At 46.2% G+C, this 143,101-nt stretch overlaps 2 protein-coding genes, 1 pseudogene and 4 gene segments (V, D, J or C); 5 read left to right on the top strand and 2 right to left on the bottom strand.

The window, feature by feature from the left end:
• The window catches only part of SLC5A1 (solute carrier family 5 member 1), a 50,707-nt gene extending 1,406 nt beyond the window's left edge, over positions 1–49,301 (top strand). The window contains exons 2-17 of the mRNA XM_043435634.1: positions 1–8; positions 392–1,044; positions 4,595–4,666; positions 20,733–20,837; positions 21,694–21,753; positions 23,136–23,240; positions 32,182–32,287; positions 33,330–33,410; positions 34,600–34,820; positions 35,061–35,196; positions 36,421–36,528; positions 38,929–39,079; positions 41,832–42,000; positions 43,079–43,294; positions 45,007–45,112; positions 46,970–49,301. The exon at positions 1–8 is cut by the window's left edge and continues 113 nt beyond it. Coding sequence (XP_043291569.1) covers positions 910–1,044; positions 4,595–4,666; positions 20,733–20,837; positions 21,694–21,753; positions 23,136–23,240; positions 32,182–32,287; positions 33,330–33,410; positions 34,600–34,820; positions 35,061–35,196; positions 36,421–36,528; positions 38,929–39,079; positions 41,832–42,000; positions 43,079–43,294; positions 45,007–45,112; positions 46,970–47,193 — 1,995 coding nt within the window. The 5' untranslated portion in view covers positions 1–8; positions 392–909 and the 3' untranslated portion in view covers positions 47,194–49,301. The remainder of the gene's footprint in view (positions 9–391; positions 1,045–4,594; positions 4,667–20,732; positions 20,838–21,693; positions 21,754–23,135; positions 23,241–32,181; positions 32,288–33,329; positions 33,411–34,599; positions 34,821–35,060; positions 35,197–36,420; positions 36,529–38,928; positions 39,080–41,831; positions 42,001–43,078; positions 43,295–45,006; positions 45,113–46,969) is intronic.
• A 6,567-nt stretch (positions 49,302–55,868) lies between these two features.
• LOC122420622 (solute carrier family 5 member 4) lies at positions 55,869–81,202 on the bottom strand. The gene is made up of 15 exons (XM_043435996.1): positions 81,052–81,202; positions 80,264–80,335; positions 79,220–79,324; positions 76,989–77,048; positions 75,148–75,252; positions 72,774–72,879; positions 71,528–71,608; positions 69,125–69,345; positions 65,505–65,640; positions 63,548–63,655; positions 61,375–61,525; positions 58,540–58,708; positions 56,937–57,152; positions 56,470–56,572; positions 55,869–56,114 (listed from the first exon to the last, which is right to left on the bottom strand). Exons 1-15 carry the CDS (start codon positions 81,184–81,186, stop codon positions 55,900–55,902), a joined length of 1,983 nt encoding a protein of 660 aa, XP_043291931.1. The 5' UTR covers positions 81,187–81,202; the 3' UTR covers positions 55,869–55,899.
• A 16,238-nt stretch (positions 81,203–97,440) lies between these two features.
• LOC122440492 lies at positions 97,441–99,784 on the bottom strand (annotated as a pseudogene).
• A 5,193-nt stretch (positions 99,785–104,977) lies between these two features.
• LOC122440423 lies at positions 104,978–105,467 on the top strand. The segment is given in 2 exon segments: positions 104,978–105,023; positions 105,133–105,467. Coding segments are annotated over 2 exon segments (381 nt in total).
• Positions 105,468–114,167: 8,700 nt separating this feature from the next.
• On the top strand, positions 114,168–114,866 carry LOC122420449. The segment is given in 2 exon segments: positions 114,168–114,252; positions 114,362–114,866. Coding segments are annotated over 2 exon segments (402 nt in total).
• A 4,741-nt stretch (positions 114,867–119,607) lies between these two features.
• On the top strand, positions 119,608–124,189 carry LOC122440381. The segment is given in 3 exon segments: positions 119,608–119,667; positions 119,766–120,050; positions 124,158–124,189. Coding segments are annotated over 3 exon segments (363 nt in total).
• An 18,061-nt stretch (positions 124,190–142,250) lies between these two features.
• LOC122440814 overlaps positions 142,251–143,101 on the top strand; it is a 44,688-nt gene continuing 43,837 nt past the window's right edge. Inside the window, 1 exon segment of the V gene segment in view lies at positions 142,251–142,328. Coding sequence covers positions 142,274–142,328 — 55 coding nt within the window.

Below are 143,101 nucleotides of genomic sequence, written 5' to 3'. Positions count from 1 at the left end.
TGCCCTCGGTGAGCCATGCCTCTTCTCACCGTCCTCTCTCTTCTGAGCCCTGACTTCCAGATTAGACATGTGTTTCCAGGTGGACAGGCTGAGCCCCAGAGAGGGCCAGGGTTTGGTGAGATCCTTGGGAGGGATTCTCTAGCATCTTCCCTCCCTGGCTTGGAAGGGCCCCAAATAACATCACTGGGTGAGGTACAGGGCAAGGAAATAGCTCCCCTTTCCCAGGCTCGGTGTCTCCCTCCTTGAGTTGGGATAACCGTGTGCAGGGGGCTGCAGGTTGTAGAGGGAGGGGCAGAAAGGTGGATGGGTGAGTGGTCATCCCTTTGGCTAAGATACTGCCACTGTGCTGAATTTTCTTCAGCAACATCCAGCAACTTCTGATTTTCCCCAGAATGTTCTCCATGGAGACCAAGAACTTGGCTGATTCCTGGGACAGTCCTGCATGCCTTTTACACATGGAGAAGCCAGGTCTGTGGAGAACACAAGACTGGTCCACGGGCAGGTGGCAGGTGACCTGAGGCTTCTAGGTCCCCAGCACCAGGCAGCCTGGCTCCTCAAGAGAGCCGCTGGAGCCCTGGCCTGGGTGTGGCCCCACAGCAGGCCGGGCGAGGCTGCCGGGTGCCCAGCGATGGGAGCACAGCGGGCTTTTGTGCTCCATGGGCACCGCCCCCTGGCTGGCCCCACCCCGCTCTTTGGAGAGCCTTTACCTACCCGCCCACCTCCTGCCAATAGCTCTGCCAGCTTGTCCTCATTCTGCACTCAGAGTTGCTCTCCGACCAGCGCTGGGGCCCCTGCACGACAGTCCTGCTGCCAGACTCCACAGGTCCCCTCCCCCAGGCTGATCATTAACCTGGAGGCTGTATAAGGGACCAACAGCCCGGGCAGGAGGGACACGTTGCAGCTGCCACTATGGACGGTAGCACCTGGAGCCCCCTGGCCACGACCACCGCCGAGCCCCTCAAGGCCCATGAGCGCATCCGCAATGCGGCTGACATCTCTGTCATCGTCATCTACTTCGTGGTGGTGATGGCTGTCGGACTGTGGGTAGGTGGGGGGTCCTGGAACACGGGGCTCGAGGGCGCAAGGGCCAAGAGGAGGGAGGGAGAAGGGGGCCCACGGAGAAACCACGGTCTTGGTGAAGACTGAGGAGGGGAGGGTGGGCTGAAGGGTATGTGGAGCTAGGTGGAAGTCACTTGGAAACGTCTGAGAGGAGTTCAGGGGGCACCATGTGAGGTGAGGGGGCAAGCAAGGGTGAGCAGAAGGGAGGGGGTGCTGGTCAGTGTCCAGGGAGGCTCCCCCATTCCAGGCCAGTGGGCAGAGAAGGAGAGTGAGAGGGTGGAGAGGCTGGGGGCTTGAGAGGAAGCAGAGGACCCGCGTGCAGCTGCAGGAGGGTCCCAGGGCTGAGAAGTGAGACTCAGGGAGGTGACTACCTCCCGCCTTTAGTCAGATGGAAGAGAAACAGGTGGGTCGGGAAGGACACAGCACCTGTCAGCTGCAGATGCTGTGGGGCGGCCCCTCCTGGGAGAGGCTCAGTGCCCGTGCAGGGGCTGAAGTGAGAGAGAGCTGGGGGAGCTGGGCCCAGGGAGAGGAGGAGGAGGAGGAAGGTCGGAGTGTGGCCTGGGCTGGGCTGGGGAGAAGGAAATGACTGGGCTCCCTCTTGGGACTCTGGGGACACACCAAACCAGAGAAACTTGTTCTCAGCAGTCCTGAACTTGGAAATTTCACTTGGGACAGACTCTGGCACACCCAGCAACTGGAAGACAGGTGTTTTAAGTGTGAACATCTTCCAGTCACTCTCAAAGGCTTCCATGGGGGGGTGGCAGGCCAGGAAGCTGAGGTGCTAGCAGGTGATTGAAATCTTTTGACTTAGAGGAGAGGAGGGTGGACATTAACCCCTTCATGGTCATAGGGTGCTTTTTTTTTTATTTAACAGAAAAAGGGAAGTATTGATTTTTAAAAAGAAAAGTGTAATTTAAAAAGAAGCCAGATGTGACTGAAGGCCTTAAGTGTCACAAGGGGTCTATGTGACTGATTCTTGCTCAGTAGCCTCAGCCTCTTAGACTCTGGAAAGTCCAGCCAGGGGCCAAGGTTCTCAGGTTTACCACTGGCTTCTACACCTTCCAGTGTTCTTTCAGTGTTGGTAACTCTGTCCAGTCTCAGTTTATTCAGGTGTGTAATGGGTATAATCTTACCTGTTCTTATGACTCCTCATAAATGGCTGTGAGGGTCTGGGAGATGCATCTGAAAGCTCATTATGGACTCTAAGAATCTTTAAAAGGTATAATTGGGTTGACCAAGAAGTTCATTTGTGTTTTTCCAATATCTTACAGAAAAACCCAAACAAACTTTTTGGCTAACCTAATATTATCATTTGCTCTCCAGGGTATGAGTCAGACCCTGAATGATTTTTGCTCTTTTAAGTAAAATGGGCAAAAGTGGTCAGATGGGCAGGACATCTCACAAAAAGCCACAAGGAGGGCAGGAATGCTAGTCCTCATCTTACAGAATAAGAAACGGAAGCTCTGTGTGACTGTGGTTTGCCTAAGGTTGAGATGCATGGGACTCAGGTCGCCGACTCTCAGTTTTCCATGGCACCGTGTGCTCTCTCACCCTGCCTGCCTTCGTCCCTCACCCCAGCTTGTATTAATAAGTGCTGCAAGGGAGATGGGAATCCATCGTTTGCTAGCGGTACCTCCTGTTTCCCTGACAACTGTTGATAAGCTCAACTCCCCTAACCAAAGCCCTGCCAGTCCCGATGGTTATGATGTTTACACTTCTCAATTATCTGTGAATTCGTATTACTTGTATTGTTAAATGCTGCCTAATGAGCCTCTTAGTGTTTGTCTACAGTTAGTCTTTCCCTACTAGTTAGTGCCTCCGACCCCCTGATCATTTAACATGCTAGCTTTCTTCTAGTTTAAGTTTCTTTCTTCCAACGGAGTGTCGAGAGTGGTTTGGCTCAGGGGTGGACATCCTGACTCCTGTGTGATCTCTAGGCTGCAGAAACAGTCATCCAGGCCCACTGTGCTTCCCCAACTTAGAAAAGGCACCCAGGCCAGAATCCCTTTGTCCATCCCTGTCTCTTCCAGTATTTTTTCTTTTTTTAAAAATCCTTTTAATCATTGGAAAATGCTGCCTCATCCAATAGTATCTGGGCTTGAGTTTCTTGAATTTCTTATTTTTTTAGGGTATAGTTCCATGTGTCTTTCACCACCTCCTATGGGGAGTTTTGTATCCTTTTCGACTGACTATTCCTTCTGGAAGACTTCATTAAGATATCCTGAAACCCTTTGTGTTGGCGTTGCTAAACTACAGCCCATAGACCAAATCTGGCCCACAGCCTATTTTTATATGGCTTACAAGTTAAGATTTTTTAAAAAATGCTTTTCAGGGGTTGTAAAAAACCAAATCAAACAAAAAGAATATGTAGTGGAGATCATATATATCCCACAAAGCCTATTTACTACCTGGCCCTTTTTCTTAGAGCTTCCAAGGTAGCTCAGTGGTAAAGAATCTGCCTGCTGATGCAGGAGATGAGGGGTTTAATCCCTGGGTTGAGGAGATCCCTCTGGAGGGGGAAATGGCAACTTACTCCAGTATTCTTGCCTGGAAAATCCCATGCACAGAGGAGCCTGGGAGCTACAGTCCATGGGATTGCAAAAAGTTGGACATGACTGAGCACAAGCTCACGTCACATGTCCTTTTTCTTAATGGAAAAAAATGTACCGACCCCTGCTTTATGCAGCATTTGCATTAACAGCATCGTTGGATGCCCGAGTCGTAATGGGGGAGCCCAACCTTTCTATTTAACAGACGAGGATCAGAGAGGGTGACTAGAAGCCACTCAGGAATCAGCCCCAGGGCTGGGACCAGAGCCCAGAACTTTCGATGCCAAAGGCAATGCTCTTTCCAATATCTCACCCTTACCCCTCCCTAAGACTCTGTCCTTTCTGGGAACACCCTCTTCATGGTCTTTACCACCACTTGCACTGCTGTTACAGTGTCCCTCACATATTCTCATAAAGTGAGGACCTAACTTGATCATGTTCAACCTTCTTCATCCTATTTTCAAATCTTTTGTTTAAACCACTTTACAAAATCACCTTGATAAATTGTCAGCATGTGTGTGTGCTCAGTTGCTCAGTTGTGTCCGACTCTTTGCAACACTATGGACTCTAGCCCACCAGGCTCCTCTGTCCATGGGATTTTCTGGGGAAGAATACTGGAGTGGGTTGCCATTTCCTACTTCAGGGGGTCTTCCCGACCCAGGGGTCAAACCTGCATCTCCTGCATTGTCAGGTGGCTCTTTACCACTGAGCCACCTGGGAAGCCTCCAAACTGTCAGCGCTTGACTCCAAAACTTCCAGCAGAAACTTCCCCCAGGAGCACTATTTCCATTCCTGGATGACCCTGGTGGCAAGGAAATTCTTCCTGGTACCGAGCTGTGACCTGATGTCCTAGAGTGTGGAATTGTTTCAGAAAGTAAAGTAGGTTGAAGAAAGTGCAAGTAAATGGGGAGACAGGGGATGTCCTCTTGGCTGGCAAGGTTACTCTGTTCTGGTTTTCTATTAAGTTTTTGACACTTCCTCCCCAGGCCATGTTTTCCACTAACCGTGGGACCGTTGGAGGCTTCTTCCTGGCAGGACGAAATATGGTGTGGTGGCCGGTAAGTTTTCTCTGAAATACATATTTCCCTGAACTATGATATTCCCCATTTTCTTGTTGGCTCTGGGTGGCGGTGATTCTTTCTTTTTGCCTTTGATCCTGAAAAATGGATCACCTTCTCACCAGGTCACCAATTCACCTTAATCTCCAGTGGTAAGGGAACAAGCTTTAAAGAAATAATGCTTGACATTTTTTTCAAGGGATAAATAGAGGAAAGACTTCACAGGGAGGACAGTATGGAAGAGCAAAAAGAGCACCTAGCCCAAGGTGATCTTGGGCAAGTCTGAGCTTCCACGTCAGTTTCCATAAGATGGGAGTGATGATATTTACCTTCTAGGAGGATTACGAGACGTGGAGACCCTCTTATGGGGTAGAAACTCAGTAAATAGTAGTTCTTTTTGATTCAAGTTCCACAGAGGAGAGAATTTCTCTGTCTACATCAGGAGCCTAACACAGGGCCTGATACCCAGGAGGCTCTCAATAAACACTTGAAGAGTAACTGGAGGAGGGACCCCTACTGTCCCCAACCACAGTTCTCCTCATCTCTTGGATTTTGTATTTTGTATGTATGTAGGGTGGTTTCCCTGACACTTGCACATGGGCAGAAGAATCCCCATCACAGGACATATGCATAGGTGGAAGAGAAAGTGGGAGGGCCCTTTCATCCTGTCTCCTCAGGGCTCTGCTGGGTTATCAGGTCAGCCCAATGACTGGTTCTATCCAGAGTTCTCATCGAAACTACTGTTGACCAGATTGACCAAATTGTGCAATTCCTTGGGCCTATGATAGAAGCAGGACTGGCTGGTGAAAGGGGGGTTAATGAAGCGTACATACAATAAGAAGAGAGTGACAGCTATGGAGGAAGAGATGTAAGAAAGTAGAGACTGTCACTGTCATAACACCCGGCACAGAGGGAAGGTAGGAGGAAACCGTGACACTTCCTGCAACTGCCCTCTGATCAGTTATTTGGAGATGGGAGTTAATCATTAGCATCTTGGGACTTGCCTGACAGTCTAGTGGTCAAGACTCCATGCTTCTACCACAGATGGTACAGATTCGATCTCTGATTGGGGGGTTAAGTGCCCATACACTACACTGCACCATCAAAATGTAAAACAAGCAAGTAAGTAAATCAGTATCTTCACAGTTGCTAGCTTTATCCCTGAAGTCATTTCTCTTTATCTTTAAGGTCGCCAAGAACACTGGGCAGCTGCTGACTTCTGTGGGGGTCCCTCATGGTGATCTCTCATGATACATTTTATCTTCTCATGCTTTGGCCTTTGATGCTTTTCTAAAGGCTGGTGTTGAATAGGCAACTGTGACCACAAAGTTCAAGACAAGGTTGAAATGCAATGTCTAATATGGTAGCCACTAACCACATTGGTTTTTTAAATTGAAATTAAAATAAGATCAAAAATTTATTTCCTCAGTCACACTAGCCATGCTTCAAGTGCTTAACAGGTACATGTCGATGGTGGTCACCATATTGGATGCTGCAGATCTAGAACATTTCCATCATTTTAGAAAGTTCTATCGGACACTGCTGCTCTACATACTTCAGACCAGAGGCTGGCATGAAATCTCAGTGGACTTGAGATTTGCCGAATTAGAAAACTGAGTAGAACTTTGAAGTTTACTTTAGTTGTTTGGAAACTGACACCCCACCCCATTGAATGCTTCAGCACCCCCAAGAGTAAGCCTGCCATGTGCTCATCCAGCCTCGGTTTGCATCCAGACCTCTTTTCTCTTCCTTCCCCCGACCTTAACAGGAAACTCATATCTCTTCATGTAAATTTTCTGGGGCTGATTCATTAGGGATAAGCCCTTAGCTTCCACTCTCTGAGTCTTAGAGAAGCTGATGAGAAGGCAGAGACATGGGGTGGAACCACCTTAAGAGACAGACATTTTAGGTTAGGCCTGGGAACACATCACATCTTAACCAGTGATGATGTCCTGATGACGCCTGGGTTTGGATCTGGTCTGAGAGTTGGTTGATGAGAGGAATTGGCTCCACCGCACCCTGACCAAACAGGTCAGGTTCAGAGGTTTATATGGGTTTCCTGTGGGTTTTGTTTTCCTGTCTCAGTGTTGGATTATTCTGACCAATGTAACATTGTTCCTCTTTTGTGGAGAAGTCCCTGCTTCCTTGATGAGGCTCAAATTCTTCTTCCAACAATGGTATCTAAGGTTTCATAAGATTATATGAAAGGTTTATAAACTGCCCATGTATCCAGGTCACCTGGTGTACTTTTAAAAAATGCAGATTCCCGGGCCTCATTCCAGATCCACTACATAAAATACCTTGAAGGAGGGCTCCAAGAATCTGCATTTAAAAAAAAAAGCTTCTCAGGGGCTTCCCTGGTGGTTCAATGGTTACGACTCTACACTTCCCAGTGCTAAAATAGGGGAATGTTTTGTTTCCTTCAAAGTCCTAAACGTAGAGAACAGCAAGAAGCCCAGAGCTCTAGGAGAAGGTTCTTTGTGGAAATTAACCATGGGCAACAAATTAAAAATCTAACCTGTCTGGATAGCTCTATTTTAAAAAAATTTATTTATTTTTGGTGGTGCTGGTCTTTGCTGCTGTGCACAGACTTTCTCTATTTGGGGCGAGCAGGGGCTACTCTCTGGTTGCATTCGCAGGCTTCTTGTTGCAGTCGCTTCTTTTGTTGCAGAGCATCGGCTCTAGGGCATGTGGGCTCAATAGTTGTGTTTCCCAGGCTCTAGAGCACAGGCTCAGTAGTTGTGGCACATGGGCTTAGTTGCTCCAATGCACGTGGAATCCTCCATGATCAGGGATTGAACCTGTGTCTCCTACATTGGTAGGTAGATTCTTTACCACTGAGCCACCAGGGAAACCTCAAGGGGATTCTTGAATGGGGATGCAGTGATCTCTAAATCCCTCTCAATTCTGAAAATGCTCTAATTCCAGGAAATTCTAGAGTAGAATGAGCATGGACTTTGAAGTCAGCCCATCTGACCCGCTTCATGTATTAGTTGTATGACTTTGGGCAAGTCACTGAACTTCCCTGAGCTTCAGTTTCTCCTTCTCTGGAGTAGGAGAATAATACTTACTGTGGGGGACCTTTGTCAGGATTAAATGAGATTATGCATGTACAGCGCTCAGCACTGTGCTTGGCAGCGGCTCAGGAAATGCAAACATTAACATGTGGAAGGAAGGTTAGGAGACTCAGGACAGAACCCCTCAGCTGGCACTTGTTGGCTGCCAAGTACCTGGAAGCTGGCCTTTATATAAAGCCATTGCTGCCACATCACTTAAATTTAGCTTTCACATTGACCGTGTGAGTAAATGAACACGATTTATATGTAATTTATTTATACCTACTGTAAATCATCAATTCCAGCTACACATTGACCACATTTTTACAGCTCTGAGACTGACTCTGTCTGACAGTCAGTCAGTGGCATGTCATACTTTAAGTGGCAAGCTTTGTGCTATGTGGTATGTCTTAACAATAGTTGGTGTTTTAGATTCTGTGAAGTGTGGTTATAGACTTCCCTGATGGCTCAGACGGTAAAGAATCCACTTGCAATGTAGGAGACCCAGATTCCATCCCTGGGTCAGGAACATCCCCTGGAGAAGGGAATGGCTATCCACTCTAGTATTCTTGCCTGGAGAATTCTGTGGACAGAGGAGCCTGGCGGGCTATAGCCCATGGAGTCCCAAAGAGTCGGACAGGACTGAGCAACAAACACTTTCACTTTTCGCTTTCAAAGTGTGGTTATATTCTAAGATAGTAGTCCTTAAAAGAATGTTCACGACAACCCTTGGGCTTCCCTGGTGGCTCAGGTGGTAAAGAATCTGCCTGCCAAGAGTCGGACATGACTGAGCGGCTAACACCTTTGGAAGCTGCAGAGATGCTTCAGGGACTGCTTTTGCTCTCCTTCCCAGCAACCCGGTTGTTACTTATTTTATATGAGGGGACTCTACTAAAATTTTGTTTGAGGTTAATGTTCTGCTAACTTATGAAATTTAACAACCTCTAATTTAGAAGAAAAATAATCATGATGATTTCCATTCTAAAATTTAAAGTGATTTAAAAACTATAGCAGTAAAAAAAAAACAAAACTATTGCAGTACACATCTGAAAGGACAACACAGCATGCAAGAAAATGCAAATCAAAGTACTTTTCAAACTTGAAAAATAGTCTAAACTGCATCAAAGCTCTACTTCTATACTTCTAAATTTCCCTTTGGACTAAAATACAAAGTCAGTTTAAACCTGTCATCGGTCTGTAAGTTTTATTGTCAGAATATCAGTCCTCGAGTGTGCTGGCTCAAGGAGGACATCGCAGGGACCAGAGGCTCTCAGAGCTGATATCTCTCTCAGCTTCCGGTGGCCGCCATGTCCCCTTCATCTGCCTTTATATCTGTTGCTTTGTGCTATAGTAGGGTGAGCAACCCACCAACCTATGTTTTGAGCTTCTTTGGTGGTTCAGATGGTGAAGAATCCACTTGCAGTTCATGAGACCTGGGTTCAATCCTTGGGTTGGGAAGATCCCCTGGAGAAGGGAATGACAGCCCACTCCAGTATTCTTGCCTGGAAAATCCCATGGACAGAGGAGCCTGGCAGGCTACAGTTCACGGTGTTGCAAAAAAGTTGGACACGACTTAGTGTCTAAACAACAGCAACAAGGGTGAGCAAGCAAAGAAGCTTCAGAACAATAGTCCCAGGGAGTTTTTAGGAGGAAAGAATTTGCACTGGCCTTGGACTGATATACCTGAAGCCCCAAGGGCCTGGATAGTCATCCATGAGAAAAGCAAGTGGAAATCAGAGCTCATAAAGTCTAAAAGAAGATTGGACAGAGGAGAGACCAGTTTTTTTGGGTATACCTGCGGGCTTTGGTGACTTTGAATGGTGCAGTTGTGATCTGTAACAGGTGGAGGTCCAGGCACTCTGGAAAAAGATTCCATTCCTAAAAAGTTAATGAGGCTGAGAGAGAGAGAGAGTTTGTGCTTGGCCTGGGGATAGAAGTGAGGGACCATCAGGAGGAGGAGCAAGGACTCTAGGGCTGCGTTATAGGAGGAATTAGCTCACAAAGATGGCCAGGCAGGGGTCTTTGACTCAGAAGTGTGAGTAATTTGAGGCAAGTCAAGCCCACTGAGAAACACGAAACATCGTGAGTAAAATGAAACCTTATGTAACTGTGGGCCAGGAGTCCCCTTTTCTATGGTACCATGGCTTGGTGTGTTGACGAACAACTGCCTGGGTGTTGTGTTGTAATGATTTTTTGAGGGTGTAGGTGATGTGAAAGCAGGAAGGTGAGCTTTGAAGGGGAAATTCCCCATGCTTTGGTTAGTGGCAGCAGAAATTACTCAGAGAGGTAGAGCCCTATGTACACAGCCCCACAGAGAACTTTTGTTTTGGAGGAGAGTTTGGTTACACCAGCCAGAACCACTGGCAGAGGCAGCTCCATGGAGCAGCAGGTACAACAGGGCTGAGCCAACCCTTTAACAACCCTCAAGGCATTTTCGAACACTTCAGAAGTTAGTATCCAAAGGGAGTGGGGATCTTACAAGGAGCTGGAGGATTTGCCTTGTCCTAGATTTGTGACGTCAGGCCAATCATTAGCTTCTCTGAGTCTCAGAGAGTCTCCTCTCTGTGGGAGATAGTAAGATCAAGATCTCAAAGCCTTGACCAGTACTGAAATGCTGAGATTCCACACTACAGAGGAAGGAACAATCATCCTAGCCAGTCCGTCTCCAGTGGAAATAGGATGGCTGTATGTCTCTCAGTAGCCATAGTTTCTTTCCTTCCTTTACTATTTGAGAATCATCAGAGAGGAGTATATCACAGTGGTTTAGGTCACAGGTTGACAAACTTTCTTTGCAGAGGCCCAGAGAGTAAATATTTCTGGAGGCTATATGGTCTCTGTCACAACTACTTAACCTTGCTGCTGTAGCATCAAAGCAGCCATGGACAATAAGATGGATGAGCATGGCTGTGTTCCAATAAAACTTTATTTATAAAACAGGTAGACGAAAAAAAAAAAAAAAAAAAAACACAGGTAGACGGCCAGATTTGGCCCGTAGGCTCTAGTTTGTTGGCCTCTTATTCAGGCCTGGGCTCTGGAGTCAGGCTGCTTGGGTTCAAATTCAGCCTCTGCCCCTCATTAGCTGTGTGACCCTGTTTGAGTTACAGAATATCTCTGTAACTCACATTTGTTTTCTTATAACAGAGAAACAGTACTTACTTGAGGCTGTTGTGAAGATGCACATTCAGTCTCAGAACAGAACCTGGCATATGATAAACTCTCAGGTTTAGCTCTTGTTCTTTCTTCAATTACTTATCTGATTGAATCCTCAGCCATCCAGCAAGAATGACGATTAACCCCATGAGTTGCCCATGTTCCCACAAGATAAGAACAGAGCTAGGGTTCTCCCTGTTCTTCTGGTTGCTCAGTTCTCTTTCTCCTTATTCTTTGAGATGGAAATTTCTGAGATCTATAGGCACAGTCTACAGGTTTATCTGAAAACCAAGACATTCTTTCATTTATGTTTGACCAGAGACCCTGATGGAAATTTTCTGAGGAAAGAGGACAGCTTCTCATACTTCTTAAACTTTCTTGAGTGAAATGTATCTAATTTTGTCGCTAAGTCTAAAACCTAGGGATCAGATCAAAGGTCAGTCACTTAGAAGTGGCCACTGGGAAGAGACTGGCAGGCCTGAGACCTAGGTGGGAACTCATGAGTGAGAGGAAAAGCAGGAGTGAAGTGAATGGACACAGGAGAAGCAGAGCGCTCACCTAGGGAGCAAGGTCGGGAAAGTGTGAGATGGGAGACAGACAGGTACTTGGCCTTCATAAGCCTGGGTGGGGGTGACTGCCAAGTCTCCAGGCAGCCCTCTCTTCCTGCTGATTGCATGAAGCTGTGTGTGCTTTCATTTATCTCAGAGCTGAGCCTGTATTTTTCTTAATCATTAGAAAAGAAAAACTCTTCCAACACCTAGTCCGGGGCCTTGCATCCAGCATGTACTGAATTGAAAGAATGAGAGGGAGAAGAGAGCTGTGTCCCCAGATGCTCACACCGGATCCCTTTGTTGATGTCACCTGAGCTCTCAGCCTACATTCTGCTCTGGCGCAGAGATTGTACAGTGTAGGCAGAGTTAAGAATTCAGGAGGTCCAAGTGGAAACCTGCCTCCAGCAGTGCTCCACATTTCTGTTCCTGTGTATACCTAATTTTTTTCCTTTAGGATATTTTTTTTTAGGCTCCGTTTTAGTAGTAAAACTGGAAAACCAAGCCTGGCCCTAATCAGAGTGCCTGATTTCAGCCCATACTGGACATTGTGGTAAAATCTGGTGTGACCATGCTTCCTTGTTATTTCAGACATGTAGTTTCTCTCAGTTCGAGTCAAAATTTTGCAAAACTTGTCAGTTCCTGCATATCTGTGTTGCCTTCCTGGTAAGAGTTTCTTTGCCTGCCGTGTCAGTGTCTGCTTAGCTCTTGAAGAACCTGTTCTCTCTCTTCCTCCTCCTCTTTCTTCTCTTCCTTCTCCTCCTCTTCCTCCCCTCTGCTTGCCTCCTCCTCCTCCCCTCTCTCACTCTCCCCCACATCCTTCTCTCTCCCTCTCTCTTTTCTGGACCCATTTCCCTCCCATCTTTCAAGGCTTGTTGGTCTCCTCTGAGGAGTTTCTCTGATTTCTGTGCAGGTGCTCACTACCCCACGTATTCTTTGTGTTCCAAGGCCTCAGCTGCCTGGAGGGTAGCCAAGTTCCTGTCCTCTAGTTTGTACCTAAGTTCCTGGCTTCTCCTCTGCCTCTGGCTGCCTTCCCAGCATTTTCTAACACGTTAGTACTTTTGCCGACAGAGAAAGGGAAAAGTAACTTATAATCAATGTCGCTAGTTGGTGGAAGTCAGCAGAGTGCTGAAACTATCAGCCAAAATGAAGTCTTTGGCTCACTCAAGTTAGAAATGTATCTGGGCTTTCCCTGTCTACCAGTGACATGGCTCATTTTGAGGTTGTTTCTCTTTGGGTAAGCTCTATGTTAGGGAGGTGATTTGGAGTTGGGATTAAGAACCAGGCTGCCTTGGTTTGAATCTCAGCTCTATCCATTCCTATCTCCATGGCCTAGGGTGAGTTACTTACCCTCTCCTGCCTCAGTTTTCTCAATTTCAAAATAGAGATCATAGCGCCTACATCACAGAGTTGTTTTGAGGTTTGAGTTAGTTAATACATGTAAATCTTTTAGAATAGTATACAGTTAGTGCTACCCAGGTTGGCCATTCTTATATCTTCATCATCATTATCCCTTATCATCCTCCTTATCCCTGTGTCTCATCTCCAAATCCTTCTTGTTAAAGTGTGAATTCAACCATTTATTTATATATGCACTTCTGTGATTTCATCCTACATTTGCATGTTGATTAGCTTCTATGTGTCACATCTGTGTTAGGTCCTGGTGTATATTTGTGTGTGTGTATGACACAACTTCTTACAAAATGTATCTAAAATTACAAACAGTGGTGAGTGGTAAGAAGGCAGTGTTTTGGGTCTTAACCTACACAAGAGGATCAGGGAAGGCCATTTTTAGATTGAATTCTGAAGGATGAGAAGGAGGCAGCCATGTGAAGATTGCGGAAAAAGCAATCCAAGCAGAAGGGACAGAATGGTCAAAGGTCTGAGGTGGGGAGGAGGTTGGGGTACTTGGGAACTGAAGGGAGGCCAGCGTAGGGGAGAGATCATGCATACTGATCAGACCTTTCAGGTGAGGGGCCCTGAGTTGTCGATGATCCCAAGGACGAGTTTGTCTGAGTTTGTGAGAGGACTGGTCTCCAGCCTCCTTGACCTATAAATGCCAACAGAAGACCTCACCCACCTACAGCCTCTGGGAAGATGACAGCTTTGGCAGTGGTTTCCTGATTTCACACTTGTTTGGTTCCTGAGACAAAGAGAGAGTTCATGAAGATAAGAAGTGAAAGGCCACCTTTGTCCATGGGGAATGTGAGTTGATGTAGAGTAAACAGAGATTATGATGACTCTTGAGAAGGCCTGTGTCTAATATTTACCAGAGCCTCAAGAAATGAAATAGCCTGAATGTAGGAACCCCACCTTCTCTTCTATCCCCAACCAGGAAATATCATCCCTAAGAGATGGTGAGTGTCAAAGATTAAACCTTCTCAAACTTCCCCTGTGAAAAGACTCTTTACTAGGAAATCAAGATGTTAATTTAGATTAGACCAGTTCCCCAAAGGATGAGGGAGGAATTGGAAATACAAGGGTGATGCAGACGCACACAAGGTTGGACCCCCCTTGAGGTCTTGTTTTTACTAACACTAAGCTTACAGGTCACCCTATTGACATCTCAGAGCAGTTCATAGTCTCTAATGAGCCTCACTGTTTTTATGGGCTCTTTGTGGGCCTGGCAGGACAGGTTTATCGCCTCTTCCTCAGGAGAGAGCCATCCTTGGCATGTCCCCATTAAGAGTGACGATACCACACAGCCGGTGGGAATCAATGCAGCGCAGGGGCATTCGGTCACTTGGTTCCTGTTGTTTCCCCAAGAGGAAGCTCCAAGGATTTGCTGTCGCTCACCCACCCACACACTCACTCAGCAGGCTTTTACAGAGTGCTTGCCATGTGCAAGGAAGGTCCTGTGCCAAGTGGAAGCATGAATGCTCTTTAAGAACTAGAGGATGTTTGGGGAACAGCATTCATACAGAAGCAGTTACCAAAATGGGGCCTGATAGGCACCGGGAAAGTGCAACAGGCAACACGTGGGGCAAGGTCAGGGGAGGAAGAGCCTGGCTCTGGATGGTGTCAGCAGAGAGATGGGACTGGACTTCTCTTTGAACATGGGGGTAGTGTTTTTGCAGGTAAAACTTGATGGAGAGGGAATTCCAAGCAGAAGGAAATGGTGCAAACAGAAGCAGGAGGCAGGAAAGCCTCCTGAGTATGTCTAGGAGGCTGGGTCTGTGTGATTTAACTGGAGTGCAGAGGACTTGGAAGGCATTAGGGGTGGGGGTGGAGGGCTACTGGGACTGGAGAAGAAGGACGGGGCTAGTTTACAAAGGCCACTGAGAGCCTGTAAGTCCTCTTCCCAGTTGCATGCCGTGGCAGGAAAGACGGGCCCTCCAGTTGGCATTATTGATTGACTCTGGTGGTTGAGATCACCCTCTGGGACTCTTATGACTCCATCTCTTGAGGTGACAAAGTGTTTGTGGAAGAATTTCCCAAAGAGCCTTTGAGTGGCTTGTGTAGATTTCCATTTGAAATGTCTCAATAACTTTCCTGTGGTGTGAGGATCCTCTGGAAGTCTTTATTCAATTGAGCCTGCCAGTTCTAGGGTTTCACCCATGAGATTGGCCAAAGCTTGTTCCAGTTCACGTGCTGTTATCTTGGCATATGGGGAAGTGACAGTGTCTCCCACTTTGTAGCCTGACTGCCATGGTAATAGGCCTTTAAAACTCTGAAAAGTGTTAAAATAAAAATAATACTAAAAAACCCCCCAAACAACTCTAGAGGTAAGTAGGAGATTTTGGGCAGGGAGCTTCTTTTGCCCCAAGTTTTTTGTCCTCCACATCTTAGCATCCCAAGTTTGTAGTTAGTCACTGCACTTCCGCTCCCCAGAAAAGAGGCCAAAACAAGTTCAAGAAGGAATAGTGACTTTCAGTACAGTCTAGGGCAGGCTTCTCTAGCTTTACTGTGTATAAGAAGCATCCTTACTCCTCTGATTCAGTGGGTCTGGGGTGGGGACTGAACTTTCTGAGCACCTGGGTGAAGCCAGTGCTCCAGGCCCACAGGGCACTCTGTGATTAGCATTGGTTCAGGGAGCCCTAGGGCTGAACACTGAAGGAATGATCGTTAGATGAACTGATGTTTTCCTTTGGTTTGAGAGATAGATGTAGTTCCTGCTAGCTTCCAACTCCTGACATTAATGCAGTAAGTCCCCTAAATACATAAGAGCATGTTTGTAAGTGAGCCTAGGTACCCGACTAACACAGTCAACTACATAGTACTGTATTGTAATAGGTTTATAATACTTTTCACAGAAATAATACATACATAAAAAGCAAATGCAAAAAATAAAGAAAACACTTCTAATCTTACAGTACAGTACCTTGAAAGGGCTTCCTAGGTGGCTCAGTGGTAAAAAATCTGCATGCCAATGTAGGAGAAGAGAAGAGAAGAAGAGAAGTCGCTCAGTCGTGTCCGACTCTTTGAGACCCCATGGACTGTAGCCAACCAGGCTCCTCGATCCATGGGATTTTCCAGGCATGAGTACTAGAGTGGGTTGCCATTTCCTTCTCCAGGGGATCTTCCTGACCCAGGGATCGAACCCGGGTCTCCCGCGTTGCAGGCAGATGCTTTACCGTCTGAGCCACCAGGGAAGCCCCAGTGTAGGAGACGTGGGTTCAATTCCTGGGTCAGGAAGATCCCTTGGAGAAGGAAATGGCAACCTTCTCTGGTATTCTTGCCTGGGAAATCCCTGGACAGAGGAGCCTGGCAGGCTATAGTCCTTAGGGTTGCAAAGAGTCAGATATGACTGAGTGACTAAGCACACACACACCTTGAAAAATACAGTAGTAAAACAGCTGGTGTACCGGGGCTGGTACGCACATTTGCATCTTTGAAAGTTCCCAACTTGAAGGTTTGTATGTAGGGGACTGACTGTAGTAGGTATGGAGAAATGAATTTGGCCAGATGTTTTCCTTGTGGTTTCAGTAGTTGTCCCTTTAGAAAAGGCTCATGGGAAGACATCAAATTTGTGCTAAATCCTGGAGGGATTGAAGGAAAGAATTCTAAGTGATAGAGCCACTGTATTGTTAATGTGGAATTGATAATTCCACATTATCAGGAGTCTAAATTGCAATGAGAAGAAATTTGTTTTTGTTAAATGGTCCAGATAATTTAGAGGCAGAGTCTCTGACAGTGATGGGAATCAGAGGCACTGGCTTTGTCCTCAGCACTGCCAAGGACCCAGTGCTGAGTGGCAGGTTTGAAAGAGTACCTGAAGCCATATGATGTAAAAAACAGATGTGAAGTCAAGAAGGGTAGCCTGCTCAGGCTGGTTATTCAGTCCAGTTATGTCTGCACTGGTCGATTCAGGTCTGAAGCCCATCTGGGGTCATAACTGGGGCTGCGGGCAGCAGAGAGAGCGACAAAAGTGGCTCTTGAGGAGCAGACACGTGAGAAGACAAAGCTTAGCCTGGAGAAGATTTGAGGGTAGGCACAGCCCCTGTCCCCTGCAAGGAGATCAAACCAATTAATCCTAAAGGAAATCAGTCCTGAATATTCATTGGAAGGACTGATACTGAAGCTGAAGCTCCAATACTTGGCCACTTGATGCAAAGAGCTCATTGGAAAAGACCCTGATGCTGGGAAAGATAGAAGGCAGAAGGAGAAGAGGGTGGCAGAAGATGGGATGATTAGATAGCATCACTGACTCAATGGACATGAGTTTGAGCAAACTCTGGGAGATGATGAAGGACGGGGAAGCCTGGCATCCTTCAGTCCATGGGGTTGCTAAGAGTCAGACATGACTTAGCAACTGAACAACAACAACCCCTGTTCAGGGAACTAGATTCCATGTGCCACAACTAAGAGTTCTCATGCCGAAACTAAAGATTCAGCGTGCCACAATGAAGGTCGAGGATCCCGAGTGTTGCAACTGACACCTGGCACAGCCAATAAATTAAAAAAATTTTTTTAAAAAGAAAAAATGGGAGATAATGACAGCCTGTACAAGGACAGTGTGAAAAGTGCTGGGTGCCAGTGCCATTGTGAAGGCAGAGTCAGGTGTAAATGGTTCAGTGCAGGTCCTGTGGCGATGGTTAGGAGTTCAGATGAGGCCAAGGTGAACGACTGGAGAACAGTGATGACCATGATAAAAATGAACTGAATCTGGACCAGTATCCCCAGAGCTCCCCTGGCCACCACTCCATCAAACGGTGACAGACTACCTCAAGAAAGCCTACAACTGCTTAAAGTCCATTGTCTCCCTTTGGGGGTATCTTGGGGAGGACTTCTTAAGCTTAAGGTTAATCTAATGAAGTTAATCATTACTGATAATTATGCTCTTAATAGTACAACATTAGGCTTAATCATTTATTGAGTAAGAAACGATAAATGAAAAAAAAAAGATGATGGATCATGACAGGCAGGCTACACACAGAAGGGAATTCTGATTAAAGGTGGACTGTTATTCCCACCAAGCTTTGAGGAGGAGGTGGATGTGCTTAAACAGCCAGCTTTCCTCTCAGTTTCCCCTTCCCCTCTTCCTCTTTCCTTTTCTTCCTTTTTTACCCTCAAAAAGTGTTTTAATGTTTAATGTTTAATGCTATAATGAGGACAAATTGTAGTGTGAATCAATAGAATTTTCACATCATGAGAATTCCATTTATGATCAGAGGCAATGGTAATTTACTTCTTTTTTTTCATTTCTTTTTTTTCACTTAATTACTTAATTTATTATTTTTATTTTTGGCTGTTGGGTCTTAGTTGTGGCATTTGGGATCTTTTCATTGCATGTGGGCTCAGTAGTAGTGGCATGTGCGGGCTTTAGTTACCTGGCCAAGGATAGACCCGTGTCCCCTGCACTGGAAGGCAGATCCTTAGCCGCTGGACCACCAGGGAAGTCCCTGGTAATTTACTTCTTTATGCAGAGTTTACCGGGTCCTATTCTTTTAACTAAGGCAAGTAGGTGTATGTTGTTCAACACACTTTAAAGTATAGGCAACAAAAGATTAAAATTCTTAAGCTGCAATAATTAAAGTACACAGTTTCCCTTCTCAGTGAATGACATCCACCTAGTCACTGAAGTCCTGATTCTAGGCATTATCTTTGTTAACCACTCTCTCCAGTCTCCGACATCTGATCCATCAACAAGGCTCTTCAACTTTGTTTCTGAAATGTACCCCAATGTCTATGCTTGTCTTTGTCTCAACTGCCACCACCGGAGACCAAGCCACTGTCCTTTCTCACCTACAAGCGGCAATTGCCTCTTGCATGTTTCTGTTTTCTTTTTTGCCCCCAGCACTACACTCTCCACATACTTGAGAGAAAGCCTTGAAAACAGGTTATATCCTGTTCCTCCCCTGCTTGAAACCCTCCAGTGGCTTCCCATCACACGGTAAAATCCACACTCCTACTGCGGCCCACTTGGACCTACGTGATGTACCCCTCCCAGCTTTCCAACCTCATCTCACTCCACCCATACACTGCAGCCACTCTGGCCTTCTTTCTGCTTTCCAACCACGATGACCTTCCTACTTGGCCAGAGGGGTGATCTTTGCTGGAATGCCTTCCCTCTGATCTCAGCGTGGTTGACTTCTTTTATCATTTTGATCTCAGTTTAGACACCCCACAGAGGATCACTCTATCACACTTTTCTATTCTCTTCACAGCACTGATCTCTCTTTTTCTTTTCTTTTTTGTCAGTACTTTTCATAGAGGAATCCTCAGTGTCTAGAATAGAGCTTGACATATTGAATAGGTGCTAATTAACATTTGTGGGATGAATGAATGAAGCCACTTACACCATCATCTCCTCATCATTCTGGAGACCTCCAGACCCTCTCCTCTGACTTAGCATATGGCACTAAGCATATCAGCTATAAATCATATATTGAGGGAGAGTTAGGACAGTTCCTTGAACAATAATCTGCCTTTTGGGAAATATGTTTTGTTCCAGGCTTGAACCATCTTAGGGATTTTAGACAAATAGAGCCTCTCTGCATTGCTCAGCAAGACTGGGGATAATTATATTAATACTAGTGTGGTGCTTTTCAAATGTTGCTCTGCCTTCTTCTCCTGGATATAGAAAAACTCTAGAACTTTTTGGAGTTCTCTTGGATCTCAGATGCAGTTGAGTTGATGGTACAGTGTCATGATCAGTCAGTGCAAAATCCCTCTCTCGTTTCCCCTGATACTTCCTCCTTCATCTCCTAGTCACAGTCCCATTCTCCTTTCCTCTCCCAGGCTTCCACTCTTGGGTATTTAATACACATCCTTCCAATTTGTCTTCTAGCTTATGTTATTATAAATCTATCTTTGAAAAATGCAGTGTTTTGTACATGTATACATGGGGTCTTGGAGATCTTTGTAAAAAATAAAAATACTATATTGAAGGAATTCCCTGGCCATCCAGTGGTTACGACTCCATGCTTTCACTGCCGGGGGCTCAGGTTTGATCCCTGGTGGGGAAACTAAGATTCCACAAGATTGTGATAAGGCCAAAAAAATATATCAATTTAGAGAGATGTTGGGCTTCCCTGGTGACTCAGTGGTAAAGAATTCGTGGGCAATGCTGGAGACACAGGAGATGTGAGTTCAGTCCCTGGGTTGGGAAGACCCCTGGAGGAGGAAATGGCAACCCACTCCAGTATTTTTGCCTGGAAAATTCCATGGACAGAGGAGCCTAGTGAGCTACAGTCCATGGAGTCACAAAGAGTCAGACTTGACTGAGCAACTGAGCACCTTAGAGAGTATCATTACTAGTAGTGTCTCTTATAAAAGTGAAAAAAAAGTGAAGTCCTTGGGAGCTAATGGGATTACAGAATGTAACAGCTAGGAGTCACTTGGAAATTATTGGCCCTACCCCTTGCCTTCTTTGACAAGTGACAAGTGATCTGAGGTCCAGAGGCTTCCTTTTAAATGATTTCTTTCAGCGAAACTGTCCCCGTTTCCTGAGAGCCTGTATTGGTCAAGGTCCCCAGTCAGCAGTGCTGGAGAACACTGAGATGAATGGCAGAGGCCCTGCACCTGCACCCCCAGCCCCTGAGGAGACTTCCAGAGGAGGCCTGATGGGCTGTGGGCTTACCAGACCTCCTTAACTATTGAGCACTGGGCTCACAAAGGTCTCACAGAGATCTGATCTGGGGATACATCCCACAGCTCCTCCAGTCCTCCCCTTTTTATCTTCACCATTCCCCAAGTCCCCACATTCACCTTCTGAACCAGTGGTCCCAGCAGACTCTAGCAGTCAGGTTCCTGGGCGGCTTCTGCTCTTTCTTATCCTTCTCTTGGTTGCCATGTCTCTTCTATCTTTGGTCTGGCCTTGAGTGTCCTGGTGAAGCACAGAGTCCTCACCTGAACTTTATGTGCTTCCAGATTGGAGCCTCTCTGTTTGCCAGCAACATTGGAAGCGGCCACTTTGTGGGACTGGCAGGGACCGGAGCAGCTGCAGGAATTGCCACTGGGGGCTTTGAATGGAATGTAAGTAACACTGGAGACTCTGTGTCCTGGTCCTGGAAGTAGCTTCAGCAGCCGGCCAGTACAGTTCACACTCAGAGATGTGCTAGACATTAGAGGACCTCCCGGGGCCACCTTGCAGTGCAGTGGAAGAGGGGCTCAGTTTCAGGCCCCCAGGGTCCTGCTCCCTTTCCACCACGAGAAATCATTGACATGATGGCCTTAGTGTTTCTTTCTTCTTTTAAAAGGGTGGGGCAAATTGAGAGAGTAGCACTGACATGTATATGTTACCATGAGTAAAACAGATAGCTAGCGGGAAGCTGCTATAAAGCATAGGGAGCTCAGCCTGGTGCTCTGGGATGACCTAGAGTGATGGGATGTGGTGTGGGAGGTTCAAGAGGGAGAGGATATATGTATGATCTTGGCTGATTCACGTTGTTGTTCGGCAGAAACCAACACAACATTGTAAAGCAATTATCCTCCAACTAAAAATAAATTTAAAAAAGCCAAGCCCTCTCCTACCCTTTCAGCCACATTAGAGGTTTGAAAATACTTACCACCAGATTTCCAATATTATTATTATTATTTTTAAAAGCTTTCTAAATGGTATTTTACTCCTGTAAGCCAGGGAGAAGGGCGAAGGGACTGTGATGCCAGTGGGTAGCCGCCTGGGTCCCTGTCCACTGTTGCCCAACTGTTGTTCCCATGGGCCCATCAGGCATCACAGGTCTCCTTCAGTCACTGATGTCACTTAGGAAGTTGTCCCTAGAGCTCAAAGAGAAAATGCCAGGTTGTTGTTCTGGAGCAGCTGTGGGCCCTGCAGGCAGTAGTGTGGGCTAAGTCTCCTCCTGGTTTGACTCCATCTCTTTTTTGGTTTTAGGCCCTGGTTTTGGTGATTGTGCTGGGCTGGGTGTTTGTCCCCATTTACATTAAGGCAGGGGTAAGTATCTGCTCTGTTATTATGTAAGATGTATTTTCCTGCTGGCAAGTATTTGTGTAAACTTGGTCCTCCTGGAAAGCAGAGGAGACTTTTTGGGACAAGAGCCTATGACTTGGCTCTTTCCTGGGCTATAAAGTTCCCGACTGCTCTCAGAGACATTAAACAGATCCACTTGGCCACGACTTGTCCCTCTAGGAAGCCCTCCTAAGCAGGCTCAGTCTATTCAGCACCTAAATTATCACATTCCCTCATACTGGGTGAATGAATACTTGCAAGGTACTGCCGTGCATTGCTCACGATACATAACCGTCTACCTCTGCCCCTGGAAGGGAAGCAGCATGAGAAAAAGAACCATAGTTTCTTTTCATTTACAAACATCAGCAGTCCTTGTTGCTGAGCATGCAGCTGGTACTCATCTACCAAATGCGTGTTCAGTCTCTTGACTAAACCTCTGACATTTTACATAAGACAGCTTTAGCATCATCCATCCAGTGAGATGTAATGAGCATCTACTACCTGTACATCTATACATTGGGAGCTGAAAGCAGTAAAGAGGAAGCACAGGTAGACCATGCATCTCCAGGAGGCTCATGGACTGTTGGTGACACATGTCTGATTCCAGGAGACAGCAGGCTCAGGGTTGGGGACATGAGACAGAGTGTGGTTGGAATTTGCAGAAAGGAGCTAGGAGAGCAGTTGAGCTGGCCAGCAGCCACAACCCTTGGCAAGGCTTCTGCTCAGAGCAGGGTGAAGCATGCTCCCAGCCTGGCCATCTTGTTTCAGGGCACTGAAAAGGTCCCACTGTGGTTATGACATCTTGTTTACAGTAGGTGCTTTGTATAAGACTATCTATTTAGGGGCTTCCCAGTGGCACTGTGGCAAAGAATCCACCTGCAATGCAGGACATGTGGGTTTAATTCCTGGGTTAGGAAGATCCCTTGGAAGAGGAAATGGCAACCTGCTCCAGTATTTTTGCTTGGAAAATCCCATGGGTGGAGGAGCCTAGGGGGCTATAGTCCATGGGATCCAAAAATCGTTGGACATGACTGAGCACAGATACACACCGATCTATTTATCTATGACTTTCTCCTTCAAGGCAAGGATCTGTCTTCTTGGTTATATGCAGTCATGTGTTCATTAAAATATTGTTTATTGGGCACATACTATGTCCTGGGATAAGTTGCCTCTGCAGTGGTCGGGAGTGTAAAATTGAGATGAGCAAATGGCTGGAGGACAGGAACACGTGGACACCTCTCAGACTCCTCTGACCAGCAGGGTCAGAGGTGTGACCACACCTCTGACACCAGAGTGGTGCCCTGCTCTGCTTGCTCTGGGCCTTCTGATCACCTAGGCTGGCAGTGACAGCCCTTCCATCTGTGCAGGTGGTGACGATGCCAGAGTATCTGCGGAAGCGATTTGGAGGCCAGCGGATCCAGGTCTACCTGTCTGTCCTGTCCCTGGTGCTGTACATTTTCACCAAGATCTCGGTGAGTCCCCTGCCCCGGGTGCTGGGCGCTGGCTGGCTCAGAACCTGCCCACTCTTGCTCCTCAGCAAACGCTGGCCCACAGAGAGTAGTGCTCTGTTGCTGTTAACTCGGTCCCTTAGGCCTTCTTGCTTCTGAGGGTAAAGTCCTATTTCACACATTAAGGACTGAACACACAGACCTCCTTACTGTGGGGAAGGTTGAAGACATAAGTGGTTTGAGAAGGTTCAGTGAAAGCTGTTCTTAGTAGAAGATTAAAAGGGAGTAACGGATGCCTGAGGGCTGGCCCTGACATAAGGCTGTAAGCCTTTATACCCTGTCAGGGTCAGAATCTGGACCTAGTCTTGTCACTTGGCTTTCAGAGTGAACAACATTTTGCTGTTCTTGGTTCATCTCTTCCTTTCCATCTTTTTTTCTCCAGTAGTATTTTAAGTCAAATGCCAGACATCATGTCATTTCACTGTAGATTCTTTGGAATGCACCTTTAACTTTTGAAAACACGTAACCATTATGCTGTTATCATGCTTAACAAAATTTATAGTCATTTCTTATTTTGGGTAGTTTAACTCCTGGTCCATATTCAGATTTTCCTGATTATCTGGAAAATGTCTTCTTTCAGTTGATTTGCTTGAATCAGGGTCACATGAAATTTACACTTGGCATTTGACTGTTTTCTTTCTCTAGAGGAAATATATGTATATATACATATATATATATATGTATATATATTTTCAGACTACCACAATAATTTTTCTGTTTTATATTATTACCTTTTACATTCTTATACTTTTTTTTGATTGGGTTGTCTTATTGTTGTTGCATTGAAATTGTTCTTTATATATTCCGAATAACTTACCCTTATCTGATATATGATTTGCAAATATTTTCTCCCATTCTGTGGGTTGTCTTTTCACTTTAGTGTCCTCTGATGCACAAAAGTTTTAAATCTTGACGAAGTCCAATTTATGTTTTTTCTTTTCTTGCTTGTGCTTTTGGTGTCATTTTAAGAATCCATTGCCAAATCCAAGATCATGAAGATTGAATGCTATGTTTGTTCCTAAGAGTTTTATAGTCTTAGCTCTTGCATTGAGGTGTTTGATCTACTTTGAGTGATCTTTGTATATGATTGAAGTAGAGTCCAAGTTCATTCTTTTGCCCATGGACGTCTGTTTCTCCCAGAACCATTGAAGCGATTGTTATGTCCCGACTGAATGGTCTCACTGGGAACATGGGCTCAGGAATTGGGCCCATAGGGCTTTGATTGGAGTTGGGACTGATACCCAGCCTCACTGTTCTCTCCCTCCCCAGCTTCCTGACATCAGGGGCTGCTACCCTTGACTGGTGCCTGTGTGTTGATTCCACTCCTTCACTTTTTCCTCCCTTCCTTCAGGGTAGTTTTTAGTTACAAGATGAAAACCCTGGGCATTTCAGTCTTACTTCCTTAGAGACGGGTGTGTATAGACTGGACTGGGAGTTGCTGGGAGGGGTGGAGAAATCAGGCTTCCTGAGGGAGGGGAGGGCAGGGGCGAGAGGAGGAAAGGAATGTAAGCAGAAAGGTACGGAGGTGACCCTGGCACCCGTAGAAGCTGATGGGGACCGCTCCTTGCTCCCTGATTCAGCTTGTGAGGTGGCACCTGTCTAGTGAGCATGAAGAGGGGGGCACCGGCATTCCCTTTCTTGGAAGCCAACCTTCTCCAAGTCCACAGTGCAGGTGGGGGAAAGTCTGCTGGCTGAGCTTTGCCCTTGGAGCAATGCAGCAGCAGTCATATAAATAAGCTCAAGGCTCAGCCTCTCTGTCTGCCTTCCCAATCACCTCACCTATAGTTCAGGTTACTGATTAAACCTCCTGGACGTGGGATCCCACAGGTACCTGAGGGGCAGTCTCCCTCAGCTCAGGTCCTGATGGAGTCCATCCTTTCCCTAGCACTTGGCTTCTTCTGAATTTTACTTTTGAATAGTACTTAGTATGGATTGTGGGCTTCCTAGGTGGTACTAGTGGTAAAGAACCTGCCTGCCAGTGCAGGTAGACGTAAGAGATATGGATTCAATCCCTGGGTTGGGAAAATTCCCTGGAGGAGAATATGGCAACCCACTCCAGTACTCTTTCCTAGAGAATCCCATGGACAGAGGAGCTGAGTGAGCTACAGTCCAGAAGGTCACAAAGGGTCAGACATGATTGAAGCAACTTGCACCCTTTCTGTGTGATTTCTGGGGCTGCTTACTGGAGGCCTTGCCCAATGTCCACCCAATGCCCAGAGCCAGTGATCTCTTGAAAAATGCATATGAAGGATGACCTCTGCCTTTTGTTTTGTGCCAATCTTTTTATTTAGTCTCCAGTAGGGGTTTGACTTCTTCCATCTCTAGTCCTCATAAGAGTATGGCATGGGTGGGGATTTTTACTTATTTTCCATTCATGGAAGAGAAAGCTGAGTCTCAGAGAAATTGAGTAATTTGTCTCCAATTGAGAGCTAGTGTAGGCAAAGACAAGACTGGAGTCTGGGTCTCTCTAGTCCCATTGTCCGTATTCTCACAATTCTGTGCTGTGCTTGGATGGGATGAAGGCATAGGATAACAGAGTGGGATAGATTATCTAGTTCTATGATTGACGCTCCCATTTTTCAGTGGAGAAACTGAGGACCAGAGAAGAGAAGGGGCTTTGTGGGGTTAAACAGTAGCAGAGCTAGGTTGAGAAGCAGAGTCTCTGATGCTTTTGACAATATGTCCCCTGGGTCTTCTAAGTCCAGTATAAACGGATCAAAATTCAAGACCTTGGGGAAAAGTAAAATAACCAGTTAAGTGACCTTCCAATATAACCACATCTCTGAGAGTGGGATTTGAGAGGACTGTGAAGGGAGAAGTCAGCTCACACTGGTTGCATGAAGGATCTGAAGGTGGGCCATTTAGGCAGTGGGGAGAGACAGGGAAGGCCAGACAGGCAAGGCTTTGTCTTTAAAAATTAGCCTGACTTCAGATTCACCATGGGTCACACAGCATGAAATCCTTAAAAGAATTACACTGATAGTGACTATACTCTCTGGGAGCTCGCATTAAGATGCATGTGAGTTCAGAGCTTGTGAACAAAAGGAATTGTTAATTAAAATAAGGTAGTCATTGCACACAGAGATTAATCACTATTGTTGTGTGTGTGGAGGCATGGGTAGTTTATGATGGATAAGAAAAGAAGAGTGGCCTTTGAGATCCACGTCCAGACAGGGAACAACCAGGGACTTGACAGGAAGGCTTTGGGAGGATGTTGGGATCCAGCGGGCATGTAACTGATAGGAGAGAAAAAGTGAAATGAATTTCAGGTGCAGTGTCCCAGATGTGGCCCAGGCCACTGACCACGGGTGGCATGGAATCTTGACTCTGGCTGCCATCTTGGGGCCATGTCCTTTTGGACTCTGAGTTTCTGAGACCGACACTTCATTTTTCCTCCATGCGCTCCTCTGTTGGCACAGTGGTAAAGAATCTGCCTGCCAATACAGGAGACTTGGGTTCAATCCCTGGGTTGGGAAGATCCCCTGGAGAAGGAAATGGCAACCCATTCCAGTATTCTTGCCTGGAAAGTCCCATGGATAGAGGAGCCTAGTGGACTATAGTCCATGGGGTCACAAAGAGTTGGACATGACTGAGTGACTGAATACAAGCATGTATTCCTCAGAATTTTATAGGCTCCCTCCCATCCACCCACTCCACCCTAACACCCTGCCTTATCAAGTTCGGAGAAGCATTCTGTGCTGTAAAATTTCCTGGCATCATGTCTCTTATTCAAATGTACAAGATCACTTGAGATAAAGCCTCAGATTTTATGAATTACTTGTGATGACCAAACATCCCTGTGTATGTTTCCTGGGACTCTTATCACAGATCACAACTGTGATAAACTTCTATAGCAACTTTGCTATCTATTCTGTATCTTTGGTTGAAAATAAGAGCTTTGGCTTTTGCTTAAGTTTTGAATGCTTATCACCTTGTGCATTCACTCACAAATAGAGAAATTTGAATAACTGAGTTCTCCATCTCAAACCTCATTACCAGGCAAGATTTACTGGGTGCTCTGAAACAACTCGGACTAGAATGGGCAGCAAATGCATGCATCACAGAATTGCAAAGCATCAGAACTAAGACTAAATAACCTTCCCAAGGCTAATGAGATTAGTTACTCTAAGAGGGTTTCTAACTGGATTTGTATTTTATTGTTCCCTGTGAGTTCCATAGAGCTTGTTCAGTCAAGCTTTCAAAGGCTAAATCCACCTTCCTGTTTTTGTAAATAAAGTTTTATTGGAACACAGTCATGCCCGTTAATTGACGTATCATCTTTGGCTGCTTTCATGCTTCAACAGTAGATGACTTTGTGCAGGTTGGACAGAAACTGTATGTCCTGCAAAGCTTAAAACATGTGTGAAGTGAGCCTTTACAGAAAAAGTTTGCTGGCCCCTGGTCTAGAGGATCATAAATGTCTAGTTCACTTCAAGTTGGTTTTGCTTAGTAGCATTGGGAAAAATTTCTGTGTCCCCCCCCCCCCCTCACTTCCTTCCTTCTTCTTTAGTAAGGGCTAAGAGGGGTTTAGAGAAGGAGCAATTTGGGATGAGCTATGAAATAATTGATTTCACAGGTTTAGAGGCAAGTTCTTTTATATCAAAGCTGGTGGTATATTCTGCATCCAGTCCTCAAATTTTATGAATAAAAAAGTAATGAAATGCTTCAAACATACAGTAAAGTACAAAAAATAATATAGCTAGTACTACCACCAAGATTCTATAGATCTAAATAGTTTATCATTAAAAAAAAAGAAATAAAATATAATAGTAAGGCTCATCTATAACCTTTTAACCCCATTTCCTTCTTCTTAAAAGGTAAACATTATCTTGAACTTGGTATGTATTCTTCTGGTCTATTTTAAGAATATTTTTACTGTAAAATGTGTATTATTCATATATCCATAGGGAATATATTGTGTCATTAAATTTCTGTTTCCTCACCTTTGGAACTGTAAGAAAAATATAATGATGGCATTTAAGAATATCTAGAGGGGAAAAGCACCCATAACCCTATAATTATGACACAGACATTTTCACAGTTTGACTTGGCCTATAGTGTGTGTTTTCCTTTAGAGAGCTGCATTCAGAATACGCAAGCCATTTTATGGTCATTCTCCCCCTTCTTAGTATCAAACTGTAAACATTTCCCCATATTTCCACCTTAACAATTATTTTTTAGGGGCCATGGAGCATAATTGTTGATATACAGATTTCAGCCAGCCACCTAAAAATCCTCTGGTGGATGAAAGACTCTCAACAGTGGTCGTCTTTGGGTCTAGTGATAGAAGCAAGACTGTATTAACTTTCAATGTATAACTTTCTGTGCTATTGTTTTGAAATCATACAACATAATTATTTTATGTTAAAAAGAAGTAAACACATTTTTTTTTCGATTAAAAAAAGACCTTGCTCTCTGCAGAAACTATTCCAGAAAGGAAGACATTTACCTTTGAATGTTGTGGGAAATCACTGAATTTGGAGATGGAAATCCTGGATTTTAGCCCTTGAGCAAGTCATTGAGTTTTTCTCTCTCATCTATAAAGTGGAGTCAGTTTACTTGTCCTGTTACCTTGTTTTGAGAATCAGAACAACATATGTATCTAAAAGTCCTTGGTCAGCTGTAAAATCCCCTAGATATGGAGGAAAAACTATTCTTATGAAGTGGGGAAATATGTGGGCACCTAAGAGACCCCAAGACATGTCAGAGTGCCTGGGGTTAACAGTAAGCTTAGCTATCATGTCCTTGGTCACACCTGCTGACTTTCAGGGTTCCAAGGGCAGAGAGAATTCATTCTTGAAGTTAAGAATGACTCATAGGAGGAAGAATTTTTCAAGGAAGAGTTTTTCCAATTCATGAGGGAGGTTTTCTTGAAATTCTTTATCTGTCCTGTTAACTGGAGACAGTGCATATTATAAGAGCAAGATTTCAATTAGCCCAACACTTCCCATAGTCTCTAGAGACTTCATTTATAATGTTATCTTAGGAATTGTGTTACTTATTTGTGACTAATGATGGCAAAGCAAATATTAATGAGGGTATCATAATCCGCTATGGTGTGCTGTCATAAAGCATTACAAATTAACTATGCTGAAAAATAAGCCAAGGGCATTTTAAAGGCAGGAGAAACAGCCTTGTAATCTTTTTATAGCTCATTTATGCTTATTAGCTAATTTACTGAATCTACAGTGTGCACATTTAACAGCATTCCAATGAATGGAACCCCTCAAACTGAAATAACTTTAGTGACAGTACAGAGGCCTCAGAGGGGAGAGATTGACTTTGTGAACACTCATCACAGTTCCACATGGCCCAGAGTGCAGAGTCTAGCAGGAGTGGCCATTTCACCCTTAGCGAGGCTTTTGTGCAGCAGGGGGCTCTTTCTTCCTCTTCAGCCTTAGCTGCTCCAGAAGGCAAGGTAGAAGAGGTCTCAGACCTAGGAGGGGAATGCTTTCCTCAGCTGCAGATCTTTCCCACTTCCAGCCACTGAAGATCACAAGCCCCGGGAGTCAGAGCTTCCCACTTTAAAGATGAGAACCCTGAGACAGGGAGAGGTGAAATGTCTTATCCAAGGTCACTCAGACCTATCCTGGCAGTATTGGGGATAAAACCCAGGTCCTCTCACCACCAACCCTAAGGGCAGAGGTCTCTTTCTAAGTCACCATCTCTCTCCCCATGTCCTCTCTTCCTCTTCCAGGGAAGACAGTGACAGTAGGTCCCCTGGGACTAGAGAATCTGCCGGGAACTAAGGCACTAGGTCCTCAAGAGGCCCGACTTGGGGGAAGAGGCCAGACATTAGTTGGTGTGAGATGAGCTCTCTGCCAACCAAGAGGCAGGGAATAGGAGATATGGTTGGTGGGACTGAGCCACTGGAGGCCCCGAGGAGCTGTGAGGAGGAGTAGAGGGGATGATGAAAATCAAGAGAAGATGCAAGCGTGCCCTTCCCCAGGGCCTGACCGGGTGGCCCCTTACATGCTCTGAAATGTGTTCAGTTTTATGCAATAAAACAGTCCTTGCACTGCATCTAGGGAAAGCCTAGTTCTTTTGCATCTAGAGATTTGAAAACAAAAGGTTCACCACCATCATCCCTTAATACTGTCCTTCTGGTAGTATTTTGGAGACTACATGAACATTCATTTTGGGTGACTCCAGGGCTCTCTGTTGGTTTAACTGCACCAACCAGCCAGGTAGAAAGTTCTTTATGGGGCTAAATGAGGCAGGGAGAAAAATAACTGCATCAAGCACTAGTGAATTCAGGAGTGAAGAGGGAGTGTTTCCCCCTAAACTTACTTGTGATTATCTAGATCAACAGTCCCCAACCTTTTTGGCATCAGGGACTGGTTTTATGGAAGACAATTTTGCCATGGACTGGGGGGCAGGGGATGGTTTCAAGTTGATTCAAGTGCATTACATTTATTGTGCACTTTATTTCTAACCTAATGCCACCATTGATCTGACAGGAGGTACTGGCCCAGAGGTTGCACACCTCTGATCTAGATAAAGACATCTATCACCAAGCCTGCCACACAGGAGGTTCTTGGTGATGCTCTGGCTGTGTTTGAATCCAGATGGATCCCATCTAGACAGAGGAGATAAAATCATGGTGGTGTTTACATCTCTCTCCATTCCAGGGTGAGGGTGGTTTTCCCTCTCACAGACTCCAGCACTCACACTTGCATTTGGGAGTAGATCTGATAAACCTTTTACACTGAGGTGTAAATGAAGGATAACAGCTCACAACAGCAGCCCACAAAGTGGGTTGTGAGGAGCCTCAAGGTGTTAATAGTTGTTCCTTGGCAAACAGAGTTCCACAGTTGAGTGAGTTTGTTAAGGGTCATTTACTACATTTCTCTCCTGGGGAGTCACAGTGTACTGAAGGCTCAGAGAAGTTGTGGGTAAAGAAACTGCCTTAACTTTGTTTAATTCAGCATTTCACAGCCCTCTTTTACAGAATTCTTTTTTTTTTTTTAATTATGGAGTATTTATTATCATCTTGAATAAAGCGTTTTGGGAAATTTAGGAATAGAGCAGGATTCTCTTTCAGGTATTCATATCCTTTTGTTTTTTCATATATATTCTTATTTTGCTATTATTTCTGTTAGTTTATTTATTTTTAATTAATTAATTATTATTTTTTGGTTGTGCTGAATGTTCATTGCTGTGTTTGGGCTTTCTCTAGTTGCAGTGAGTAGGGGCCACTCCTTGTTGCAGCTCACAGGCTTCTGATTGTGGCGGCTTCTCTCATTGCAGAGCACAGACTCTAGGCACATGGGCTTCAGTAGTTGCAGCACTCAGGCTCAGTAGTTGCTCTGTGGCTTGTGGGATCTTCTCAGACAGGGACTGAACCAGTGTCCCCTGCATTGGCAGGCGGACTCTTATCCACTGTACCACCAGGGAAGTCCTCCTTTTGTTTTTTATTTTTACTTTTATTGTGGTCAGAACACGTAGCTTGCCATCCAACCTCTTGACAGATTCTGAGTGTACAATACATATTGTTGACCAGGTGCAATGTGGGGCAGATCTTTAGAGCTTATTCCTCTTACTTAACTGAGAGATTATGCCTGTTGATTAATAACTCCACCTTCCCCCAGCCCCTCGTAACAGTCATTCTAGCCCCAGATTTTATGAGTTTGACTATTTTAGAATCCTCATATACATGGAATTGTGCACTGTTTGTCTTCCATATTTTCAACTGGGGATAAGGATATGAACCACTAATTGTGAAATTTCAGCCAAAGGTTAAGGGGTTGTGGGCCAGCGTGGGGCCCCAGAAATCACAGGCATTGACATGACTTAGGAGTCAGTTTCTGCTAACCTCTCCAAGCCCTCCTACCTGTCCCTGCAGCTGACTCACGTGCCTCAGCTGGTCTCTCTCACCCCAAACCCACCTCTCCTCTCCTTTCAGGCAGACATCTTTTCTGGGGCCATATTCATCAACTTGGCCTTGGGCCTGGATCTCTACCTAGCCATCTTTATCTTATTGGCAATCACCGCCCTTTACACAATCACAGGTGAGTTCCCTCGAATGGCTCAGCCCCAGCCCAGCTTGGGTTAGGCACTTGTGAAGGGTGAAAGGAGGGAGGAGACGTGGCTTCTCATCTCAAGGAAGAGATCCACCCAGGAGACAGTTCGAGGAAACAGTTGTAGGTGCCCCAGAAAAATCCAGTGTTGGTGGGAATAGGTGAGAACTTGGCCTAGTCGGGAGAAGCAGAGAGGGAGGGCCAGGTGCAGAGAGATGTAGGAACAAGGGAGTCAGGAGTGGGAGTGGCAGGGCTGGGCAGGTGAGCAAGTGGATGCGTCCTGCTGGAGGAGGGGGCTCAGTGGGAAGTAGTTAAGGGTGGAGGGTGTAGGTGGTAAGACCTGATGGCTGAAGTGGGGTCACAGTGTTCGGGGTATTGAAAGTCATTTGACAGAGACCTTGGGTTTGACATGACAGGGGGTGAGGGGCACTATAGGGAGGGAGGGGGGAGTGACACACAGATTTTAGAGGAAGACTCAAGATGTGACTGGAGAAGCTGGAGACATGAGTAGCCATTGGGGGCACCTCTGCAGAGCTGTGTTGCTCTACTCTGATTAGGGGCAGGCAGGGTAGGTGATGGAACTTGCTGCCAAGCTGGAGTCCCATAGTGTTGGGGACAAGTTACTCAGACGGCCTGAGAAAACAGAGTGGACACACAAGTAGCCCTTTGAAATGTGCTGATTTGCTCATGTCCCCAGACATCTTGTGAGGTGTCAGCTCTTTGCTCTTCCCTTCTCCGTCTGTGGCAGATGCTTCTCCTGGCTTAAAGCATCACATCAAACTCTCCATCCTCATATAGGGGGAAACTTTCTTTCCAAGGCCTTCCCAGCCTTTCTGTGAAAAGTGGAACATGTAGGTGGCAGACGGCTGTAACAGGACAAAAGAGGGAAGGAAGGAGGGCAGGAGGGTGACTGAGGGGTGCAGAAGACGTGCAGAGGGAGAGAGTGGGAGTTGGGGAGTGGGTGGGGAAGGGAGGTGGGCTGACGGGGTGCCCTCCCACCTGAGGTCAGATGCATCACATCCTTTGCTCTTAGGGGGCCTGGCGGCTGTGATTTACACAGACACCTTGCAGACGGTGATCATGCTGCTGGGGTCTTTCATCCTGACTGGGTTTGGTAAGTGGGGCAGGGGCAGGTGGGGAGGTGGGGAGGCAGAGTTAGAGGCCACTGGCCTGGGCAGTGAACTGGGCATACTCTGCCCTCCCTGGGGGAGTGGACTGGCCTGGATTGGCCATCACTGTGGGTGTGCGGGGGACATCTTCCCCAGCCCTGGAGGTCTCAGGTTGGGTCCAGCCCAGGTAATACCTGGATTCCTTGCTGCCCTCTCTACACAGTCTGGACTAGTGAGCCCCAGGGAGGGCCTCTGATGTCATGGTCTTCTCTCCACAGAGAAGCTGGAACAAAAAAGAAAAAAAAAGATAAGGCTAAATATCTATCAGACTAAATATATTTAAATGTCACATCTTAAATCTTGGATTGTGTCATCTACCTTTTAAAGTTAAATGTCCTTTCTTTTGTGAATTGATCATTTTCTTATTTACTTCCCTATTTGACAAAAAAAAAAAAAAAAAAAAAATCAGCAACTCTGTAGTCCCAGTCCCCCGTTTTGAAATTTTATTTGTCTTGAAATCCTAAGGACAAGACCGAAAACCCTGCAAATAGAGGTATTTGTTGTGGGAGGATATAAAAAACCATTTTATTTTTAAGGGGGCCCATGCTTTCTGGGTGTTCTGTGAAGCCTCTTATTGTCTCTCTATGCTGTGTTTTCCAAGAGCTTCCGTTTGGTTTTCCTTGGTGTCCTCAGGAGACTGGGGGAGGAGAAAGGAATGCCTTATTCCACAGGGCAGGGCCTAGAATACCTTATTCCCACAGCCAAGGTGCGGCAGAGCCCCCGACTTCCTCACCCATCCTCTTCCATCCCACCACACTGCTGGGATGGGGGGGTCCTAGTCTGCATCCAGGATCCCAAAGGCCACTGAGGATAGCAGGTGGTGAGGGGGAAAGCAGAATCTCTGAATCTGGTTCAAAACCAACGTCTATCTTTTAATAATTCAAATACTTGCCCTTTGTAAAGAAGCTCATGGTTGGAGTACTTTCACAGGTTATTGCTTTGGACCCACACAGTAGCCCCCGATGGGGCTGGGCATTCTATGGATGAGAAAGCTGAGGCCCAGAATGGGACGATGACTTGCCCGAGATTGCACAGTGCAAGTTCTGGCTGTGGGCTTCTCAGGCATCCACAGAAGAAACTGCTGTGAAGAGCTGAGAGTTTCAGGAAGTTGACTTTGTCACCAATGTTTTCCAGCTTTCCACAAAGTGGGAGGGTATGGTGCCTTTGTGACAAAATACATGAATGCCATTCCAACTGTGACCTCTTATGGAAACACCACCATAAAGGAAGAGTGCTACATCCCGAGGGCTGACTCCTTCCACATCTTCCGAGATCCTCTCAAGGGAGACCTGCCCTGGCCTGGGCTCATCTTTGGGCTGACCATCATCTCCCTGTGGTACTGGTGCACAGACCAGGTACCCATGCTGTTGGACCTGGGAGGAGAGAGGGTCTTCCCCAGGGTGCTGCAGAGCTTCCTGCCTTTCGTGCAGCTTGTGGGGAAGGCAGGGCAGGCTCCTGTGGTCTGAGGGCTGCTGAGTCTTGGTGATATGGGAGTGCCAGGCTGACGACCCAGAGTGGTGGTGGGAGCTGGGGTGGTCAGAACATATTGCAGGGTCTCTTGCTTACACCCCCCCTCACTGGGCTTTCCCTGGCAGGTCATTGTGCAGCGCTGCCTCTCTGCCAAAAACATGTCGCACGTGAAGGCCGGCTGCATCATGTGTGGGTACATGAAGCTGCTGCCCATGTTCCTCATGGTGATGCCAGGAATGATCAGCCGCATCCTGTTCACAGGTGACACCTTCTGCTGGACTCGCCAACCTCTCTTTCCCACTTTGAAAACCCCCATGGCTCCCTCTTCCTTTTTTCTGCCCTCTTCTTTTCTTGCCATGATTACGAAGCATTATTGTCCCCCCTGCCCCAGACACTGAGTGACTTGAGGTCACAGAACTTGCGTAATTGTGTTCCCTGGTTCTTTACGTAGACAATTATGGTTTCCCCTTTTGCAGAGTCTCTGAAGTCATGACATGCCTCTAGCTAGGGCTTCTTCTAGCTAACATTTACTCATCTTTTGCTCTGTGTCCCCCCACACCCCCAGGTTATGGTAGTGTGTTGCTGTTCAGTTGCTAAGTCCTGTATGACTCTTTGCGACCCCATGGACTGCAACATGCCAGGCTTCCCTGTCCTTCATCATCTCCCAGAGTCTGTTCAAACTCAGGTCCATTGAGTTGGTGATGCCATCCAACCATCTCATCCTTTTTTGCCCCCTTCTCCTTTTGCCTTCAATCTTACTCAGCATCAGGGTCTTTTCAATGAGTTGACTCTTCACATCAAGTGACCAAAGTACTGGAGCTTCAGCTTCAGCATCAGTCCTTCCAATGAACATTCAGGGTTGATTTCCTTTAGGATTCACTGGTTTGATCTCCTTCCAGTCCAAGGGACTGTCAAGGCTCTTCTCCAGCACCACAGTTCGAAGGTGCTCAGTTTTCTTTATGGTCTGATTCTCACATCTGTAGCTAGCTAAAGTCTGGGGACTCTTCCCTCTGCTTTCCTCCCTAAGCATTCTTCGCTTTTCCCTCCTCTGCCTAGAAGCTGTCTTTCCTCCCCAGGCAGAGCTTGGGATGGTCAGGACCAGCAGGGCAGGGGGATGGCATAGAAGGGCTTCTTGGGTGCTGCATTCTTTGTGAAACCACTTCAGGGCTGTGGGCAGGAATGTCTTGTTTGAAGTGTTGTCCTAGGTGGCTCGAGTGGTAAAGAATTCACCTGCCCAATCAGCGGACACAGGAGATGCACATTAGATCCCTGGGTTGGGAAGATCCCCTGCATAAGGAAATGGCTACCCACTGATTTTCTTGCCTGGAAAATCCCATGGACAGAGGAACCTGGTGGTCTACAGTCCATGAGGTCCCAAAGACTCAGACATGACTGAGCACCTAGCACGCATGCCTGCTTAACAAGGTGTATCTTGGAAACATTTCTGATGTCTGCTTGCTGACATGACTCTTTATCTCTCCTCAGAGAAAGTTGCCTGCACCGTCCCCTCAGAGTGTGAGAAATATTGCGGCACCAAGGTTGGCTGTACCAACATCGCCTACCCGACCTTGGTGGTGGAGCTCATGCCCAATGGTGAGAGCTGTCCTGGCTGGCAGGGTCTCTCTTGGGAGGCTGGTTGGACTTGGGCTCTATCTACATAGCTATCTGTGGGCCTTCTGGAGCAAAGCTGTTTCTGAGCCTGGGGGTCTAGGAGAGAAAGTCTCACTCCGGGGTCCTCAGTATTTGAACTTGTTTTTGCTTCAGTGGGAAGGAGACCTCTGGCTTGGTTGGGCTCTGTGAGTCCTGGCACTCATCCATCAGTCAGGCATGGGAAGGATATCATCTGAAAACGTGTTAGGGAAAAAACACAACTTTTTCATGCTCTAAGGTCTTTTGATGCTCTCCAACAGACATTAACATGAGGGTTGAACTAAATGGAATTCTACCTGGAGAATAAACTGACTCCTAGGTTTTTTCCAAGGAAAAACATGGAGAGAAGGGCAAAGAGCGATTTTAGCTCTGGAATGAGGAAGTTCAAGGCAGTAGGTAGATCAGATACAAGGGTGCGTCTCATTATAGAGAATATGGAATCCAGGAGAGTGAAGACTTACAGTCCAGAATAGTTAGTTTTGGGGTAGACCTATGTGTTTACTCTTCATCTTCATGTTGACTAAAAATCTAATTCTGGCTTTAAGGCATAGAAATCTCTTTAGGTTAGGGGTCCCAGGAGACCAAAAATTCAAAGGTATTCATCAGGAAAATTTAGAGTAAACAACATTTTTTTTTTACTGAAAGGAAACATGAAGATCATCTAGTAAAACCTATTCATTTTACAGTTGGGAAAATTGAGGCCTACACAGAGAAAGTGATTTTCTAAGGTCATGCAGTAACTCAGTGTCTGGCATGGTTAACTCTGCTGAAGGTGAGAACTGAGGAATTTGTTTTTTTGTTTTTTTTTTTTAAACCACAGACTTGATATATGACCTTGAGCAAATCATTTGTATTCAACTTCGATAAAAATGGGAGTAATAGTTAACAATTCCACTGAACTGGGCTGCTTATTAATTAAGGTTGCAGTTAGCAAGAATCATGGCTCTTTTAGAGTTCTGGCTGGTATTCTTGCCTCTGTTGGGGTGTTTATGCTGTTTCCTTGGACCTGCAGATCCTGAGTGAGGTAGCTCTGAACACTATACCAGAGTGGATTATGCATGATAGAAAGCTGCCTGGCACGCAAGACAAAATATTGTGTCTGCACAAACCATTGCCAGTCTCTTTGGCTGGAATCTGGCCTCTGTAAACACCAGATTCCCCAGTGACCTCCCCATGCTAAATCAAATAGATATTTTCCATATGTTCCTCAGTAGCATTCAGCATTATTGACCACTCCTCTTTCTTGAGTTATTCCCTCCTCTTGGATTCTATAATACTATCCTTTCCTGTTTTCTCCTCATCCTTTCCAGCTATTCCTTTTAAGTCTCATTTGCGGATTCAGCCTTCTTCACTTAGCTGGTAAATATTACCCCACCAATCCCTCACCAAAGTCTGTCAATATTACCTCCATATATTCATCTACCTCCTCTTGTTGTCTCCATCATGCTACTCTGATATGCCATTGTCTGTTTCCTGGACTGCTGTAAAATTATGTTCAACAAATATTTGTTGAGTGAATAAATGAATGTGAGCTTGATAAGAGGTGATACAGAAAGGAGAGAGCTATATCCCCGCTTAGCAATTAACTGGTAAATCACTCTGAGCAAAGGGCAGAACTAAGACTTGAAGCCCTACAGACTAATTCCTTGAAATGAACATTTTATTCTATTGCTGAAAAATGAGAGAGTTGGATGATCTTCGTAGCTCCAATAGTCTGTAGTCTACATGACAGACTCTCAAGAGGAACCATTAAAAAACCCTCCCAACAAATGACAAAATGATCAGAATAGGCAACTTTTAATTTTCTTCTTGTTAGTCTGTAGATTGAAACAAAACTATAAAATTATTTACAGATACAGTACCTAGAGGATGATAGAATAGTTTCCCAAAACTCTATTAGATATATGAAAATATTTTCTCCCATTCTATGGCTGTCTTTTCACTTTCTTGAAACCTCATCTTTTGAATCCTAGTGTAAATATTTCTCCATTATCATTAATCTTTTAGATGAGAGGCCTTATAAAGGCTCAGATGGAAACACATGCGCGCGCGCACACACACACACACACACACACACAACCATCACCACCACTACCGCCAGCAATCCAACTGGAAAGCATTTATTGCATGTACACTTTGTCCCTAGCTCTTTGTTGACTGCTGTGGACTTCCAATATAATTTAAAGACACAGTCCATTCCTTAAATGTCTAATCTCTCTGGAGAGATAAATCAAATAATATGGCATGGTGTCAGAAGGCAAAAAACCTTGAGTTGTCACAAATTTTCAAGCACAAAAGAGCTGAAATGCTGCATGTACCACTCAGAGCCTCCTTTTCTTCCAGGACTGCGAGGCCTGATGCTGTCGGTCATGCTGGCCTCTCTCATGAGCTCCCTGACCTCCATCTTCAACAGCGCCAGCACCCTCTTCACCATGGACATCTACACCAAGATCCGGAAGAAAGCGTCTGAGAAAGAGCTCATGATCGCAGGAAGGTAAGTACAGCTCCCCCTGTCAAGCTCCATGAAAACTTGAATAACCAGAGAGGTTCTCTCAAGATGGGGAAGATTGGCAGATGCTGGGTAGAATGAGAGTAACCACCGTGGAAGTTATATTGCTCTCAGTGGCATTTAACTTTAAATCCAAGATCATTAAAACAGTGTCCCTTTGGAACATGAAACGTCAGAGATCATTTAATCTGGAGCATGAAACAACATCAGGGATCATTAATCTAACCTCAGTTTATCAGTGAACAAAATGAGGCTTGTCATACCTAAATAAGGAAGTTTGGACAGCAGCAGAGCCAGGACTGGAACCCACGGCCAACTGAGTCCTTGTCTAGGCCCTGTATACCATCCCACACTGTCTTCCTCAGGCCTGCACATTGCAACTCTCCTCTCTGGGTGTCTTTTAGGCCCAGGTGCCTCCAATGCCTTGACCCTTTGCTGTGGCATTTTACAGGACCATTGTGAGGGTCAGGTGATACTATGCTTGTGAATGTGCTTTGTAAAGTCTAAAACACCTGACTGTGTGCACTTGTTATTGTCAAGTGGGCTAATGGACACAACAGGATACTTGACACAGTAAGTATGGATCTGTGCGCCAGGTGTGCCCATTATCTTGACTATCCATGGAGCAGAGGCTCTGGGTAGAGGACCAGCAGAAGCTCTTCTGTGTCTCTCTGTGGGGGTGAAGGCAGGCCAACCTCCTCAGGGCAGGTGAAAAAATCCCTGGGATGTCTGTCTAGGGAAAGCTTCCCAGGGAGTGCTGCCACCTCCTAAATCTCATGAGCAAGACTAGGGCAAAGGAAGGAAAGGAACATGACAGGTGACTCGCAGGCGATGAGACACCTGGCACCCAGGGGTGGTCAGACTGGGCCAGAGTCTGCCCTCTGCTTCACAGGAAGCAGCATGGTTCCCTGACAGGGTTTTCCTCTGAAAGATGTTTACTGGCATTGTCTGTTATGTATACCACTCAAGATGCAACATGGAAAGAAAATCATTTTGTTGCTTTGCTCAGGGCTGGATCTCTTGGCCCTGAGATTGTGTTGGGGCTCACACTTTTTGTGCATCCAATAACTGCTGCTCTGGGGTTTGTCCCTGTCTTCAATAAGCTTACAGTTACAAGAAACAATTCTACACTCTGCTGTGCTGCCTGTTAAGAGCAATCACAGGCTCAGAGAAGAGAGAGATGAGTGTACTAGTCAGTAGCTGAGCAAGACTCCTGGGGGAGGGAGACCTCAAACTGTGTCTAAATGGTGGATAGGATCTGAGTAAATGGGAGGCAATGGGAGGGGCACTTTAGAGGGAGAAATATGTGAGCAAGAACACTACTTTGTGAAGGGTAGCTTAAGACTCTTCTGCCTTAAATTCAAGAGATAAGAGAACCACCGCCTTCTTTCTAATTAAATCAAGAGGTTAAAAGGAACCCTCCCATTTCCCCCAGGTGATTCAGTGGTAAAGAATCTCTCTACCAATGCAGAAATTCCAGGACACCCAGGTCTGATCCCTAGGTCAGGAAGATCCACTGGAGGAAGAAATGGCAACCCACTCTAGTATTCTTCCCTGGAAAACCTCAAGGGCAAAGGAACCTGGCAGGCTACAGTCTATGGGGTTGTGAAGAGTCATATATAACTGAGCATGCATCCCATCTTTTCAGGACTTGAAGTGAAACTCAAAAGGAGGAGAGCTAGGGATCCCTGGTGGCTCAGATAGCAAGAGTCTTCCTGCAGTGTGGGAGACCTGAGTTCAATCCCTGGGTTGGGAAGATCCCCTGGAGAAGAAAATGGCAACCCACTTTAGTATTCTTGCCTGGAAAATCCCATGGATGGAGGAGCCTGGTGGGCTACAGTTCATAGGATTGCAAAGAGTCGGAGACAACTGATCAACTTCACTTTAACTTTCAGAGAATTCCCAGGTGGTCCTGTGGTTAAGATTCCGTGTTCTCACTGCCAAGGGTGCAAGTTCAATCCCTGGTTGGGAAACTGAGATCCCATAAGTTATGAGGCATGGCCAAAAAAAAAAAAAAAAAAAAAGGAGACTGACTCCAAAGTCCTCACCTTTGTTCCTAAACACCACTGCCTCTCAAATTGGATTCTTTCCTGGTGGTTAGTAGGTCTACTTTACTATCAAAAATCAAGTGCATTTTACTTATAGGCCAAGAAGATTTTCCTGAAGGAGCAGTGCTATGTGCTTAGTCGCTCAGTCATGTCCGACTCTTTGTGACCCCATGGACTGTAACCCACCAGGCTCCTCTGTCCTTGGGGATTTTCCAGGCAAGAATACTGGAGTGAGTTGCCATGCCCTCCTTCAGGGGATCTTCCCAACCCAGGGATTGAACCCACGTTTCCCACAGTGCAGGTGGATTCTTTACTGTCTGAGCCACAAGGGAAATTTCTGAAGGAGCAGAATACAGAAGAAGAGTCTCAACAAATTTGCTAATTATTTTTCCCTGCTCTGGTCACATAAACCTTTCTATCTATCTATCTCTACTGTTGCTGTTGTTCAGTCGCTCAGTCATGTCTGACTCTTTGTGACCCTGTGGAATGTAGCCCTCCAGGCTCCTCTGTACATGGGATTTCCCAGGCAAGAGTACTGGAGAGTGTTGCCATTTCCTTCTCCAGGGGATCTTACTGATCTAGGGATTGAACCCGAGTCTCCTGTATTGCAGGTAGTTTCTCTGTCTATCTATCTATAACTATTGCAGTGGAGCCGTTTGTTGACACCCTGTTGTGGGGCTTAATTTCAGGTTGTTCATGCTGGTGCTGATCGGCGTCAGCATCGCCTGGGTGCCCATCGTGCAGTCAGCTCAAGGCGGACAGCTCTTCGACTACATCCAGTCCATCACCAGTTACTTGGGACCACCCATCGCAGCAGTCTTCCTGCTTGCTATTTTCTGCAAGAGAGTCAATGAGCCGGTAGGTATCATGAATGTTTAGAAAAGTCATTTGGGCACAGAAATTCTCATCTGGATTTGTATATTCTCTGGGAAGAATTCTACTTCCAGATATCTTGAGCAGGAATGAAGGTGCTGGTGAGGATTTATATGGAAAATCCTCCAGGGACCTTGGGACTCTCCTCCTTGCTGCAGGTTCTAAATTAATTCCCAAGTAATGATGTGTGTTTTCCATCTACTCTGGGTGATTCTGACTGTGTGGCACTCTCTGGGAAGCTTGTAGCCTCTGGGCGAACAGCTCCATAGGAAGTGCTAGCACAGCCTACCTCCTGGGTTCTTCAGGGGGCTAGGTTTTCCAGCCAGCACTTCTCAGGGCCCAGTGAAGGACCAAAAAGTGATACTCCAGCCAGATAGGGATAAGGGTGAGGGTACTTTGGATCTATAAAAGGGGCTGGTGGAAAAGTTCCTTTCTCCTCTTCCTCTAAGAGACCCAGCTTCTTTCCCATGTCTTCAAGGAATACAGATTAGCTCACAAGTAATTGTGTTATAACTGAATGTACCTAAATCTGGAGTCTGATGGTAATAGCAGCTGCAGGTAGAGAAATTCAAAGTATTTTTAAAGTTAAAGGGGTTCTTTTTTGGCACTGAGAACTTGGGTGCTATTCTAACCAAGGGCTTCCCAGGTAGCTCAGTGGTAAAGAATACACCTGCCAGTGCAGAAGATGTAGGAGACACGGGTCCAATCCCTCCGTTGGGAAGATCCCCTGGAGGAGGAAATGGCAACCCAATCCAGTACCCTTGCCTGGAAAATCCCATGGACAGAGGAGCCTGGCAGGTCCATGGGGTTGCAAAAGAGTTGGTTGGACATGACTGGGCAACTAAGCACATGCAAATACCAAGTCGAGTTACTAAAAGGTGGCAAATGGAGCCATCGAAGGCCTGACGTAATGTTCCTAGTCATGTTCTCAACTCCAGTGTTCCTGTTTCAGATGGCCTGGAGCTCGTATTTCTCTCACTGTTATTCTCTTGTCTCTGTCCCCCAGTGAATGCACAGCTGTTTCCCAAATACAGTGTTCATTAACCAGGCTTTTCTTTCACAGGGAGCCTTTTGGGGATTGATCATAGGATTTTTGATCGGGGTGTCCCGTATGATCACCGAGTTTGCCTATGGAACCGGGAGCTGCATGGAGCCCAGCAACTGTCCCACGATTATCTGTGGTGTCCACTACTTGTATTTTGCCATCATCCTCTTTGTCATCACTATCATCGTCATCCTGGCCGTCTCCCTCTTCACCAAGCCCATTGCAGATGTGCATGTGAGTATCCGTGTAGAAGACTGTCTTGCGCTGGTTTCATGTTCATGCTGCAGCACTCAACTTGATTGCTTTGGCTCAGTTAGAGGTCTCTTACTCTCATGACTAAAATAGGCTGTCCTTGTCTTTGGTGTCATGTAAAAGGACACATGGGCTTCCCAGATGGCTCAGTGGTAAAGAATCCAGCTGCAATGCAGGAGACCTGGGTTCGATCCCTGTGTCAGGAAGATGCCCCAGAGGAGGAAATAGCAACCCACTCGAGTATTCTTGCCTGGGAAATTTTATGGACAGAGGAGTTGGATGGGCTACAGTCCATGGTGTTGCAGTGAGTTGGACGACTTAGCAACTGAGCATGCACAGAAGGACAGGACAGGAAACATGGTTTGCCAGCAGAACAGTGTCAAGAGTGTCTTCAGCAGGTCACATTTCCGTACAAGGGACTGCTTCTCTGGATCCTGCTGCCTGGGTGATGACTCAGGAACAAGGCAATGAGATCACATGGGCAGACACAGGGTTACCCCAGCTTGGACGCTTATGTCCCAGATAGGAATGCATATTTCTTGTAATAGTCTTTAGGTCATAGCTTCCAAAGGTTCCAGCAAGGAACATACCTAGTTGTAAAAGTCACCACACTGAGGGAAATCTGAAGCATGATATACCCTTTATTATTTTTTTTCCCCAATGAAGCCTCCAAACAGTTGCCCATGGAATTTAAGAAATTTCAAATGGTATCAAAGTCTAATTGATTCAATACTTCAAAGATGACAGGTACTCTTCTTTAGCTCTAGATGTTGCCCTTGGTTTAGGGAATGTTCACAGCCCTCCCAGTGCAGGTGAAGATTACCAATTGTGGGTCACTTTTTACCATAAGCAGTGTAGTCTGGTAACCCAGCACGGCTAGCATTCTTCCCTTTTCAGGTTTCCAGGGAACAGAGCTAGAGAGTTAACCCAAGATCACTTTTGTCTGAAGAGAAAGAGAAAGGCTTTTGTTGGTCCCTTTCTCATGCATACAGAAAAATAGGAATCCCTAACAGACCTTTAACCTCACCACCAAATTTTCAAAACTGTGACCAATCTTAATGTCAAACAAAGATTGCTTTTATAGCAGTAGAACTGCCATCATGGTTATTGGCCAACTCTGTCACAGACTCTCTTTATGTTGTATTAATTGCTTCTTGATGCCTCAGTTTTTCAAAGTACTGTAGCCCCAAACTCATTTAGTTCCATGCTTCTTGAAATAAAGTAGTTTCTGGTTTCATGTCCATAGAAAGTACACCTCCAGCTCTTCCTATTCTAACTGGCTCATGAGTCTACAATTAATATGGTACAAAAATCTGATCTTACTTACACTGCTGTCTGGATAAATGGGTGCCTGGCCTTGTTTCCTAGCATGAGAGCTAAAAGGAACAAATTCATTTACCATATGTAACAAGAGATCATTCATTCAAAACATTTCTATGCTCATGACAGTCTCTTAGCCTCTGAATATGCCCATATCTTAGAGGATGGTATGTGCATGTGTGTGTATGATTTATATCCACATTCCCAACATATTCAGAGATAGTGCTGTGGATGGGAACTGTTATCTGTGTTGTTGATGGAGTTGAGAGCCACATTCCTTTTCCCTTCTCGACACACATCTCTTTGTTCTCCCAACTTTTTGGCCCAGGACACTACTTGGATCTTCCTGCTAACCTGTCCTGCTTTCTCCACAGCTCTACCGCTTGTGCTGGAGCCTGCGTAACAGCAAAGAGGAGCGTATTGACCTGGATGCAGAAGACGAGGACATTCAAGATGCCCGGGAGGATGCCTTAGAAATAGGTGATTTGTGGCTCAGAGCCTATTCCCAAGTTACTCCTCCAACCACAAGACCACCTTACTGAAGCCTTCACCAAGTGCCTTCAAAGCTCAGATCTCTCTTCTGGAGGAGAGTGAGGAGTGGAGTATGGGGTGAGATGGATAAATGGGCTTTGGGCAGTTCACTCAAGGCCTTGTCAAGGGGAGGAGGAGGATGCAGAATCGTCCCAGCTCCTCCCTTCTTGGTTTACAGTGCTCAGTGAGTAAGCACAGGTGAAATATTCACCACCCTTACTTGGTTTGGGGCTTGGCTAGGGACAGGGAAGACACTAGCCTATAAACTGAAAGCAGTTGGAACCAAAGCTATGGTCAGTTTTAGTGATATCAGGGGGATGAGATGGAGGCTCTTAGGGTATTGTGTCTTGCTGGCTTAACATATAATGTTTAAAATATCAGATTTCCCTGCAAGTCCACTAAGATAATGCTTGTTGTTATTTGTTGTTCAGTCACTAAGGGGTTTCTGACTCTTTGTGACCCTGTGGACTGCAGCCCACAAGGCTTCCCTGCCCTCACTCTCCCCTGGAGTTTGCTCAGACTCATGTCCATTGAGTTGGTGATGCCATCCAATAATTTCATCATCTGCCACCCTCTTCTCTTTTTGCCTTCAATCTTCCCCAGCATCAGGGTCTTTCCAATAAATCAGCTCTTCATATCAAGTGGCCAAAGTATTGGAGTTTCAGCTTCAGCACCAGTCCTTCCAATGAACATTCAGGGTTGATTTTGTTTAGGGTTGACTGATTTGATCTCCTTGCTGTCCAAGGGACTCTCAAGAGTCTTCTCTGGCACCACCATTCGAAAGCATCAATTCTTCAGAGCTCTAAGATAATGCTTAGTCAATGCTTAGAGATTTATCCTGATCATGGAGCAGTGTCTTCCTCAATTTCTGTGTTGGAGCTTTTTCTCCCTACATGGGAGGGGTGCACACATGGAGGTTGGTCGTGGTGATGTGTGGTGTGCAGAGGTGTGGGAGCACAAGGTCATGTGTGATTTACTGGTCCTGGGCTGGAGAGGGGAGGGCAGTGGTCTCTGACCATGGTGCTGAAAACACAGTGGGCTTGATTTCATATTTAGTGAGTCACAAACCTAGGATTCTAATCCAGGTCTGCTCACCTTTAATGCCACACCTGGGTTCAGAGCACAGAATTAGTTCCCTTGGTGGGCATCCACTTTTAGTGTCAAGGTCAGTTGAATGGTTTGACTCAGCAGTATCAGATCTTAAGCTCACTTGATGCTCACTTGCTCACTTGCTGCTTACTTGTTGCTCACTTGCTGCTCACTTGTTGCTCGCTTGCTGCTCACTTGCTGCCCTGGACCAGGGACTGAAAAGACCAATCCTTGCCACATGGCTGGATCTGTTGTGAAGCCTTGGGTTTCCAGGTGCAGTCAATACATTCTTGAGTCATGCCAAACTCATTGCTTTCAGCGATGTAGCAAACAGATATGGGTTTCTCTGGTTGAGAGGTGGGTTTTCCACATTCTTCACATGTCACAGTCCCCCAGTCAATGGTTAACATTTCTCCCTCATAAGCCATTATTTCTTGTTTGATTCTGAGTGTCCTAAATCAAAATGTATTTCCTTTGGGCCCAACAGAGGTAAAATATACCACCACAGTATATTATATAGACTCCAACTATTAACATCATCTTATAATTAATTACATTTATCCAAACATTAATTTGTACCATTTTTATTCCTGCAAACAAGAAAATTGGGAGCTGTGTGCAAAGTGGCAGATGTATCATGGCCTGATATCTTCTCTGGAAGTCTTTTCTAGTGCCTCCTGCTTCTGTATCCAACAGTCCTTTTATTCCTTTCCCCAGACACAGAAGCTTCTGAGGAGAAAAAAGGATGCTTCAGGCGGGCCTATGACCTGTTCTGTGGCCTGGACCAGCAGAAAGGCCCCAAAATGACGAAGGAAGAGGAGGCAGCCATGAAGCTGAAGATGACAGACACCTCGGAGAACCGTTTGTGGCGGATGGTAGTGAACATCAATGGCATCATTCTGTTGGCCGTGGCTGTCTTCTGCCACGCCTACTTTGCCTGAGTCCTGCTTTCTGCTGCAGGCTGTGCTTGTGGAGGCTGGAGTCTTCACTCTGTCTCTCTTTGGTCCCATTCAGTGGTGTTAAAGGGACACCAGCCAGTTGTAAACTCTGCCCTGTTGATAAGTGTGTACATTTGTAATTACAGGCTAGCTGGAGAAAAATCACTGATTTGCTGTTAACTTATATATTTGAGGCCAGTGTGGTACAGTCATCTGTACATATCAGAGCCGCAGAAGGAAATTCCCCTCAGTCCAGTGTCTAGGAAAAGGCAGACTAAGATACAGAAGCCCCGTGATGTCTGATGCAAGTTTTTCTCAGGTAGATTCAGCATGTTAACATTGTTTGTGATCCTTAAATATTGCTTAAAGAGTTGTGGTCCCCTGACTACTACCACTTTCTCTATCTAACCTCCCCCCTCATTTTTTTTTGAAAGAAAGCATCACCCTACCTCATGAAATCCTTGTCAAGTTTTCCTGGCACAAGAAAAATCAATCTGATAAATTGATGAACACATTGAACCTGAGGATGGAAGCTTGATGGGGTCTGTGTCCTGGGTGTTTGCTCTTTGAAGGAGAGGCCTGGACATGGCAGTACCAGTGCCAATACAAGGGATCCAGGCACCAGCCTTGGGCCAGAGGGGAAAGCAGATAATCTTGAGTCAAGGGGGTTTTCTGGCTTTCTTGAAAATGTTCATTGTCAGTTCCTTGTGTTTGAGATTTCATTTATTTGGCATTTCCTGTGCCTGGACTATCTTAGCCACTCAGTAATGTTTGTGGACTGAATGGATGACATGTGTATTTGTTAATAAATGCTTGTTTTCTTTTTGGGCTTTTCTGGTGGCTTAGATGACAAAGAGTCTGCCTGCAGTGCAGGAGACCTGGGTTTGATCCCTGGGTTGGGAAGATCCCCTGGAGAAGGAAATGGCAACCCACTCCAGTATTCTTGCCTGGAGAATCCCATGGACAGAGGAGCCTGGCAGGCTACAGTCCATGGGGTTACAAAGAGTTGCACGTGACTGAGCGACTTCACTTTTCTTTTTGGTTAACCTCATGGCTGCACAGAGTACACTCTCTGGTGACTATAATGAATCGGGGTGCATTTTCCAGAGGCTCCACTGCCTCATGGCGCTGATGTAACTGATTCTGTGGGGGCTTAGTAATTGACTCTGTGTCACATAAAGAGCAAACATGCCTCTGGCGGCACTTGTCATCTCAGAGCAGCCGCACTCTCCTAAAACACTGATACTTTTAGCCCAAGATCCTCCTCCCTATGAGTTCAGGTGGCCACAGCTCTTTTCCCTTATGTGTCTTGATTGGTGATCATCCATTGAACAAGGTTAGAGTGGGTGGTCTCTGTTCCAGGTAGTATTTTGTCCAACATTTTTATTTTCTGTTGTACCTCTTTCCTAAGGAGAAATTTTAAAAATTAAATTTAAATTTGATTAATCCTTTTAGTTCCACCTGTGAAATCTAATCATTTTGTAATATAATTCTGTGGAAGTCATGTGGTTTGTATTGACTGATTTGAGACTAGCTTAGCAAATAGGTGGGATCTGAGGTAGTAGTTCCTGGGGTTTAAAAATGGTTCAACAGGTAAAGAATGGCTTGTTCTTATGAAAGGAAATGAAAATATTTGATGTGCCCTCATATTTCCCTTAAGCCATGCAGAGAAGAGGGAAGAGTGGAAAATTTCACATAGCTAGTATTACTCAGAGTACTCAGCTTTGTGGGGAGTTTGTGATATTTTTGAGCTCAGAGAAGATAAAGAATGATGACTGAAAGCTGGTGGACTGAGCAGGCATTCAGTATCTAGATGTCCTAGATTCTGTTTCTGACCTTGCCAATGATTCACTGTGTATATTGTGGTAAATTATTTTTTTCTCAACTGTGTATTTTTCTTTTTGAAAAAATGAGGACCTTGGTGCTTATAGCATATACCTACCTCCTCTAGGTGTGACAAGGTCACTTTGAAAAGTGGATGAGTGAAAAGAGGATGGCATCTTTCTTACATACATGAAGAATGCCAACAGATGTTATATTAAACTGCATTTAGTCCTTTTCATTAAAATTTATTACTTTGGTAAAAAAAAAATAAAAACACTGAAAAGCCATGATGTCTTGATTTCTTGTTTTCTAGCCATTCTAGACAAATACTGACCATGTCTGTGGTGAGAATTAGTTGGCATGAGATATGGATTAGGAAGCAGAAGCCAGGAAAGTTAGTAGAACCTAGCAACTTGAACAAGTTAACTACATGTAGCAAAGTTTGGAGAGGATTTCAACTTCAAAACCTCTAGTGAAAATGAGGTGAGTAACTCTACCTTCAATGCACAGTGTTCCATGAGAACCGCTTCGGTAACCAGGTCCCAGTAAGTGATAAATTGTACTAGAATGATGTCAGGGGTGCAAGAAAGAGCTGTTTCTTTCCTCAGATGCAAGGCATGTGCTGTGGTGCAGAGTGATTGCTCATTAATGTTAGTTTATAGAACTGAAAAACCATGCCCTGTCAGGAAAAAAGCTTCTTTACATACAGAGCTTCTTTACATATGGACTGATGCTGAAGCTGAAACTCCAATACTTTGGCCACCTGATGCAAAGAATTGACTCATTTGAAAAGACCCTGATGCTGGGAAAGATTGAAGGTGGGAGGAGAAGGGGGCAACAGAGGATGAGATGGTTGGATGGCATCACCAACTCAATGGACATCAGTTTGAGTAAACTCCGGGAGTTGGTGATGGATGGACAGGGAGGCCTGGCGTGCTGCAGTCCATGGGGGTGCAAAGAGTCGGACATGACTGAGCGACTGAACTGAACATATGGAGGACCATTTTAAAAGGAATCTCTCAAAATGAGAAGACAAAGCTCCTTCTGTGCAGAATGATGTTGGTTCTGGGGCCTTTGACAGACCTGGTAGCATTTCTTTCTTCTGTACAATTGAGTCAGGCATTGGTGTTTACATGGAAAAAACTCTACCTTAAAAAAAATTACTTTAAAAATTGGAGTATGATTGCTTTACAGTGTTGTGTTAGTGTCTGCTGTACAACCGTGTGACTCCGCCATGAGTGTACACGTATTCCCCTCCCTCTTGAGCTTCCCTCCCACCCGACCCATCCCACCCCTCTCGGTCATCACAGGGCGCGGCACGAGCTCCCTGAGCTATACAGCAGCTTCCCACGAGCTAGCTATGTTACACGTGGTCATGTGTATATGTCAGTGCTACTCTCAGTCAAATTTCTCCCTTTGAAGCTCATTAGAGCTCTCACTTTTCACTAGTACTGAAGTCACTATTTCCTGAAAGATCTGCTACAGCTTGTTCTGCTTCACAAAAGCAAACCTTGGAAGAAAAACACATGTGTGCTTAGCTGGAGGAGACAGATTTTTGTTTAACATTACCCCCAACCCAGTCCCAAGAATACTCCTTCTAACCTCCAAACTGGATTTCGGTGAACCAAGGTTTCGAATGAGGTGCTATTGCCTTGACAGGTTGGTGGGGATGGAGTTAAGGTGATGTGGGTGGGTTAACGGGGCAGGATTGTTTGACTGGCTCTGGAGGATTCAAGTGAGTGTTATTCAATCCCTGAGCTTCACATTGCATTCGTGACTCAGCCAGTTTTTTTTCTGTCACATTAGCTTCTGCTCTTCTATGACGGCTCTTCCAAGACTCCTAGGACACAGGTAATGATGCTGTTTGGTTCTAGGGCACACCCAGCTGGAGAGAAGCTGGTTCCTGTGTGGACCTGCATTCCTAAATCACACTCAAAAGCCAAACTAAACATTAGATAATTCAAATTAGAATTCTGATGCTTGGCTTGTGCCTTCTGATAGTCCAGGAGTCAAGGTGCTGGAGTCCTGGGAGCCCCAGATGCTTTCTCTTACACTCTTTGTTGAAAACCTCTGTGATCCTGCCATCCAAAGGCCCTGCCCCTCCTGCCTTCTCTCACCCTCAGGCCCTATGTGTTCAGTTTGTAATTCTGTTTCCTTTTGCTGCATGACATCCACTTCAGATTATTGTTTCCACAGGAAACTATGACTTGGAAATCCATAAGATGCAGAACTGACTTTACTTGTGTTGTAGGCTTAATTGTGTTCTCTTCTCCCACTTATTCATTTGGTTAAGTCTAATTCCCTAGTGCCCCAGACTGTGACTGCAGGGGCCACGGGAACTAAGATCCTACATGCCATTTGGTGTGGCACCCCGCACCCCCCCACCAGGTAATAAAGTTTAGAAAATAAAATAAATTTAATAAAAATAAATTCAATAAAAATAAAGAGAGTTCCAGAAAAACATCTATTTCTGCTTTATTGACTATGCCAAAGCCTTTGACTGTGTAGATCACAATAAACTGTGGAAAATTTTGAAAGAGATGGGCATACCAGATCACCTGACCTGCCTCTTGAGAAACCTATATGCAGGTCAGGAAGCAACAGTTAGAACTGGACATGGAACAACAGACTGGTTCCAAATAGGAAAAGGAGTACATCACCCGAAAAGTATTGTCACCCTGACTATTTAACTTATACGCAGAGTACATCATGAGAAATGCTGGGCTGGAAGAAGCACAAGCTGGAATCAAGATTGCCGGGAGAAAGATCAATAAACTCAGATACGCAGATGACACTACCCTTATGGCAGAAAGTAAAGAGGAACTAAAAAGCCTCTTGATGAAAGTGAAAGAGGAGAGGGAAAAAGTTGGCTTAAAACTGAACATTCAGAAAACTAAGATCATGGCATCTGGTCCCATCACTTCATGGGAAATAGATGGGGAAACAGTGGAAACAGTGTCAGAATTTATTTTTTTGGGATCCAAAATCACTACAGATGGTGCTTGTAGCCATGAAATTAAAAGATGCTTACTGCTTGGAAGGAAAGTTATGACCAACCTAGATAGCATATTAAAAAGCAAAGACATTACTTTGCCAACAAAGGTCCGTCTAGTCAAGGCTATGGTTTTTCAGTGGTCATGTATGGATGTGAGAGTTGGACTGTGAAGAAAGCTGAGCACTGAAGAATTGATGCTTTTGAACAGTGGTGTTGGTGAAGACACTTGAGAGTCCCTTGGACTGCAAGGAGATCCAACCCGTCCATCCTGAAGGAGATCAGTCCTGGGTGTTCATTGGAAGGACTGATGCTGAAGCTGAAACTCCAATACTTTGGCCACCTCATGCAAAGAGTTGACTCATTGGAAAAGAGCCTGATGCTGGGAGAGATTGGGGGCAGGAGGAGAAGGGGACGATAGAGGATGAGATGGCTGGATGGCATCACTGACTCAATGGGACATGAGTTTGAGTAAACTCTGGGAGTTGGTGATGGACAGGGAGGCCTGGCGTGCTGCGATTCATGGGGTTACAAAGAGTCGGACACGACTGAGCGACTGAACTGAACTGAACTGAACTGAAAAATGGTGATGTCTAGGGCTTTCCTGGTGGCTCAGTGGTAAAGAATCTGCCTGCCAATGCAGGAAACATAGGTTCGATCCCTGATCTGGAAAGATCCCACAAGCACAAGGTGCAGATCAACTAAGCCACAACTACTGAGCCTGTGCTCCAGAGCCGGGGAGCCCACTATTGAGCCCACATGCTGCAATTAACTGAATGGCAAGTGCCCCAGAACTTGTGCTCCACAACAAGAGAAGCTACCGCAGTGAGAAGCCCACTAGAGAGTAGCACCCACTTGGCGCAACCAGAGAAAAGCCCACAAAGCAGTGAAGACTCAGCACAGTCATAAATAAATAAACATTAAAAAAATGGTGATGTCTGCAATATGGTGGAGGAGGCCACTCCATACTCTCATCCTCCAATAGAAACATTTAAAGTTGAACAGAAACTGTCAGAACCAATTTTGTGAGAATTCTAGAAAACAGTTTATAAAAGTTGATAGCAAACGAACAAGCAAGGAAGCAAGAAAAAGTCACTACGAAATGGTTGGAAGGTTTTGTGGCACTCTTACTCCTTCCCCTCACCCTTTCTCTCCGCGTGCTGGCAGTCTTAAAGTAGCACCTGCCATTAAGCGGCACCAGTCTTAGAGCAGGGGTAGCCCGTGCCCCCAGTGTGGAGCCACTTCCCTAGGTCCAGAGAGGGCGGAGCAGACCGTGTTCACAAATGACTGTGTAAGCCTGTTCTTTGCTCCCTGGCTGGCTACCTGAAGAATTGACACTAGGTGGCACTCTGTCTCACCTAACTGAACTCAAGAGTGAGGAAGCTTGAAAACACTGCAAGCCAAACCGCAAGCCGCAGACGCCTGTTATTTCAAAACATACAGTAGGGAGTTCCCTGGTGGTCCAGTGGTTAAGACTCCGTGCTTCCAAGGCAGGGGACGTGGGTTCCATCCCCGGTCTGGGAACTAAGAGCACACGTGCCATGCAGCATGGCCTAAAAATAAAAAGCATAGCATAGACTGCTTAAGGCAAAATCTTGGGGAAATGTCATTGGGAAATTAAGACATCCAAAAGCAACTATATATACTGGGGAATTTAGAAAGCCATATTTAGAAAGACCAGGGTAAGACACATGATTAGAAAAGGGCTGAGAAGACCCTAAGCTTTCACCTTGGTCAGATCCAGTGCAAGCCTGGTTAGGAGCTGAAGAAGGGCCTCAGAACAGTCAGTTTGGAAAACTGGGAGACTTCCTGGAATTCAAGGAAGTCTCTATCAAAACAACTGAACAGAAGCTAAGGAACAAAGACTTCCGTGGCCACATCAATAAAGAATATGGGCATTGCCACAATAGTCTGGGACAGTCACTAAACAAATGGAGTTGTACACCGTTTAACAATGAACAAAATATACAAACAGCTCATGCAGCTCAATATCAAACAAGCTGACCAAAAAATGGGTGGAAGATCTAAATAGATATTTCTCCAAAGGAGACATTCGGGTGGCCAAAAGCACAGGAAAAGATGCTCAACATCACTAATTCTTAGGGAAATGCAAATCAAAACTACAATGAGGTATCACCTCACACCAGTCAGAATGGCCATCATCAAAAAATCTACAATCAGTAAATACTGGAAAGGGTGTGGAGAAAAAGGAACCTATTTACACTGTTGATGGAAATGTCAACTGGTACAGCAAGTGTGGAGAACAGTATGAAGTTTCCTCAAAAACCCAAAAATAGAGCTGCCATATGATCCAGCAATCCCACTCCTGGGCATCCCACTCCAGAGAAAGCCATAATTTGAAAAGATACACGCAACACACTGTTCATTGCAGCACTATTTACAATAGCCAGGACAAGGAGAGAACCTAAATATTCATCAATGGATGAAAGGATAAAGAAGATGTGGTACATGTATACAGTGGAATATTACTCACCAATAAAAACAAAGTGATGCCATTTGCACTTAGAGATGGACTTAGAGATTGTCATATTGAGTGAAGTAAGCCAGAAAGAAACAAATATCATGTGATATTGCTTATACGTGGAATCAAAAAAATGGTACAAATGAACTTATTTACAAAACAGAAACAGATGTAGAATACAATCTTATGGTTACCAAGGGGGAAAGACTCCCTGGAGGAGGAAATGCCAACCCACTCCAATATTCTTGCCTGAAAAATTCCATGGACAAAGGAGCCTGGCAGGCTACAGTCCATGGGGTCACAAAGAGTTTAACACAACTGAAGTGACTTAGCATGCACATATTAGTCAAATATTGTAGATAATACCAAGTAATTGAAACAAATGTGAATGTTTCTCAGTAGAAAAATGGTCAAATTGTGGTAAATTATTTTATGGAATAATGTGCTACTAAAAAGAATGAGGGATATCTGTATGTACTAATAGGTGGAGAGCTCCAAGATAAATTTTATATGGAAAAGTCAGTCACAGAACAACACACAATGTCAAAATAAAACAAATACAGAGAAAGACATATTCCAGTAACAAAGTAAAGAATTAATGTTAATATAAAAAATTAGATTTGGTAATTATTGCACAACTCTAACTATTCTGAAATAAACTTAATTGTACACTTTAAATAGATGAATTGTGTGAACTATTTTTAAAAAGTAGCCTAAAAATCATGCAAATTCTCTGGTGGTTCAGTGGCTGGGACTCAGTGCTTTCACAACCAGGGCCCAAGTTTAATCCCTGGTTGAGGAACTAAGATCCTATAGCCATAAGGCATGGCCAAATTAAAATTAAAAAAAAGTCTAAAAATCAATGGCTTGATATGCTAACATTTAGTAGGGGGTGACTTTATTTAGATATAAGCTAATAATATCCAGTAAATTCACAAATATATTTACAGCTGGTATTTTCAACTCACCTCCTCTTAACCTTTAGGAAATATTTCTACTTTCCAAATCTTTGAGAGCAATGAAGGGAAGACAGAAGAAGTTCACTTTGATAGATGAAGAGGTTACTATGTGAGGCAGAGTTGGGAGAGGCATTCCTTCTAAGTGGAAACCTCTGGAAATTGCAGAAAGTGAATGTAAGTTAGGGCAATCTGCCTGTTGAGCTATAAAAAAATATTTAGACCCAGTGCTTCTGGTTTACGTACACCTTGAGTCAACTTACTGACTTTCTAAATTATCAACTCTTTCTTTCTCTTTATTGACAGAAAGGAACAACAAAAGCTAAAATCCAGGTGTATGGTCTTCTAATTCAATAAAATGGTTATCTGTCTTTGCAACACAAAAAAGTTATACAAGTGAAAAATCAATAAAATTATCCTTTGCTTAATAAATACTCTAGTAGCTCAGACAGAGTTTAGGCAAAATAGCCATGAACAAAGACTGCCACTGCCAGGAGGATGATGGCATTGATGTTCACTACTGTCCTCCATAAGGGCTTCTCAGACGTGTCTGTCAGCTTCTTCTTCTGGGCTTCTTCCTCCTCTTTGCTCAGTTTGGGGCCTTTGCTCTGCAAACCGCAGAACAAGTCATAAGCCTTCCTGAGACATCCACGAGTTTCCTCAGGATTATCTGAAATGAAGAAATAAATGATCACAGAACACGGGAAATAAAAATCCTGTCAATGTAGTACAGGTGCTCGTAAAGGATGATTATAGCTGCTAAGTGTTACAGGAATTCCTGGCACACATGGATAGATGGTAGATGGATGGACAGACAGACTGACAGACAAGTGGATGAAGGGACGGATTTCACATGTAGCAAATTGTCTTGGTTGTTGGGAAGGTAAGATTTTAAAGTCTAAGTTTGCCATAAACCTAAGAGCTTTTTCCAAAGCTGAATTTCAAGGCATTAAAAAAAAAAAACAAAAACCAAAGACAGTTACATAGAATTTCTATGAGAAAACCAAATGTAAATCAGGTATTACCATTATCAACATCATCATCGGCTTCTTCGTGTCTTTCCTCTTCTGCATCTAAGTCAATTCGTTCCTCTGTACTATTCCGAAGAGCCCAGCACAGGCGATACAGCTAACCAGAGGCCAGAGACAAACATATTAGTGATAGCAAGTGTTTACAATAATGCAATGATACATTTGTTTATTGTATAGTGCAAAAAAATCAAACAGCACAGAAAAGTACAGACAACAAAGAAGAGATCTTCCACCACTCTCACCCACAAAAACATTTATCATTTAAAATTATTTCTGCTTTTTTAAAAACAAAGTTATTTATGGTTTTAATATTTCTGTTTTCTGGTAGCTATTAAAAATCATCAATAATATGTTTAAAACCCCTATTTCCAGGTCCCATTGTATGGGACTCATACACCAGTTGAAGCTTTAAAAGGCAAAGAATCCTTTGAAAATGAGCATATCTATTACTTATTACTCACATGTACATCAGGAATGGGTTTTGTTAACAGGGAAATTCCCAGGATGATCAGTATGGAAACAAAAAAGAGAATGAGGGCAAAGTACAGATAGTGCACTCCACAGATGACTTGGGGGCAGTTACTGGCGGCCAAACAACTCCCCGTTCCATAGACAAACTCTGCAATCATACGGATGAGGCCAATTACAAATCCAACAATTAGACCCCAGAAGGCTCCCTGAGAAAGAAACAAGAGTAAAATTTGTGTATTTAGAAAAGACAACACACTTGTTCAAGAAAGTCATAATTATCATCCTGTCTGTTTTCTCCACTAAGGACCAACAAATGGCTATCCTTGACCACAAGGTCATCAAAGCAGGGAAAAGCTGAAAATATCTGTGTTACCAGTGGGCTGTTGCTGTCTGTGGTTCTGAAAGATCATTCCACTGTTGGTTCTCTGACTCCAGGACATTACTGCCTATGCTGACACAAACTGAAGTTTCCTCTGTGTTTGACTTTATATATATGTATATGTTAAAACTTGTGACATTTTGGAGAATAAACATAACTATGCCTTATGTTACACAATTTAAAGAATTGATATTAGATAGTTTGACAACTTTATTAAGGTTTTGACAATTAAAAGCATTCATTTTATCTGTGAAGTTGGTGGGAGTAGAAACATATATCCCTGTTTCCCTGATCAATAATTCGTTGTTGTTTGGTGGCTAAGTTGTATCTGAACCTTTTGCAACCCCACGGACTATAGCTCGCCAGGCTCCTCTGTCCATGGGATTTCCCAAGCAAGAATGCTGGAGTGGGTTGCCGTTTTCTTCTCCAGGGGATCTTCCCAACTCAGAGATCAAACCCACATCTCCTGCATTCCAGGTGGATTCTTTTCCACTGAGCCACCAGGGAAGCCCGATCAAGATGTTATGTTTAGGAAAAACAGTATTGCATAGGGATTAAGACTGTGAGCTTTAGATGGAAGAAGACCTTAGTCTGTATCTCAAGTTTCCACTTACTAATGTTAAGTAACATATGGAAAGAACATACATATTAATCTCTCGGCATCTGTTCTTCATCTGAAAATTATAATAATAAGGCTAATACCTGGGAACAAAGAAGCAGTTAAATGTTCAAGGCCCATAATAATCAATTATATACATCATAAAATAAACATTTTTAAAATCTTTATGAATGTAGTAGATTTTCTTCTAAGTACTTCATGTTTTAAAAATCTTTTAAAATTTCTTACATCAATCTTTTAAGGTAGGCATTGTGATTGTCTTAATTTTACAGAGAGTCAAGTGGTCTGATTAAGGTCACAATGATATTCAGTGGTAGAGCCAGGACTGGACCCTGGTGGTCTTACTCCAGACCTTGTGTTCCTCAACTCTGTGATGAGGATGTAGATACTATTTTGTAAGAAATAAAAAGACTGTCCTCTGTGCACTATGTTTCTATACACTTTAGTTAGAATTAGGAATTGCAGCTGACCACAGTTGAACTTGAAAGGGGCCTTGAGATGTATAAATAGGGTGGGAAGAATGCATTTTCCTACCAGTGAATGAAATACCTTTTTCTCACTCCAGCAGGGGAGAAGTTTCCTGATCTTCACTTACCTGTTCGTTGACTCTTTTACAGAAGATGGCAAGCAGGAAGACAGCTGCAATTGGAGGCCCAAGGTAGCTAGAAATAGATTCTATGTAATGGAACAGTTGTCCATTTTGAGCAACCTGTACTAAGGGGACCCACACAATGCTGATGGCAATTAAAAGAATGATAAATAACCTGGGAAGAAAATAGAATTATTTCAATATTAAACAAAAACCTTATTGGTACTTGTATTATGTTTTGAATTCATTCTGAGGCCATTCATTGATTTTCCAAATAAAATCAAGCTCCTTGACCTCACATGGAGCCACACTGTGCCTGGTGATTATCTGTTAGTAAAATTCTAATAAAGCAATTGCTTATCTATAATTAGTCATAATATCTTCAACAATGAGATTAAATATTCAAATGTCAGCAATTGATTAATCTGTACTGTGGCTTATGCAATATATCAATTGAAACTACAACACACTATTTCTATTAAGAAGCAATTATTTGCATGATAAAGAAAGCAGACTCCCATGGTGGTCTTTTATCCTAGCTTGAGAGAAACTAAGTCAGTTTGTATAGGTGGGAATTAAAACAGATATGCTGAGTGAAGTGGCCAGAAATGCTAATTTGTGCATTTTAATACTTGAGTACTTTGTGACAGGTAGAAAAAAATTGGTTAAAATATTGATAAAAGTAAAAACCTTCTAGAGGCTCCTGGGGTCCAGGGATCCTGACTGATTCACTTTTCTAAACTTCAGTTATGCTTGTTGTATAAGTTAACAAACAAACATAGTTTACTGGGCTTTCTGTAAAAGGTTATCACAACTCTGTGCTCACCTGAAACAGAGACCTGAAGATTGAGAGACAAGACGGGCAAGCATTTGGGCAGGAGACTGAGGCACAAGTGTCTCATTTAATCTTTACAAAACCTCTGCAACTTTGCAATAACTAAATGTAATAAACCATGGCAAGTCTGAGCATGATGCCTAGAACACAGTATAGATTCAATAGATAACACCCACTATCCTAGTTGTTATCCTCATTGGAAAGCAAATCACATACCTCCCTTGTTCTTATCTTTGACTGATTTCTAACACACGTGGAATGAAATCCAAAGTCTTGTTATGACGTGAATGGACCTGTGTGCCCTTACCTCCCTTTACCTCTCTGACTGTGTTTCCTATCTCCCTCCCAGCTGCTCCTCATGTGCCAGCCTCACCCCTTGGTCCTCACACGCATGACACACATGACTCTTGAAAGCCTGCAGCACTTACTGTCCTGTCCACACTGAGCCATGGGACTCACTCCTGGACTTCCTTCAGGGTTGTGCTCAAACGTCACACCCTCAAGGGAGGACTCCCTGAGCGCCTGTCTTCAGTAGCCACCAGCCTTCAACCCTGTTTTGCTTTTCTACCTAACATTTTTTGTTATCAGGTATAGAATGTGTGTGAGTGTGTGTGTGGACAGTCATGTCCAACTCTTTACATCCTCAAGAACTGTAGCACATCAGGCTCCCCTTTCCACGGGGTTTCCCAGGCAAGAATACCGGAGTGGTTTTCGTTTCCTCCTCCAGGGGATCTTCCCGACCCAGGGGTCCAATCCTCGTCCCTTGCATCTCCTTTGTTGGCAGGCGGATTCTTTACCACTGAGCCACCCGGGAAAACAGGTATAACACACATTTATTGTTTACCTTCCTCACAAAGGCATAAATCCCACAAAGCAGGAAATTGCTTCATATATGAATATGTCCTTTTTTCATATTTGTACTCTGAGATGTAGTAGACATTTAATAAGAGAGATAAAAAGAAAAGCTTATTAGCAGACCATTGAGACTTAATGTAGAATGATGCCTAAAACTATATACCTCTTAGTGTGACCACTGCCTCTTGGGACCTGCTGAATTCTAGTCCAACACTGTCCCCACCACAAAAGCACAGATGTCTTATTTTTTTTCCTGTCCTTTGTCCAGAGTCAAGATCTGGACCAAGTGAGCCCTTGGAATTTTTCCCTCAGGTGCTTAATTTACTAAAGCATTTGTAACTGTATTCAATAATGCATAATTGTTTAGATAGGTGGTCAGTTTCTCTTAACACCTCATTTCTTAATGAATGTAGTTGATAAACTCCTCTGTAGTAGTGTGTGGATGGTTTAGATACACATGGAAGCTTCTAGAGACAATGCATTTAGTCTATCAGAGTAAGTGGGAAGTTTACACGCCCAGAAAAACATGGAAGGAGTATCATGAAGATGTGGTTGGGAGATGGTGTGAGGAGAGGAAGAAATAAGAAACAGAGGCATTTGAAAGTCTGGACAAAGCAACTATTTCACTTAAAATATGGCCCCCAATTTTGTAGCTATAAAGATGATGTTGAATTAAATGTCCTCTAATGTCTTTTCCAAATCCGTCTGCCACTGCAGGAGACACAGCAGACATGGGTTAGATCCCTGGGTCAGAAAGATCATCTGGAGTAGGAAATGGCAGCCCACTCCAGTATTCTTGCCTGGGAAATCCCATGCATGGAGGAGCCTGGAGGGCTATAGTCCATGGGGTCTTAAAGGAGTCAGACACAGCTTAGCAACTGAGCGTAAAGATCTCTTCCTCCTACTCTAGAATGCTACGGTTAATTTCCTGAACCCAAAGTTGAGGAGATTCTAGTTCATTTATCTGCCTTTTTCTTTATTTCTTTTAAAAAATATTTATTTGGCTGCACCCAGTCTTAGTTCCCCAACCAAGGATTGAACCCAGGCCCCCTGCACTGGGAGTGCAGAGTCTTAGCCACTAGACCACCAGAGAAGTCCCTATGCCTGCCTTTTTGCAGAGAAAGTTTAGACAGAAACCAGGAGTATCTCACCGTCCAGCTATGAGGAGCTCTTTCTCAGATGCTCTCTTCCGGATCTTGGTGTACAGATCAATGGTGAAGAGGGCGCTGGCACTGTTGAAGATGGAGGTCAGGGAGCTCATGAGAGAGGCCAGCATGACCGACAGCATCAGGCCTCGCAGTCCTGGGGCCGGGAGAGGGTGCAGTCACTAGTTAGGAACTGAACACCATGGTCTACGAGGGCCTTGCCAAGCCAGAGAGCCGTTCAAAGATGAAGTGTCATCTGGAACATTCACTGACTGGTGTGCCTGTCGACAAGGATCATCATATGGCACTTCCTGCACATTTCCTGGTGACTTGAGAATAGTCCAGCATAGAATTTTGGTTGTAAATATAAACTTAGAGGCCATTTGAAAGAGAGGAAACCGGGTTCTGCCACCTTTCTTTGGGGAGGAATTCTTGGCTTCCTGAAGGTTAGGGAACTGGAGAGGGAAAAGCCTAGTGGGAGACTCTCTTGAAGACGTCTTTGGTGGGCAAAGCAGAGTTCTGAAAAACTGTGGCAACTTCATCCTTCAGTTCCCTCTTCTTATTAGTGATGCCATGTAGGCTTCCCAAAGCGTGAAAGAGGGTAGATGGGGTCACTTGTGGGTCATGCTCCCTTCCGCTTGACAATGCTCATGTGGGTCAGGGAGCAGAAAGGTCACAAAAGTGTTAGCCAACCTTCGATGAGTCTAAGGTACAGGATCACCTGGTCACTACTGAGCCCCTTACCCTGCTCACCGTCTAGTATCCTAATAACTTACTTATTTCACATAATGTGTGGTTTGTTTTTTATCTCACAAAACTGGAATGTGAATTTTAATAGGGGATTTTGTGCCTACTTTACTGTTGTTTTCTGAGCACAAAGCAGTGTCTGGCACATAGTAGACACTCAATAAACAGTTGCAAATTAAATAGATTGAGGTATGTTATTTGGATACCACTGTTGTAAAGAAAGCAGAATGAATATTTAACCTCTAGCCCTCTGAACTTATAAGTTTATTGCTATGAAACTCTTTTAGTGATAAATCAATCATTTAAATGCCCCTGATTGCCTTGATAGTTTTGAATTCAGAGGAGTAAGAATTCTTCTAATAAGAATTATATCTGGTTCATTTCTGTATTCCCCAGGCCAAGAACAGGGCTGGTAGCCTATGGAAAGTATTCAAGAGAGGTTCGATGAAAACAACTGAATTAATGGAAGTAAGAATGATTAAGGATTATGCCATAACCCTTTCTCATGGCCCATCTACAGACCTGGCCTCTGAGGCAGTCCCAGCACAAAGATTTATCAAGGTGTGATTGACAGATATCAATTGTAGTATTAAGGTGTATAACGTGATGTGAAATAGTTACTACAGTCAGGCTAATGAACATATCCATCACTCACATGGTTACCATATTCTGGTTTTGTGGTGATTATACTTGAGATCTAATCTCTTAGTTTTAAGTATTAGTAGTATATTATTATCAACTATAGTTTATATATACATATGTATATGTCTGTGTATATATATATACATATATATATATGGTTAAAATATATACATTAGGTCTCCAGAACTTATTCATCTTATAACAGAAAGTTTATACCCTTTGACCAACATCTCCCCATGACTGTCCCTCACCACCAAGCCCCTGATGATCACCCTCTACTCTCTGCTTCTAGGAGTTTGATTTCTTTAGATTCCACATATAAGTGATGTCATGCAGTATTTGTCTTCAGGTGCTTGACTTGTTTCACTCAGTATAATGTCCTCTACCTTTGTCTATGTTGTTGCAATTGGCAGGATTTCCTTCTTTTTTTTAAGGCTGAATGCATGTATGCATGCTCAGTTGCTCAGCGGTGTCTGACTCTTTGTGACCCTATGGACTGTGGTCTGCCAGGCTCCTCTGTCCATGGGATTCTCCAGGCAAGAATACTGGAGTGGGTTGCCATTTCTTCCTTCATGGGATCTTCCCAACCCAGGGCAAACTCATGTCTTCTGTATTGCAGGCAGATGCTTTGCCACTGATCCATTGGGGAAGCCCTACAGCTGAATACTGTTCACTTATCAACACCTCTCTCTCTCTCTCTCTCTCTCTGTCTATTGTTCATCCACCCATCTGTCTCTACCGAGCATCACATTTTCTCCATCCAGTCATCTGAGCACGCGTCTTTTCTTACCGTTGGGCATCAGTTCCATCACCAGCATTGGGTAAGCATAGTTGGAGCAGCCGACTTTAACTCCACAGTGCTTCACGCATTCCGAAGGTACAACACAGGCCACCTTCTCTGAGTGGGCGGGGGGGGGGGCAGATTCAGAAAAGTGGGTTCAGTGAGTGGGGCCAAACAGGTAAGATCTACAACCACTGGACATAGAGACAAGTCGTAAGATCATGGGTGAGAGGAATTTTCATGCATGGAAATTAGAGATTCAGTTTTGAACTCCACACTCTGAACCTGCTCCCTTTTTGCCCAGAATATGACCTCCTAAGTGTCTCATGCCTATAGCTCCCTGTGCATTGACCTGAGGGGCAGGACTCTTCTTTGGGATGTGGCTGGGTGACGGCAGGACAGCAAACAGAGGGAGCTGCTCCATTCTCCAACAAAGCCGCAGGACTGCAACTCCTCTGGGGAGCACGGAACTCCAGAGACAAAACCAACCCCACCCCTATTCCCACCTCCAGCACCCCACCCCCACCACAACACTCAGGAAGTTAGCCTTGTCTGATCACTTAGCCCAGTGCCTTACCACCTATACCTAAGAAGAAGTATCACCTGTGGTGGTTGTTGGAGTGACTGCCCCATGTAGGGATGATATCTTACTTCACTGTGGCATTTGCACGATATCTTTTTTTTTCTTTCCTTAAACAATATTATGACAACAGATAGCAAAACTTGATTTAAAAAACCCCACCCAGAATGCTAATGCCTTGGCACTTTAACTTCTTTTGTTTTTTTCAATAGTCTTTTATAATCCTTTTCCACCAAATTATATATATATATAATATATATATAATTATATATATATATATTTTGCATAGCTATGGTAATTGTTGAGGTAATATTTTGTAATCTGCTTTTTACATTTAACATAATAACTTCAGCATTTTCCTGACTTTTGAGATAGTCTTCAGTCCCTTGTGTGCAATTTTCTATGAAGAGGGATATAGTATTTTCTTTGACCATTCTTTACTTGTTGGATATTTTCTTTTTTGTTGTTGTTGTTGGATATTTTCAACAGCACTATAATGTTGCAGTAAGAAGAACAAAGAAACATTCTAACTTGCTGTGTAGGGGAATCGTTTTAATGTGAAACCACACCCCCAAGGAAACAGTAGTCTTGTAATAAACATCATTAAAAAAATTAAGACAAAAAAATAAGGAAGAGTGGGAATTGAAGCACAAGGAATACCTATAAGGATTTATTTACAATAAAATGGATCATTTTTGGGGAAGAAAGGTGATTTTCATTGTAACAAGGTTTTAGCTAAATAAACTGATGCCCAGTTGAGAAAATATGATATGGATTTGGTGTTATCTGATGGATTGCCCCACTAGAACCAGAGGCCTTGCTCAGCTGAATATATTTCCTGTACCCTTCATAATAAAGGAAAAGTTGATTTTTTAAGGAAGATTTTCAACATTAGTAGCTACTTTCAGCTAGCTCAGAAGTTAAAGTACCCATACAACCCAATTCCAAAGCCCAGTCCAGTCTCCAACCATCTTGGAAGGACCAAGAAGTAAAAGTGAATCTTGACGACATTCTCAGTCAAAGATGTCTTGGACTCAACCATCACAGCTCACTCAGCTCACATTTTTCCAGTTTATCTCATCCTCCTGCATTATCCTCTAGACTAGCTTAAATCCATGCCACTCATGAAAACAGGCTCGCAAGCTCAAATGTCTGCAAGCAGACAGGCGTACAGTACAAAAGAAATAAGAGAACAGAATGTGAAGTGTGCCAACATTTCCTGCTTCTGAGCCTCTGCACAGGCTGTTCTCTCCACTTGGGATTCTGTTTTTACGTCGTATGTAATGGATTTTCTAGTTTATCAAAGTTTTTATCTATCTTGAAACCACTACTCAGAATTCACATGTAATAAAAAAAAAAAAAAGGATCTGTGGATTCAAGACTCACCTGTGAACAGGATGCGGCTGATCATCCCTGGCATCACCATGAGGAACATGGGCAGCAGTTTCAGGTACCCACACATGATGCAGGCGGCCTTCACGTGTGACATGTCCTTGCCCGACAGGCAGCGCTGCACAATGACCTGCCAGGGGAACATGATGTAGTCACAAGAAAACCAGAGGGTGACGTCAATGAAGGGGAGTGCCTCACTTCAGAATTAATGTTACAGCGAAAAAGAGAGTCATGGTAGCAGAAAATAATGGACTTCAGAGTAAAATTGGAACTTGAATCCTTGCTCCTCTTACATGAGTATTTGACTTCTGTGAGTCTCAGTTTTTTCATCTCTAAATAAAGTTATCTCTTGTAGGGCATCCTGAATATTTGGTATGTTTGTAAGACTCTTGTCATGTTTAAATCAATACCTATCACTACTATTAAAACATGTTTACAGTTCCCAGGCTGCACTGCAACAAGGGCCACATGCTCTTCCAGGTACAAAGCTGTCACTATTGACTTTTGCCACAAGTTGTGCCTTTGATTTGTGTGTGTGTGCATGCGCTCAGCCCCTCAGTCATGTCTGACTCTTTGTGACCTCATGGACTGTAGCCCACCAGGTGGAATTTCCCAGGCAAGAACACTGGAGCAGTTTGCCATTTCCTACTCCAGGGGATCTTCCTGACCTAGGGATGGAACCTGTCTCCTGCACTGGCAGGCAGGTTGTTTAACACTGTGTCACCTGGGAAGTCTTTGATATTTCAGGCACTAAGTAAGTCATATACTCATTGGTTTCTCTCTACTACTGTTAGGCAATTATCCTGAAGGGAAAGCAAGCTCACTGACATGGAAACACCAGAGTCAGGCAGCCTCAGAATAGAATTCTGAGATATTCATCTCCAGATTTCTTCAGACCACACTGAATTATGAATCAAATATAATGGTCCTGGGGAAATGAATGTATATAATTTCATAATTCCTACTTAAGTTGTACAATTTCTTGACTAGTAATTTCCTAGCAAAGTGGAATTTTCAACCATAATAATATTTTGATGTCACTCTTTCTTCTCAAGGAATGTTGTAAAACAGAGATGTCTTTTTCTGCTTAGTTGTCTCTGGGGAGACAGATCTGTTAGGGACAGTGGCAGTGTTATTTAGTGCTGATGGAGCAGGCGATATTTTTGGACAGAGGCCTGGAAGCTGATGGTTGGAGGGGCAACACGAATTACAGGTAAGGAGAGAAGCCTCGTCAGCAGACAAGCAGGTTCAGCCCCTGCATCTAAGAAGAATGTGAGGTCACTTACGTTAGTTAGTCAGTTAGTCAGACGCAAAACATAAGTAATAAAGATGGTTCCACAAATCAGTGGTGTAAGGATGCATTCTTTGATAGACATGTTGAAGAAATCAGTTTACTACATAGAGAAAAAGAAAACTGACACTAACATCATGTATGGCCATTGATTTAAAGTGAGTTAAAATTGTGAAATTGTAAGTTTAAGTTGACAGAGACTATTTAGGAAGAAGAAAACTTCCAAAAAAAACCCCACCAAAATAAAAACAAACTCATTTGCTATAAAAAGGAGCACCCAGAAAACAAAAAATAAGATCTTAGAAGCTTTAAATACAAAGGCAGAAAAACTGGAGGATAAAATTAAGAAAGTCTCCTATTAAGTAGAGCAAAAGACCAAGAGAAGGATGATGGAGAGAAGAAGGTAAAACACTAGAGAAGCAGCTGAGGAAGACCAACATCCAAAAATACAGTTCCAAATACAAGAAAACAAAACAAAACAAAATGGAAGGCAGCAAAGAAAGAATCTCCCCAAATTGTTCAAGACATCAGTTACTTGATCAAAGAAGTTCACAGCAGCCTGTCGTAATGGGTAAAAGTAGATCCACACACAATAGTACATTGTGGTGAAATTTCAAAATATTGAGGCCAAAGGAAAGGCAAGTTTCCAGAGAGAAAAAGCAGTTGTTCAGTCACTCAGTCATGTCCAACTCTTTGCGACCCCATGGACAGCAGCACACCAGGCCTCCCTGTTCCTCACTAACTCCTGAAGTTTGCCCAAGTTCACGTCAATTGAATCGGAGATGCCATCCAACCAGCTCATACTCTATCACCCTCTTCTACTTCTGCCTTCAATTTTTTCCCCAGCAGAGTCACACCCAAAAGATCAAGAGTAACTTCAGGCTTCTCACCTGTGATGGTGGAAGTCAAAATACAATGAATCTATGACTCTGGGAAGATTATTTCCAACCTACAAATGTGCACATGGCCAGAGGATCAATTTACTAAGAGTTAGGTTGAAGACATTTTTGAAACATGCAAATTCACAGCAAGTACATCTCCCTTCTTTCTCAGCAACTAACCGGAGAATTCATTGCCTCAAAAAGCAGGATTAAACAAAGAAAGATGATGATGTAGAATATTGGGAATAGGAAATACAAGCCAAGAATGAAGCAAAGGGGATGTCAAATGTGGTCATGAAGGGAGTTCTGAGTTAGGATGAGCACCAAGTAGAGTGGACAACCCGTGAGCTGGTGAGAGATGAAAGGCTCCAAGAGGAAACATGCAGCGCACAGAATACTTGATGTGTTTGCAAGAATTGAGAGGAGATTTAGGCAATTTGCTGAGGGTTTGTTATTGAATGAGTAATAATCACCAAGAAAATTTAAAACAAAAGCATTTAGAGTTATTCATTTTAGGGAAAAGAAAAAGCTAAAGAAAAATGAATCAGAGAACATGGAGCTCGGTTGTGAGTTACATTTATGTAGTCACAAAAATTGCTGCATTGAATGCACATCTCGCCAAAATTGTGAACTGGATCTATTAGGAAGATGAATGAACAGGAGATGTGCCTTGTAGCGGACTGAGGGTGGAAAACTGAAAAGGTAAACTCTCATCTCTCTTTATGCGAAGCCAATAGAAAACTCTAAAACTGGAAAAGTAAGAAGAAGCAATACAAGGATTTATTTGAATCTCCCGGGAATCAGGTTTATGAGAAAATTCTGATTCAATGGGTGTGGGTAGCGTCTAAGAGCATTCATTTCTAATGAACTCTAAGGTAATATCCATGCCAGTTGTTCACAAACTATACAGTGAGTACAGGATTTAGAGAATAAAAATACATACAAAAATACTTAACTGAGGGAGCTGAAATTGTTTGCCTTTGGGAGACGAGAAATAGGTATAAAGTTGGACACCAGACAGCTATTTTTCGTAACAGTATTAGTCACTCAGTCAAGTCTGATTCTTTGTGACCTCATGGACTGTAGCCTGCCAGACTCCTCTGTCCATGGAATTCTCCAAGCCAGGATACTGGAGTGGGTTGTCATGCCCGTCTCCAGGGGTTCTTTCTGACCTAGGGATCTAACCTGTGTCTCCTGCTTTGCAGGCAGACTCTTTACCATCTGAGCCACCAGGAAAGGGTCCATTTTTTTAAAATTTATTTCATAACAAGCGTCGTATTCATAGAAGTTTTTGGCTCTTTAAGTGATGTATGTGTGTGTATGAAATAGAAACTAGATGTTTTTCTATGAGTAGAAAAAGAACAACATAAACATATTCATGTATCTCTCTCTCTGTCTCACACACACAGACACACACACACACATACACACACACACTTTACCTGATCTGTACACCAATACCACGCAGCTACAACAGTCATTCCGAATATTGTTCCTGGCCATGGAATATCCCCAGTGACAGCATCTCGAAAAATATGGAAGGAGTCTCCCTGAGGTGTGTAACACTTGGATTGGATTGTCAGGTTGTCCCCCTCCACTATGGTTGGGATGGCATTCATGTACTTTTCTGTAAAATTCTCGTAGCCTCCGACTTCGGCAAAAGCTGAAAAGGAATTGGATAAAATGAAATTTCTGTCAAATCTTAGACATCTAAGGTGTTCATAACCACTCCTTTGTGGTGGAGGTACTCAAACACCTCCAATCAGACTATGCGTGGTGAGGGGAAATAGGGAAACTTACCCCAATGAGAGGGTCTGGAAAAGCTAGTCAGGTGTAGCAAAGAACCACAATGGATGGAAACCTTAGAAAGATGAGCCCAGACATTTGGGACAACTTATAAAGGTTCAGATGACACTAAATTCATCAGAGTAAATTTTGGAGTGGTAGGTATTACAATTCTACATTTGTGGAGTTGAGCTCGACAGTTTACTTCTTTATTCATTATTTAATTTGCGCTAACACGTTTCTGTATACCAAATATTGTGGTGGGATTATGGGCAAAATGAACGTGCAAGGCAGAAACTCAACCTAATGGAAGATGCAGACAATACAAGGCAATTGTTCTGATGAGGGAAATATGGTTTGTAGCAAAAATACATGGAGGACCTAGGAGGTGAGAGTCTACCCATAGGGATAGGATAAGTGAGTCTTAGAGAAGCTGATGCCAGGGTGTACACCACTGAGGCCAGAAACCAAAGGAGCATGAACGAGAATAACAGAAATTCTGGCTAAGTAGCAAGTTCACAAGGAATTGGTAGTAGCAGTTGCTTCAGGGGTAGTGTCATGCAATAGAACTTCCTACAATGACGGAACCGTTACATACCTGTGCTGTCCAATGTGGTAGCTACTGGCCATCTGTTGGGGCTTCCCTAATGGCTCAGTGGGTAAAGAATCTGCAATGCAGGGGACACAAGAGATGTGGGTGCAACCCCTGAGTCGGGAAGATCCCTTGGAGGGGGAAAATGGCAACCCTCTCCAGTATTTTTGCCTGAAAAATCCCATGGACAGAGGAGCTTGGTGGGCTACAGTCCACGGGGTCACAAAGAGTTGGACATGCCTGAGCAACTAAGTGCAGGCCATATATTGAGTGCTTGAAATATGGCTAGGCAAGTGAGAAACTGAATTTTTAATTAGCTTAAATTTAAATAGCCACATGTGGTTAATAGCAACCATGTTCTGACAAAATCATCAGTCATCATTATGAATTTGTTGTCTCTGTAGTTCTATCAGTTTTTGCCTCGTATCTTTAAGCTCTGACTAGGTGCCTGCGTGTTCAGGAATGTTTCATTCAGTGCAACTCGAGTGGGTGTTGGAGCAGGGTGACTGCTGGACAAAGGAGGGATGAAAGGGCATTTGTCTTCACCCTATATCCTTTTTACTTTATGCATGGATTTTCTATGCAAACAAAAACAAAAACTATAATAAAAGAAGCCCCAAATTAGCAAGCTGTAAATCAGATTCATCAGTAGTGATCTGGCATGACTTAAAAGAATGAATAACCGATGGTACTAATAAGTGAGAGTCACAAAGGAAAATACAAAGTATATCTGTTACTTATATAATAATAGAGTAAGGAATATTCTTCAGTAATTTCCATCAGTCATAATGAAGTTAATATTCAGTTACCTAAATATTTCCTGATATTTAATCCTTCATTTTATGAGGATTTTATGTAAATGAAAGGTTTCTGTGCATTGGATCTAATGTACCAATACTTTCATAAAATGTCAACTCAGTGGTACTAGTTTTGTCCATTCTGAACACAAGGATGTTAAGATTAAACAAAATAATTTATCGAAGCAATAGTTTTTCAAAGGAGGTAAAAGTGAAAAGTCAAAGTGAAGTCACTCGGTCATGTCCGACTCTTTGCGACCCCATGGACTGTAACCTGCCAGGCTCCTCCATCCATGGGATTTTCCAGGCAAGAATATTGGAGTGGGTTTGGGTTACCATTTCCTTCTCCAGGGGATCTTCCCCAGCCAGGGATCGAACCCAGGTCTCCGCACTGCAGGCGGACTCTTTACCATCTGAGCTACCACGGAGCCCCATAGAAGGCAAAGTTCTCCCTTACTTCTTCATGCTGAGATAGTACAGTAAGAAAGAAGTTCGCAGACACTCCTTTCTGCGTAAGGAGTACGCGAAAGAAAGAAGTTCGCCGAATCATACAAGTGATTGGAAAATGTGACCAAATAGAAGGGAGGCAGCAGTCAAGAGCAGTCAGACTGAACAGACGCAAGTCCCAGGATTTCTGACCCCAGGGCATTGCTCATACCATTATCACTTACCGAACCCCATGAGAATAAAGGAACCTATCAGCATGATGACCGTTTGGAGGGTGTCTGTGTAAATAACTGAGGCCAAGCCCCCTGTGAAGAGAAAGAAAGGAATCAGGACGTTTTACTCATGCGTCCTCATCTATCTGCTGTCACCTCTGTGTTCTCCTCTACCCAAACTCTAGAAATAACTCAGCAAAAAACATATCAGACGCTCCTGGATGGACCACAAGCCCCTCTCGGCATCTTTGTCGCCTTAGTAGTTATGGCTGTCGTTGGTCCTCTTGTCTCCCTTGCCTTGACTTGACTCAGTTTCTATGAATTATAGTGGAGTTCCACTTTTGTGTGAGTTTTTGAATATTAAATAGCGATAAAGGCAAAGTTTTAATACCATAGATTTTCCCTCGCGGATCCCTCAGTTTGCTCCATTTAGCACAATTACACTCGCTCTCAAAAAACTGGGCAAGGCCATTTTTGCTCTCCCGTTGGAATGTATTATTGTTTCATTAGTCGAGAACCAGGTACATTCGATGAGCTGTGTTTTCCTGCAGTGTTGTTCAAACAACAAAAACTTTCCTTTCAACTCTGGGCTCACAGAATCTCAGTTAATGAGATACTCCCTTTATGAGAGGGAAACAAGATGGATACTGAAAATAGGAGATTTATGCCCTTATCTGTCACTTATTCTGAGACATGTACTTGATGTATAAAAATGGCTTCAGGACTGTCTCTATTGTTCCAGCTATACTTTTTCTTTATTTTTCCAGTTGAGCTGGCATAGATGATTTTCATGTTAGTATGTATGAGGGAGAACACTGGTGTATCTGGCTCATGAAAGCCTGCTTGAACTATTACCACATCTTTCCTCCCACAACCAACCCTCTGCTCCTGTTCTCCTTTCCTGATTCTGTGGCTCATAGTCCCACCACTGTGCCCTGGCATGTACTCACTTGGGCCCTGCCTTGGTGTTGCCAGTCTCAGGTCTAAGCCACTATTTCATCCCGACCTCCCATGCGTGTGTTACGCAGGATTCCAAATGCCGGTCTGCGTACCAGACGCATAGCTGAACCAAGTCACCATTTTCCCATCCTGTTTACCACGTCATGGTGCTCACACCTCATACTGTTTTCTTTGCTCTAGTTATGTTTCTCCATCTGTGCTTGAATCTCACAATGGAAATAAAAGGGTATCCTTACATGGCAGTGACAATGCTAATGACAGCTTGGGGTGAGGTAGGCAAAAGATTGCTTGGGCTCACCAGTGATTGTATAAATAGCAGTGATAGCCAAGAGGATGAAGATCGCCAGGTATAGGTCCAATCCCAAGGCCAGTTTGATGAATATGGCTCCAGAAAATATGTCTGACTAAAGAGAGAACAATCAGGGTGGAAAGGAAACATGCACTGCATCGCTCAGCTCATCACTGATGTCTTCCCATTAACATTTGATGCTCCCTGGTGGCCTAGTGATTAGGATTCAGCACTCTCACAGCCTCGGCCCAGGTTCGATTCCCAGTCAGGAAAAGCCTTTCTTTTCTCTCTGCTTGCCACCTACCAACAAGCCTAGTGAGACCATACCATCCTTTGGGGCTTCCCAGGTGGTGCTAGAAGAAAAGAATCTGCCTGCCAATGCAGGAGACATAGGAGATGCCAGTTCCATCCCAGGGCTGGGAAGATTCCCTGGAAAAGGGCATGGCCACCCACTCCAATATTCTTGCCTGGAGAATCCCATGGACAGAGGAGCCTCGTGGGCTATATTCCATGGAGGCACAAAAGAGTCAGACATGACTGAGCACTCTTGGACCCTACACATTACTGGAGGTTGAGAACCAGTGAACAATATGATCTTTTTAAAACTTGGGGCAGGGGATGGCTGTGAAAGTTGTTGATCTGTTTAATAAGTAACCAGGACAGAAGCTGTTATCATTGTATAAGAGTACACAAAATGTCGTGTCTAGGACTATTGATACCACTTGAGATATAACCTTGTAGGTAAGAATGGACTCCTGCTACAGGATCTTTCCAGCTGCCCACGCCAGACCGTGCCTGGTCACACGCATGCTCTGGGCCTCTGTGCTGCTCCATTCAGCTCCCCAATCTTCCACCCCCTCCCCCCCAGCAGGAACCAACCACCTCAGGAGGCTGCCTCCCTTTGGTACCTGTCATTCTGCTCCAGCACCTCGTTCATACTCTAGCATCATAAAGCTCTAGATGTCAGAGCCAGAGGAGAACGGAGATCACCAGCTCCCACCCACCGGAGGAGCATGTAAGCACGAAGCCCCCGACACCTGCAGGCTCCTCTGCCTCCCTTGGGCTCTCCTCACCTTCCTGTCCTGGGACTTCAGTGCCCCCAGCCCTCACCAATGGGGACGACCTCCAATTCCACCCAGCATGGACTGCCATCCTCTTTCCCGCCCTGCAGCATATTTCCTGCACTTATCTACACACTCTAGTCCAGCTCTTAGTTTAATATATTTGCATCTAATGCCATAAAGTGCTATTTCACATGTAAAATTCTTATACCCTTCCTTAACGACGTGGTGAACTGCTAGTGAACAGGAATCTTGTTCCCCTAACATGGAGCCCAACAATGTATAATAAGTACTGGGAAATGCTCACATTGCATTAGGAAGGCTCGGGCCATCTAATCTAAGCAGCTGGTTTACTTCCAATCATGATTCGGCTCAACAGAGGATCAATAAGCAGGGTGAACTTCTGCTCTAGTGAACTGCCTGGACTATAAACTTGCAGATTATGTCCTTAATCACTGGTACATGAGGAGATTTTTCTTTGGTTTCTACATGTACTGCTGAATCTTCAAATTTCTTCTTTCCTCAATAAATATCTCCAAGAGACTTAACTTAAAAAAAAAACTTTAGAATTATTTTAACTCTTGTTTGTGTCATTTGTTTCATATGGGCAATCTCAGATAAAATAAGGTACATTTAAGCTAAGTCAGTATAATAATACAAAACACTTTCCCTTCTGGTCTTCATGTTAGATAGTCAAGCTGAAAAGGAAAATGTAAACCTAGACTGGCCTTGACAATGAGAATGAAAACGTTATTGTGCAGAGGGAGGTGGGAGCTAGAGAATCCTTCTTGTTTCTGCTACTGAATTGCTGTGATATTTGAATGAGACATTCTGCTCTTTCTGTACATCCATTATTTTTTTTTTTCATAGTCTTAATGAAACGATGGGTTTATACTCTGGAGGCTCTTGTGATTCAGAATTCTTTTACTCTATGAATGCAGGGCTTCTGAAGCTCCTCCCCACCTTTTTTTTTTTTTTTGGCATAAAATCTTGGTAGAGAGACCCCCTGGTGGCTCAGATTGTAAAGAATCTGCCTGCCATGCAGGAAACCTGGGTTTGATACTTGAGCTGGGAAGATCCCCTGTAGAAGGGAATTGCTACTCACTCCAGAATTCTTGCCTGGAGAATTCCATGGGCAGAGGAGCCTGATGAGCTATGGTCCATGGGGTCACAAAGAGTCAGACACAGCTGAGTGATTAACACGTTCAGAGAGACCCCAAGTAGTTTTAAAACATCCATATATGGCTTGACCCATAACGTTCTCTGATCTTAGCACTCTTGTCCCTCATGAAGCTAAAACGCCAGGAGGGCATTGAACTCACTGAGATTCTCAAAGCCACACAGATGAACAGGGAGAGGATGGAGAGGTAGACCTGGAGCCTCTTCCCACCAAACCGCTTCCTCAGGTATTCCGGCATGGTCGTCACCTGCAGAGACAGACACCAGCAGGGATTCATCTCCAGGGTCCCACACATTCAGATGATCCAACATGTATTAAGCCTCTGTGGACAGGTAACTGTGTGTGGCAGTTACCCTCAAGGTGGGTAACACCCCCAAGGTAGGGAGACATGAGTGAGAAGGCACAGCCCCTTAGGAAGCTGTGAGTATGGAAAGAACATGGGCATTGGACTCAAGCATTCTTGGGATCTGTTCCCAGATTGTGACCTTTGGCAAATGACAGTCTCTCTGAACCTCTGTTTCCTCACCTGTAATATGGGGCTTTAATATGGAAGTAGGTGTAAAATACCTACCACACCACCAAATGAATGGTGACGCTCAAGAGATAATATTTATTATTTTCACTGATAATGTTGCAGTCTAGCAAAAACAACATAAATGACGGACTTCAATTACAGTTACATGATAAATAGATAATTGAATAAATTGCAAATATACATCTGTATGTATATTCACATGATTATCTTTATTGAAAAGAAAAGTTACATTAAATCCTATGTAGAGAAAAAGCTGAGGTTATCATTATCGAAATACTAGATCAGCTATGTGATCAGCTTAAAGGGTACATTTTTCTGGTTCCTTCACAGCAGACAAAGCTCATGGTTTCATCTTAATGAATGAAAAGAATCTTAAATAAATATTAATATAATATTATCAAAAACAAGAAGGGGAACTCTTGGGGCTCAGAAACTGTGCAGAACCACCTCAAGGATGGTAAGCCATGTCCAAGGACACATGCATGAGTTATGTGCTGTGGATCCTTGCACCAAAGAGGGCAGAGCTTGCCCAAGCCTGGGATGGGAAGGGACCCATGATGAGCAAAGGGCTATACAGTGACGTGCAGAGGCAGTAGGCAGTAAAGCTTGCTCCCCCAGAGCCCCATCCCAGGGATTATCCCAGGACACAGCACCCCTCATCTGCAGAGGGAGTGAGTGTGGCAGTTAGGCTCCAAGAGGCCCAGCAGCGCCCCAGTTGGCTGGCAACACCCAGATTGAAGGGGAACCACCAGAGCATGGTGCTTCCTTCCCCTCATTAAAAAAAAAAAAGCTACCTTACAAACTTCAGAATAACAAAAGTTAGAATAAAGGAAAATATCATGTATTGGTAAGAATGTCGGGGAAATAGAATCCCAACAGTGATCAGCAAGAGGATGGCTGACTGCAGCCATTTCAATCCTGCAGCACTTCATGGTCTTTTTTTAATTTTTAAAAATTCTTTTATGATTTGTATTATTTTTTGACTGCGCTAGGTATTTGTTGCTGCTTGCAGGCTTTCTCTAGTTGCAGCGAGCAGGGCCTGCTCCTTGCTGGTGAGGCGTGGACTTCTCATTGCAGTGGCTTTTTCTTGTCTCAGAGCACAGGCTCTAGGAGCTGGTTTCAGTAGTTTTGTGGGCAGCACGTGGGCTCAGCAGTTGCGGCTCGAGGGCTCTAGAGCACATGCTCAGTAGTATGGCACATGGGATGAGTTGTCCGGCGACGTGTGGGATCTTCCTGGACCAGCGATCAAACCCATGTCTCCTGCATTGGCAGGCAGATTCTTTACCACTGGATCACCAGGGAAGTCCAGTAGTTAGTGGTCTTATGTAAACGTAAGCTCAGAAATTCTGGGGCAAATAATGTTACTCAGGTTTCATAGCTGAGCAGAAAAAATGAGGGAATAAATGAATGCCTGACATGTGCACCAGAGAACACCTGTGGATACTCACCCCTGCCTTGATGTAAATGGGGACAAAGAACCACCCTAGAACCAGCAACAGCAGCAAGGCCTACAAGAAACCAAGGACAGAGAGGAAGTTAGAGAGGTTTGGCTTGTGGGCCTTTTCGCTTCACAACCTCCAAGTCTGAAGATAAAATGTTTGCTTCAATCCTGTCCCACTCAAACAGTTATGATCCCAAGACAGCTGTGGGTCTCTTTCTCCTGCTTCCATGATCCAGAGATCACATTTCCTGGGGCTTAGGATGTGGCAAAGATGTGTGGTGAAAAATGGACAGTCAGAGATCTGAGCCCAGCTGGACCACTAGAAGGTCATACAATCTTAACCAAAAGGAATTATTCTTTAAAAAAAAAATTGTTTAGTTGTGTCAAGTCTTCCTTGCAGCACACGGAATCTTTCTGTGTGGCGAGTGGGCTTAGTTGCCCTGCAGCATGAGGGATCTTAGTTCCCCCACCATGGATCAAACCCTTATATTGGAAGGTGGATCCTTAACCACTAAGCCACGAGGGAAGTCCCCAGGAATTATTCTTGAATGTCAGGAATCATATAGAGTGACAAACCAATGAGAAATTTAGAGACAGAATATTCCCATTCCCATTGCCTCCCCAAGTCTTGCCATATATGATGATGATAATAGTACAATCTTACATGAATATTAACATTTATGAAAACGTCTTCACTTCTATCACTCATGCTGTTCTCACAGCACCAGGTGAGGCAGATGCGATAAGCACAGTTATTCCTGTTTTATGGAGGGGTAACCTGAACCTCACAGAGATTAAAGAAATCCAAGGTCACAGCTAAAAGAGCCAGGCTCTCAGCAAGCTGATAACCACACTCCCTGGGGCCATAGGGCATTTTGCCCATACTTCTGGAGGCTGGCTCCTTTCACGACTCCATGGCACCATCAAAGTGAAACCCAGACCATAGGGCACACGCGGAGGCTGGGTCCATTCTGAGTCTCTGATACTACTAAAGTAATTATTGGGGCAAAATCTTCAATAGGGGCGGGGCACGGTTACTTGTGACGACACAAGGTCCCTTGCTGAGTCTATCCAGGACAGTCTGTTTATATACATATATTTTACAATGATCCAACTTTCTTCCACGTAAGCATCTCCCTGACTGATAGGCATATACATTCACAAACAAACACTAGAAAGGATAAGAGAATAGAACCGAAGACACTCAGTCAACTCAAGAAATGTTTACAGCATGTGCCCAGTCAAACGCTGAATGATGGGGTGATGTGAGTGACATGAGAGGAGACGGCCCTTTGTGCTTAAAGATCTTAGAATCTAATTAAGAACACACAGCTTGCACTGGTGAGGTGGCAGTACAGCAATTAGGAACCCAATCACCAAGTCTTAGAGATTCGCTCTACTACCTCCAAATTGTTTACTCTTTACTGTTCTGTCACTTCCTTGGCCAATTTCTACTCCTCTGTCTGGCAGCAGCCTCAGGAAGTTCCCTGGACACCTGCCTGGTCCCACCCACCATCTAGGTTGGATGCCCCGTCCGCATCCATCCATGCCCCTTCTGTTTCCTTCTGTTGAGATCTCTCAGTGCTCCATGCATGCTTCTCTCCTTGTACTTTCTACACTGTAGTGAATGTTTATCTGTCTCTCCCACTGGGACGTAAGCTTTTCAAAGAAGGGGTCATTACTTGTACATGTTTTAATTTCTTGCTTCTAATTCAGACTGAATGTATAATACCTCGGGGCGGGGGGAGAGAGAGAAATGAGAGCTAAAATGATCAAGGAGGTCAAGTAAAAGTGGGATTAAATGATACAGAGATGACTTCCAGGGTGGGAATAATGGCTTTAGTGAAACCTCAGAGGTAGGGTATGGCCCGGGCAAAATGGGCTACACAGGGAAGGCCCTGAGGTTCAAGAAGAAGGAGAAATAGAAGTCAAACCAAAGAGGAGTTTGTGCTATGCAGAAAAGAAAAGGGAAAGTGAAAGTTGCTCAGTTGTGTCCAACTCTTTGCAACCCCATGGACTGTACAGTCTATGGAATTCTCCAGGCCAAATACTGGAGTGGGTTAGTTTCCCTTCTCCAGGGGATCTTCTCAATCTGGGGATCAAACCCCGGTCTCCTGTGTTGCAGGTGGATTCTTTACCAGCTGACCCACAAGGGAAGCCCAAGAATACCGGAGTGGGTAGCACAGACAAACACATCTAGAGTTTTGATTGAAAGAAAAAGCCCGTGATATCACTTACATTCCATTCAAATGCTGCAATGGCAATTCCTGAAGCTGCTCCAGTCCCTGCCAGCCCCACAAAGTGGCCACTGCCGATGTTACTGGCAAAGAGGGAGGCGCCCATCTGGAATCCAAGGGAAGAGATTAGGGTCAGAGCTAAAAGTCCCAAATCAGACTTCTTCAGGTAAATATTGAGATGTTTCCATTACTTCTCCATACGACAGGAGTCAGCAAGCTTATAGCTTGTGGCCTAAATTTAGCCAGTCATCAGTTTTTGCATGGTTGGTATATAATATTGTTTTCATATTTTTGAATTATTTTTTGGCTGTGCTGGGTCTTTTCATTTTGGTGCACAGGCTTCCCTTGTTTCGGGGCATGGGCTCTAGAGTGCTTGGGCTCAGTAGCTGTGGCTTGTCGGCTTCTCTAGTCGCCGCACTCGGGCTTAGTTATCCCTTGGCGTGTGGGATCTTAGTTCCCCAACCAGGGATCGAGCGTGCGTCCCCTGCATTAGAAGGTGGGGTCTCAGCCGCTGGGCCACCAGGAAAGGCCCTGAATGATTTTTAAAAATTGAGAGAGTAGCATTGACATACATACACTCCCGTGTGTAAAATAGATAGCTGGTGGGAACCTGCTATATGGCACAGGGAGCTCAGCCTGGTGCTCCGCGACGACCCAGAGGAGAGGACGAGGGTGGGTGGGAGGGGGGTTCAAGTGGGAGGGGGCGTATGTATACTTATGGATGAGTCACATTGCCCTACGGCAGAAACTAACACAACACTGCAAACAATTACCCTCCAATTAAAAATAAATTAAAAAAAATATGAATCAGAGCCAAACCAGCTCTTTCCAAATGCCACACTACACCTGCTCTCATAATGGGTGATGTATTCTCGTTTATTGGAACGACAGGGCTGAGCTCTGAGGTCGGGGGTTTAGGAAAAGAGACACCAGAAAGCAGGCAATCAATGCACCTCAGACATGATCAGCACTCTACATGTTTTCTTGGCTTGTCCTTAAACATACACACTGGAAATGTATCGCCAGGAAGCTTTGACTCACTCACCGGCCACCAGGTCACATCTCGACCAGCCAGAAAGAAGCCTCCAACAGTGCCCCGGTTAGTCTTCAGCATTGCCTGAGCAGAAGAGAAGACGTTTACGAGTGAAGCCTCAGAAAGAGCCCCTGAGATGTCCCAGAATCTCTGGCCAGGGTTCTGACAGACATGACCTTCTTTTCCAGCACTCCTAAAGAGAAACATTATCCTCAAAACTCTGATACAGCACCAAGTTTTCAAGGACTTCAAAATCACACCTTCATAGAAACCAAAGCACTTTAAGAAGTCATATTTCTCAACTTCTGTCCTAATTGCTTTGTTTATTTTCATTGATGAATACAATGTGAGGTATCTATCGCTAAAGCTGTGCTTGGAAGAAAACTTGCAGCCTCCAGCTCATTACTTAAAAGAAAGAAAGAATGTAAATGACATAAGCACCCAAATCAACTAAGTTATTAATAGAAAGTGAGCAAAGGAAAATAAAATCAATGAGATAATAACACAACATCTTTATTCATGATGTCAGGTGCTGGAAATGCCGAACAGGGTAAGTCTACAGTCCTGTTCACATGATGGGCTTGTTAGAAGAATAAAGTAAATCAGTGGAAGCATTACTGACATCACACATGAGAAAATGACTGCTTAGGGAGGGACAATAAAATCTGTGACAGCTGATTATTGACAGCTGATTTAATGTCCTCTCTGCTCTGTCACATCACACTTTTCCCTCCCTCAGTCATTTCCCCCACCCTCAAGCCTTGAGCCCACTCTGACCATCCCACTAAGCTCCTACATACCCACAGTCCAACGGCCATCACCAACACGAAATATATGACAATGACGGAGATGTCAGCAGCATTGTGTATACGCTCTGATGTCTCAGGAGGACTGGGAGTCTCAGTCACAGTGCTGGGGCTTAGCGTGCTGGCCATGGTTGCAGGCACTGCTTTCCCCAACCCAGGGACAGCCCACTTCTTATATGTGCTCTAGGTTAATGATCAGCCTTGGGCAAGCGGGGAGCACTATCAGAGCCATCTCCTGGGCAGGAAGACCTTTAAACCTCTCCTCTGAAGCTCTGAGACCCTGGCCCTCCAGCAGCCATGTTGGGCCAGGTGAGGTGTGGGAAGGAGGGGTGAGAGATGAGAAACAGGGTGAAAACTGGAAGTGGAGAGAGGGGTGTTCACTGTGTGGAAAGATGGCATCTTTAAGAATATTTGAATAGTCTGGATGAGGATTAGGGAGAGATGAAGGGGACAAAGAGAGAGGTAAGAGAGAGGTGAAGGGTCTAGAAAAGAGTCAGGAGGACAAGGGGTGAGGGATCCTTGTAGAGCGGATAAGATTCCTGACCAAGAAATTATATCCCTTGAAAGTGAAGTTATTTTGTGTTTCCTAGGTTCCTCTATGTTTCTCTGGAGCACATAATCTGAGTTAGACTTTGTATTACACAACAGGACTGAGGCAGCCCATGCAAGAAGGGGAAGTGGCTCTACAAGCACTGCATTCAGAGGGGTCGGGGCAGGGGTGTGGAGTGGGTTGGGACAGAGGTTTTGACAATGGGTGTATCAACCTAAAAGCATGTGATAATGATTCTCAGGACTCATATAAAGACGTCAGATTGCTTGATCATACGATAGCTCTATTTTTAACTTTTTGAGGGACCTCCACACTGTTTGCCCTAATGACTATCAATTTATACCCCACCAGTGATGTATAAGGGCTTCCCTAGTGGCTCAGTGGTAAAGAATCTGCCTGTCAATGCAGGAAACATGGGTTCGATCCCTGGGTAAGGAAGATCCCCTGGAAGAGGAAATGGCAACCCACTCCAATATTCTTGCCTGGGAAATCCATGGACAGAGGAACCTGACAGGTTACAGTCTATGGGGTCGCAAGAGATTTGGATATGACTTAGCGACTAAACAACAGCAGCAATGGTGCATAGGGGTTCCCTTTTCTCCAGATATTTGCCAGAATTTGTAAGTTCTAGTCTTTTTGATTTTTTTTAATTAATTTTTTTTATTTAAGGATAATTGCTTTACAGAATTTTGTTGTATTCTGTCAAACCTCAACATGAATCAGCCATATATATACACGTATCCCCTCCCCTCCTGAACCTCCCTCCCGTCTGTCTCACCATCCCACCCCTCTAGGTTGACACAGAGCCCCTGTTTGAGTTTCCTGAGCCATATAGCAAATTCCCGTTGGCTATCTATTTTACATATCGTAATGGAAGTATGTAAGTTTTCATGTTATTCTCTCCATACATCTCACCCTCTCCTCCTTTCTCCCCATGTCCACAAGTCTATTCTCTATGTGTGTTTCTCCATTGCTGCCCTGTAAATAAATTCTTCAATACCATTTTTCTAGATTCTGTATATAGGCATTAGAATATGATATTTATCTTTCTCTTTCTGGCTTACTTCACTCTGTATAATAGGTTCTACGTTCACCCACTTGTTTAGAACTGACTCAAATGTGTTCCTTTTTATGGCTGAGTAATATTCCATTGTGTATATGTACCACCACTTCTTTATCCATTCATCTGTCAATGGATATTAAATCTTTTTGATTTAATAGTCATACTAACAAGTATAAGGTGATATCTCATTTTGGTGCTGATTTGCATTTACCAAGTAATTAGTGATGTTGAACACCTTTTCATATACTTTTTTGGTAGTTGGTATGTCTTCTCTGGAAAAAATTCTATTCAGGTCCTTTGCCTATTTGAAAATCAGGTTACTTGGCTTTGCTTTTTTTTTTTTTTAAGCATTTAAAAATATTTATTTGGCTGCGCTGGATCTTAGTTGCAGCCATGCAACTCAGGATCTTCGCCATGCTGGATGTTTCAGTGTGGTGCATGGACTCTCTAGTTGTGGCACATAGGCTCAAGAGTGCAAGGGCACGGTAGCTCCACTGCATGTGGGATCTTAATTCCCTGACCAGGGATCAAACCTGAATCTCCTCCTTTGCAAGGCAGATTCTTAACCACTGGACCACCAAGGAAGTCCCTAGTTCCGCTTTTGAGTTGATGAGTGTTTGCATGCTTTAGATATTAACTCCTTACCAGATATATGGTTTACAAATATTTTCTCCATTCTGTAGGTTGCCTTTTCATTTTGTTGACTGATCTCTTTGCTGTGCAGAAAACTTTCAGTTTAATGTAGTCCCATTTGCATTTATTTTTTTCTTTGCTTGCCTGGGTTTTTGATGTCATATCCAGAAAAGTTATTACTAACACCAAGGTCAAGGAGATTCCCCCTATATTTTCTTCTAGAAATTTATAGTTTCAGGTCTTACATTTAAATCTTTATTCCATTTCAAGTTAATTTTTTTCAGTGTTGAAAGATAGGGATCCAGTTTAATTCTTTGGCATGTAGTATGCAGTTTTCCCAGGACCGTTTATTGAAGAGACTATCCTTTTTCATTGTGTTCTTGGCATCCTTGTCAAAGATTAATTGACCATTTTCTGGGGTTTATTTATGGGCTGTTGATTCTGTTCCATTGGCCAATGTATCTCTTTTTTACCCCAGTGTTATACTATTTTGATTACTATAGATTTGTAATTTAGTTTGAAATCCCAGAGTGTCATGCCTCCAGTTTTGTTCTTCTTTCTCAAGATTTCATTATCTATTTGAAAACTTTTGTGGCAGGATATTTTTTCCTATTTCTGTGAACAAATATCACTGGTATTTTAATGGGGATTTCATTGAATCTCTAGATTGCCTTGGGAAGTGTGAGATTTTGACAATATTAATTCTTCCAGTCCATGAATGTGGGATATCTTCCCATTTATTTATATCTTCTTCAGTTATTTTCATCAAGGTTTTATAGTTTTCAGTATACAGATCTATCATTTCCTTGGTTAAATTTGTTCTTATTTTATTCTTTTTGCTGCTATTGTAAATGAGATTATTTCATTTATTTATTTTTCAGGTAGTTCATTGTTGGTGTTTAAAAATGCAACTGATTTTTGTGTGTTGATTTTATATTCCACAACTTTACTGCATTTGTTTATTAGTTTGAACAACTTTTGTGTGTGTGTGGAGTTCTTAGGATTTCTTGCCTAATTGCTCTGGCTAGTACTTCCAGTACTATGTTGAATAGGAGTGGTGAGAGTGGGCACCCTTGTCTGACTCCTGATCTTAGAAGGAAAGCTTTCAGGTTCCCACCACTGAGTATGTTAGCTATGGGCTTGTCAGATATGGCCTTTATTGAGTTGAGATAAGTTCCTTCAGTGCCTGTTTTGCTGAGAGTTTTTAATCATTAAAATGTGTTAAATCCTTTTCCTGCATCTGTTTTCAGGTCTGTACACGGGACCCCAGTCAGTGAGACAATGACCTGGGCATGGGCTCACCTTCTAAAAGTGCCTCTCCCTGGTCTTGGACTCCATCAGGGATTCACATGATTCCCAAAAGTACTTTTGCCCATGGAGCCATACTGAATTTTTGTTGCTGAGGGGGGATACTAGCTGGAGACTTTCTATTCCAACGTCTTGCTGATGTCACCTCATGAACCCTTGTACCATTTTAAAGATGTCTTTTTCTTGATTGAACATTTGCTTGATTGCTGTCAACTTTTCACTGTTTTTCAGAGCTCAAATAACATTCTGCTTTGCTTGTTTTGATGTTTCTGTTGGGGAATGAAATCTTGGAATATCTTAGGCCACCATTTTGCTGGCCATTTCATGATTATAATGGAGATCTGTAGACTGAGGCATCTCATCAGGTCATTACTATTACCCCCCACACTCTCCCAGAGACCCTATCCTGGGTAAAGTATCCCCTGCAACATCTGTCAGCATTTAAAGTGTCCCCTTTGTCTGTCAGCATTTCTGACCATTTAAATGCAGATCAAGAAGTAACATGGATGAAATAAAAGCCTCAATAGGAGCCAAGAGGGAAATCAAATGGGCCCTATATAGAAAATAGGAGTATGGCTAAGTTACCTAAACCTTAAAAAAAAAAAACAAAAAAACTCATCAAACTGCACACTTTAATTAATCAATTTATTTATTTACTTAAAAATAGTTTTTTATTTTTATTTTTTTTTGTCTTGAAACATGTGGAATCTTAGTTCCCAGACCAGGGATCAAACCCATGCCCCCTGCTAGCGGGATGGACCCTTAAACACTGGACCACCATAGAAGTCCCAAGTTAACTAAACTTCGAGCATAAAAGATGGATATCACTAGGAAAAAAAATAAACTTTGACCTTAGAGTAAGGTAAGAAAATGTCACTTTTTAGAGAGACCTGTGAACCTGAGTCTAAAACCATCATACAGCATGCAGGAAAGGATTTGGAAAGCTCCATATTTATAACTTTCCTTCACCAAATAAATAAACCCACCAAGTAGCAGGTCTCCTTTGGATCATTTTTCTTTCTGAGTAAGGAATTTCTGTTGGGCATCACATTGTCTTCCAACTATAGGCCTGGAGTTTTTGCCTTCTGAGCTCCTACCTCATCCTGTGCGCAGGATGCAGGCTCAAGGTGCTGCATCCCGGCCTTCTGAAGCCCTTGCTTCTCGAAGCTATTTGACTTCATCCTCTCTAGTTCCTCCAGCCGTGCACTCACATTCTCTCATCTCAGGCCCATGGGGAGGGAGGAGGAGGAGTCTGGAAACCAGGGTACCTCAGAGACCTGTGGGTCTACAGTTCCTGAACATTGACCAGTCTGAAAAATTAATAAAGGAGCTTTATTACTTTATTACCCTAGAAGAGAAGCGAGTTCTCCTGCCTTCTCTGGGAAATCTATATAGAAGAGTTGGCTTGACAACTGTGTTTGTTTGGGGTTTCCCTAGTCTGGGAAAATCCCACGTGCTGAGGAGCAACTGAGCCCATGTGCTACGACCACTGAGCCTGTACCCTAAAGCCTGGAGCTGCAACTACTGTGCCCACTCACTGCAGCTACTGAACCCTGGGCACCCTAGAGCCCGTGCTCCACAACAAGAGCAGCCACCACAACCAGAAGCCTGAACACTGCAACTAGGGAGTAGCCCCTCTCTCCGCAACTAGAGAAAAGCCCGTGCAATGATGAAGACCAGCAAAGCCAAAAATAAATAAACAAATAAAATTATTAAAAGCCCTGCATTTGCAGGTAGGGGCCTAGGTTGGTCTTTGGGAACGGTTCCATCACCCCCTGTGTCCTCTCACCTCACTGCTGCAGTCACAACGCCTCTGTCTGCTACCTGTCACATAAAGCACCCCTCCCCCCATACAGGCCTCTCTTGTTCCTTTCTTTATCTGCCTAGGCTTTCCCCACCTTACCACCATCAGCAAGTGGCACACACTGCAGACTTCTGCCACCTCCTGGGTGTCCCTTGACCTTAAATACAACAGAGGTGTTATGCTTTCTATTTCCTCTCCTTAAAACGTCCTTTCTGCTAACTTGTTAGAACTAGAACAAGTTCTTCCTCCTTTGGGAGACCAGAGTCATGTAAAGTTATATAAAGAGTCATGTGTTTATTGTTGCAACCTTAAGGCCAGGACATTGCTTGATCTGTTGGAGTCATGAAAACGATGTGGGCTGCAAATTCTCATTGCTGCTGTTCAGTCGCTAAGTCATATCTGACTGTTTGCCACCCCATGGACTGCAGCACGCCGGTCTCCCCTGTCCTTCGCTGTCTCCAAGAGTTTGCTCAGATTCATGTCCATTCAGTTGGTAATGCTATCTAACCATCTCATCTTCTGCTGTCCTCCTCTCCTTTGGCCTTCAATCTTTCTCAGTATCGGGGTCTTTTCAAATGAGTTGGCTCTTGGCATTAGGTGGCCAAAGTTTTGGAGTTTCAGCATCAGTAACATCTTGTGACAAGAGAAGTCCCAGGATTACCAGCTCTGTGGGTAGAGGGAGTTCGACTTGAACCAGCAGGGGGTGCTGTGGAACCAATAGTGGGTACCTTGCTTTTAGCTGCTCCCAGGTGGATGAACCCCAGGCCTGAGGGCAGGAGACTTTTGCTCCCCACTGGGGACTTTGCAACTGTGTCCTTGTGAGGAGGGACATTTGTGGAGTCATAGGTGATGATCTGTAAGTTATTCAGCAGAAGACTGGGAGCCATACTCAATTTTTCTTGAGATTTATTGTCCTAAAATAAATAGCTTGGTTCTGTGGTCTTCTGTGGTGCGGAATTTTATTTCTTTGGATCCCCAAGGGCATCATTATTATATAATATTGTATATATATAATACAATAAATAATTTACATTATACCATATCATATTACATATGATATACAATTTATAATATATAGTCCATATTATAGTGTGAAAGTGAAATTGAAAGTAGCTCAGTTGTGTCTGACTCTCTGTGACCCCGTGGAGAGTACCGTCCATGGAATTCTCCAGGCAAAAATACTGGAGTGGGTAGCTGTTCCTTTCTCCAGGGGATCTTCCCAACCCAGGGACTGAATCCAGGTCTCCATATTGCAGATGGATTCTTTACCGTATGAGCCACTAGGAAAGTGGCTATAGTGCACTATAATTTTTATGCATATATATAAAACATTTTAATTTATTTAGTGATTTATTTTTGGCTGTGCTGGATCTTCGTTGCTGCACGTGGGTTTTCTCTAGTTGTGGGGAGCCGGGGCTGCTCTCTAGCTGTGCTGCCAGGCTTATTGCAATGGCTTCTCATGTTGGGGAGCAGTTTCTAGGGTGAGCAGGCTCAGCAGTTGTGGTGCATGGGGTTAACTGCTTTGCGGCACGTGGAGTCTTCCTGCATCAGGGACTGAATGTCCCTGTATTGGCCAGCAGATTCTTAACCCCTGGACCACCAGAGAAGTCCAGTATACTATAACATAATAGGGGTTTCAGCCTGATTCTCTGGCTCCAGGTCAGGCAGGTGGCCTCCCTGACCATCTCTGGGCTCCAAACTGAGGAGGAGGAGGCTGACTAATCCTGCTAAGCCTGGAACAGCAGCCCAAGCTCACGCAGTGCTTCAGGCCAGGGGGGAAGTGAGACACAAACTCTGAGCTCCCCAAGCCTCACCAGTCATCTGGGGAAACTCAGAGCACTGTTTAACTGGCCTGTGAAAAGACAAGAGGTGAGTTCCTACTGACAAGAGTGTGTGCTACTGTTTATAATAGCCAGGACATGGAAGCAACCTAGATGCCCATCAGCAGACGAATGGACAAGAAAGCTATGGTACATATACACAATGGAATATTACTCAGCCATTAAAAAGAATACATTTAAATCAGTTCTAATGAGGTGGATGAAACTGGAGCCTATTATACAGAGTGAAGTAAGCCAGAAAGAAGAACACCAATACAGAATAATAATGAATATATATGGAATTTAGAAAGATGGTAACAATAACCCTGTATGCGAGACAGCAAAAGAGACACAGATGTATAGAACAGTCTTTTGGACTCTGTGGGAGAGGGCAAGGGTGGGATGGTTTGGGAGAATGGCATTGAAACATATATATTATCATATGTGAAATGAATCACCAGCACAGGTTCGATGCATGATACAGGGTGCTTGGGGCTGGTGCCCTGGGGTGACCCAGGGGATGGGATGGGGAGGGAGGTGGGAGGGGGGTTCAAGATGGGGAACACATGTACACCCATGGTGGATTCATGTCAATGTATGGCAAAACCAATACAATATTGTAAAGTAATTAGCCTCCAATTACAATAAAAATAAATTTTTATTCAAAAAAATAGTATATGCTATTTAGGAGCATTGAAACTAATGAGTAAAAGTGACTGGACCTCACAATTGGTAAGTGTATAGTTATCATTGTGAATATATTTGCAGCAACTTAAAGTTATATACGTTCACACAGGGTAAAAATTGGTAAAAAGGAATAAGGTTTAACTAAGGGGATAGACTTATTCCCAGATTTTCCTTTTCTATTCTAATTGGAGGTGCTGGAGTCACGTGCTCAGAGGGTCCACCTCTCTGCCCTTGAGTGGCCATTCACCAAGATCATCAGTCACCTTTTTCTTGCCTCTTTTTCTGCCTTTGGTACATGCCCTGACATCTCACTCCAGGGATCTTTCTTACTCTCTGCCATGGAGACCACCTGACGGCCTACAGATCCAAACTTAGGCATCAGATTTCTTGAGGCTTCTTTGGCCCAACTTCCCTGTGCCGCTCAACATGCATACAGGCTGGGGACTCCCCTTGGGGTCCAGTGGTTGAGACTTTGCCTTCCAATTCAGGGAGTACGGGTTCGATCCCTGGTGAGGAAGCTAGGACCCCCACATGCCTCATGCCAACCGCCCTCCCCCTGAAAAACATAAAAGAAGCAATGTTGTAACAAATTCAATGAAAATTTTAAAAATGGTCCATATAAAAAAAGTTTTTTAAAAAATCATTAAAAAACATGCATACAGGGTATTTTCCCATGTGTGTTTCTGTTGTACCCTTTAACTGACCTTTCACGTATCTGTGCAGTGTCTGGAAACAGCCGGCAAGGTTGGAGCTGTAGGGGTACAGTTGACAGAGATTGACAGTTTAAAAATAATATGCTCCTATCGAAATAAAAATTCAGATGTGAAAGCATCACTCTTCCAGTGGTGGATCTTCTGAGGCCTCTACTCACTCTATCTGAGGTAGTGACATCGGGGGAAAAATGACAGTACAAAAAGAACACTGCTCCACGTACTGTTATCACAGTGACCAGAGGATGCGGCCCCTATGGCCAGCGGGGGATGCTGTGTGACGTCCATTCCTGAAACTGCAGGTGTGCTAGACAGCTGACAAACCACTCAGTTTGCTCCAGGGGATTTGGGCAAACTGTGTTCTCATCAATGTGTGACTTTTCTCCACCTGTGATGCCTCCATATCACCCCCACGAGCTCCTGGGTCTGGCTGTCCTGTCGCTTCAGACTTGAGTCAGATCCTCTTCTATATAGTCTTTCCCAAGCTGGTTTTAGAAAAGGCAGAGGAACCAGAGATCAAATTGCCAACACCCTCTGGATCATTGAAAAAGCAAGAGAGTTCCAGAAAAACATCTACTTCTGCTTTATTGACTATGCCAAAGCCTTTGACTGTGTGAATCACAATAAACTTGGAAAATTCTGAAAGAGATGGGAATACCAGATCACCTGACTTGCCTCTTGAGAAACCTGTATGCAGGTTAGGAAGCAAAGGTTAGAACTGGACATGGAACAACAGACTGGTTCCAAATAGGAAAAGGAGTCCATCAAGGCTGTATATTGTCACTCTGCTTATTTAACTTATATGCAGAGTATATCATGAGAAATGCTGGGCTGGATGAAGCACAAGCTGGAATCAAGATTGCTGGGAGAAATATCAATAACCTCAGATATGCAGATGAAATGCCCTTATGGCAGAAAGTGAAGAAGAACTAAAGAGCCTCTTGATGAAAGTGAAAGAGGAGAGTGAAAAAGTTGGCTTAAAGCTCTCAACATTCAGAAAACTAAGATCATGGCATCTGGTCCCATCACTTCATGGCAAATAAATGGGGAAACAGTGGAAACCGTGTCAGACTTTATTTTTTGGGCTCCAAAATCACTGCAGATGGTGACTGCAGTCATGAAATTAAAAGACACTTACTCCTTGGAAGGAAAGTTATGACCAACCTAGACAGCGTATTAAAAAGCAGAGACATTACTTGGCCAACAAAGGTCCGTTTAGTCAAGGCTATGGTTTTTCCAGTGGTCATGTATGGATGTGAGAGTTGGACTGTGAAGAAAGCTGAGCGCTGAAGAATTGATGCTTTTGAGCGGTGGTGTTGGAGAAGACTTTTGAGAGTCCCTTGGACCGCAAGGTGATCCAACCAGTCCATCCTAAAGGAGATCAGTCCTGAGTGTTCATTGGAAGGACTGATGTTGAAGCTGAAACTCCAATACTTTGGCCACCTGTTGCGAAAAGCTGACTCATTGGAAAAGACCGTGATGCTGGGAAAGATTGAAGGCAGAAAAAGAAGGGGAGGACAGAGGATGAGATGGTTGGATGGCATCACCGACTCAATGGACATGAATTTGAGTAAACTCCGGGAATTGATGATGGACAGGGAGGCCTTGCATGCTGCGGTCCATGGGGTTGCAAAGAGTCAGAGACAACTGAGCGACTGAACTGAACTGAATTGATGTTTTTAGGAACAGATTTTATGATCTCAATCATTGATATCTCCTCATATCTAGAGAAGTACTAAATCCCTTCATGGTGACATCAGATCCTCATGACTAACAAAAAACCTTTTGTGAAATGAGTGCTTAATGGTATTGAACTTCTCCTTTATCCGAAACTTATATATTGATCTTCTCCCACTGCTGCTTTGGAGCAGTCTCTGAGAGCTATCTGAGATGCTGGCTCCTGGGCTGCAGTCCTCATTTTGCCCCAAATAAAGCTTAACTTGCAACTCTCAAGTTGTGCATCTTTTCTGGTTGACAGATTAAAGATAATGTGAGCGATACAGCCAGGACTTGAACAAGGAGTCAAAGCACATGGGCAGCTTGACTGTGAGTGGATCTGAGACTGTAGAAAAATATTCACCTTTACTGGCTCCAATACTTAGTTAAAGAGGATTTCAGGGTGTAAGTAAGGGAATATTTTTTTTTTCACTGACATTTGTGTTTTATTTGGAGGAGCCACTGTACAATTACACTCATTTCATATGCTACCAAAGACATGCTCAAAATCCTTCAAACTAGGCTTCAACAGTATGTGAACTGAGAACTCCAGATGTACAAGCTGGATTTAGAAAAAGCACAGGAAACATTGATCAAATTTGGTCAACATTTGTTGGATTATAGAAAAAGCAAGATAATTCCAGAAAAACATCTACTTCTGCTTTGTTAACTATGTAAAAACCTTTGACTGTATGAATCACAATAAACTGTGAGAAATTCCTAAAGATGGGAATAGCAGACCAACTTACCTGCCTCCTGAGAAATCTGTATGCAGGAAAAGAAGCAACAGTGAGAATCAGATATGGAACAATGAACTGGTTCAAAATTGGGAAAGCAGTATGTTAAGGCTATATATTGTTACCCTGCTTATTTTATGTATATGCAGAGTACATCATGGAAAATGCTGGACTGGATGAATCACAAGCTGGATTCAAGACTGCTGGAAGAAATATCAACAACCTCAGATATGCAAATGATACCACCCTCATGGCAGAAAGTGAAGAGCCTCTTGATGAGAGTGAAAGAGGAGAGTGAAGAGGCTGGCTTAAAGATCAACATTCAGAAAATGAAGATCATGGCATCTGGTCCCATCACTTCATGCAATCAGATGAGGGAAAAGTGAAAATAGTGGCAGATTTTATTTTCTTGAGCTCCAAAATCACTGTGGACAGTGACTGCAGCCAGGAAATTAAAAGAAGCTTGCTCCTTGGAAGAAAAGCTATAACCAGCCTAGACAACATATTAAAAAGCAGAGACATCACTTTGCTGACAAAGGTTCTTATAATCAAAGCTATGGTTCTTCCAGTAGTCATGTACACATGTGAGGTTTGGGCCATAAAGAAGGCTGAGGGCTGAATAATTAATACTTTTGAACTGTGGTGTTGGAGAAGACTCTTGAGAGTCCCTTGGGCACCAAGGAAATCAAACCAGTCAATCCTAAAGGAAATCAATCCTGACTATTCATTGGAAGGACTGATGCTGAACCTGAATCTCCAATACTTTGGCCACATGATGCGAAGAGCCAACTCATTGAAAAAGACCCTGATGCTGAGAAAGACTGAGGGCAGGAGGAGAAGGGGATGACAGAGGATGAGATGGTTGGTTGACCTCACCAACTTGAAGGATGTTTGAGCAAGCTCCGTGAGATGGCGATGGACAGGGAAGACTGGCGTGCTGCAGTCGATAGGTTCTCAGTCAGACACGATTTATTGACTGAAAAGTGACAATTGGAGGATTCTACCCCTCTGACTGATCGTTAAACTAAAGTGCCTTTATTATGGTCATGGAGAGATAATATGTCCTTGCTCACCTGTGAAAGGAAGGGATTAACATAGTCCTTCCAAAGGTTGGCCCTTCATCGAGATGTTTTAAAGACTGGTGGCCCTGTTTACTTTGCTTCTTCACAGCCTATCCCTCTCTGTTCTACCTTTTGACTATAGTTCCTCACCACATCGCTCTCTGGTTTTATAAAAGAAACTGGCATTCTGACCTTGAGGAGTTGGTTATTTTGAGACATTCATATGTCATCTTCTCAATGAGCCAGGATTTCGAATAAAGTTGTATTCCTTGCCACAGAACATCTCCTCCAATTCATTGGCCTATCAGTTGATGAGCAGAGTAGGCTTCGACACTATAATACTGGGATCATTTATAGTTCAGACAGGGCACTTGCTATGATGAATTTACTTTACACACAAAGGGAGGGGCATGAGGTCTCTGTCCTCAGCTGTGTGGCTTCCTGGTAGGCCTGTGCCGTTTTGGGTCACAGAAAGACTCTATGTCCTCTAAGATTTTAGCTGAGAACCTCCTTCTTTCTGTCAGTTTTTCAAACAGAACTTCCCAGTTTCTGTCAGATATTACCTCAGACCCCCTAGTTTCTGTCAGATTTTACTTCAGAACAGCCTAATTTCTGTCAGATTTTACCTAGAAACTCCTTGTTTCTGTAAATTTTTACTTTTTTCTGTCAGATTTATATCAGACCATCTCCTTATTTTGGTCAGACTTAACTAAGAACCACCAAATCTTTCAGATTTTATCTCACAAACTGCCAGTTTCTGTCACATTTTATCTGAGAAACCCCTAGTTTCTGTAAGACTTTACATAACAGCCCCATAGATTGTCAGATTTCACCTCAGAATCTCATAGTATCTGTAAGATTTTATGTCAGAGCCACCTAGTTTCTGTCAGATTTTACCTCAGAAGCCCCTAGTCTCTGTAAGATTTTATGTCAGAACCACCTAGTTTCTGTCAGATTTCACCTCAGAACCCTCTAGCTTCTGTCACATTTTACCTCAGTCTCCCCTGGTTTCTGTCAGATTTTACTGCAGAAGCCCATCATTTCTGTCAGATTTCACCTCAGAAGCCCCTATTTCTGTCAGATTTTACCTCAGAACTCCATAGCTTCTGTCATATATCACCTAGAACCCCTTAGTTTCTGTCAGATTTTACCTCAGTTCTGCCTGTTTTCTGTCAGATTTTACCACAGAACCTCTTAGATTCTGTCAGATTTTACCTCAGAACTCCCTAGTTTCTGTCAGATTTTACCCAAACACCCTAGTTTCTGTCAGATTTTACAACAGAATCCCACTTTCTGTCTGATTTTACCTCATAAGACCATAGTTTCTGTCAATTTCACCTCAGAACCCCCTAGTTTCTGTCAGATTTTATTTAGAACCCCCTAGGTTCTGTCAGATTTTATGTCAGAACCTCCTAGTTTTTGTCAGATTTTTACATCAGAAGGCCCTAGTTTATGTCAGATTTCACCTCAGAAGCCTCTAGTTTCTCTCAGGTTCCACCTCAGGAAACCCTAGTTTCTGTCAGATTTGATCTCAGTAATCTCTAATTTCTGTCAGATTTCACCTCCAATCCCCTAGTTTCTGTTAGATTTTACCTCAGATCTCCCTAGTTTCTGTCAGGTTTCACCTAGAACCCTTTAGTTTCTGTCAGATTTTACCTCAGAACCCTCTTGTTACTCAGATTTTTACCTCAGAATCCCCTAGTTTCTGTCAAATTTTTTCTCACACCGCCCTAGTTTCTGTCCAATTTTTCCTCAGACCCCCAGAGTTTCTGTAAGATTTTACCTCGGATCTCCTGATTTTCTGTCAGATTTTAATTCAGAATCCTCTAGTTTCTGTCAGATTTTACCTCAGAACCCTCTTGTTTCTCAGATTTCACCTCAGAAACCCTAGATTCTGTCAGTTTTCCTAAGAATCCCCTGGTTTCTGTCAGATTTTACCTCTGAACACTCTAGTTTTTGTCAGATTTCACCTCAGAAGCCCCTAGTTTCTGTCACATTTCACCTCAGTAATCCCTAGTTTCTGTCAGATATTACCTCAGAATCCCTTCGTTTCTGTCAAATTTTACCTCAGAACCCCTAGTTTCTATGAGTTTTTAACCTCAGAACCCCCTTGTTTCTGTTAGATTTTTACCTTGGAATGCCCTAGTTTCATTCAATTTTATGTAGTTTCTCAGATTATACCACTGAGCCCCCTAGTTTCTCAAATTTTACCTCTGAAGCCCCTAGTTTTGGTTAGATTTTTCCTCTTAACCCCCTAATTCCTGTCAGATTTAACCTCAGTACCCTCTATTTTCTGTCAGATTTTTCCTCAGACCTTATTTCTTACTGACAGATTTTAACTCATATCCTTTTACTTTCTCTCAGAGTTTTTCCTCAGAACCCTGTAGTTTCTTCCAGATTTTACATCTGAACCTCTTTCCAATTTTGTCACATAAACTAATTTTTTTCCTGTACATTTTTACTTCAGAAACTCTTTTTTATTTTCTCTTAGATTTTGCCTCAATATGTCCTAGTTTATGTTATTTTCTGCATCTTGGCTGCAGTCATACCCTGGCTGGGTCCCCAAACTCCTGACCCAAAGGAGTCACAAGCAGTCCTTATTATCTCAGAGAAGTCCTCCGGTTTCAAGTCCGTCAGGACCCCTGACCATCCCTGGGCTCCAGCCTGAGGACATGGCTGACTGTTTGTGCTCAGCTGGGATGGCAGTCATGCTGCTCACAGGGGAATTCAGACCAATGGGAGGTGACCCTGAATCCTGAGCTCCTGTCCTCACCCTGAATGTATGGCTCACAGAGTACCTCATGTCAACACTTGAGTGTCCTTTCACTGTCCTTTCACATACACATAGGATTTGCACCACAGGCAGGTCTGGACTGTGGGGCCACAGCGAACGGAGATGTACATTTTGGAATAAGGTCAGTTTCCAAGGAGACAAGAATCCCAGTGTAAGCATATTCCTGTGCCCAGGGTGGACCTAGAAATGCCCCTCAGCCCACTCTCTTGGGGGTACCATCAGCAAAGCTTGCTGTACAGTGGGCCACTCTGAATGGGGGCTAGGACTTCCCAGAGGTTAGAAGAGGTGCCCATGGCTAGCATGGGCCAAAATGCTGAGTCTCAGAATGGGTGGTGGGCCAACCAGTGGGGAAACTACTCAGGGCACTCTGAAACCTTCCTCCATGATGGGGACCCTCATCTCCGTGAGGCCCATCCCCTAGAACTCTTGGTTTGCACCCAACTGTTCAGATTCGGTTCCCATCTCCTGGTCCATGTGAGGTCTTAGCCGAGTCTGTGTCGGGGAGGGGCTGCTGGAAGCTGAGAATCAGAAGGTGTCTCTAAGGAGTGGGTGGCTCCTGGGAGCATCTGTGCAGAGGAGGAGACAAAGCTGTGGGCAGAGGCTCTGCAGGGTGACCTGTGTGGAGTCAGGTGTGTATGCTCCTAGTGTGTACTAGGATGTTACTAAGATGTCTAGGTGTTTCAATATTATGTAGCTTTTGCTATTATTGGTGTTAAATTTATTTATTTATTTTATCACAACAGGTCTTTTAATGACTAAGTTTTTTTAACATTGCAGTAGTTATTCTAGGAAACAGTTTTTTCCTTTTAATGTTTAATTAAATGTTCAATGTGTTAAATAATTCACAGAGAGAAACATGTTTTGTGTTTTGTACAAATTAAAGGACCCTTGAGTATAACACACGCCTACCACCAAAGCTCAAATTTGTGCCAGTCTCAAAGGAAAATGAACAGTTCAAAATTTAAACAGAATTTATATCACTACAAACATTTACAGGATTCCTCTCATCATTTTTTTGAACAACAAAGTTTACAGTGACAGAATTGGATGACCAGTAAGAATGTAAAAATATTTGTGCAAAACTGCATTAATTATTCTTACTATTCAATAGAGATAAAACCTATGAACACACAACAATAATGAAGGAAAACTTCATTTTTGAAAGTAATTCTATTTTAGATTTCAAACAACATTGATTATATTATTAAAATTAAAAGAAAATATGACACCATGAGCAGGAGGAGCAACAAATGATTTGTCAGTTATGCCAGCTAAGGAAATTGCCAAATTGCCAAAGTGTATCTCCATGTCAGTCATCCATCTTGAAAGACTGGAAGTGACTGTAGGGCCTAAACTCATTTCAGTGTCTTTATTCTTAGAACTCGTAGATCATAAATGAAATATTTAAGAAAGTCCTTTCCCCACCTCTCCAGCAATGCTTCTTGTATCACTGGAAATCCTTAAAAGAGTTGAATCATAGGCTCTGGTATCTAAGCAAATCTATTTAACTGGAATTTGAACTTCATCTTCAATAAATCGAACAAGTCTGGGCATTAATAGGTAGTTCATTAAATGTCTTTGCTTCTTATATCCGTGTGTTCCATTCTGGAGGGTCTTATATTTAAATCCATTTAATTAAGAGTTCTTGGTTTACTGGGAAATGAGTTATAATCTCACCATCTAACTTGTATGCAACTTCAACTCTGATTTCCATAAATTTGTCCAAAATACCAAAACTTTTGGGTACCAATGCAGTAAATCCATTAATCATATGAGCATATTTAATCAAAACAAGGTCCAACCAGACTGATCTTCTTTCCCTTCCTGTAGTTACACCAAACTCTCTATCCCTTGTTTGTAATAATTCTCCAATTTCATTGTCTTGCTCTGTAGGAAAGGGACCAATTCCAACTCTAGCTGTATAAGCTTTCACAACTCCATACATTTCTCCAGCATTTTAAGGGGGCATACCCAAGCCAGTACAAAACCTTCAACTGTACAGTTCAAAGAGGTTATGAAAGGATAAATTTCAAAATCAATACCTAGCAGTTCTGCATTTGCACCTTCTACCAAGGTTTTCATTGATGGTCCATGGAAAGCCTCATATAGGAACTAAACTCCATATATCTTGCAGTTGGTTTCATCCTTACCATATAACCCTTGAGTTTTTGGAATTCATCTTCAACGTCTATTTCCGAAGTGGGGTATATAGATTTGTAGTGGTTAGCCAGAACTTGGGACCTCTCAGAAAAGCCATCAAAGTCGGAAATAAGATGGCATATCCTAAGTCCACTCTGGTCCTCTTTGGAAGAATAAATGGGGGCAAATGCCCTTTTTGTGGTACCCAAATTTTTTCCTGCTTGTTCTCCTCTCTGTTGTTCCTGGATACCACCAGCTGTTTGATGAAAATCAAGCACAATATGAGCTCTGGCAGGTATGAGAAGCCTTTGTCCCAGCCTTCCAGACCTTTCCCTTTTTGAATGTTTTTTTCTGCTTCCTCAAACAATCCAGCTAGATGAATTACCACATCATTTCCAATGAATGCAGTAATATTCAGGCTCCACTGGGAGCCTGAATTATTCCACTGGGTAATTATTCCACTGGGTAAAAGATGAAAATCACCCTCCACAGAATCTACAACTGTTCAGGCCAGCGTTATTTCCTCCCTGGCAGTGGCACAGAGCGTTGGTGTCCTGCACTAGCAGATCCCCCACCTTCCCCTTGCCGTCACTGACCCACTGCCCACCAAGCACCAGGGTCACCAGGTTCCCTCCAGGCTGCTCCCTGGGGCGGCCTCAGTCGCCTTGGACAAGGAGGATGCCCCCAGGTTGGTCTCGGCAAACGCCCTGGGTCCAGAGACACAAGAAGAGCCCGAAGAGGTCGGGGGCGGCTGGGAGTGTGTGAACTGGATTACTCTGTAAATTTATGTTTGAGAGTCTTAATATAAAATATAAAATAAAAATATTTGAAAAAATAACACTTGGTAACACTGTCAATTTCTTAATCTGATATTAGAATTTTTCTAATTTTCTAATTTTTCATTTTGTTTAGAGTATTTGGATCAATACTTAATGATAGTGGTTTGTAACATTCCCTTCTACTGGTTTGGTTGTCAGGTTGTTTTTTACACTTGATTGATTGATGGTTGTGCTGGGTCTTCACTGCTCCTGGGCTCTCTGGTTGTGGGGAGGTGCAGCCGCTCTTCATTGCAGTGCACTGGCTTCTCATTGGGGTGGATTCTCTTGTTGCAGAGCACTAGCTCTGGGGAATGGAGCTTCAGCAATTCTGCTTTCCTGCTGAGTTGCTCTGCAGAATGTGGGAGCCTCCTGGATCCGGTACTGAAACCATGTCCTTTTCATCGACAGGCAGATCCTTAAACACTGGACCATAAGGGAAGTCTTATAAATTTCCCTCTTATGTGTTTTATTTATGGGTTGTATGTAAAATACTTTAACTGCTTTCTCAAAGAACTGCAAATTTTGCATCTTTTTCAGTGTTGAAAAAAATACAAATCAAATGTATGGGAAGCATATAACTCCTGAAGTTTGTTAGATATTTACGCTAAATAAGGATATATTATGTCTTTTTGTAGTGTAATTTTATGATAAAATTTTCTGTTTCTTCTAAGCATCTTCATCTGTTTACTTATTTTCTCTACTAGAACAAATGTGCCTTCTTAGAAAACTCAATTTCATTCCCTTTCTCTACAAAATTTTCCCACATGTTACCGGCAGGGGGCGCTGTGGGACTGCCCTGGGGTCCCTGCCCAGCTGCTCAGGGAGCACCACTCACTCCAGGAGCTGGGCTGGGGGTGGGGTGTGTGCTCCTGGGGGGACTCAGCCATGTGTCCTTTCTGACTGCAGAGTCCCCTGAGCAGGGACCAGTGTGGTCTCAGCAGGTGCTTCCTCCAGGGGCTCCCAGGAGGGAACTCCCCTCTACCCTCTGAGTCTGGGCTGTGAGCTGAGCTCCATCCAGCACCAGGGGCAAGGAGGGGCTGGGTGGGCCCTGGGTGGACCCTATTTGCATCTCAGCCCCTCCTCTGCTAGAGGCTGGGGGAGAACAGGAGGCCTGGGGCAGCCCAGCCCTCTGTGGGGACCAGGGTCCTGTGGGCACCGTGGCCTGGACTCTCCTGCTCGAGCTCCTCTCTCTGCACAGGTAGTGACGGCCCCGCGCACCAGGGCTCGGTCCCCGGCCTGCCTCAGCCCCCGGGGCGCAGACTCCGGGAACCTTTCCTGCAGCTCCTGCCCCGGCGCCCCCGTGTCTGTGTCTGCAGGCTCCGACTCCCATCCTGTGCTGACTCAGCCCGCCTCCCTCTCCGCGTCTCCGGGAGCATCAGCCAGACTCTCCTGCACCCTGGGCAGTGGCTACAGTGTTGGTGACTACCAAATGTCCTACTTCCAGCAGAAGCCAGGGAGCCCTCCCCGGGGCCTCCTGATGTTCAAGTCAGACTCCAATAAGCCCCAGGGCTCCGGGGTCCCCAGTCACTTCCTGGATCCAAGGATGCCTTGGCCAATACAGGGCTCCTGCTCATCTCTGGGCTGCAGCCTGAGGATGAGGCTGATTATAACTGTGCTACCGTTCACCAAAACACTGGTATTTACAAGGTGCTTCAGACCCACAGCAGCCCTGTGCCCTCCCTGCCGCGGCCATCACCGCTGCTCTGCTCTCACTCTGGTTAACTTCCTGTGGTCACTTCTGAGCTTCTGAGAACAACAGGTCTGACCTGTTATGTACTGCCCTCATCTCATATCTGAGACCCACCCCTGGCTCTGATCGCTCAGACTGCCATGTTTTGACACATATCTTCCTCAGTTCAGTTCAGATCAGTTGCTCAGTTGTGTCCGACTCTTTGCGACCCCATGGCCTGCAGCACATCAGGCCTCCCTGTCCACCACCAACTCCCAGAGTCTACTCAAACTCATGTCCTTTGAGTCGGTGATGCCATCCAACCATCTCATCCTCTGTCCTCCCCTCCTCTTCCCGCCTTCAATCTTTCCCAGCATCAGGGTCTTTTCAAATGAGTCAGTTCTTCGCATCAGGTGGCCAAAGTATTGGAGTTTCAGCTTCAACATCAGTTCTTCCAATGAACACTCAGGACTGATTTCCTTTAGGATGGACTAGTTGGATCTCCTTGCAGTTCAAGGGACTTTTGAAAGTCTCCTCCAACACCACAGTTCAAAAGCATCAATTCTTCAGCGCTGTTTTCTTTGTAGTCCAACTCTCACATCCATACATGACTACTGGAAAAACTACAGCCTTCACTAGATGGACCTCTGTTGGCCAAGTAATGTCTCTGCTTTTTAATACGCTGTCTAGGTTGGTCATAACTTTCCTTCCAAGGAGTAAGCATCTTTTAATTTTTTGGCTGCAGTTACCATCTGTAGTGATTTTGGAACCCAAAAAAATAAAGTCTGTCATTGTTTCCCCATCTATTGCCATGAAGTGATGGGACCAGATGCCATGATCTTAGTTTTTAGCCAGCTTTTTCACTCTCCTCTTTCACTTTCATCAAGAGGCTCTTTAGTCCTTCTTCACTTTCTGCCACAAGGACATTATTCCCCATCTATTTGCTATGAAGTGATGGGGCCAGATGCCATGATCTTAATTTTCAGCCAGCTTTTTCACTCTCCTCTTTCACTTTCATCAAGAGGTTCTTCTTCACTTTCTGCCATAAGGGTGGTGTCATCTGCATATCTGAGGTTATTGATATTTTTCCTGGCAATCTTGATTCCAGCTTGTGCTTCATTCAGCCCAGCGTTCTTCATGATATACTCTGCATATAAGTTAAATAAGCAGAGTGACAATATACAGCCTTGATGGACTACTTTTCCTATTTGGAACCAGTGTGTTGTTTCATGTCCAGTTCTAACCTTTGCTTCCTGACCTGCATACAGGTTTCTCAAGAGGCAGGTCAGGTAGTCTGGTATTCCCATTTCTTTCAGAATTTTCCACAGTTTATTGTGATCCACATAGTCAAAGGCTTTGGCATAGTAAATAAAGCAGAAATAGATGTTTTTCTGGAACTGTCTTGCTTTTTCGATGATCCAATGGATGATGGCAATTTGATTTCTGGTTCCTCTGCCTGTTCTAAAACCAGCTTGAACATCTGGAAGTTCACGGTTCATGTATTGCTGAAGCCTGGCTTGGAGAATTTTGAGCATTACTTTACCAGCGTGTGAGATGAGTGCAATTGTGTGGTAGTTTGAGCATTCTTTGGCATTGCCTTTCTTAGGGACTGGAATAAAAACTGACTTTTTCCAGTCCTGTGGCCACTGCTGAGTTTTCCACATTTGCTGGCATATTGAGTGCAGCACTTTCACAGCATCACCTTTTAGGATTTGAAATAGCTCAACTGGAATTCCATCACCTCCACTAGCTTTGTTCGTATTGATGCTTCCTAAGGCTCACTTGACTTCACATTCCAGGATGTCTGGCTCTGGATAAGTGATCACACCATCGTGATCATCTGGGTCATGAAGATGTTTTTTGTATAGTTCTTCTGTGTATTCGTGCCATCTTTTCTTAATATCTTCTGTTTCTGTTAGGTCCATACCATTTCTGTCCTTTATTGAACCCATCTTTGCATGAAATGTTCCCTTGGTATCTCTAACTTTCTTGAAGAGCTCTCTAGTCTTTCCCATTCTATTGTTTTCCTCTATTTCTTTGCATTGATCACTGAGGAAGGTTTTCTTATCTCTCCTTGCTATTCTTTGGAACTCTGCATTCAAATGGGTATATCTTTCCTTTTCTTCTTTGCTTTTGGCTTCTCTTCTTTTCACAGCTATTTGTAAGGCCTCCTCAGACAGCCATTTTGCTTTTTTGCATTTCTTTTTCTTGGGGATGGTCTTGACCGCTGTCTCCTGTATAATGTCATGAACTTCTGTCCATAGTTCATCTGGCACTCTGTCTATCAAATCTAGTACCTTAAATCTATTTCACTTCCACTGTATAATCATAAGGGATTTGATTTAGGTCATACCTGAATCGTCTAGTGGTTTTCTCTACTTTCTTCCATTTAAGTCTGAATTTGGCAATAAGGGGTTCATGATCTGAGCCACAGTCAGCTCCCGGTCTTGTTTTTGCTGACTGTATAGAGATTCTCCCTGTTTGGCTACAAAGAATATAATCAGTCTGATTTCAGTGTTGACCATCTGGTGGTGTCCATGTGTAGAGTCTTCTCTTGTGTTGTTGGAAGAGGGTGTTTGCTATGACCAGTGCGTTCTCTTGGCAAAACTCTATGAGCCTTTGCCCTGCTTCATTTGGTACTCCAAGGTTAAATTTGCCTGTTACTCCAGGTGTTTCTTGACTTCCTACTTTTACATTCCAGTTCTCTATAACGAAAAGGATATCTTTTTGGGGTGTTAGTTCTAAAAGGTCTTGTAGGTCTTCACATCTTCCTAATCAGAGATAAAGTTCCTGCAGTGGAAAGGCTGTAAGCGGCAGAAAGAGGCTGGTTCCTGCTCTCCTTCACTCAGACCCACCCAAAAATTAATAATGCAAATATCTGTGTAAAAATAAAGTTTTACTTACAAATAAAAAATTTCAAAAGATCTGTCATGTCATTTATTTAATATTTTCTTAATAAAAAACCTTACAAAGATAATTATATTTCAGATGTGTAACTCTTATCAATGAAAAACTGAAATAAACATAGATTGTCCTTCAGTTAAAATCATGTATGTATTTAAAGCAATGACCTTAAAAATTTCACTAATCCATTAACATATTTTCATACATTTACTATCTCAGGGAATCCCCAGGTGGTCCAGTGGCTAAGACTCCATGTTCCCAGTGCAGTCAGCCTGGTTTCATCCTTGTCAGGGAACTATATCCCACATGCCACAACTAAGACAGCACCCAGATAATGAATAAATAAATATTTTTTAAGAATCTCAAAGTCACATACCTGCAGTGTAACACACACATTGACTGCGAGGCAAACTATAGTAGGGCCATTCTTCTCCAACCAAACTTTCCCTGAACTGTATCTTCTCGAACCCAATGATTGGAACAATTCATCCTAACAGCCACCACATATCAGGCTCCCTGGGAACACGCTGCTCAGAGCCCTTCAGAGTCTCAATAAAAGCTGCCATGAGCACCATCAGACCTGTTCCCTGCAGCCTGTGCCCTGTGCCTGCAGGAGAGACGCCCAGGAGGGGTCCCTTCATAAGACAGCTAAAAAAAAGAAAAAAAAAAAAAAAAAAAGACAGGACATGAGCATGGGGCCCAGTGTGTGGAAAGGTTTGCCCACAGTAAAGATCCAAGAGTTTAGGAATCAAGGGTCTCACCCCAGGCCTCTTCCCCTATATTTGCCCACTTCAACAGAGAAAAGCCCTCTCCTCCTCACGGCTGAGGGGAAGCACAGAGGAAGCAGGGCTCTGGCCACCAGGGAGGGGACCCACAGAGGAGGGACTCGCTATCCTGCCCAGAAGGGGACGGGCCTCCCCGGGGCCAGCACGGCCCTGACCTGATCCTGACGTGAGAGGAACTTGTGCCCCAGAAGCCCTCTCAGTCCTGACCCTGAGCAGCCCAGGGAGCCATGGACAGACTCGGCCTGAGGGGCCCGAGGGGAGCACACAGGGGGCCCTGAGGTCGCAGGGGACACAGGGGAGGCCCCTGAACTGGCTCTGAGGCGGGGACAGAGCACAGAGCAGGGCCAGGAGCTGTCTGGTCACCAGGTCACAGGAAGCATGTCTGGGTATGGACAGCAGGGGGCGCGCAAGGGCCATTCCTGAGGTGGTTGGTGGGCTGAGAGCCGGGCCAGCCCCTGAGGTTGCCAGGCAACCACTGCTCAGGGCTCCCAGATGGGACCTCCCACCCCTGGGCCCCAAGAGCCCCGCCCCAGTCCTCACCCAGCCCCCAAACAGGCACAGAGACCTGACCCGGGGGCCCAGGGTGGGTCAGAGAGCTGGGGGGGTCATTTGCATGAAAGGCCCCTCCCCCTCTCAGAGTATGAAGAGGGGAAGGAGCGGTGTGGGGACGCTCTGCTCAGCTGTGGGGCCACAGACCGCAGGACCCCCTGACCATGCCCACCATGGCCTGTTCCCCTCTGCTCCTCACCCTGGTCGCTCTCTGCACAGGTGACTGGATGGGGGGACAGGGGAAGGGCCCTGGGAAGACTCACGGGCCCTGCTCCCTGCTCTCGTGTCTGGACCCCCAAGTCATCATCTCTGTCTCTCCCCCTTCCAGGATCCTGGGCCCAGGCTGTGCTGACTCAGCCGCCCTCCGTGTCCGGGTCCCCGGGCTAGAGGGTCACCATCTCCTGCACTGGGAGCAGCAGCAACACTGGCATATTGGGTGTGAGCTGGTACCAACAGCTCCCAGGATCAGCCCCTAAAACCCTGATCTATGATAGTAACAAGCGACCCTCGGGGGTCCCCGACCGATCCTCTGGCACCAAGTCTGGCAACACAGGCACCCTGACCATCACTCCGCTGCAGGCTGAGGACGAGGCTGATTATTACTGTGCGTCTGCTAACCTCAGTCTTATTAGTCCCACAGTGCTCCAGGCCAGGGGGAAGTGAGACAAAAACTTGCTGTTTTCTTAGAGCCAGGGCAGAAACATCCTCTGCAAAGGCAGCCGCTTCACTTGTCTGTTTGGCTGAGGACTGGGTTAAGAGTCACACCAGGGAATTTGGTCTAGAAAAATATGTTCACAGCTTTTTAATTCACCCCTTCTCCAGCTTGCCTTGGCAGCAAAACATTGTCTGATTTTCCTAACTTGAGCAGAAATCCCTGGTGCCAGGGGCAGGTGCCCTGGGGTCAGAGTCCATGATGGGTCAGGTCAGAACCAGAGAAACCCAGTACAGTTCTGTCTGATTCTGGACTCATCAGAGTGTCCAGTATGTGTCCTGGTCCCAGCAGCTCTCCTTCTCTCTGATGCTAGTAGTGGACGCAGGGGGTCCCTGCTTGGTTCCCTGGCCTCAAGTCTGGCGTTCAGGCTCCTTGGCCCTTACTGGGCTGAGCTGAGGCCCAGGCTGCTGCTCCTGCCTTTCCTGTGACAGCCTCTCAGGCTCACCCAGGGCTCCAGGCTCCTGACCAGGCAGCCTGGGAACCTCCTCCACTGGCTCTTGCCCACGTGGGAAGCAGGGCACTCACTGGAGAGTGACTTTCCTGCACCTGGGCCCCAGGGGACATGAGAGCTCTCAGCTGTGAGCAACAGTCTTGCTCCTCTGTCCGCGGGGTCAGTGCCTAGACCTGAGGTCCAGGCTAGGATGGATGGGAAATGACACAACAGAAATGTCAGTAAACTTGACCTACAGTGATGCCTGGACAGAGGATAAGAGACCCCAGGGGAGGGACTTTCTCCATGTCAACAACTTTGTCTCAAGAGCAGGGTCCTGGGGGCCCTCCTCCACAACCTGGACCCCTCCCTTCACGTCCTCACTCCTGAACCAAGACTGTCCTTTAGGGGACAGTGACGGGATGTGGGTTTGGAGGCCTTTGCCCTGCCTTGTGCTTCTGGAATCTGGACACAGGGCGTGGGACACCCATGCTTCCTGTCACCTTCTCACCCTCCTTCAAGGGGCCTGGGCCACACGCTGATGGTTATGTCATTTACCAGTTCCTATCTTCACCTATTTTCCTATTTTTCCCTACACAATCATCCATGCATTGGAATAACAGGACTTTAGAATTCATTTAGAATGAATATTTTGTTTGATGTGAGATGAATCTCGCAAAGACGTGTTGAGAAAAGAAAATAATCATATGAATTTTATTAAATAGCTAAGTTACAAGAACATCTAATCTGAACACAAAACCATAATTTTACTTTACACTGATTAACATTATTTTTGTCGCTTACTTTTCCCAATTAATGGAGACATTAAGTCCTCTTGCTTGTCCTCCTGTAAAAAATTACATGTATGTAAATGAGTATGTACTAGCCATACTACAATTATGTTTAGGTGTTTCTATTTTTACAGGGATTTTATTCTTGGTTCTAAATTTATTTTTTAATATATCTTAATATAAAATACAACTTGTAGATGGGAGAAAACAACATTTGGTATCAGTATCACATTCTTAAATTTGGAATTTTTTGTTAACTTTCTGATTAGAACATTTTGATCAATATTTAATGTTAGTGGCTGGTAATATTTCCTCTTATAAATTTTTTGGGTATATGTACAAATGTTTTAACTAATTCTCAATAAACTAGGAAATATTGCATCTTTTTCAATGTTTTTAAAAAGACATGTATACAATGCAAATCAATTAGAACAATGTAGTGGCTCAAGTTTGTTACATATTTCAGGTGAGGAAATACATGTTATGTCTTTTTGTGGACTAATTTCATAGTAAAAATTTCCATCTTCTTCTGAGGAAATTAATCTTCTTGCTTGTTTTCTCTACTAGCCCACCGATGTGCACCTTCCTAGAAAAGTTTGCATTTTACCTCCTTAATTCTAGAGGTTATTTTTGCTTTTTGTTTTGTATTTTCCACATGTGACCAGCAGGTGGCGCTGTGGGACTGCCGTGCGGTCCCTGAACAGCTGCTCATAGAGCATCACTCCCTCCAGGAGCTGGGCTCGGGGCGGGGACTGCACTCCCGGTGGGGGGGACTCAGCAGTGTGTCCTCTCTGGCTGCAGGGTCCCCTGACATGTGGTCTCAGCAGGTGCTTCCTCCAGGGGCTCCCAAGAGGGAACTCCACTCTATCCCCGAGTTTGGGCTGTGAGCTGAGCTCCAGCATCAGGGCTGAGAGGGGATGGATGGGTGGGCCCTGGGTGGGCCACCATTTGCCTGGCAGCCCCTCCTCTCAGAGTCTGGGGGAGAACAGGAGGCCTGGGGCAGCCCAGCCCCACTGTGGGGACCAGGGTCCTGTGAGCACCGTGGCCTGGACTCCTCTCCTGCTCGAGCTCCTCTCTCTGCACAGGTAGTGACGGCCCCAGGCACCAGGGCTCGGTCCCGGCCTGCATCAGCCCCCGGGGCGCAGACTCTGCGAACCTTTCCCGCAGCTCCTGCCCGGTCTCCCGCGTGTCTGTGTCTGCAGGCTCCGTCTCCCAGCCTGTGCTGACTCAGCCCGCCTCCCTGTCCGAGTCTCCGGGAGCATCAGCCAGACTCTCCTGCACCCTGAGCAGCGGCTACAGTGTTGGCAGCTATACTATATACTGGTATCAGCAGAAGGCAGGGAGCCCACCCCAGTAGCTCCTGAGGTTCAAGTCAGACTCCGATAAGCACCAGGGTTCCGGGGTCCCCAGCCGCTTCTCTGGATCCAAAGATGCCTCGACCAACGCAGGGCTCCTGCTCATCTCTGGGCTGCAGCCCGAGGACGAGGCCGATTATTACTGTGCTGTGTGGCATGGCGGCAGTAATGTTTACACGGCACTTCAGACCAGTGAGGAAGTGAGACAAAAACCTCCACTCATGCCTGCTCGCGGCTCGGATGAAGTCTAGTTCAGGGGATGACTTCCAATTGTCAGATGTTAGACAAGGAACTGATTTTCCTCAAACCAGCAGATTTGATAATATTGTATCTTTTGCTTCAATTCAGCTTTTAGATTGCTAAGATAGTTTTATCCAATGCCGGTTTTCTTGGGCAAACATTACTTGTTCAGAGATAAAAACTTTTCGATGGAGACACTGGCTGAGCCTAGAATAGGTGGTTTCAGGCCAGGCCCAGCTCAGGGTCAAGCAGTCAATAAGACAGGCTTCTGTGAGTGTTTCACTTGGGATTTTGTGATATAAAAGTCAACATGCAGACGTGAATTGTATTTTGTAGTTCACTTTTCACTTTCATGCATTGGAGAAGGAAATGGCAACCCACTCCAGTATTCTTTCCTGGAGAATCCCAGGGATGGGGGAGCCTGGTGGGCTGCCATCTGTGGGGCCGCATAGAGTCGGACACAACTGAAGTGACTTAGCAGTAGCAGCAGCAATGAATCTCCAGTTTCTAAAAATAAAGCCACTAACATGTATGATACGACCAATATAAAACACTTGAAGATAAATCTGAGTAAGATCAGAAGTCTGTGTGCTGAAAACAAGCATGCAAGAGAAATTAAAGGCACAGTGAACAGGGACTCCTGGTCTTCAGTTCAAAACACTGAGTGTAACTTAGATAACAGTCATGAAAAGTAGCACAGCATCATAAAGCAACTTGTTCAGTCGCTGAGTCGTGTCTGACCCCATGGACTGCAACACACCAGGCTTCCCTGTCCTTCACCATCCTGGAGTTTGCCAAGTTCAAGTCCATTGGATCCGTGATGCCATCCAACCATCTCAACCTCTGTCATCGCCTTCTCCTCCTGCCCTCAATCTTTCCTAGCAAAAGATGTTTTCCAATGAGTCATAAATATGAGATTACACTGAAAATTAATGACAATGTTAATTAATGAAAATGAGAATTGTTCAAGTCCACAATTATCAAAAATAGTATATAACTTTAAAATTATATAAATTTAAAAGTAGTTCAAACTGTGTGTTATTCTGGTCCCAGTAATTAAAAAAACATAAAATTTGACTGTATTTGTATGATAACAATAAACAATCAGCAAGAAAGATAAAAGAAAATTTGAACAAGAGTGAAATATTTTCTTCCAGGAAAACAGTGAGTAGCCAGGTAGTGCAAGCCCTTCATTATTCATAGTGTTGCTTTCTTATACCTGCTTTCCCTTGAGAAGTAGGAGGGGGTATGAGCAGAGGGGACGGGGTGGAGTCCTTAGATGTCACAAGGAAGGATGCTGGTTCCTGACACGACACAAGGCTCACTCTGCCTGCTCAGAGTCAGGCTGTGCAGCAGGGACGTGCCACCTGTCCCCTTCCCGCTGAGCAGAGAGTCCTGAGCACAGTCTGCGCTGCCTCAGCCGGGCCCATTGTCCAGTTCAGTGCTCAGGTCCTCCAGTCCTGGAAAGAGCAGCAGAGCTGGTGGTGTGAGGTGTCTGAGAACCAACAGGTCCCAGCCAGAGACCCCAGATATGATGCCTGCTGGTCTCCAACCCTCAGGATCCGTGATGGGTCCTTTGGCTCCAGGTGTGGTCACTCAGATTCCGTGACAACTGGGGGCTCCTATCCTTGGATGAAAGAGGAGGAGGATGGGGGTGATCATGAGCCGGGCACCTGGACACAGGTGGTGCCCCCACAGTCACCTTCTCTTCTGTGTCCTGGGAGCTGGGAGCAGAGTTAGCCTCACTCAGGAAGGCAGCTTCTGATTCCCAAACCAATAGGGAGTGAGCACGTGGTAAATATTTTATTTAACTCACGTAGGAAAGAGGAGACCAGGAACTACTACAGTGGGGTCACGGAGTATATAGCTGCATCCACGGGGTCATCACTGTCCTGACCTGACCCTGATTTAAAGGAATATGTGTCCACGACATCCCCTCAGTCCTGACCCCTGAGCTGTGAGGGCGCCGTGTACAGACTCACCCTGAGGGTCTGAGGGGAGCCCACAGGCGGCCCTGAGGTCACAGGGGACACAGAACAGGCACCTGGCCTGACCCCCCAGAAAGAGACAGAGCACAGAGCAGGTAGTTCTCCCTGCTACCTGGGCTCTGGGCTCTAGGTCACAGGCTGTGTGTCTGGGCCTGGACACCAGGGGGCGCGCGGGGGCCGATCCTGAGGGTGGTTAGGGGGATGGGCGCTGGGACCCTGGCGCTGCCTGGTGGCCTCTGCTCATGGCTCCCAGTGTGACCTCCCACCCCGGGACCCCCACAGTCCCGCCCCAGTGAATCCACTGGCCACCCTCAGGCACAGGGGCCTGACCCAGGGCCCGGGGTCGGGGGGATGGGGGGTCATTTGCATGAGTGGACCCTCCCCCTCTCAAGAGTATGAAAAGGGGAAGGAGCGGTGTGGGGACGCTCTGCTCAGCTGTGGGGCCACAGACGGCAGGATGCAGTGACCATGTCCACCATGGCCAGGGCCACTCTTTTCCTCACCCCGGTCACTCTCTGCACTGGTGACTGGATGCGGGGACAGGGAAAGGGCCCTGGGAAGACACACTGGCCGTACTCCCTGCTCTCGTGTCTGGACCCTAGAGTCACCATCTCTGTCTCTCCCCCTTCCAGGATCCTGGGCCCAGGCTGTGCTGACTCAGCTGCCTTCCATGTCCGCGACTTTGGGTCAGAGGGTCACCATCTCTTGTACTGGAAGCAGCAACAACTTTGGGGGTTATTATGTGAGCTGGAACCAACAGCTCCCAGGGAAGGCCCCCAGACTCCTGACCTATGAAATTAGCAAACGACCCTCAGGGGTCACAGATTGATTCTCTGGCTCCAAATTTGGCAACTCAGCCTCTCTGACCACCTCAGTTCAGGCTGAGGACAACACTGATTATTACTGTTTCTCATGGGCTGACAGCTTGAAAGTTTCCTCAGTGCTTCAGGCCAGAGTGGAAAGAGACAAAATTCTGCTTCCCCCACAGCCATGGGGCTCCCAGGGCAAGGTGTTTGCCCCTCCCTTCCTGGAGTCCCTGAGACCACGGAACCCAGGGGACTGAGTGTCCCCTGACTGCAGCATAGCTGCCCCCTCAGCTCGACTCCCGTCCCCAGGGCAGCATCTCACAAGGGGTGGTCACACACACCCCTGGATGAAGGAGCTGCTGACAGGAGTTGCCCCCGGTTCCCAGGTCGGAGTCAGCAGCACAGAGCAGGGGGGTCAGTGCCGCCCTTGCTGGGTCAGTGGGCAGTGAACACACATTCCTGACCTTCCGCCACAGAAGGATGTCCTGTTAAAGGAAAAGGAAATGGAACTCAGAGTTTCTTCAAGTAATTTCCACAAAGTCCAGGATCCAGTAAAAATTGTCACTTCTGTCAAGAACCAGGAAATTAAATATTGAAGGGAAGTGAGATTGCATAGACATTAATGCTGAAATGCCTCAGATGAGGAAATCAGGTGACACATATTTTAGGGATAAATCATCAAATCTATTTGATGAGCAAATACAAACACTCTTGGGTCCTAAGGAAAAGGAGATAAGTGAAAGAAAAAAAAAAGAATCATGAGAAAAAGTAGTCAGAATCATTTGAAAATAAAATACATGGAAATAAAAGAGAATTCTCTGTATGTTATCAAAGACATGTAAAACTTATTATTTAATTCACTTGTTCATTGGCAAAGTATTTGGTGACAAGAAAAAAGGCAATCCCTCCTTCCTCATGAGGCTTCTCAGGTGTCACTAGTGGTAAGGAATCCTCCTACCAACATAAGACAAGAGTCATAAGAGATGTGGGCGCTGTCCCTGGGTTGGGAAGATCTTCTGGAGCAAGAAACGGCAACCCACTTCAGTGTTCACACCGGAGAATCCCATGGACAGAGGAGCCTGGTGGGCTACAGTCCATGGGTCACAAGAGTCAGGCAGGATTGAGAACCAAGCAACTGAGCAGCACCTTGCTCACAATCTCACCACGGTGACGGTTCCCACATAGGCCACCAGGGGGCGCTGTGCACCAGCTCAGAACTGGCAAAGCCTCAAGACACCCACGTGGCCCCTGACCTGGCCCTGCACCCGGGCTCAGTGGCCTGAGTTGGACATGACAGCAGGTGCTTCCTCTCAGGGGACAGACTCTGAGCCTCGGCCCCCAGGCCTTCTCCTGGGAGTGACGCTGCACAAGGGGCCGAGCACCCAGAATTGGAGGGTGAAGGGGTGAGGTGGACATCAGTCCACACCCTCTTCCCAAAAACAGAGCAGGGGAGGAGCCCCAAGAGCCCACCCTGTGCACCCCTCCAGCTCTCCTCAGCCTGCTCCTGCTCCTCCTCATCTCTTTGCTAAGAGTCTCTGCTCCAGCTCCCCTCATTCATGACTTTCCCCAATCATGAGCCTTTCTCTCTACAAACCTGCACTGGTGACTTCCATGGTCATGACCAAGCTCATTCTGTCAGAAGGTCATGGACATGTTTCCAGATCTTCCTGAACTGGACACTCACTTCCTCCTCCCCCTCCTTGAACCTCTTTAACCCTTCCTTCCCGGGAAGCCTCAGGTCTCTGGGTCTATGTGTGACCACAGTTTGTTTCTTCCCTGCTCCTCCCCAGGTTCCCCTTGTTTCCCAAGAGATCCATGAAGCCCTCTAGTAGCTGATTTATCCCGTGAATGTTCACACTCCGATCTCTGTGCCCTTGAGTGAGGAATCATGTTGGGAGAGAAACCCTTGTCCTGAGATCTGGAAAATGATTCCTGGCTGAGGAGTGTCTCTGCTCAGCTGCTGTGGGATTGATTTTATGCACAGTGAGCAGAGAAGCTGTTGGGGCCCTCGGCTGGGAAAGCAGGCACCCTCCTGGGGCTCTGACCCAGGGGCGATCACTACTGCTCCATCTGGACCATGTCTAAGTCAGGTTTGCTCCCCGTGGTCACGTCTCAGCTTCCTGAGGACAACTGATCTGCCTTGTCATGGCCTGTGTCTCATCTCAGACCTGAGACGGACCCGTGGCTCTGATAACTCAGCCTGCCCTGTTTTCACAGATAGAGCTTCCTGCTAAGACATGAAAATCCCTCAGTGGAGACCCATAACTGTTAGAGAGGTTGCTTCTGGCCCTGCCTCACTCAGAGGCCATTATAATTAAGAATGCCAATATCTTTGTAAAAATGTTCTTTCATTTAATAATAAAATTTCATAAGATACCTCTCATGTGATTTAGTTAAAATTGTCTTATTTGATGAACAGAACCTACAAAAAAAATGATGTTTTAAAAAGAATACCGTGGCAATGCAAAATTAAACCAGAGTCGAACACAGCTTAGCGACTGAACAACATTTCCTTCAGTTATATTTATGCACCTATTTAAAGTTATGACCCTAGATTTTCACTAATCCATGAACACATTTTGGTTCATTTAAAGTCTCAAAGTCACACACCCACAGTGTAACACGCACAGGCACTACAGGGTGAACTACCTTGGCAGTTCTTTTCCAACCAAACACTTCCTGAACTGTGTCATGTCAAAACCAGTGTTGGGAGAGTTAACTCTGATCACCAGGTAACAGGAAGTGTGTCTGGACGGGACACCAGGGGGCTTTCCCAGGCTGTTCTGAAGGGTCATGAACCCACAGTGTAACAGGGAGTGGGGGGTCATCATTTACATGAATGGCTCCCAGCGGGGACCTCCCACTCCCAAGCCCCACACAACCCCACCCCCGATCTGGCTACCCCGAGGGACAGGGACCTGACCCAGGGCCCAGGGGGGCATCAGAGAGCTGGGGGTGGGGGGTCATTTGCATGAAAGGCCCCTCCCCCTCTCAGAGTATGAAGAGGGGAAGGAGCGGTGTGGGGACGCTCTGCTCAGCTGTGGGGCCACAGAAGGCAGGACACCCTGACCATGTCCACCATGGCCTGGTCCCCTCTGCTCCTCACCCTGGTCGCTCTCTGCACAGGTGACTGGATGGTGGGACAGGGGAAGGGGCTTGGGAAGACACATATGCTGTGTTCCCCACTCTCGTGTCTGGACCCCAGAGTCACCATCTCTGTCTCTCCCCATTATAGGATCCTGGGCCCAGGATGTGCTGACTCAGCCGCCCTCCGTGTCTGGGTTCCCGGGCCAGAGGGTCACCATCACCTGCACTGGGAGCAGCAGCAACATTGGGCGTGGTGATGATGTGGGCTGGTTCCAACAGATCCCAGGATCGGCCCCCAGAAGCCTTATCTATGATACCACCAGTCGACACTCAGGGGTCCCGGACCGATTCTCTGGCTCCAGGTCTGGGAACACAGCCACCCTGACCATCACTTCACTCCAGGCTGAAGACGAGGGGGATTATTACTGTGCAACTTACGGAAGTAGTAGCTATGAAGATTGCACAGTGCTCCAGGCCTGGGGGGAAGTGAGATAAAAACCTGCTCTGCTCCAGACATGGGCCTCCCAGGGCTGAAACATCTCTGTCAAAGCAGACACTGTAGCAGCAGCTCTGAAATGGACATAAATCGTATTTCATTTCACACGGTGGGAACACGAATGTTTGGCTGTACTTTACAGCTTACTGCCAAGGTTTTCACCCCAACGCCCTCAGCTGCTCTTTCCAGTCCTTCTGCTCCACGTGAGACCATTTAGTGGAAAGCAAATTTGTTCAAATCACCATGTTCAAACCAACTTGTTCAAACACTATCATTTTAATTTCTGATCTTGAGTAGTGTGTATTCCTATTATTTTCAACTGATAATTTAGAAGAATCTCAACTTAATGGCTGTATTGTTAGCTGTCGTCTATAAGGTTGCAGGTATATGAATTCTACCCCCTGGTTATTCTTGGTTTCTCTCACACAGGATAGCTAAGCCCCTAGAGCTGGGTGGTGTGGGTGTCCACACCACAGCCCTGATGCCCTGGACTGTGACACCATCAGTGGTGTGTCACGGCCCGTGTGTGGGGAGACCCCTGTCCCCCCCAGACCACAGGTGACGCTGTGGCTTCCCGCACCCTGACCAGGGACATCACTGTTGCCGCTGTGCTCTATACTGGGACCAGCAGAAGCCAGTGAGCCCTCCTCAGCCCTCCTGTCCTACCACTCAGACTCCAGGAAGAACCAGGCTCTGGGGTCCCCGCGGGTTTTTCTGGATCCAAAGGTGCCTCGGACAATGCAGGGCTCCTGCTCGTCTCTGTGCTGGAGCCTGAGGCCGAGGCTGACTCTGACCATGCAGGCTGGTACAACAGGGCTTCTCACAGAGACACAGGCAGGTGGAAACCGGGACGAGAACCTCAGCCTGTCAGGGGCTTGTTCTTAGAGAACTATCAAATTTCAAATAAATTCCCCAGAATCAATGAATTCCTGGGGTATGTTCTAGTTCATAATAATTCTACTCCCAATTGTTCAGTCAGTTTTGCTGAAGTCTCAGAAAATGTAAACAGATTCTGACACCACGGAGTGCACCCCGATCATCCGTGTGATCAAGAGAGCCGTGGATCTGAGCTCCCTTCCCTGAGATCAGGAGCAGGAGGCTTTCCCAGATGCGCCTTCAGCAGAGTCTGTGGACCATCCCACCAGGCGCACCATCCCCCAGGGTGTGAACTCTGCTCCTGAAAGGGTCAGAGAAGAGACCTTGAGGAGTGAGGGGCACCGGTGACACATTGCAGGATGCAGGGAACCCCGGGAATGGTTCTCCTGACCCACAGGTGCTGGCTGTGTCCTGCCCTCCCCATCTCCTCTCCACCCCATCGGAGCATTTCCTACTTCAGAGTCGGGGTGGTCTGTGGACTGTCAGGAGCAGGGGCTCCCCAAGATATGCCCACGTCCCTCTGCTTGTGATGCCCTTGATGAGCCCAGATCCAGGGACACTGTCTCCTGCAGAGGGAGCAGCAGGGACCTCGGGATCCCCACAGCAATGATGACCAGGGATTCCAGGCAAAGCCCTGCCTTTGTGACCAGGACAGAGGTGAGGGACACTGAGAGGTTCAGCCCTGCTCTCTGGCTCCTGGTTGGTCCCCACGCCCTCCTTGATCACTTTGGACCCCATCCTGATGAGGAAACTGGTCATCAGTGTCACAGACCTCATCACTAACCACAGCCACAAGGAATTCCCGTGTGATGGGGATGTCTGACGGAAGTTTGCCCTCTACCCCCGTGTGGGACCATTACTGCCCTGAGCCTGATGGTGACCTCAGCAGGGCTGGGTTAGGTCTCTGCTGTCACTTCTGCTGTTAAATCCAGGCAGTCTCATACCCTCATCCTGGTCCATCATTTTGGGGTCCGTGAAATTGTCTCCCTTTCTCTCTGGTCTCCAAATCCAAGCAGAATGCCCATGTGCCCAGATACACAGGGTCCCTCACAGGTACTGAGCAGGATGCCGAGGAAGGAGAAGTCCAGCATCTGTGCCCTGGAGCCCCAGGGGCCTCTCCCTTCCCCCAAACATCCCTCTCCTGCTCAGCCCTGAGCCCTGACCCTTAGGGAAGCTGGGTGCCTCCTTTTCTCGGGACACTGCACCCTCGGAGCCCTCCTCTCCAGGTGAAGGAGACCCTCCCCCTTAGGATGCGACTCTCAGATTCCTCACTTGTCCTTTTTCCCCTCTTTTCCCTCATGAACTTCCCACCTTTCCCTCCCTGGTTCCTTGTTTGAGATGATATTGGACAAATGTCACTATTTTGGATACAGACCTTATAAACCCACCCTCATTAAATCTATGGAGTCTAACAAATGAATGTCAACCATGTCCAGTGAAGATCAGGTAACAGGTCAGAAGGTTTTCTCAATCAGGAATGAAGGAGGAGCCCTGACAAGGATGAGATTCCCATTTATAGTTATAATCTTTTATATCAAGCATTTAATATAGAAAGCTTACAAAATTCGACTCAAAACATCTTTAATCTTTAAATATGTGAGTCAAAAAGTACTGTGAGGACCATGTTCAAGGGTAAATGAGAATCCCTGAAAGTGATCAAGGGAATATTTGTTATCCTGAGAACCTCATACTGTCTTGGGAAAGACAGAGATAGGAACAGAGCGGTGCACTCCGGGTTGGGACAGACCCTAGTGACCTTGCAAAACCAACATCAACCACATATCAACCTGGGAGGGAAACTCAGACAGAATTGTGACCAGAAACAAACCACGGGCATCTGGGATTTTGAATCCTGGAACCTGGTTCAGGTGGTTGTGTTCTGATAGTGAACCCAGGAGCGAGGCAGAGCAAACTCAGACCTCAGGGAATCCTGAAATTCATTTGTTTATCAGCACTGCATTAAAAGGTCTGAAGTCAAAGTTACTTGGAAAAATTAATGACCAGATCCATACTCCACGGAGAGGACTCATTCTACTGCCCTGGGAGGTGACATCAGAATGACCCTCCCTGGAGAAGGAAATGGCAACCCACTCCAGTATTCTTGCCTGGAAAAGTCCATGGACAGAGGAGCCTGGCGGGCTGCAGTCCATGGGGTTACATGACTGAGCGTGTGTGCACGAGGGTGGAGGGAGGTGGGCTGGTAGCAACAAAGTGGTAGAGCTAAAAAAAAAAAAAAAAGAAGAATGACCCTCCTGCAAGTGTGAGAAAGCCCTTCCAGGAGGCTGTTGTGTGAAGGGCGGGAGGGGGAGGTCTGAGTCCAGCAGGGGGCGCTGTGGGCCTGGTCCTGAGAGCTCAGGGTCCTGGCCAGGCAGGCTGGCACCTCCTCCCCTGGCTCTTACCCACGCGGGCAGCAGGGTCCTCACAGGAGGGTGACGTTCCTGCACCTGGGCCCCCAGGAGACGCGGCAGCTCTCAGCTCAGAGCCACAGGCTTGCCTCTCATTTCCTGTTCCTCTGTCGTGGGGTCAGTGCCCAGACCTGACATCCAACCAAAGACAGAGGGAGGATCATAAAACAAAAATGAACTTCCTGCAGTAACCTCGACCTCCAGGGATACCTGGACAGGGGATGAGAGACCCCTGCAGAGGGGCTGCCCCGTTGCCCACAGAACACCTGGTGTTCACAGTGGGAGAGGGATGCAGGCAAGGACCCTTTGTCACCTTCTATGTCATTTGAAATTATCCCTGTTGTGTTATTTGACAATTTCAACATTTTAGAGTGAACTATGGAAACTGACATTGTTTCAGGTTTTGTGGCTTCGTTAGTTGTTCCTTTCCTTTATGTGGCCACTTCTCTGATCTAAAAACTTGAGATATATGAAATCACATATTTTCCAAAGCTATCATCAGTACATTTGTATAATAAGAAAAGGATTAACTAGGAATATCATATTTTTCACATCTATGAGTTGAGGTTCTCTAACACCTCTGACAAAAATCATGTGATTGTTATTAAACAGCTACTTTAGCAGCAAATCTAACAAGGATACAAAATAAGAATAGCATTTAACATTTTTCATGTTAAAGAAACAAGAGGTGAACAAGACTTTTCCCGTCTCTTCCACACACGTTAACACTTGAGATGTCTGAGCTCTTTCTCGTCCTCGTTGCCCCCACATCCCTCCTCCTCCCGAGTCCATCGGCTCCACAGCAGAACCACAGGGAAGGGAGTTTTACAGTGTCCACGGTGCTCAGCACACCTACCTGTTCACACATGGTGCTTTTCTATTTCCGATGATGAGACACATGTTCCCACTTTATTGTAACTGAACTTGCAAGCTATCATCATTGCATGATGACATGGTGACCTTTCCCCTACAGGTCTATTGAAGCTACTCCACATTGTCATGGTTTTTCTAGCACAGGAGGCCGTCACCCCAGGCCTGTGTCTCTACATGTCACTCTCAACCCCTACCCCTGATTCACCAGCGCTGGGACTAGAGACACTTTACAAGATTGTGTTCAAGGGCCACGCATTTCCCTTCACAGCAGACACAGGCTCTGGGATTTCCTACTGGGCTCAGGGCTGGAGGGACAAGGACGGATAGCATCACACAGACGGGACACAGCAGTTCCCGGAGAAGGACGGAGAGTGTTCTAAAGATGGGCTCAGGTTTGGGAAAGGCTAGATTATTGGGGCAAGAGAGACAGACTTGCAAACTCCTCCTTCAGCCTCAGATACTTTGGGGAGGAGATAGATGACCGAGGTCACCAAGGTCACAGGAGCACATTTGCTGAAAGATGTCGCCCCATCACTCAGGGGCTCCTTCTGATTCTGTCCCCGCTCTGTGTGAGGTCCAGCATCTGCCTCCTTCAAGTCCCCCCACCCCAGGGACCTCAGGTGACCTGGGCAGGGAGAGGAGGAAGTGATTTGCATGAAGCCCCTCCTCTTCCTGATGGGCTGGAGGCATGAAAAGTCCCAGGACCCCACCTCCAGCCCAGGAGGCTGAGGAGGCCGCGTCCCGGGAGGGTCCCCACCATGGCCTGGACGGTGCTTCTGCTCGGGCTGCTGGCTTATGGCTCAGGTCAGGGGCCGGGACTCTGCACCCTTGGGCCACCTCCACGCAGGGTCTCAGGGCCCTTGTCTCCATAACAACCCCTGTCTCTCTCTTGTTCCTTTTAGGGGTGGATGCTCTGACTGTGGTCCAGGAGCCAGCACTGTCAGTGTCTCCAGGAGGGATGGTCACCCTGACCTGTGGCCTCAGCTCTGGGTCAGTCACTAGCAGTAACTACCCCGGCTGGTTCCAGCAGACCCCAGGCCAGGCTCCCAGAACTGTTATCTACAGCACAAACAGCCGCCCCTCTGGAATCCCTGCTCACTTCTCTGGCTCCATCTCTGGAAACAAAGCCGCCCTCACCATCACGGGGGCCCAGCCTGAGGACGAGGCTGTCGATTACTGTGGTCTGGGTAGTAGTAGTTACAATACCACAGTGATGCAACCTCATGGGGAAGCACCACCAAAACCTGCCCTTGTGCTCAGAGGGCTCAGAGTTTTGAGGCAGGAGAGGCAGAGAGAGGGCGGAAATGCTCAGCAGCCCATGGGGAGGGGGCTCTGGGGTCCCATCTCCTTCCAATGGTTCATGGCCCCGTGCCTGCTCCTGTCTCTCCTCTGAGGTGTCCAGCTCTTCAAGGGGACACCTCTCCGCCCATAAAGATGTGGAGGGGAATCAGGTCCACATTTTATCAACAACATTGAGAGTCAGAGTCCCCAGCACAACCAGCATGACTCTCCTTGCTGATGTTGATGATGACCCTTGATGACCTCTAGGGCTGGCAGATGAAATCTAGCAACTGCACCCTGGCAGGGGTCTCAGCATCACTGTGCGGGGACCTGGTCTCCCAGACCCTCCTGGCTGAAGCGGGCAGGGCCCCATGACCCTGGGGGTCAGGTGCCACTGGGGCTCCAGCCCATCACAGCCTCCAGCCTTAGCCTGGCCAGGAGTCAGGCTGGTCAGCTCTCCAGGTCCCCATCCCAGACCTTGGCAGCCAAGGAGGGGCCAAACTTCTAGGCCACACCCCAGCCTGAGAATGACCAGGGGGACAAGCCAGGCTCGTCTGTCCCCCGCTGACTCTGCCAAGTGTTGTGCAGGGAATTACAGACAATACTGTCAGTGACACAGCCAGAGCTCAAGGAGCTGAACTGAATGAATCTTTAGTTTCTAAAAATAGAAACACTAACATGTATGATACAATCAATATAAAACACTCTAAGATAAATCTGAGGAAGACCAGAAGTCTGTGTGCTGAAAATGACAAGCATGCAAGAGAAACCACAGACACAGTGAGCAGATACCCCAGGCTTTAGTTCCAAACATGAGTGTCACTTAGATACAGTCACTGAACAGAGCACAACAGTGGAACGCAGCTTGCTGCTGTTCAGTCACAAAGTCGTGTCTGACTCTGTGTGACCCCATGCACTGTAGCACGCTGGGCTTTCTGTCCCTCACCATCTCCTGGTGTTTGCCCAAGTTCAAGTCCATTGAGGCGGTGATGCCATCCAACCATCTCATCCTCTGTCATCCCCTTCTCCTCCTGCCCTCAGTCTTTCCCAGCATCACAGTCTTTTCCAATGAGTCGGCTATTCACATAGGTGGCCAAAGAATTGCAGCCTCAGCTTTAGCATTGTCCTTTTAGGAGTAATTAAGGTTGATTTCCTTAAAGATTGGCTGCTTTGTTCTCCTTGCTGTCCAAGGGACTCTCAAGAGTCTTCTCCAACACCAGAGTGTCATTGGAAAGCAGCTATACTCCAATAATCAAAAGATAACAATCATTCCCAAATGGATCACAATTCTCCCTGCAAACATGGTCTTCACCTGCCATGAAGCACAAGGGAGGAAGTTCTAGCAAAGAAATAGAAAATGTGAGAAAAGACATAGAGGAAAAAACAGCCCTGGAACCATCCTCCTCTAGTCCCAGATAAGCTGATATGTCTGAGAAAAGGAGGTGCAGCAAGAGGTTCCTGAACTCCAGGAGCGAGGGAGTTCTGAGATTCCCCTGCAGTGGGCACCTGGGGTCACCTCTCCACCAAGAGTGCCTTTGTGACCCGCAACCTGTTGGTGAGAATTATGACTCGGGTGCTCTAACAGAAGAGGGTGTCAGCGTGATTTCAGGGATCCAGAAATTCAAGGTGGCATTTCCAAGGCTTAAAATGGAACCTACACCCATAAACTCTGAATAGAGAAAACAAGGACCACCCCCACCAAACCCCCCACCAATCACACACACACTCATAGATTTTCTCCACAGCTGCTTGGCTGGTCCCAGAAAATGAAGATGCCCTGAAACATAAAGGGTGCTGACAGTCTGGTCTAGTGGGGTTACGTAGAGTCATGCATGCACCGGGTGGGGGAATGTTTTTCCGAGACCTTCACTTCCATTTAAGTTTGGCAAATCAATAATAGAAGTTAAAAAATATGTGAAAATATTTTGAAATGAAGAATTAATATGAGAATTAATTATGCTGAAAATCAATGAGAATGAATACAAAAATCTTCAAGTTCACAATTATTAAAAGTACTATACAATTTTAAAATTATATAAACAAAAATCACTACAGATGGTGATTGCAGCCATGAAATTAAAAGACGCTTACTCCTTGGAAGGAAAGTTATGACCAACCTAGATAGCATATTAAAAAACAAAGACATTACTTTGCTGACAAAGGTCCATCTATTCAAGGCTATGATTTTTCCAGTGGTCATGTATGGATGTGAGAGTTGGACTGTGAAGAAAGCTGAGCACAGACGAATTGATGGTTTTTAACTGTGGTATTGGAGAAGACTCCTGAGAGTCCCTTGGACTGCGAGGAGATCCAACCAGTCCATCCTAAAGGAGATCAGTCCTGGGTGTTCATTGGAAGGACTGATGCTGAAGCTGAAACTTCAATCTGTTGGCCACCTGATGCGAAGACCTGACTCACTGAAAGAGACCCTGGTGCTTGGAAGGATTGAGGGCAGGAGGAGATGGGGACGACAGAGGATGAGATGGCTGGATGGCATCACCAACTGGATGGACATGAGTTTGGGTAAACTCCGGGAGGTGGTTGATGGACAGGGAGGCCTGGAGTGCTGTGATACAAGGGGTCACAAAGAGTCGTACACGACTGAGGGACTGAACTGAACTGAAAAGTAGTTCACAGTGTGTGTTACAGATGTACAGAACAGAATTTTGGACTCTGTGGGAGAAGGCGAGGGTGGGATGTTTTGGGAGAACAGCATCGAAACATGTATATTATCAAGCATGAAACAGATCACCAGCCCAGGTTGGATGCATGAGACAAGTGCTCAGGGCTGGTGCACTGGGAAGACCCAGAGGGAAGGGGTGGGGAGGGAGGATGGAGGGGGAATCAGGATGGGGAATGCATGTAAATCCATGGCTGATTCATGTCAATGTATGGCAAAAATCAGAACAAAATTGTAAAGTAATTAACCTCCAACTAATAAAAACAATTAAAAAAAAACAACAAAGTGTGTGTTAATCTGTTTCCAGCTGTAAAATTAAAAGCATAAACTTTGACCATATTTGTGTGGCAACGATAAACTTTCAGTACAAATACAAAAGAAAACTTGAACAGGAGTGAAATATTTTCTTCCAGGAAAACAGTGAGTAGCCAGGTAGGGCAGGCCCTTCATTATTTATGGTGTTGATTCCTTATACCTGCTTTCCCTTGAGAAGCGGGAGGGGGTATGAGCAGAGGGGACGGGGCAGAGCCCTTAGATGTCAGAAGGAAGGATGCTGGTTCCTGACACCACAGAAGGGTCACTCTGCCTGCTCAGAGTCAGGCTCTGCACCAGTGACGTGCCACCTGTCCCCTCCCCACTGAGCACAGAGTCCTGAGCACAGTCTGTGCTGCGTCAGCCGGGCCCATTGTCCAGTTCAGTGCTCAGGTCCTCCAGTCCTAGAAAGAGCAGCAGAGCTGGCGGTGTGAGGTGTCCGGGAACCAACAGGTCCCAGTCAGAGACCCCAGACCATGATGCCTGCTGGTCCCCAACCCTCAGGATCCGGGATCGGTCTTTTGGCTCCAGATATGGTCACTCAGGTTCCTTGATGACTGCGGGCTCCTAACCTTGGATGAAAGATGAGGATGGGGGTGATCATGATCTGGGCACCTGGACCCAGGTGGTGCCCCCTCAGTCAGCTTCTCTTCTGCATCCTGGGAGCTGGGAGCAGAGTTAGCCTCACTCAGAAATGCAGCTTCTGATTCCCAAGACAACAGGGAGTGAACACGTGGCAAATGCTTTATTTAACTTACATAGGAAAGAGGAGACCAGGAACTACTACAGTGGAATCACAGAGTATAAAAACAAAATGCTTATAGTTCCCTGGGAAAGCATCTCAAAGCAATCTGCGTGTGCCTGTGTGCGTGTGTAAGGCACTGCTTCATTTCTAACGAAGGAGAAAGCACCCGCGTCCTGCGCAGTCAGGAGGCTGCATCCACGGGGTCATCACTGTCCTGACCTGACCCTGATTTAAAGGAATACGTGTCCCCGACGTCCCCTCAGTCCTGACCCTGAGCTGTGAGTGTTCTATGTACAGACACACCCTGAGGGTCAGAGGGGAGCCCACAGACGGCCCTGAGGTCTCAGGGGACACAGAACGGAAGCCCGGCCAGAAGGCAAGAATGGGACAGAGCACAGAGCAGGGCCAGGGTCTGCCCCGAGGGCTCTGGTCACCAGGTCGCAGGCTGTGTGTCTGGGCCTGGACACCAGGGGGCGCGCGGGGGCCGATCCTGAGGATGAATGGGGGATGGGAGCTGGGACCCTGGCGCTGCCTGGTGGCCTCTGCTCCTGGCTCCCAGTGTGACCTCTCACCCGGGACCCCCACAGCCCCGCCCCAGTGAACCCACTGGCCACCCTCAGGCACAGGGGCCTGACCCAGGGCTCAGGGAGGCATCAGAAAATTGTTTGGGGAAGGGGGTTCATTTGCATGAAAGGAGTCTCCCCTCTCAGAGTATGAAGAGGGGACGGAGCGGTGTGGGGACACTCTGCTCAGCTGTGGGGCCACAGAAGGCAGGACACCCTGACCGTGTCCACCATGGCCTGGTCCCCTGTGCTCCTCACCCTGGTCGCTCTCTGCACAGCTGACTGGATGGGGGTACAGGGGAAGGATCCTGGGAAATCACACGTCCCTTCTCCCTCCTCTTCTTCCTGAAGCCCACAGTCACCATCTCTGTCTCTCCCCCTGCCAGGATCCTGAGCCCAGACTGTGCTGACTCAGCCGCCCTCAGTGTCTGGGACTTTGGGACAGAGGGTCACCATCTCTAGTGCTGGAAACAGGAGCAACACTGGGGGTAATTATGTCAGCTGGAACCAACAGCTCCCAGGATCGTCCCCCACACCTCTGATCTATGAAAACAGCAAACGAACCTCAGGGTCACAGATTGATTCTCTGGCTCCAAGTCTGGCAAGTCGGCCTCTCTGACCACTTCAGTTCAGGTTGAGGGCGACACTGATTATTACTGTTTCTCATGGGCTGACAGCTTGAAAGTTTCCTCAGTGCTTCAGGCCAGAGTGGAAAGAGACAAAATTCTGCTTTCCCCACAGCCATGGGGCTCCCAGGGCAAGGTGTTTGCCCCTCCGTTCCTGGAGTCCCTGAGAGCACGGAACCCAGGGGACTGAGTGTCCCCTGACTGCAGAACAGCTGCCCCCTCAGCTCGACTCCCGTCCCCAGGGCAGCATCTCACAAGGGGTGGTCACACACCCCTGGATGAAGGAGCTGCTGACAGCAGTTGCCCCCGGTTCCCAGGTCGGAGTCAGCAGCACAGAGCAGGGGGGTCAGTGCCGCCCTTGCTGGGTCAGTGGGCAGTGAACACACATTCCTGACCTTCCGCCACAGAAGGATGTCCTGTTAAAGGAAAAGGGAATGGAATTCCTAGTTTCTTCAAGTAATTTCCACACAGTCCAGGATCCAGTAAAAATTGTCCCTTCGATCAAGAACCAGGAAACTAAATATTGAAGGGAAGTGAGACGGCATAGACATCAATGCTGAGAGCCTCAGATGATGAAATCGGGTGACAGATATTTTTAGACACAAGTCATCAAATCTATTTGATGAGCAAATACCAACACTCTTGGGCCCAAAGGAAAAGGATATAAATGGAAGGGAAAAAAACAGAATCATGAGACCAAGATAGTCAGAATAACCTGAAAATACAATGGGTGAACACAAAAAGTTATCTGTATACTATCAAAGACATGTAATACTTATTATTTAATTCATTTATTTGTTCATGGTAAGGTATTTGGTGACAGGAAAAAAGGCAGCCCCACCTTCCAGGTGTCCCAAGGGGTAAAGAACCCGCCTACAAATGCAAAAGACTAAGAGATGTGCGTTTTATCCCTCGGTAGGGAAGATCCTCTGGAGCAAGAAACGGTAACCCACTGCATTGTTCTTGCCTGCAGAATCCCATGGACAGACGAGCCTGGTGGACTACAGTCCATGGGGTCACACGAGTCAGACAGGATTGAGAATCAGGCAACTGAGCAGCACCTCGCTCACACTTTCAACACCAAGAACGTTCCAGAGATCGTCACCAGGTGGCGGAGTTTATCAGCTCAGAACTGGCAACAGGGCAACTCACCCACGTGGTCCCTTGACCTGGCCCTGCACCGGTCTCAGTGGTCTGAGTTGGGCGTGACAGCAGGTGCTTCCTCTCAGGGGACAAACTCTGAGCCGCGGCCCCCAGCCCTCCTCCTGGGAGTGAGGCTGCACATGGAGCCGAGCACCCAGAATTGGAGGGTGAAGGGGTGAGGTGGTCATCAGCCCCCACCCTCTTCTCAGAAACAGAGGAGGGGAGGAGCCCCCAGAGCCCACCCCCTGCACCCCTCCAGCTCTCCTCAGCCTGCTCCTGCTCCTCCTCATCTCTTTGCTAAGAGCCTGCCCTCCCGCTCCCCTCATTCATGACTTTTCCTCCCAATCCTGGGCCGCTCTCTTTCTACAGACCTACAGTGTTGACCTCCATGGTGATGACCCAGTTCACTCTATGAGAATATCATGGACATGTTTCCAAATCTTCCTGAACTTTACACTCACTTCCTCGGCCCCTCCTTGAACCTCTCTAACCCTTCTTCCCCGAGAAGCCTCAGGGCTCTGGCTCTCAGGTGTGACCCCAGCTTTCCCCTCCGGGCTCCTCCCCAGCTTCCCCTTGTGTCCCAGGGGATTTTGAATCCCTCATGTAGCTGATTTATCCCCTGGAACCTCACACTCTGTCCTGTGTGCCATCGAGTGAGGAATCAGGTGGGGAGAGAAACCCTGGTCCTGAGACCTGGGAAATGATTCCTGGCTGAGGAGTGCCTGTGCTCAGCTGCTGTGGGATTGATTTTATGCACAGTGAGCAGAGAAGCTGTTGGGGCCCTCGGCTGGGAAAGCAGATGCTCTCCTGGGGCTCTGCCCCCGGGGCGATCACTGCTGTTCCTACTGGACCATGTCTAAGTCAGGTTTGCTCCCTATGGTCACGTCCGAGTGTCCTGACAACAACGACCTGCCGTGTCGTGTCCTGTCCCTCATCTCAGGTGAGACCGACCCATGGCTCTGATAACTCAGTCTGCCCTGTTTTCACAGATAGAACGTCCGGCTACGATGTAAAAATCCCTCAGTGGAGATGCCATACGTGTCAGAAAGTCTTTAAAATTATCTTGTTTAAAGAACACAGGCTACAAGGAAAATTATATTTTAGAAATATTACCATGGCAATGCAAAATTAAGAGAGCCAGAGTTGGACACAACTTAGTGATTTAACAACAACATCTTCTTCAGTTAAATTTAGGCATCTATTTTAAGTGATGACCTTAGACTTTTACTAATCCATGAACACATTTTGGTTCATTTAAAATCTCAAAGTCACACATCCACTGTGTAACACTCACATGCACTACAGGGTGAGGTACAGTTGGCTGTTGTTTCCAATCCAGACACAGCCTGAAGGGTGCAATTTCAAAACCACTTTGGGGAAAGTTGCCTCTTAAGAGCTCTGATCCCCAGGTCAGGATGTGTTTGTGCCAGGACACCAGGGGGCGATCGGAGGCCTGTCCTGAGTGTCTGGACCTGTGAGAGCAGAGACCAGTCCCCTGGTCCTTCCTGGTGCTTTCTGCTCAGGGTTCCCGCTGTGACCTCCCACGCCCAAGCCCCACGCAACCCCACGTCTGACTGCAAGTGGCCTCCCTCAGGCACAGGAAGCTGACCCAGGTCCCAGAGGTCATCAGAGCATTGTGGGAGGTCGGGGGGAGGACGGTCATTTGCATGAAAGGCCCCTCCCCCTCTCAGAGTATGAAGAGGGGAAGGAGCGGTGTGGGGACGCTCTGCTCAGCTGTGGGGCCACAGAAGGCAGGACGCCCTGACCATGTCCACCATGGCCTGGTGCCCTCTTCTCCTCACCCTGGTCGCTCTCTGCACAGGTGACTGGATGGCGGGACAGGGGAAGGGTCTCGGGAAGACTCACGGGCCCTGCTCCCTGCTCTCGTGATGGACCTCCGAGTCACCATCTCTGTCTCTCTCCCTTCCAGGATCCTGGGCTCAGGCTGTGCTGACTCAGCCGTCCTCCGTGTCCGGGTCCCCGGGCCAGAGGGTCAGCATCACCTGCTCTGGAAGCAGCAGCAATGTTGGTTATGGTAATAATGTGGGCTGGTACCAACAACTCCCAGGATCGGCCCCCAGAACCCTCATCTATCGTGATACCAGTCGAGCCTCGGGGATCCCCGACCGATTCTCCGGCTCCAGGTCTGGGAACACAGCCACCCTGACCATCAGTTCGCTCCAGGCTGAGGACGAGGGGGATTATTACTGTTCATCTTCTGAGAGTAGTAGTTACAATGGCACAGTGCTCCAGGCCAGGGGGGAAGTGAGACAAAAACTTGCTCTCCTCCAGACATGGGCCTCCCGGGGCTGAAACATCTCTGTCAAAGTATACACTGTAGCAGCACCTCTGAAATGGACAGAAATCGTATTTCATTTCACATGGTGGGAACACGAATGTTTGGCCGAACTTCACAACTTACTGCCAAGGTTTTCACAACGCCCTAGGCTGCTCTTCCTAGTCCTTCTATCCATGTAAGACCATTTAGTGGAAAGCAAGTTTGTTCAAACCACCATGTTCAAACACTATCATTTTAATTTCTGATCTTGAGTAGTGTGTTTTCCTGTTATTTTCAACTGATAATTTAGAAGAATCTCAACTTAATGGCTGTATTGTTAGCTGTCGTCTATAAGGTTGCAGGTATATGAATTCCACCTCTGGTTATCCTTGGTTTCTCTCACACAGGACAGCTAAGCCCCTAGAGCTGGTTGGTGTGGGTGTCCACACCGCAGCCCCGATGCCCTGGACTGTTGAACCATCAGTGGTGTGTCATGGTACGTGTGTGGGGAGACCCCTGTCCCCCCCAGACCACAGGTGACGCTGTGGCTCCCTGCACCCTGAGCAGGGACATCCCTGTCGCCGCTGTGCTCTATACTGGGACCAGCAGAAGCCAGCGAGGCCTCCTCAGTCCTCCTTGTCCTACCACTCAGACTCCAGGAAGAACCAGGCTCCGGGGTCCGCCGCGGGTTTTCAGTATCCAAAGGTGCCTCGGACGACGCAGGGCTCCTGCTCGTCTCTGTGCTGGAGCCTGAGGCCGAGGCTGACTCTGACCGTGCAGGCTGGTACAACAGGGCTTCTCACAGAGACACAGGCAGATGGAAACTGGGACGAGAACCTCAGCCTGTCAGGGGCTTGTTCTCAGAGAACTGTCAAATTTTAAATAAATTCCCCAGAATCAATGAATTCCTGGGGCATGTTCTGGTTCATAATCAGTCTACTCCCAATTGTTCAGTCAGTTTTGCTGAAGTCTCAGAAAATGTAAACAGATTCTGACACCACTGAAGTGCACCCTGATCATCCGTGTGATCAAGAGAGCCGTGGAGCTGTGCTCCCTCCCCTGAGATCAGGAGCAGGAGGCTTTCCCAGATGTGCCTTCAGCAGAGTCTTTGGACCATCCCAGCAGGCGGATTGTCCCCCAGGGAGTGAACTCTGCTCCTGAAAGGTCAGAGCAGAGACCCTGAGGAGTGAGGGGAACCGGTGATACATCACAGGATGCGGGGAACCCCGGGAGTGGTTCTCCTGACCCACACCTGCTGGCTGTGTCCTGCCCTCCCCTCCTCTCCTCTCCACCCCATCGGAGCATTTCCTACTTCACAGTCCAGGGATTACTGGACAGGGGATGAGAGACCCCTGCAGAGGGGTGCCCCGTTGCCGACAGAACGCCCAGTGTTCACAGTGGAAGAGGGATGAAGGCAAGGACTCTTTGTCACCATCTCTGTAATTTTAAAATGTTCCCTGTTGTGTTATTTGGCAGTTTCAACATTTTATAGTGAACTATTGAAACTCATATTGTTTCAGTTTTTGTGGCTTCCTTACTTATATACTTCCTTCCCGTTATATTAATACTTTATATTAATATTTGTAATATGAAATATATGAAATCACATGTTTTGCCAAACTGTCATCAATATGTTCATATAATAAGAAAAAAATGAAGTAGGAATATATATTTTTCATCTCTATGAGTTGTAGTTCTCAAACAAATTTCTGGGAATTTTAATAAAGAGCTACTTTAGCAATAAATCCAACATGAATACAAACTAAGAATAGTATTTACATTTTTATGTCAAAGAAACAAGAGATGAACAAGACATATCCCATCTCTTCCACACACGTTAACACTTGAGGTGTCTGAGCTCCTTCTCACCCTCGTTGCCCCCACATCCCTCCTCCCGAGTCCATCGGCTCCACAGCAGAACCACAGGGAAGGGATTTACAGTGTCCACGATGCTCACCACACCTACCTGATCATACATGGTGCTTTTCTATTTCTATGATGAGACATGTATGCCAACTTTGTTGGAACTGAACTTGCCAGCTATCATCATTGCATGATGACATGTTGACCTTTACCCCTAAAATCCACAGTTCTATTGACGTTACTCCTTATGGTCGTGGCTTTTCACAGCACAGGAGGCTGTCACTGCAAGCCTGGCCATGTGTTTCTACATGTCTCTTCCCACCTCCCGTCCTGCTCCCCCCACTGCTGGGACTAGAGACAGTTAAAAAGATTGCGTTCTAGTGTTCTGCACGTCGTTCGAATCCCCAATCGGGAAAGAGGACTCCTCGAGACAATGCAACTTGCAATAGGGGAATTTATTACCGACTCGAGCCAGGGCCTCCCGCTCTCACCAAGGGTGTGAGGACGAAAAGGCCCTGAGTCCCAGTTCTCTTGGGTATTTATTGGGTACAATCGGGTAGTTGGCGCAAGCGGATTGGTTACACAGTTGCAAGGCAATTTTTGTTGGCCCAATCCTTGTGGGCTTTTAGCTTTCCCCTGATAGGTTCCCTTTTTCTTGCTAGGCACATGTTGACTGGCTGGCTCCAGGTGGCCTGATAATTATGTTACCCCAGGAAACCAGGCCTACTCCTAATCTAGGCTGCCTGTCATGGCGTTAGCCATGACGGCCTCACATTTCCCCCCTGTCTTTGTACTTTTGTAGAGGAATCCTTCTCTCCACCCTGTGAAATTGGCTGATATTGTTGTCTCAATACCATAATTTGGATGGTATTTAGGCGCTCTCTAATAAATGAGACCAGACGGTTTAAAATGCATGGACCAAAGGTCAGTAACGATATTAATATTATGAGTGGACCCAGGAGGGTGGAAATCAAAGTGGTCAACCAGGGGGAGCGCTGAAACCAAGATTCAAACCAGCCTTGTTGGGCTTTTCGTTCTCTCTTCCGCTGGGCTAGTCCCTCTCTTACTTTCTGGAGAGATTTTTGTACCACCCCTGAATGGTCGATATAGAAACAGCTTTTTTTTCTCAGTGCTGCACATAATCTTCTTTGTTGCAGAAACAACAAATTTGAACTTCTCTTATTCTGTAACACTATTTCAGCCAAGGAGCTCAAGGAAGCCCCCAGGTGTGAAATGGACTTCTCGAGTTGCTCAATATCTTTATCTATTGCAGCCCTTAGTTGATTATACTGTTTATTTTGTAACGTTAAGGCTGCGATCTCACTTCTCGTCCTTATAGCACCCAATAGGGCTGCTAAAGTCAGGGCAGTGACTGGTTCTCGTTTTACCCGATGGGTCTAACCTTGGTTGTAGCTCTTCCTTTGAGTAATATTTTAGCCCGGGGGATCAGGTGGACTAGGACACAGAAATCTTGGGAGGCATTAAGTGCTGCCTTATGGACACACGGGGTTAGTCCGGCGGAGCAAGTCTACCACCCGTTTTTTGGTGGAAGTACCCACTGGTGAGTAGAATTGGGGAGGCTAGTCCTAGGGACTGAATTATTATCACATAGGTATTGATAAGTCTTAGAGATAGTTCCTATACAGGTGCCTATGCCCGTAATGGAGCCTACTGTCCACCGGCCTGACCCAGGTTGTTGCTGCTGTCTGCAGGCCGAGACATATTATAGCAAAGCCAGCAACCGTTTGGCATTTAGGGTGAGATAGGCCGAGGAGATCTTTTTCATAAGGGGGTCTGTTGGTGGGGACATGTCAACCCTGGGGGGTCCCACGGTGCGTGGAGGCTTTGGGGTTGTTCTATCACCTGGTTTGGTCCTAAGGCTACTTTGGGTGCCAAATAGAGCGGTCCCAGTTTTAATTTAAGCTCGAACCGGAATCCTGTGTCATAGCCAGTCTTGCAAAGACGGAGGCCCCAAGCTCGGCCAACATCCCACCTGGTAAATTTCTTTCCTTTGTCTGTGAATTTGATCTGTAATGGGAAACATTGCCCAGGTTTGGATGATACTCCCTTAGTTGGACATTTCTGGGAATTCGGGGGTAATTTTACCTGAATGAGGTCCTTGTCGGAGTTAGTGAGCCAATGGACTGTTCCCGTGGTTTTGCAACCCCTAGCGGTGCAATAAAAAGAGTCAACTCCCCCACATTTTTCAGTTTGGTTCCGATCTCCTCCTCCCCCCGGGCAGACATAGACAGGCACCTGTTCGTAGTACTGTGGGCCTTTCCGCTCACAGTTACGGGTGAACAGACCGAAAGAGCCATGGGCAAAGAACTTGGTCAGTTGGTGGGGACCAAACCCACTACTGTCAGCCACCAGCACGCACAAATTAAAGGTCAGTACTGGCCACCATGTCTCTTTGGGGGCCACGTTGGAGCTCGAATTAAGCACTTTTCTAGTCTCAGGATTGTAGATCACTCAAGTCAGGTTAGCTGGCTGATGGGGGTTGTGGCTGGTTGCTTCTGGGCCGATGAAAACTGTTACCAGCAGGAGAGTTAAGAGGGCTCCCGTCGTACGAGTTTCAGTTTCAAAGGATTTGACGGGTGAGGTCTTGCCTCCCATTCTGCTTGTGCCTTCTCCTGTTCTTCCGGGGTGGCTTGCCGCACGTGATTGCAGTGAACCCAGGGCCCGATTTCGTTGACCTTAACAGCAGTAGGAGTGGTAAGGAGAACAACATGAGGGCCTTTCCATCTAGGTTCTAATGCTTTAGATTGGTGTCGTTTTACCCAAACCCAGTCACCCGGGCCAATATTATGTGAGGGGATGGTCTCCTTGCTTGGACCCTCGTGTATCTCTCGAATCAATTTCCAAACATGGCTATGCACCTTACTTAATGCCATCAGTGTTTGCTGAAATTGTCCCAAGGTAAGGGGTGGTAGGCATTTTCCCTTGAATATAGGACACACAGGAGGGGGTCTTCTATATAGAATCTCAAAAGGGGTAAGATTCAGCTTATAAGGGGTGTTACACACTCGAAAGAGCATGAAGGGAAGGAGGGTCACCCAGTCCCCACCAGTCTCTATTGCCAACTTTGTCAGAATTTCTTTTAGGGTCCGATTCATTCTCTCAACCTGTTCTGAGCTCTGGGGATTATATTCACAATGTAACTTCCATTTTGTCCCCAGAGCTTGGGCCAGCCCTTGTACAATCTGGCTCACAAAGGCAGGTCCGTTATCAGAGCCCATAGTCACTGGCAGCCCGTACCTAGGCACTATCTCTTCTAAGATCTTTTTAGCAACCACTGTTGCTGTCTCTCCCTTAGTGGGGACGGCTTCTACCCATCCCGAGAAGGTATCTACCAGAACCAACAGATAGCGATACCCGTACTTGCCTGGTCTTACCTCCGTGAAATCTATCTCCCAGTGTTGCCCTGGCTCTTCCCCTCGGTACCTTGTTCCAGTGTGCTGCCTTTTCCCTGTCCTCATCAGCTGGCACGCTTTGCAAGCCTGGATTATCTCTCGTACAGTTGCATTTTGTCGAGGGAACCTCAGGCAGGCCGTCTGGAGAAGTGTCAAAGTCTTCCCCCCGCCCCCCAAGTGTGTAGTTGTGTGCAGGTGTTCACATAGGTGACGACCCAGGATGGCAGGCAATATCAGGTTGTTGTTTTGATCTCGGTACCATCTATCTCTGTCATCCTTCTGGAGGGTGGTATCCTTCCCCCTCAGTCCACTCAAAGGCAAATATCTCCTGGCTCTGGGCCGCCAGGGGTAGGCTGAAAAAAGCATCATTCAAGTCCAACACAGTGTACCAAGTGTACTCAGGCAGCAGACTGCTCAGGAGGGTATACGGGTTGGGGACAGTAGGGTGTATGTCACTCACCCGCTTGTTGACTTTTCATAGGTCCTGGACAGGTCTGTAATCTGTACTCCCTGGCTTCTTCACCAGTAGTAAGGGGGTGTTCCAAGGGGATTGGCACCGCTTGAGAATTCCGGCATCCATGAGCCGTCGAATGTGGGGAGTGATCCCCTGACGAGCCTCCTGGCTCGTAGGGTGTTGCCTCACCTTCACAGGACTCACCTCGGCTTTTAGTTCCATGACGACCAGATGTCTCTGTTTAGCCAGTTCCATTCCTGCTGTTTCTGCCCATGCCAACGGGTATTTGTGGACTCACGGTTGTATATCTGGTGCTATAACCTCTGAGGGCTTAGGCACAAAAAGTCTGTATTCATCTCTTAAAGCTAGAGACAAGACATGTATCGGCTGTTCAAGTCCATCCGTGACTGACATTCCCCCAGGGTCAAAATGGATCTGAGCATTAACTTTAGTCAACAAGTCCCGTCCAAGTAGAGGGGCTGGGCATTCTGGTATCACCAAAAACGAATGGGACACCTGGTGGGTCCCCAGATTTACTTTCCGTTCTGTGGTCTAACAATATCTTTTTGTCCCCGTGGCTCCCTGCACCAAGCTGGTTTTCTTAGACACTGGTCCCAGTTTTTGATTTAAAACAAAGTGTTGGGCACCAGTGTCCACCATGAAGCCAACGGGTTTCCCCTCCACATGTATGGTTACCCAGGACTCGGGGAGGGGTGCCGAGTCTTGACTCCTCTAGTCACTGTCTTCCTCCGCATATAGAACTCGAGTTCCAGGGGAAATTCTCTCTCTCTGGTTGTTCCTCTCTTCGGGTCCCTCTCAGGGCACTCATTTTTCTAGTGCCCCCATTCTTTGCAGTAAGTGCACTGATCTTTCTTTAGGGCCTGCCTTTTTGGTCTCTCTTTTTCTCTCGTCTGGGGGCCTCGAGGCTCCCTCAATTCTGTTCTGGCCTTCATCCCCGCAAAAAGAATCTTGGCTAGCTCTCTCTGGGTCTTCCGGTTTTCCTTCGCCCTATGTTCTCTATCTTCTTTCCTGATCTTCTCAGCTAGTTCCCTTTTCTCTCGACGAAGTTGTTTCTCCCTTTTTTCTGGGGTCTCCCTATTATTAAATACCTTTTCAGCTGCTTTCAGTAAGTCTTGTATTGTCTGTTCTCTTAACCCCTCTATCTTTTGTCATTTCCTCTTAATATCTGGGGCTGCCTGATTTACAAACGCTAGTAGAACTGCAGGACGTGATTCCTCAGCCTGGGGGTCTATAGGTGTATATTGCCTAAAGGCTTTCATTAGCCTCTCTAGGAAGGCTGACGGGCTCTCAGTGGGCTCTTGTCTTACTAAATTTACCTTCGCCAAATTTGTCGGCTTCCTAGCTGCGGCCCGCAGGCCAGCCATTAGAGTCTGGCAGTACACTCGGAGACGCTCCCTACCTTCCACTCACTCAAAATCCCAGTTAGGCCGCAACAGAGGAAACCCCTTGTCCACGAGATGAGGCTGAGCAGTTGGTCTCCCGTTGACCCCCAGGACCCGTTTCCGCGCCTCTGCCAGGATTCGCTCCCGTTCTTCCGTGGTGAAGAGCACCTGCAACAGCTGCTGGCAATCATCCCAGGTGGGGTTATGAGTGAACAAAACGGAATCTAAGAGGTCAATGAGGCCTTGAGGTTTCTCCGAAAAAGGAGGATTTTGGGTTTTCCAATTATACAGATCACTCGTGGAAAAGGGCCAGTACTGATAGGTTCGCTCTCCGTCTGGGTTAGCTGGTCTCACTCGGACGGGGAGTGCCTGTACAGTAGATGAAGGTAACTCTGGGTTCCCATCATCTTGTTCACCCCTATTTCTTCTATTCTTTCTCCGGGGTAGGGGTTCCCTTATCCCGTCTGATTCTTCGGGGGGGGGGGCTCTTCCCCCTGGGGGAACCTGCAACGGAGGAGGGGCATATGGCGGGGGCCTAATTTCTGTCTCCAAGTCAATCAGGTTCCGGTACGAGGATTCTTGCAAGACCGATTTTGGGCCCTTATTCTTCTCGGCTTCCTCTGGGGGAGTGGGGGTTTCCATAACCCCCAAACAAAATCAGGGAGTTTGTGAACAAAAGGTTTTAACCATTTGGGCGGATCTTCTACTAGATCTCGTCAGACCATAACATATGGGACTTGGCCCGGGTGGCCCCAGGGATCAGGAGCCATAATTTTTTCTTTCACCGCCCGAATAATAGATGGTTGAAAAGTTCCCTCTGGAAGCCATCCAACTTGGAAGGCGGGCCACTCTGCAGAGCAAAAGGTTATTAATTCACTCTTTGTAACCAGTAGCGACAGATCATACGCTCTAGCCCTGACATCTGAGAAATGATCAGTCATGAGAGAGAGTGGGGTTGATTCTCTTTGCCCCATAGCGAGAGTCAGAAGAAGGTCACCGAGAATTACCACCAAAAAATCCTATCGGGAGTGGTGGCGGCTAGGAGGTTGGGCTTGTGGTATGCTTCGTGGAACTATTTGAGTGCCTTAGTCGTTGTACGGAAGTTTTTTTGTTGGGGGCGGGCACCCTAAGGGTTTTTAGCCCGTTCCGTGACCCCCTTATCTTTTCACAGGAGTCTTCCAGTGGCAGGCGCCCTATTGGCTCTTAAGTGCCTGTCCCGTGCTCACACAGATGGGTTTTTATTTGGCCAGATTCTCGGTTTAGAATACGAGAAAAAAGAAAAGAGTTTCACCCACTCGGTCTCCTGTTACTGGGGCTGACTTGTTGGGAGGCCTTCAGAATCCACCAGAGAGTAGCCTGGCCGGGACTCGTCAGTTGCCCTGACAACTGTCTGCCTGTTCACTGAAACTCTCAGAAACAGAAATGAGGCTCCAAGGCTTTATAGGAGGAAGTAGACAACGACACACCAGAGAACAACGAGACAGGAGACAATGCCGACAGTTATACAGACGCGAAAGGGCATAGAAAAACACATAGACAGACACACATTGGCCGACAACACAGAACTGGGGGGCGGGACCCCCTGAGTCTCTCTATCCTCTGGAACAAGGGTCACCTTACCGAATGGCGTCCACTGTTCCCCAGATTCAGGCTTAGGAGAGGAGGTCTCCTTCCCGCAGAGCCGGCTGCCTTCCAGCGTGCTCGCTGGCCTCGGCCTCGCGCCAGCCGGAAAGGCTCATCTGTTCCCTCATGGAAAGCTTTCCCTCATGCCAGACACCTTCCTGCTTTTTAGCAGGGCCTCGGATTTACACTGGACTTTTCCAGACCTGCCTGAGCACCGGTGCTATTACCTGTCCTTTTTCCCCTTTGTTCCAAAGAGCGTTCTTCCCTGGTCAAGGGATCCTGGACGAGCCCCTAAATGGCCTGCCCGTAGTCCAAATCCCCGATTGGGAAAGAAGACTCCTCGAGACAATGCAACTTGCAATAGGGGAATTTATTACTGACTCGAGCCAGGGCCTCCCGCCCTCACCAAGGGTGTGAGGACGAAAAGGCCCCGAGCCCCAGTTCTCTCGGGTATTTATTGGGTACAATTGCGTAGTTGGTGCAAGCGGATTACTTACATAGTTGCAAGGCAATTTTTGTTGGCCCAATCCTTGCGGGCTTTCAGCTTTCCCCTGATAGGTTCCCTTTTTCTTGCTAGGCACATGTTGATTGGCTGGCTCCAGGTGGCCTGATAATTATGTTACCCCGGGAAACCAGGCCTACTCCTAATCTAGGCTGCCTGTCATGACTTAGCAGCAGCAGAGGAAGACTTGCAAACTCCCCCTTCAGGCTCAGACTCTCCAGGGATGGGATAGAGAACCAAGGTTACCAAGGTCACGGGAGCACGTTTGCTGAAAGACATAGCCCCATCACTCAGGGGCTGCTTCTGGTTCTGTCCCTGCTCTGTGTGAGGTCCAGCATCTGCCTCCTTTAAGTCCCCCCACCCCAGGGAACCTCAGGTGACCTGGGCAGGGAGAGGAGGAAGTGACTTGCATGAGGCCCCTCCTCCTGACAGGCTGGAGGCATGAAATGTCCAGGACCCCACCTCCAGCCCAGGAGGCTGAGAAGGCCGCGTCCTGGGAGGGACCTCACCATGGCCTGGATGGTATTTCTGTTCGGGCTCCTTGCTGGCTTACGGCTCAGGTCATGGGCCGGGACTCTGCATCCTTGGGCCACCTCCACACAGGGTCTAAGGGCCCTTGTCTCCATAACAAACTCTGTCTCTCTCTCCTGTTCCCTTTAGGGGTAGATGCTCAGACTGTGGTCCAAGAGTCAGCACTGTCAGTGTCTCCGGGAGGGACGGTCACCCTGACCTGTGGCCTCAGCTCTGGGTCAGTCACTACCAGTAACTACCCCAGCTGGTTCCAGCAGACCCCAGCCCAGGCTCCCCGACTGCTTATCTACAGCCCAACAGCTGATATCCTGGGGTCCCTGCTCGCTTCTCTGGCTCCATCTCTGGGAAGAAAGCCACCCTCACCATCACAGGGGCGCTGTCCGAACATGAAGCTGACTATTACTGTGGTCTGGGAACTAGTAGTCACAATGGCAGACTGATGGAAGCCCGTGGGGAAGTGCTACCAAAACCTGCCCTTGTGCTCAGAGGGCTCAGCCCTTAGTGGCAGGAGAGGCAGAGAGAGGTGGGACCTGTCAGGATCCCCGTGGGGAGGGAGGCGCTGGGCCCCGTCTCCTGTCCACTGCTTCATGGCCCCGTGTCTCCTCCCAGCTCTCCCCGGGTGTGTCCCTCTGTCCAGAGGACCCCTCTCTGCCCATGTTGTTGGGAAGGAGGCTTAGCTCCACAGGGAGACTCAGAACCCCACCACTTCCAATAGGACTGTTGTCATTCAAATCACACTAAGAGATATCCAGCATCATGAACTTGATCTTGCAGATAAATTAATATTCCATTTACCCGAAGGGGCACCACCACTGAAATTTTCTAGAAATGCAGTTTCCAACTAGAGCTCCTGAATCACAACTTTTGTTGGTGGCAGGAATCTGTGGTTAACAAGAAACTGCCCCTCTCCCCAAATATTTAGGAACATCAAAGTTCCAGATGTATGTCTTTGTCTGTATTGTGAAATAACCCCTGAGAATTGTCTTAGAATTCAGCCCAGTCATGTTAATTCCCCATGACACATTCACTCCCAGTTTTTGGATTTTGATAAATCCAAAACCCCAGAAATGCAATTCACATCTGAAGCCGTGGGGAAAACTGTGTCTTTATTTAAACATAAGACTGGAAGTTGGGAGGGATTTTCCCAAACCTGTGCTGTCTAAGGACACACCTCGAGGCTCATGGGAGGACTTATGCTCCTGGAAAACCTTATTCAGAAATGGCTCCAAAAATCCCCACACCCTCCGCTGACTCCCTGGGTGCCTGGATGCCAGGTCATGGCTGGGCTCCTCAGCAGGTGGAACGCCCCCCAGGCCCTGCTCCCATAAACCGTGCGTGGGGAGATGGAGCAGCAAGGGAAGACTGAGTGAGGGGGAAAGCAGGCTCGTGTCCACCCCTGTCCCCTCTGCTGGTGACTGTGGGGCCAGGAAGACCTGGGCCTTGACCCCACCTGGGTCATCAGTGCCGAATGTGAGGTGGGGGCCGGTGGTTGGCACTTCGATCACCCCCTCCCTCCCTGGGGTCCCCAAGTCCTCGGAGTCCAGGGAGCTGAGCATCACGCTCTACAGCACGGCAGCGCCCTCAGCCTGGCTCCCCTCCGTGAGGGCAGCAGCCCTACGAGGACTGGTCTCAAAACCCTGGGTGGAAGGAGCTGCTGGCAGGAGTTGCCCCAGGTGCCCAGGTCAGAGTCAGAGACAGAGTAATGGGTCAGGGCACCCAGTTGCTGAGTCAATGGGCAGAGGATACACACCCCTCACTGATGGGCTATTAGTTGGGAGATAAAAGGGCAGCTGGAGGAAGCACAAGCTGGAATCAAGATTGCCAGGAGAAATATCAATAACCTCAGATATGCAGATGACACCACCCTTATGGCAGAAAATGAAGAGGCACTAAAAAGCCTCTTGATGAAAGTGAAAGAGGAGAGTGAAAATGTTGGCTTAAAGCTCAACATTCAGAAAACTAAGATCATGGATTCTGGTCCCATCACTTCATGGTAAATAGATGGGGAAACAGTGGAAACAGTGGCTGACTTTATTTTTCTGGGCTCCAAAATCACTGCAGATGGTGATTGCAGCCATGACATTAAAAGACGCTTAGTCCTTGGAAGGAAAGTTATGACCACCCTAGACAGCATATTGAAACGCAGAGTTATTATTTTGTCAACAAAGGTCTGTCTAGTCAAGGCTATGGTTTTTCCAGAAGTCTTGTTTGGATGTGAGAGTTGGACTATAAAGAAAACTGAGTGCCAAAGAATTGATGCTTTTGAACTGTGGTGCTGGAGAGGATTCTTGAGAGTCCCTTGGAGTGCAAGGAGATCTAACCAGTCCATCCTAAAGGAGATCAGTCCTGGGTGTTCATTGGAAGGACTGATGTTGAAGCTGAAGCTCCAATACTTTGGCCACCTGATGCGAAGAGAGGACTCATTTGAAAAGATCCTGATGCTGGGAAAGCTTGAGGACAGGAGGAGAAGGGGACAACAGAGGATGAGATGGTTGGATGGCATCACCGACTCAATGGACATGGGTTTTGGTGGACTCCGGGAGTTGGTGATGGACAGGGAGGCCTGGCGAGCTGCGGTCCATGCAGTCACAGAAAATCGAACAGGACTGAGCGACAGAACTGAACTAACAGAAAAGTGCAGCTCCTTCCTTCCTCACATTTTCCCACCGTGGACATTCCCCGAGTGCGTCACCAGGGGGCGCGGTGCACGCCCTCAGAACTGGCGGAACCTGAACACACCAGATGGTCCCCTGACCTGGGCTTGTCCCCGGATCACTGGTCTGAGTTGGAGGTCTCAGCAGGTGCTTCCTCTCAGGAGACAGACTTAGAGACCCGACCCCTCAAGCTCTGGGAATGAAGCTTTAAAAGAGCTGAGGACCCAAAATTAGAGGGCGTCCTGTTCAGGGTCATCAGACTCTACCCCGTTTCCCAGGAGCAGAGAGGGGAGGAGCCCCCAGAGCCGAGCCCCCTCAGTCCCTCAGCTCCCCCTGCCTCCTCTGGCTCCTCAACTCTTTCCTCAGGGCTCCTCCCCTCCTCTTATGATTCATGGCTTTCCTACCCAATCCCGGGCTCCTCCTTCTGCCTCAACCCCGGCATGAGATGGCCTCCATCATGAAAATGGTTGCTCTGTCAGAAGATCGCAGCCTTCTGTGCCCTGTGCCTGCAGGAGAGACACCCAGAATGGGTCCCTTCATAGGACAGGACACGGGACGGGGTCCGGTGTGTGGAAAGACGCACGCACAGCAAAGCTCCGGGCATTTAGGAGTCCAGGGTCACACTCCAGGCCTCTTCCCCACCCTCCCTCCCTCCAGAGGGAAGAGACCCTTCCTCCTCAGGGCTGAGGGGACACACAGAGGGAGGCGGACACTCCCCACCAGACAGGGAGCCCACCGAGGGGAAGGGACTCTCCGGGATGTCTCTGCCCTGACCTGGTCCTGAACTGAGAGGAGTTTGTGTCCGAGACGCCTTCTCACTCCTGACCCCTGCGCAGACAGGGCGCCATAACAGACTCCCCCTGAAGGGTCCGAGGGGAGCTCCCAGAAAGCCCTGAGGCTCAGGGGACAGAAGTGGGGTATTTCCCTAAGGAGGGGACAGTGCACCGACCGGCGGGCAGGAGCCGTCCCTGAGGGCTCTGGTCCCCAGGTCCCAGGATAAGGATCGCGGGCTGGACACCAGGGGGCGCTCGGGGGCCGTTCTTGAGGGTTGGTGGGTTGGGAGCGCTGCGCCCAGGCTCCAGGCACTGCACGGTGGCTTCAGCTCAGGGCTCCCTGCTGTGACCTCCCACCCCTGGGCCCCACACAACCCTGTTCTGCCCACCCGCTCACCATGCTCAGGCACAGCGACCTGACCCGGGGCCCAGGGAGGGATCAGAGAGCTGGGAGGGGGGTCTCTGCATGAACGGACCCTGCCCCTCTCAGAGTATGAAGAGGGGAAGGATTGGTGTGGGGATGCTCTGCTCAGCTGTGGGGCCACAGAAGGCAGGATGTCCTGACCATGTCCACCATGGCCTGGTCCCCTCTGCTCCTCACCCTGGTCGCTCTCTGCACAGGTGACTGGATGGGGGGACAGGGGAAGGGCCATGGGAAGCCACACGGGTCGTGCTCCCTACTCGGACCCCAGACTCACCATCTCTGTCTCTCCCCCTTCCAGGATCCTGGGTGCAGGCTGTGCTGACTCAGCCGCCCTCCATGTCCGGGTCCCTGGGCCAGACAGTCACCATCTCCTGCACTGGGAGCAGCAACCACATCGGGCGTGGTTATGGTAGCTGGTACCAACTGATCCCAGGATCAGGCCCCAGAACCCTCATCTATGGTGAAACCAGTCAAGTCTCAGGGGTCCCCGACCGATTCTCCTGTTCCAGGTATGGGAACACAGCCACCCTGACCATCAGTTCACTGCAGGCTGAGGACGAGGTGGATTATTACTGGGCAGCTTATGACACTAGCAGCAATGATGGCACAGTGGTCCAGGCAGGGGGGAAATGAGACAAAAACCTGCTCTGCTCCAGACATGGGCCTCTCGGGGCTGAAGCATCTTCTGCCAATGCAGACACTTCTGTTGTTTCTTTGATTTAAAACTGGGGTCTGAGCCCCACACCTGGAACTGGGTCCTGAAAATCTGTTCAGATCATCTTAATTCTGCCCCGACACCAAGACTTTTCTCTGGCAACCACATAGTGTTTGATTATCTAAAATTGAGCGCAAAGTCCTGAATGCCCGAGGCCCTGGGGTCAGAGTCCATGATGGTTCAGGTCAGAATCAGAGAAACAGAGTGGAGCTGGGTCTGATTCAGGAGGCATCATCGTCCAGTAAGTGTCCTGGT

Source organism: Cervus canadensis, chromosome 1, assembly GCF_019320065.1.
Source record: "Cervus canadensis isolate Bull #8, Minnesota chromosome 1, ASM1932006v1, whole genome shotgun sequence".
Lineage (NCBI taxonomy): Eukaryota > Metazoa > Chordata > Mammalia > Artiodactyla > Cervidae > Cervus > Cervus canadensis.
This window is presented reverse-complemented; position numbering and strand designations above follow the sequence as displayed.

Coding starts and splice junctions, on each gene's coding strand:
- LOC122420622 (XM_043435996.1), bottom strand. CDS start 81,186: ATGGCCAGCACGCTAAGCCCCAGCACTGTGACTGAGACTCCCAGTCCT. Junction 79,325..80,263: donor GAGATGTGACCTGGTGGCCG/GTGAGTGAGTCA, acceptor CTTGGATTCCAG/ATGGGCGCCTCCCTCTTTGC. Junction 56,573..56,936: donor AACCCATTCCTGATGTACAT/GTGAGTAATAAG, acceptor GCCTCTGGTTAG/CTGTATCGCCTGTGCTGGGC.